The sequence below is a fragment of the Strix aluco genome, chromosome 6 (genome assembly GCF_031877795.1).
Source record: "Strix aluco isolate bStrAlu1 chromosome 6, bStrAlu1.hap1, whole genome shotgun sequence".
NCBI classification, from domain to species: domain Eukaryota; kingdom Metazoa; phylum Chordata; class Aves; order Strigiformes; family Strigidae; genus Strix; species Strix aluco.
This window is the reverse complement of record NC_133936.1, coordinates 36,452,381-36,577,707: the sequence shown is the minus strand read 5'-3', so window position 1 is coordinate 36,577,707 and position 125,327 is coordinate 36,452,381. Positions and strand designations below refer to the sequence as shown.

The window sequence follows — 125,327 nt, the reverse complement described above, 5'->3', positions numbered from 1 at the left end:
TTCTACATTCACCCTTTAATTATCTTTGAGAAATGCACAGATCTTTTTTCTTATTCTGGCATTTGGTTGTTCTGCAGATATTGGAGACACAGGAATGAAAAGAGGTGAATGAAGAAGGGCACAAAAGAAACTTCTTGTGGAGTTGATGAAAATCAGACCAGATCACACTGCAGTCTGGACTTTTTATGGGAAAAACTAGTTCAATGCACTGTAGAGCTATACAAAAAAGACAGAAAGACAGCTGGGTAACGTATGGTGGCCAAACCTAGTACACACACCAAGAAGAGCGTGCATTCTCAGATCAAATCTCTGATTATAATCAGAGCAGTTTTTATACAGTCTCCAACATTCCAGTCTTTTTTCTCTTCCACTAAGTAACGAGCCTAAAAGATTAATCACTTTGTAATGTTTTCTTAGTCAATTGAAATAGAGGTACTGTTGAGATGCTGTAACTATAAGGTCTTTTTCTGTCTCAGCAATGATATAAGAGATCCTCCAATGGATCACGTATTAAATCAGTTACTGCAAAGTGAATGAGCGAGAAGTTTCTTTAGTATAATGTAAGTAGGGGGTGGGACAGCATGGGGGAGTACCTGTAGGTCCTGTCCTAGCTACAGCAGTTCTGGAAAAAGACTGCACAGTCCTGGGGAGAAACTGGGCACTCTCAGTGAGGAGATCCTGTTAACGTGCAGGACGGCTCAGCAAGCAGGAGACTTAGAATGAGGAGCAGCCACCCAACCAGAGTTCTGCAGGGATAGAAAGAATGATTTTTCCTACACTTCAGGGTGGATTTTTAGGTGTTGTATCCAGGCAGACCAGGGACGAGTTGCTGGGCCAAGAGGAAGCCTGAAGGAGAGATAATGCCATGAAATGACACAGGGATCATAAGGCAATCTGCATATAAACAAATGCATCTATTATTTCCTGTCTATCTTTTATATCTATTGTCTCATGCAGAATATTCTGTTTTAGAAAGTTCATCATTCTAGTTTATGATCTCATAAAACAGAGTTTACAAATCCTTGTTAGTGTTCTCGGTGGGACTGCTTAAGAAACACCATGGGCAAACGCCCTTCCTCCCAACTCCTGCAAGGCTCCGATCCCAGTCCCATCACAACTGAAAACACCACCAGGTTTAGAGCTGCAGTCACAGCACAGAGGACACTCACTGCCTCAGCTCTGTCCCCATCACCTTTATTTGGGCTTGAGGCTGAGGAAAAACTCTCCTTAAAGAACCACTGCCACCAATAATGCAGATTTGTATAAACATTGGAGTTATCTGAATGTTGCACTCCTGCTGCTGAAGAATGAGTTTCATTCTCCTTCACAAGAAAGCTCTAGAACATGTTTTAGTTTAATGGGAATCGTGGTCAGATACCTCAGAATCACGCCAGGGAATACCGTGTTTCTTTGTAAAAGGATTTTAACTTGGTGTATAGGATAGTACTGCCCATCTGTCAAACATTAGTGACAGAAAGTGGCTGTTGCAAATGTATTACTTATCCAGCACTTAACACTTTTTTTTGCTTTAATCTGAAACCATAGATTCAAAATGTCCTCACTGAGTCACTCTGCTGCTGGAGAAGCAGAGTTGCACATACCTCAGCTCTGTCTCCACTCCAAGGTACATCACACGATCTAGTAATTACATAAGTTTTAATACTAGCAGTCCGTGGGAAATTATCATGACTAAGAAAGGAAGATTAGATATTTTTGTATCTTCACCATACAGTTTAGACAAGAAAAGGGGCAGATGCCTGTGCACTCACCTGCATTCCTAGCCAGGCAGACACAAGCCAGTGTCAGTGCAGAAGCAGGGTAATTGTGGCATTAGCAGGGTGTTCAGCCTCCTGGTAAGTCCTGCCTCTCCCATACCTAGTGTACCTAAAGCAACCCCTGCTCTCGGAGGCCACACACCCTGCTGTGCTGAGGCAGTTGCTATGCTACAAGTGGAAAGGCCTGGGAGCAGTGTAAACCACGGGCTCTCCACTTGTCTGCAGTGACAAATTCCAGCTGGTCCAAGTATTTAACCTACTGCTCTGCTCCTGTGTAGTGCAGCTCACAGCTACAGACTTGACTCAGTGCCTGGAGTACAGATGAGAGTAAGATCAATAAAAATGATGAAAAAAAAAACCAAGGGAAGATATCAAACTGGAACTGAAACTGGCAGGTAATGACATACCAAATTAATTCTGTGTGGAGAACTGGCGTTACCAGTTTTCAGCAGTTTATAGGTTTCTTGTCAGAACTGCACTTGTCTGATGTGTATAGTTATTGCATTGTAAGTCTGTGGTGCTCATACATTTTATGTGACAAGAGTCTACATAAATATTTTCTGGTGTACATTTCAGTTCCATGAGCATTTTTCAAATCAGACTTAATAGATCCTAGATTAAAAGAGTCATGAAGGGACTCAGGCATCAGAAAAGAGATTTGGAGAGAATTTCTGTGACTTTTACTCACTCCCTCACTCAGATATTTAGAATGCATAAATGCTTTCATTTCCAACAGTAAAGCTTAGCCTCTTCGTGGAGTTAGTCCAAAGATCATCAGGCATATAAAACATGGGTTTTCTGAAATCACACATGTGATTCATAGTGCCCAGGCAAAGGCAGCTTAGTCCAACAGATCATTTATTATTCTGTCATTGCTGTCCTTGCTCCATGCTGTAGTGTCTGAGCCCCTTACATCTATTTCAGCTACTTACATCCACACCACCTCTCACAAACATCAGTGTAACAATCATAGCAGTTTTGAGCATAAAGAGAAAACACATGATACATTAAAAAAAGATTTACAGTATCAAAGAAGATAAGGAAGAGTTTCAAAAATATCCTGCTATTTTTTGTTTCATAGGCAGCAAGGTGGTCCTAAAAACCTTAAAAGGAAACCAACTACCTCTTTGATTGTTGTTGTTTTGTTTTCTTTCCTTTCCTTTAGAAAAACCTCATTATAAAAGATTTACCCAAGACCAGAGAGATGCCTTGGAGAAGGACAGAAAAACCCAACCAAAAAAACCCTCAAAGGCAACTGCAGAGTTTGCATAGTGTTATCTCTAAAGCAATTGTATTTATTTCTATGAAAGGAATTTGTTCTGATTTTTGTAAAAATTTAATACATATTTCTGGAAATTATTAACTTGCTAGCCATGAGTCTAGTTCAGTAACAAGGATAAAAACTAATGATCCCAGCAAATATACTTCTAAATCTTTGCAAATAACTGTCACATTGCTTCACACATTTACAACATTAACAATCTCTTTATGGTTTTTGGTGGGTTAATTCTGATCTCTCATTCATTTTACAATAGTGTAATTATATGCACTTTGATGGAGTTAAGTCTAGCTCATATAACCTAAAATAAATGTGTTTAAAACAAACACTGTGTCTATTTCCTCTTTATAGGAATAGACCTATCTTTTAATCTGTGATTGAAACAATCGTGCTTGACAAGTGATTATTCTTTGACAAGCATTATGCTTTCTTTAGCATAAAAATAGATTTAAAAAAAGAATAATGGGGTAATAAAGTAAATTTGAATCTTGTCTACTTTTTAATCATTATGAGTTATACACCCACACAGTCTCTTCTGTCCTGTTTCAGCTCTGACAATTATATACAATCAAACTGCAATTTAAGAGCCTTTATCAAAGTAAAGGGTAACGTTTATTAACATGAATGAGGAATACATAATAAAAATATAAGCAACTTAATAATACGTAATCAAAATAATCAGTACAGTAAGTGGTGTACACTAAAAGCTTTCATTCACAGGTGCATAGTAGTTTACTTCACATTTCCATAAAAATCAAAGTTGTATTCTTTCAGGGATGACTTCCTCACCCAGAGCCTTTACCGACTGTTTCTTTCTTTTCTTCTTGATTTTTATTACTCTTCTTTCACCTTTTTTTTTATTGAACCCTAAAGGTAAAATGAAGAAAGTAAAATTAGATGCTGTATGACTAACACATCCAAGATTATCGGAAATAACAGACAAGTCTTGTTTTCAAGAAATATTCTTTAAAGAAAAAAAAAAAACACATTGTCTTACCTAAAGTCTTCATATGCCTGACCAATGCCATGTTGTCTTATTTCTATTCTTGTGGACTGTATTTTACTGTCCATCTTTCTCTCTCTCTAGTTCTGTCTTTCTTCTGATTTCCATCTTCACTTTTCTAAGACTTTCAACTATTACATTATATCAGGCCAACACTTACTATCAGAAGTTGCAAGAATGTTTCAGCCTGCATAATACTTATTTCTTATGATAGTCTGTGGCAGTATCACTTCCCATACCTTTCTTGCAGATCCTCAAACATGACCTTCTGGAGGTGAAATTATTCTCATTTCCACCACAACCACTGTAGCTAAATGGGCGACATCTTCCAGTTGAGTAGTTGTAGAAAAATCTTAACTCTTTGGCTCTACAAAGTCCTCTGTCCAGAGGGGTCATGCACAAAGAAGGGATATGGGGTTGTTCTAGAAATACCAAGAAAAACAAGGTTAAAGACAACAACTGCAGTTTACCAGTTTTCCATCATGTTGATATTATATATGAGATTTGAAGCTCACAGAACTTTGAAATTTATATGAAATTTACTGGCAAATTTAATTCTGCCCTCTTGAAAATCTAGGATACTTTACATAAACATCTCGGGTTTTATGATTACAAAAAATACCACAGCAAATATTATTTTCTCTTTGAATTCCAAAAGCCAGCAAAAACTTACCTGAAAGCAAGGTTTGTTTCCTATATATTTAGTGATAAAATTGCCATTTCTGTGATAGGAGATAGTGTTCAAATTTAATTAGGGAAGTTTCAAGTGAAGTATTTGTAGAAAGTGAATGGAAATAAATTAAACTTGGATGGCTTTAAAAATATGGTAAATATTTATGATAATTAACGAAGTGAATTTTTCTAGTTACTGCTAGAAACCAAGTAGAAAGTAAAAGTACCCAGCATTTCAAATGTGAGATTCAATATTGGGTTTGTCATATGAATCCAGAAAGCTTGACCTAAGTAATAGAAGTCAGTCTATGAAAAACACTGAGCAATTATCAAGAAATAGCTTGTAACTCGCAGAATAACAAAGGATTGAACGTGACTAATAAGTGCGCAAAGTGACCAAGGTGCTGGTGCTATAGTGCTGCTGTTAGGTTTTTACCATTCCAAGGAGTAGGCTGATGGTTTGTTTCTTCAGTGTTGCTTGCAAGTGCGAGCATGAGAACTGAAACACTGGAAGATGAACCTGAGGTATCCGAAGTACCTGGGCACTGGAACAAGTTCAATGAGCAAATCCGTCCCAGAATTCCCAAACCTGGAGAATCTCCATCATCTATCACCCTGGAGTGACTCATATACAAAATTAGAACTGATACAATTGCTGCACAGGATGCAAAAAATTGAATGGGAGCCATTATATCATCAGTTATGAGGGACCTAAAGGAGCACCATTTTCCTTCAAGAAGCAGCAGAATTGAGATAGCTGAGATCTGAATGCATAAATGGAAACGTGAAGCTAGTCAGGTGGTCTTCTTGAAGTTACAAAGCCAGGAAGAAGTCGTTCAGAGGAAAAACCAAGTAAAAATTCTAGGGAATAATTTGGGTTATAACAGAACGGAAGACATCCTGTTGTCACAAAAGTGGAAAACAGGTGAGGTGCTAAAAGCAAGAAGTTATGAATTAACTTGGGCAATTCAAGAGGCTGGCAAGAAAATATCAAAAAACCCATGCTACATCTTACTTATTTTACACGTATTACACCTGCTGAAAAAGGTTCATCTGCCAAGTATAATAGCTGAACTGGCAGCAAGCAGTGAAGAAGTACGAAAAACTATGGGAAATAAATGAACGGTGATTTATGGAAAGCTAAGACAGCAAAATGAAATTAGTAATATATTTGAAGCTGTGTTAGCAACATCGTACTATTCAAAAGAAACCTGAAATACAAAAACTGAGTCATGAATTGGTTTTTCAAGATAGATTAAGTTAGTTTCAGGTTATAAAATGAGCACTACTTAATTTCTTTTTATAACTGACATTATTGTAAGAGTAAGGTTCACTCTGGATTCAGAGTAAGACCCTACAATGTGATACAATTTATATTAAATCTAGTGTTTTATTTATAACAAAGATGGTAGTTAATTAATGCAATGCTTTTGGTACTGCTCTGAGAACTCATGTCTAGAATGAATTTAATCTCTCTCTAGCTAGAGAGGATGTTAGCTTTCAAAGCATAAGTTCAGCAACATTAAAAAAAAAAAAAAAAAGCTTACTTATTTTAACCTGATAATTTCTGAACCTAAAAAGAACAAAACAGAAAGGCTTATCAGTGATGAAAGGGCCAAACAGCATAGGTTTCTTAACTATATAACAGAATTTAAATATATACTTTGTAATGTAAATTATTTATCTGGTATGCAGGATTTTCCAGAGACTCCACAGTGCCCTCATGAAGGAGTTCTCACAACAACTGTAAGCTTCAGGGGAGCCATGGAGCCAGTGACGTGGTTACTGGTGAATAAGGGCTACCTATGTACGTATAACGCAACTGGCAGAGCAACACCTAAATGTACTCTTTCCTAAAAACTATGTTGTTCTTTCTCTAGATCATTGCTAGACAAATGCTGCAGATACTAAACACTATTCATGTTCATCTTCAGAATGTCTGCATATTCCTTACACTCACAGAAACAACCAGCCCATGAAGAAGACCTCTTAATTTTGCCATATAGCAGCCATTTTTTCAACAAGAGTATATTAAAATTAAAATGAAATGTCTTATCATAATTTCTTGTCTGATGAGGGTGATAAAAATTATGAATTGATTTTAATATACTGACCTGTTAACTTTAAGTTACTGTAAACATAAAATATGTGCTGTGTCACGCCCAGCCCAACATCTCTATTGGCAGGACAATCTATAAGCCTGTGAGCGAGTATGCTAACACAGTCACTGGGAGCATTAGATCCAGGTAAGTTTTCTTTGTTCAGCCCCAGCTTCTAACGCTGTACTTATGTATATGATGTTATAGTAAGTTTAGATAATACGCCTGTTCTTGAGTTTCTCTCTCAGATGTTTTGGTTTTACACCCTCCTTTTTCTAAGAGTTGTTGAAATGTTTTATTTCCTGTTTTATTTTCTGAAAAAAGAAAAAAAAAGAAACAAATCCCACAACCCACAAAACTACACAGAGGAAAAGGGGTACACACTGAAAACAGTCAAAAAAAAAATAGCATTTCATGTCCCACTATCAGAATTATTTTCCCCTAATCTAGTCATTACAGGTCTATGAAATAAAGATATCAACTTCATTGAAAGACTACTTGAGATAGATCTGCTGTTTTCAACTCTACTTTTTTTTTCTCAATTTAGATTACATTTTAGCAATTATTTTTCACAGTGCAAGTAGCATTCTCGTTACATTACATAACTCATTACATGTTAACATCAAGTGGATCATATGAACCTACAATTTAATAAATATCATTAAATGCTTTCTAACTTTTTTATACATGCAACTACATGGCCTATCCTACGGCCTTTGATGCAATTTCTACAGAAATCAATTGGTTATTTACATTGACAGAAACAAACCTTAAGACTCTGGCTTAACCCTTGTGTTCATGCTATTCTGTTTATCCAAACTATCCAATTTAAACAGGTTTCAAATATCCAATAGCAAGCTCATGAGCTTGGATTTGATATATATATTATTTGCCAAAAATATGCAACATAAGTCAGGTCACGAACAGGCATGGGAAAAAAGAATTTACAATTCACACAGGCAAAGGACAAATGAAAGCTTTCAAGCTGAGTTAGTCAAACATTTCCAGGTGTAAAATTCTCTTCTTCTGGAAAGTACCAATACAATGAAATACAAAGAGTGTTACTCAGAAACGTGCCAATTCCATCAAAAAATTTTGAAGGAAATTAGACCTTGGAAGCCATCTCAAGTGGGGCTTGGGAACTGGAACTCCTGCCACCAGCTCTGCAGGAGCTTCTCAAATGAGTTTCAGGCTTTACAACAGCAAAATACAGTGTAGATCTTTCTGTTATCTTATTTTTTCTGTTACTTCTTTTTCTTGATGATGCAGATGTTTGGACTGATTTTGTTTTGGTGAGAGAATAAGACCCCAAACTGAAATATTTGATAATTTGTTTCTGAAAAAAATAGGTAAACTCATTATACAAAATAAGCAGTAGATAAAAAAAGGCTACTGTTCTTACCTGTAAAAAGACTATTATATCTTACCCTCCACTACTACCTAAACAGTCTTGAAAGGAGTATGGTTTAAGATTGACTTTTTATAACACAGCCTTTTCTTGAATGCCAGGCACCCCCCTCTGTAGGGTGAACAGATGACATGAACATACTTCAGAAACTCTGAAACATGCGTATTCAGATATAGACTCATATTTATAAAAAATAATTCCAATCCTGCATTGCAACAATAATCATTATCCCTCAGATTTAGCTGGGGTTGTGTGACAATGAACTGTTAATTGATCACAGTAGAAAAGAAGTTTGAAATGATCTTGGTCAGCCGGATGAGAAACATTCTCTTTTGCTAGACACCAGTGTGTGAGATTCATGAAGCTTCATGTTTATTGCCAGATTTTTGATATATGCAGGCTTCAGTATCTCATTTCTGGTTGCAGCAAAGAGAAAATAAAATAATCTTCAAGTAGACAAGCTATTACAAAAATAATGAGTCATCTGCACTTGACAGCACTCTATAGGTATAAATTGATGCAGATCCATTCTAGCAAATAGAACTGTGTCAATTTATATCAGCAAAAGATATGTCCCTGACTTTGAGAAGTAATAATAGGAACTGCCTCTGTGTGCCATTCCATATTTGCTGAGTTGAAAATTGACTTTTGATCCTGCATACCACTTAGATCTCACAAATCAATTGTAGAGTATTGCACTTATAATTTCCCACCATAGATCACTAATCTAAAAATGAAAGGTTTGATTCTTGCCTTCACTTTCTCTTAACTTTCTGAGAATAAAAGTTATTTTAGATCTTGCAGCAGAGTAAGACCAGAACAGTCTTCACTCTGTGCAGAAAGTTCCTTGCTGAGAGACAGAGCTAGAAGTTTCATGTTTATATGAAGAAAAAAAACCACAACTTTGTTTTGTTTGGCCATAGAGGAGTTTAATTTTCTGAAGATCAAGAACTTTGTTGGAAATCTATTAATCTGTTATCATTACCGAGTTATACATACCACCCATATTTTTTCTTGAAATCAAGATGAAATACCATTTCAATTGTGAGGTAAGGCATTCTATAAGAGACAACTCCTTGCAACATTTTTTTTTTTAATGGTGGTCATGTATTCAGAAAAAAAGAAGATACATAGCCAGTCCAATATACATGCAAAATAGATGTTCCAGTGGTAGACCAGCTACTTTGCCTGTGCATGAGAAGATGGGCATCAGCCACTCCATCCCAGACAGTCCATCCTGACCTCGTATGTGCACAGCCAGATCCTTGTCCCTCCCTGAGGGCCACGGGGAGTTGCAGCACATGTTTGTGTGAGATGGTCCTACTTGCAACTTCAGTTTACACCTCTACCTCTAGTAATAGAAGGAATGGAGGCTATGTTCTCCACATCTCTGTGGAAAATCAGCTGTCAGTTTTGGCCCTACCCTTTCCTCCCCTGCAGGGGGATTGCACAAAGGCACCAGATTTTAGCCCATCCCAGCAGCCTGAAGGATACAGGCTGATCAACAGAATGGCAGCAGGTGCTGCATGGGGCAGGTTAGTGCAAGGCAGACAAAGGTTATATAGTAGGGAAGAACCTGAAGAGCCTTCAGACTTTCCACTGAAACACACTGGCCCTTCCAAGGTCATGTTTCTTACCCGACCCATCCAACTACACTGACTCCACCCACCCTTGTTCCCTGACCTTTTCTTCCACCAACCTGCAAGTCTTCTCTTCTTCTTATGCTCACCTCTCCCTCCCAAAATCTGCTCTACCAGAAAATTCACTATTACTGACAACCAAGAACCTTTCTGTTTCCTCTGAGAAAACATAGTGAATGATGCCCCTTTGTATAGATTAGTTGTTTTGAGGATTTGGGGATTCATATTATGAGTAAAAACCTTCAGGGAATGTGTACACTATTATGTACCTAGACTTATCATCAGGCCTTAAATAATTCAAATATTTTTCAGTAAAATAAGTTACCAAAAGCTTACTGTTTTATATTCAGTCATTTTAATAACAGTGTATTGATGCTTCGTATGTGGTAAACAAATAATCCAACTATCACAGAAACTTAACTCAACAGTATATGTGGATCACAGTGCAGGCAAAAAAAATAGAATACAACCCACATTCAAGCTTTATCAGACATACCATTCTAAGCAAAGAGCACAGGAATGTTATTCTACATGCCTATTATCGTACAGATCATATAAAACACAGAAAACTTAATGAATCTGTAAGCCATCACTCAATCCCCAGAAGTAAAGGTAAGTGTAAATGCAAAAAACCAACAGAAATACTTGGTAAGAACGCTCAGGCTTTTTCCAACTGTTTCTTGTTTCCTCTTGCATAACTGTGGATCATAAAAATGACATGCCTCAAATTCAAATGCCTCAAAATTACCTTTTACAGTTTGAGCAAGTACCAGCAATATATAGTGGACAGCATCCAGCTGCAGAAACTGTTAAAACCTAGCCCTCTGCAGTAAAGGTCCAGATTCTCATCTGCATTATATACATAGTGCAAAAATATCTTGAAGCAGACACAAAATTAATTCACATTCACTTTGATTAAACGCGAACCAAGAACTGAGTTTACTATGGCCTAGTGAAAATAAAAATGTATTATAATAAATATACTGTGCCATATTCCAAAATCCAAATATGGTTCTTTTTTTTTAATGGGTAAAAGGAGCTTTAAATCAGCTGCCAACTAGATCCCCACAAAAATATTAATTTTGACTAAAAGAACTCTGCATCTCTGCTTTTGCTCTTGGTCCTTAAATTTTTGTATTTATCAGACCTTCAAGAAGTGCACACTTTCAGAAGAGGACAAGATGTGGTCAGTCTTTCACTTTCTGATATTTATGGAAGATCTGTAAGTAGCAATATATTTCCTTACTTTGACTTTCTCTGCTTATCAAAATATTTGACATAGACAGAAGCCTGTTCTTTACTCTCAGATATGTTGGAAAATGGGTGGAAATGGAAAAGCAATCCAGAGTGCATATAAAAGACTGAGAGCCAAAAACTGCAAAAGTGAATTCTTACCAAAAAAAATGGGAAAGTGGTTACGCTCCTCCTTTGCGGAACTACTATTCAGAGCGTTGGACTTCTCATTTGGAGCGGTTGGCAACAAATTTACTAAAAGAAAAAAAAAAAAAAAGGGTGAAACAGTAAGTGATGGGTTAGCTAGACATAACAAAGCTCTGAAAATTAGCTATGATTGGTACCAATTTGCCTTGCTCCATGCCAGTACTAATATCACTAAAAGGTAGCATTTCTTTTAAGTCCCAAAGGCATAGGAAACTGATGTGCTGGGCAACTTTGGGATGGATTCCTTTTTCTTCTTTAATTTTACCTATGGAAGATTTAAATCAATCATGGTTTGGTAAGGTTATTTTTATATTACTAGCAGACATTCTAACCTTTGCATTTGTAAGCCTTTTTTGAAATATATATTACTGACAAGAAAATGGCTATGAAGCTAGTTTTAATGTTACTGAGTTCGCTGTGCTTATGTATTTCAGCTAACATACATATCTTCAAATAAATGCGAAAATGAGTGGACAAGCCAAGTGTGAAAAAGGTTAACTATAAACAGCAGAAGCAAATTCTTACCATAAATCCCAGGGAACTGGTTGGGTTCTTCTACTGGGGAACTACTGTTCACAGTGTTAGGATGCTCTTCAGCTGGAACAATTGGCAATAAATTTGCTAAAAAAAAAAAAGCATAAGAAAAACAATAAGGAAAAAAACACAAAAACCAATTGGTGTCAATGATTCAATATCACTAAGGTAAAACCTTTTATCTATTTAAACCATGGCAATGCCCCCTAATCCTCTCTTTCTTCTTGGGTATTCATACAAATTTACATGGAGGTGTTATTTTGGATTAAAGTCAGGAAACAAAAGCATTCTGCAGCTTTCAGTCCAGAAGGTAAAAGTGGAATCAGAGCCCAGGAAGAAATGCTTCAGCAAAGGTAGGGGAAAAGTACATGGCTCTATACGTATATCTTTTAAAAACAATTGTTAGAAAGGAACTATAGTGGGTCTTTCCTATTCTAGATGTGAATAAACTCAAGTTCCCCTGGCCAAAATGACAGATTATGAAACAGTCCTGGAAAAAGACCCACTAGAGACAAGCAAGACAGAAGGGTCTGGAGGCTCTGGGTGGGAAAATGTATTTGCCCTACGAATAAAACAAAGTACTTTGTGAAGGTGAGAGGAGTTATGAAGGCTACTATATTCTGATATAGACCAATTCATAGGAACTAGTGGGACGAGGAACTGGATGAATGATCTATGGCCAGTCCGAATGGCTGTTTTGTAGCCTAAGCTGCACAGCCAAATCATTCAGAAGTGAGGGACAGGTTTCCCATGAATCTTTGGTGGGAAGCCAGCAACACACAATAAGGAAACAGTAAAGACCAATTCTTATATTGGCACCTATTTTCCTTACCAGATTTGCTTTGAAAAGAATATATTCAGATACACAGGTTAAGATATACATATTAGCATTTTACGATTTTATAAAGCCAAGCAGCTGGCAGATTAACCGTCATGAGAAAAGTAAAAAAAGTAGGAGTCCTGTAATATTCATTAAAGTTCATAGTATCTACCATTTTTTTTAGTTTATATTTTTTCATTTTTGTATTTTCATTTAAAAATATATATATAATTATTGTTAATTTCAGCTATAAATTATTGCCACCTCAAGGTACCCTAAGTTGCCTTTTTTCCATGCAAGAAACCTTCAAAACACAATGTTGTTTATACAAGAATAAACTAAGAATAATGAGGACAACAACTTACAGTTGCCTTGGCAGGTAGTCTGGCATTCTTCCAAATTCTTGAAGTTGTTCTGGTTTCCGAGGCACCCACCATACTTGAATACTTCACATAACTTTGTCTCTTTGTTATAGAAATACCTGGAAAAATAGCCTCGGCAGATTCCAGGGTCTTTCTCATAAAAGCAGAAGTTGGGCTTCTCTATGAACAATGGTAAATGACAAACAGGGCGGGGGAAGAAAGAAAATCAACACATGTTCCAAGACAACAATAGAACTGGAAGAAGTTTATAAAATAAACCTGTAACTTTGGAATAAAAACCAACTGTAACTGCTGCTTTATTGCACTGCTTTTGTTCTGTATATAAGACTGCAATATTATGCCGGAGCATTATAGGAACATTTTTATTAGTTTTTTTCTCTTTTCAAGTAGCCAGTAATTTTATCTTGGAAAATGAGGACTAACAATTTCTTTAAGTGTCCTCCTACATTGAAGTTCCAAGATGAAAATTAGACTTGAATTTCAGCTGGATCATTTGAATCTAAGTACACATTCTTGTCATTTATATAGTCGTTCTAGTCAATGTTAGTGTGAATTATACAAAAAGCAATGTTAAAATAGAAGGAAAAAGGAATTAGTTTTAAAAAATGAAAGAAAATCTATCAATGCATTTTGTCTGGGACAGTCTACTACTATAAAAGGATGCAGGAAATTGAGACAGAGCAGCTATTCTAACTATCATTTTTCAGTCCTGGATTCTAATTTGCAATTAGTAACTACAATACCAACCAAGAAAAAGTTAACTAATGAATACTGCATGATTTGACTGAATATCAAGGCATGTTATCATGGCTTCTGGCAGAGAAGAAAAACACATAGCCATACAATAATTCCCAAATGTCAATTGCTCATAATATTCTTTTTTTTTCCTCAAAATTATATTCTTAAAAGAAAATCACAGAAACAATAATGAAATATATGTGGAGATATTCTCAAATTCTTGTTAGTACATACTTTGAAATATGATTCTTGACTGAGCTGACTTGAAGAGAAAACTTGAAGTGTATTTAGCCATCATATAAGACAATCATATCAGACACAACTTATAAAGGCCTTCCTTACCTGTGACACTTAATAGAATGTTGAGACTAAAACAGCGTACAGAGGGCTGCCATTTTAATAAAAATGACTATAGAGCAATTACTTTGAAGTCCCTAACATTTTTGGAGTAGACCATGGTGTTGTAAAGAAGTTGGTCCTATTATATTTATTTTAGCTAAGTGTCTTTTAAAAATAATTGCTAGAACAATAATATTATTAAATTCAATTGAGGTACATCATATATTCATATAAAGCATTATAATAGCTCATAATTAGTGTTTTTCCAAGAAACAATTGTCAGTATCTCATGTTTCAATTTTTATAAAGCTTCATGAACAGCAAAATGTCATTTTCAGAAATCACATATAAAATTAAATCATTAAAATGTTCTTGCATAAAGTAACAAAATCAACTATTTTAAGCATTCCTGGATAGCTTAATTTCGATACAAATTTCATTCTCTGACAGTAAGTATATGTATTCTACAGTTCAGATATTTCACATTTCTTACTATTCAAATGCAGCACCTATTGATATTCACAGGTTTACAAAATTAAGTTCACATACACCAAGAAATATGAAAGGTATGGGCAAGGCATATGATATGCTTTCAGCTTAAGAATGGAAATGAGACAATTATGTAGACAGGTAGCAAGCAAGAATCTACGAGAGTCGTATCTATTCCATATGCCATCTATTAGGAGCTCACAGACAATAGGAGCTACAGAAAAAATTCTTTCATCAAACATTGCAGAATATTGTGAAATAACAGAAAAATATTATGAGATAGATCTTAACTGAGAAAGGAAGGCAGATAATAATAAATGTATGTAAAGTAAACTACAGGATTATGACTGATTCTTAAAACCAGCTGCTCTTCATTTAGAAAATCCTTATATTAAAATGGTTCTGGCAGAAAAAGCAAATTAAGTCCAATAAGTTGAGCTCACAGCTAAATTTTAGAGCCATTTTTGAAGAGAGAGTTCATGAAGGCAATATAATCCTAACTATACAAACTAGTATTATACTCCTAAATGCCATGTCTTTCTCCAGAGACTTAATATTCAAGACTACATTACTGGAAACAATAGTAAACATGTAATGATGTTGATGATAGCCATGAGCTGAATTTAACTGGCTATGTTCTGTTTTGTCATTAAAAGCAGGGAACTAGGTTCAGACCTTAAAGAAAGTAGCGCCAAATGTCTGCAGCATCTGTGGAAAATCAACTTTGGTAACTTCCACAGCATAGAATCAAGATTACTTTTTTTATAGCATTAAGCATGGAAAAGACAGTAGAAAACAGGAAAAGAAAACCATCATCTCAGTATGAAAATATTCCAAATACCATTCTGCAAAGATACATGATTTCATTAGCCTATTTCAAAATGTACGTGCAAATATTGGTATTTCTGCGAGGAGTTAAATACACACCAATTCAAGAGGAAGCAAGTGGAAGGAGGGATGAAGGAGGGTAAGCACAGAAAGAGGAGCTGACTTGTGAAGAAATTTACTCAAGCCTGTATTTGGGGAACTCTGACTACCAGGATTGGGCCCAATCCAGATAAGTCTCAAATGTGGAAAGGGTAAGGGTGGAATCAGAAGCTCTGTTGTAAGTGCCAGATATAAATATCCGTGTTAGAAACATAGGGTACCTCAACAGACCAACAGTGTTTCAGACAAGTGATTCTCAGGGCTTAAGCATTGACTGTTTAGGAAGTCTGAGTATCAGGCATTTAAATTTCTGTAAACAGTCTGCCCCTGCAGGAGTGGGAAACTTGTCCCCTTGCTTAATGTGTAATTAGGGGATCTGCCCCAACCTCTGTTAGCTCCTACACAGCCAATGCTTGAAAAGTTCTGTCTCAGAGTGATTTTTTTTTTTTTTTCCTATTTTTGCTAACCGTGGAGGAAGCATTTAGATTATTCTCAAAACACACATAAGAGTTCCATATCATGGCTAATTATACAACGCTTGAATCTCTGCAGAGTCCTTTTCTCTTTACTGAAGAAAGGAAAAAAATGTGTCATGATGTGTTCATTTTGGGGAGAAGAGATTGCAGCTACCATCCTCAGTGACCACAACTGTCCTTAAAGTCTTTAATGAATACAGAAGAAGAAGATTAGGAGTAAGAACCCATTTTAGTCTGACACTGCTGTTTTTGTTAGGAGATATCTTGGAACAATACATTAAAAAAGTATCAAAAGAAGTTAAATCCCTTATTGTATAAGAGTCTTAGAATACTATATAAACATAATTACCTTTCTTAATTTTTGCTAACATCATCTTCTGAGGCAATTCTGCAATATAAATAAAAAGGAAAATAGTTAGCAAAAGCAGGCACGTTAAGTCACACCCGTGATACCAGGGTGCTTAGCAGTGACTGAGCATTGAGGAGGAAGAATACATCATCTCTTCCCCTTCTTTCTTCTATTCATTAGAGAAGCAGCACAAAAGCTTGTTCTGGAGGACTGAAGTATCATTTCCTTTGTATGAGAAGACCTGCTATATTAGAAACTTGAAGATATGGAAAGTACTGGCATCAAATTATGTCAATATTGAATTGAACAGAGAAATTTATCTTCATGTTACTGGAACCAGAATCCTGTGTTATGTAATCCTACTCCTCAAAGAAGGAGTAACATACTGCTAATAGCTTTGGAGATGATGTAGTTAGCAATACAGGCCTCTCGTGCTATCCAGTTCCCTTTGCTATGCTATGCTATGTAGTGTCTGAGTAAAGTTTTCATTATGTTGTTTATGATATTAAAGCCCATTCAGCCAAGAATCTCCAGCTATCTTTAGGGTAGTATAGACAACAAACTTATTTGCACTGTTCTTTGAGCGCATGATCAGCAGTGGTGAAGTTGTTATTGTCATTTTTAATGGAGGAGCCTGGGTTTTATTGCACTTGATCAAGAAGGTCAATATCTGAATTCAACCCCACATCCCTTTTCAGAGATTGAGAACAAACCTTCTTCCACTTCTAGAAGACTGCCTAATTATAAAACTACAAAGGAGTCCAAGGGGAGACTGTCTCAGCCAACGTGTAATAAAGGCTGAACATTTTTCAGCAGCTGAGAGAAAAGTGGCCAAGGATAGCTTATACATTTTCTATTACAGAGATATTTTGCAAGGCATCTGAAATAGCAGCTTCTGAACTTCACCTAAGTCATCTTAATTGCATTGCTTCATAATTGTTTTTTTGTACTTGTGCTTTTCTGAATGGCATTATAAAATGCTAGTTTCTCTAAAACTCTCTGCCTACTGACCTCTTGCATATGAGAGAAGGTACAGCTAAAGCCTTGCTTAATGTTGTCTGCTGGAAAGCAAACATCACTACAGCCTCTCTGTGACTTGGTGTGTGAGATACAGTTGCTCTGCCCAGCTGGCGAGGGTTGGGGGATACAGGAGCACTGCACCCTATCTCAGCCTGGAGGTACCTACTAGCAAGACCTCAGACTGAAAACAGTTCCTGCTGGAAAGTAAAGCTGCTGCTGTGCCCTTCCTTGTTATGGAAGCAGTAACAGAAGATACTTGAGCCATCTGTATCCTCACCTTTTCTATAATTTGTAATTTTAATAAGGTTCCCCACCACCACTATTTATAACAATCCACAGCCCAAAACTGACAGGAGTTTTAGCAGTTTATTCTCTACTCATATTCCAAGGCAAGTGCTTCTAACCATCCTTTATATAGTGATATACCTTCCATGTCTCCTATTTTAAGAGGTGCTGCTGGTGACTAACAAGCTTTTAGCATTAGCTGTACTGCCCTTGTGTTCCACCGTTTTTTCTTTTTCTTCTGGAACCATGCCTGTGTTATATTGTCAAGGCAAATCCATTGGGTAGAAATTCTGTCATGACATATTTTCCTTCCATCTCTGGGACAATGCAGCTGGCATCCTTAAAAAATATTATTTAAAGACATGACATGCACTTTAGAGTGACATACTTCTTTGAACATATTTCCAGTGCTTCCTATTAGTAGGAGGCTGTGCCTTCAGCATTTAAACCCATAACTTAAACCATGGACACTCACATCAAGCCATTTCACTAATTTCACTCAGCTGTCCCCTTCAGGCCAAAATCAGCAATCATACTTTGGCATGCGATCTCTATCTACTCTTCTGGCACAGAACAGGAAGAATTTATTGTGAGTCGATACAGGCTTAGAATATTTTAATCTTACTACCATGTCAACAGTGTCTTTTTGCTTCTGGTTTCAGTCAAAAAGCCAAATCCATAGCTGACTTAATTTCTTCATACACTAAATAAACTGTACTTCTGAGTAGATCTGCTATGTAAATAACAGACATCAGAATTGCTGTCATTTCCAGAACCTTTTATTAGCAGGTATCTTCCCATGTTAGAAGCTTAAGTAGCCCAAGATATATATTCACTGCCTTGAAAATTAGGACCTTTGCGCTAGTGATGACATTTGTGATTCTGCTCATATCCAATAAACAATGGAGCATATAGGCAAACTTCTCTTAAAAGTAATTTTTTCTTCCCTGAGGCAGTGAGTATTGGGCACATGAAACAAAAAATGCAGCTGATTTCTAGGAGGCTTGAGTCAGTACTAGGCATCTTGAATTTGAACACTGTCCTAGAGAGTTTTGGAGTGGACAAGCTGTAATTGGGGTCACTGAACTCTCTTGCACTGACTTTAGTCAGTTCTGGGAATTACTCATTCCTGCCTTTGATGGCTTATTCATTCAAAAATTTTTAAAAGTTGTTCTGGTTTAAGGAGCCTGGCAATTCACTCATATTGGTTCATTTATTCTTTTATTTGTGCTTAATACTGGAAAATCAGACACTGACTATACACATTATTTCTTCTGAATTTGTATATATATATCACATGACTTCCCCTTAGCTTATTTTTAGGAGTCTTGACCTTCACATTCTTCACAGTGATAAATGTCCATGTATCTCTTAGGTTTTTCTTTATTTTTAAGAATTTTCCTTTCACTGATACTATCTTTTCAGTCCGATTTCTACAGTTACTAAATAGTAATTTTCCTGCAGTAATAAATACTGGAAGCATTCAGTAAGATGAATATAACCATATACTACAAGACTGCACAGATAGAGCCATATTTAACAAACAGAACCTATCAAATTCTATTTTTTGTTACTGAGTTATGTTGGCAAAAGCGGGTTAACTTATTAGTTTATTTTATGGCTGATGGTTGACAGCATACTGTGTGTGCCACCGAACCATTTCATCTGCTGTTATTCACTCAGAGAATACAGAAATAATGAGCCTTTATTTATTCCTCCAGTTCCTCACAGCAGATTCAACACTCGCAGATTCTTGGATCACTATCAACCATACACCAAATACTGTACTTGGGCTGAGTACCAAGATGTGGACACTAAGCCAGTTCTCATTTCAAATAACTTCCAGTTTTATTCTATGGAGTTATGTCAATTATATGCCAGTACAGGATTTGGTCCAGAGGATCTGTTCCAGATACTGATTAAACACATATGTCAGAATCAAAATAACAGTATTAGTCAAAATAGCAACATCAGATTGAAGAAATAGTTTTATAGATCTTTGCTCTTGGCACCTGCTCATGACTTTCGGACACTTTCCATTCCAAATTCTGTATCTATCAACCCTGCCTTTTTCAGTTTAGCCCTCTATCTTAGCCTTTAAACTGGAATTTAGGACAAATACTCCAAGTTACCAGGAAGTCTCATGTTTTGGATAAGATACCAGCAGCTGCAGTCCTGCAAACAACCCTGCTCCAAGCATGGCAAAAATGCTGGGGGTGCAGCTGAAACCCAAAATCAGATACCTCATGTAAGGTACCAAAAGTCAGCCCAGTGACAGAAAAAGAAGAGGTATCTTCACATCCTAGATCCCAGGTCTTTCTGGCACGGAATGCTAATCTAAAAAGATAACATTCCATTTTTTATCTTGAAAGATTGTATTAATTAAACTTTGTGGAACCATAACTAGAAACAGATTAATCACAATTTTCTAAACAAAAACACTGTAGAAGTGAAGAAAATCCCTTTTAAGGAAGGTTGTTCTCTTAGAATGATATTACCAACATTCATTTTTTAAACTTCTATGTACATATTAACTGTGGAGTTCAGCACCAAGTTTCATTAATTTCTGTGCATTAATTTCTGTGCGGGGGGGGAAGTCAAATTCATGATACAAACTTGTGACTCACAGAAGCCATATGACAAAGGAAGAATTTTAAGTCTAGAAAGGCCATTTGTCAGATAAACAGATAATTACTATGCAAAATATTAATGCCACAATTTGAATAATTTTTAACTCCTTAAAATTAATCTGTCTTGAATGCTCACAAAAATATCATAATTCAATTCTGATAGAGATACATATTCTGGATAACCATACAGAATAAGTAATATTAATTAATACTCAAAAATCTGCCCAGGCTGGGTTAAGTAGAGGAAGAACATCAGTTTCTTTATCCATAAACCTTTACAGGGGTGATGATTACTAAAACACTAAGTGTAAGTTTTTTACATCCAGTTTGGTGGGTGGCCACCTTCAGCCCAAATTGGAAGCAAGACCAACTCTTGCCTTTTAAGACTCAAAAACTACATATATGAGAATGACCTACCTTCTTCTGCTAACAAGCACTAAAACTGGCATATTCTGGTTGGAGAAAATGACCCAGATACAGAGATAGGCCTTGATACAAGAAATCTGAAATCTATTACTGACTATAAGCTGTGCTATAACCAGCACACAAGGCTACTTGCTCTCCTTAAATATTGTAGGGTTCAGTTCCCAAAAAGGATAAACAGCTAGAACTTTTGATAGGACAATTTTTAGAAATGTAAGAACAAAACATCAGGGGTAGAAAAGGAGCAAAATGTCATTTTCGTGTTAGTTTTATATACTGGTTAAGCACAGCCCCGATCTTCCATTCCTCTGTAATGCATTTCTGCTTTGTTTGTTTTTCCGCCAATAACTGTCATCTGCTCCTATCCAGTAGTTTCTTATGAAGATTTAAAAACATATTACTTGAATTCTATCTTACTTTTGTATCTACTTTTTTTACTCAGGTATGAAGAATCCAAGACACAAATAGTATAGTCTAGAGAAAGAACAATATTGTAGACAAATTTTATCCCAACTGATTTCTAAAGAAGCAAATACAGGTACAGGAGCACCAAAATAGTAATCCGCACTTTTAGTAGTATCTGAGACTTTAAAACGAAAAGAAACTGAATTGCTGATGTAAGGGTTCTTGCCCTTCTCAGCTAGCTCAGTAAGAGTTGACTTAAGACCCATTTCAGGTCCAAGTAGGACAGAGTTTCATTGACTTTGTGTGTGCTTGCATTTAGGGCAGAATGTTTATATTCAGAAAGGTGCTTTTCCCTATGTAATTTTTTTTTTTTTTTTAACTTGAAATGCTAGATTGTGTTATTTAGTAACTAAGGAATTATGATTTCCATATAATTTTTCCTCAGTGGGATGTCATTTCAAGATACACCTTATTTTAATATCATTAGCACTATGTTTACCCATGTATGACTCCTGAAAACAGAGCAAGACTGACTGATTCTTGCCATTTCCCTGGAGCATGTCTGGTCTCTGAGGTTCATTAGTGGATCTTGCCAGAAGCCATCAAAATATAAGCTTCAAATTATTCCTTAGAGTAAAATGCCATTCACTTAAAGAATGATCTGATCTTTTTCACTTTGACAAGTTGTTAGTGAAATTTCGTAGTGTTTTTTCCATCCTGATGGAGATAGTTTTATAATCATGCAATTGTTTGAAAGCAAAACATAATTGATTGGAAAAATAACTGAAATCTGCTTTCATTCTAAAATTTATGGTTCATGTTTGTGGGGTTTTTTTGTGGTTTGTTTTTTTTTTTTCCTTCTTTTGGGTGGATTGTCTGTAGCGCCAGGTACAACAACAGAAATGCATGGTGGCACCAGCAGATCAGAAAATGGGTGTGAATGGTAAATAATGCCTTGACTTAGTATTTAGTGAGTAAATAAAATGCATGCAGTGTCCTTGCTGGAAAGATCAAAGGGATCAAGACCAGGGACAGTTTTTAGAAAGAATGGGGTTTCCTCTGTTGTCTCTCCTTCCAATATTTTCTAACCACTGAAACTTTGTGCTCATGTACAACCCTTCAGGTTAAATTTTGCTATTACTTATACACACAGTCCCACTGAGGCTTTGTTCCACTCAGCCACACCATTTTGACTCACTTTGTGTAGGTAAGACAGCAACCCTACTTTACTCTGTAAGTCATAAATACCATTGGAAATTGTCACACTAGAAATGTATAATAAATGTATATACTCATTCTTTCCCTTGCTCTGGCTGGACTGGATACAGAGGGAGAAAAGTCTGAGTCAAAGAAATGAATTACAGGCTTGAGAAATCTGCAAAGCCTATGCTGGACAATGACATGTTGCTGTTGCATCGGTTTGTATTCAGACAAATCGTTCTATTACATAAACACATCTGTGAGGAAACAACAGCTACCTATATGGGTAGCTGAAAAGTAGTATAAAGAAACAGAACCTGCAAAAACTTTTAAATAAATTTTCATTTTATTTTAAACACCTGTAACTATTTGAAAAACTTGATCAACCTCATGGCAGTGTAAATAGGTACTAAGACTATATAATATAGTATCAAGACTATATATGTCATACAGACAGAAGATAATTTATTATATCTACTAGTCAAGTAAATGCCAGATACCCTGAGCTGTATTCCCTGCTCTGACTGTAACACAGGACTTCACTTATTTTTCTCTTACTTTACCACCTTTCTTTTTCTGTCAGTAAAATGAAAGACAATAAATTGTTTAGTTACAGTACGTGGCTACTGATATGATCAGGTAATGTTTGCAGATTCTGAGGATTAGAAGCATTAGAACTAAAAAACATTATTAAAATATTACTTAGGGCAATGTGCACATCAGCTCCAGCCATTATTCTGACACAGGGATGGGAGAAAGATCTCTCATCTAGACATTCTTTGATGTCTAGAATAAATTTAGTGATGCAATTCATAGTAATGTTTATCAGGAAATACAGATGTGGAACAGACAATGTAACAGATTTAAGGCCTGATCTAAATATTACATAGATGTGAATTCTGAAAGGGATGGGAGATGGGTAACAGAAACATTTACATTTATTACAGACAAAGAACAATGCTACAAATCAGCTTGTCTTACATATATATATATAGTCTGTTTGGGTCAGAAAACCCAAAAAGGAGCTTCTGAAATAAATTTTCTGATCTGAAATTTCTGGAAGTACTTTTTGTAACATATATAAACTTGCTGTGCTTGAAAGTGACCTGTGCTAATCCTAGAAGGTACTAATTTATATCCCGTGAGCCAACTCAGTGCCTATAGCACATCAGCAGATTTGCAGTTTTACGGAAAGGTCCAAGGCATTATGAAAATGGAGTAAAGTGACACCTACCTAGCTCTGTATAGCAGTAGGGTGCTACCAGGGTACATCTCTAATAGGCAGGAGAGATTAAGAATTTTCATCTGATTGTGTTGTCCATCCTCAGAATAACCTGTAAATTGTTTCCTGCTGCAGGATTGCCCAGCATCACTGTCTTGAGCTCAGTAATGACATATTTTGCTGCTGGGCAAGGCATATGTGACTGAAAAGTATTGAGAATGAATCCTTCTATCTTACCTCAAAGTCTAAATAAATGAACATCCAATATATGAATTCACTTGGGAAAAAGCCCACATAGTTGGTATATTATCTGAGGGTTATCACACACCTTAGAGGAGCTCTTTATTCTGGATTTTTTCTATTTCTATTGCTCCCCCTCAGTACCTCCTTCACTATCACTTTCTGTTTACACAGCCAGACACATTCCGTCTAATTGCCATGAAAGAAAGATCCATATTAGTTTTCCAGAGGAAACTCTCAATAAGACTTGAATTCCTTCAGTCTCTGAAAATATGAACTTCTCCATTTTCTAGCTTCACTGGATTTAACTTCCAATTTTAAGAATCTTCTAAGTTTCTTACACTCCTGTGAGGAGCAGGAGGTGGTTACTTTCACAAGGCTAAAAGCCTGAGTTAATTACAAGGATCATTTTTAATAGCAAAAACAGCATTCACAAGGCGCTTTCTCCATATTCTGCTGTGTATCAGATTTTGGACCTCATTTTCTTCTTTCTAACAATTAATTGATGAGATTTCAACAAAACAGAGCTTTCATGAGAAACAGCTATAACTGACATTTTAAATAAGAATTATTTACTACTGTAGTTCTAATTATGCTGAATCATAGCAGATGTCCAAGATTTTGGACAGCTTCTATCAACTCCTCAAGTGAAGGAGAAACCTGGAATCAAAAATTGGATTGGATACTCTGAAAGCAATAAAGAATATCTGTGCTGCCCACCAGCTTAGCCCAACATCAAAATCAATTTCACTTTAAGAACTCATTCAAAACAGGGCTCTAGTTAGAAAATAAGCTTTTTTGCATTGGTCTCTCTATTCCACAGATCCACCAAAGAAAGTCATACTTATCTTTCCAAATCCTCAATGTTTGCTTGTACAATGTAAAATAATTCAGATGACCACAACATAGTATAATACTTGGGAAACTAATTAGAGGCATCACATTACTGCATTAATAGGAACTGAAGAGGACCTCTACTTCCAAAATTCATATGGTTTGTGGATGGAAATAACAGATGCACATGAAGAACTGGTAGGAGGATAAGAGAATGGGTACTGGCCTGTTATGAGACAATTCTTCTGACATTCTTCCAGTGTTTGAAAGTTGTTCTCATTGCCATGGCATCCACCGTATTCAAACATTTCACACTCACGGCTTTGAATATTGAAGTAATAGCGCAAGTGGATTGCTTTGCATGGACCTTCATCTGCTTTCATGGCACAGACCGAATGCCCTAGTTTCAGTGGTGGCAAAGCAGCACCTGTAATACAGAGGAGAAACAGAATAACTGTTAAGTTGGTCTGCTTTACTGCACATCATAACTTCAAAATGAGATTGCTTGCGTCTTCTACGAGAGAGACACTGCCTAATATCTGACTCTTAAGTTCTGAACACACTAAACAAAGACATAAAAAGAATCATCATCTGCATCGGAACACAAATTCCATTCAGTCAAACCACATGTGTGGTTTCGATTTTCAGCCAAAACAGCTCGTATTATAAACTTTAACTCCTCATCATAAATCTCTAAATAGCTATGGATAGCTGCTTAGTCACAGGAGCTAGTGAGCAATTCTGAACAACAAATGCATTGAGAAAATCCCAGTAGCTCCCACAGACACAATGACTACCTCTGCATCAAAAAAGGCAGAAAGGGAGTTCCTTGTACTCTCTTCCATGCACTTCTGATAGTGAGCATAGCTCATAAAGACATCTCGTAGCAAACCGCGTGGGATGAACTAAGCAAGACATCCCTGCAGAGGGCACCATTCCCCTGTCAGATCACACTTTGCTGGTACCTAAATCCATCCCGTACAACACAAAAGTCATCATACATTCCTCTTTTCTTTGATCTCACTGTTCTTGCATTAGATCTTTCAGGAGCTAAGAAGTACACAACTGGAAAGTTAAGATGAAAAAAAAAATCTTTTCAAATCGTGTCGTTTCTATGTCTTTCAATATACATTAGGTCAGGGAATGTTGGGAATTGTCATATATATTGTGAAAAAGAACACTACACTAGCAGAGTTTTACACTTCAATGTCTATAAGGAGATTCTGACTGATGTACCAGTTTGTGATACTGTTCCCTTATCAATATATGGTTTAATATCTTTTCCTGCTTTTCTTTTCTTATTTTACCCAAGAGGACTTTGAAAGCTTTACAGAGCTCATGTGGTTGCAATAGCAGCCAGAAGAACAGACCTGAAATTTTCCATTCATTCTCACAGAGCTAATCAGGACATTGATGTCTCTTAACACGTATATGCAAAAGTATCTATCAGTGCTCTTTGAAGTGGCCCAGGAAATGGGAGGGAAAAAGCGGGTAAGGACAAGAGTTTACATGATTGTTGCACAGCTTCTTACTACTAACTAGATTAAGTTTCCAGTATTAATTAAAAGAATCCACAAAAATCAGGCCTTATGTCATGGTAAAAAGGAAATTGGTATAACTACTACCTACCTGCTGGGTGGATATATAATTTTAATGTATAAAATTGGCCTTATTATGTAATCTTTAAATGAAATTCACAGCTGAGATGAATCCTCAAAAATACTCAGGTTAGTGGAAGTTTACTGACTTTATACTATATGAGCCACTTATAACTATTAAACCTATAGGAAATAAACAATTTTCAGCACTAAAATTTTTTAAGTCATAGGATTTAAATCCATGAAAAATTAACATTTATTACACAATTACCATCAGCACAAAAATTGTAACACAAATTTAGATCTTCCAAAAATAGACAATTTTGGTGTTAAAATATAGATTAAGATGACTAATTTCAAAATTCTTATTAAATATTCAGCCCCTAAAATAGTTTGTGACTTTTTCCTCATTAGTGAAATTATATTTACAGATTTTGAAGTTGGGAAAATAGATTTGAAAATATTATTGGAGACTGTCTAATAGGAAATGTGGATGAATTAAAAGAAACATTTTTAAGAGATGTTCAATTCAGTAAGCTTCCTATGGAACTCAGCTTGCCAAACAGATTTCTGCATTTTGTTTCTTGAAAGTTTCCTTATCTGGGTGTTTCTGAGTCCATGAAGAATGAAGATTTAGAAGTCACGAGAGACTCCAAATTGAACCTCAAAGGTCTAAAGTTCTCCAACAGGTCTGGGGATCCTCTGGAAGGGACTTAAAATGGCTCAACTTGAAAAGTTGAGAGGATACTGCAATGTAAAATGAAACTTTGGAATTCCCCTACTCAGTAATGCCTTAAAGACGTCAAAGTTCTCAGTAACTTTTGGAATAACTCCTGAAATGTTAAAATCAAACATTCAGAGCTCCACAGAAACTGATCCAACTCAAATGTGGTTGGGGTGAGGACTGGCAGCTGGTTTATAAACATGTTATTTTCTTGGCACACAAGAAATGAGATCTCCTACTGTGTCAGTGACCCAGTTCAGTCTAGAAGAGGTTATGAAAATTTACTAGGTTTCCTAACTACTAGAATTTCAGACATAGGGTTATGTCAGCTCATTTTCTTGCTACATTATGCCACACCAACATTGTGGGCTATCAAAACAGAAATAGTGTACAAGCATAGTTGCAAAACTACACAAAGATGATGAACAAATGGCTTAGTAGAGTTTATCTTGGGAACTTTCTGGTCTCAACTCCTAGCCTATTTCCCATCAAACCCACAGAACTAAATGATTGTTTTGCTTACCTCCTAAATCCTTTCCTCTGCTGCCCATGACACTGTTACCACTGTCAGATGTACTGAAATTTGCTGCAAACATAATGACCATCTGTGTCACACTTTTTGGCAATCAGATATTTATTTTCTTAGGAGTGCTAGAAAGTTACAATACTTTGACTAAAATCTGTACCCTGTGAAGCCTCCAGGGGCCAAACCCTCCAACTCTGAACAATAACCAAGTGATTCTGAACAAAGTCTCAAAGGGATTTATGGGAAATGAATCATTCTTTAGTCTGGGAACAGTGAAGGAATTCTTCCCCGTTATTTGTAAATTGATGTAAAATTAGCTTTCCTTCTCAGATTAGAATGTAAATGTGAGTGTTTGGCCAGTAGATCTGCACAAATACAAATCTGCCTGTACTCATTTTATGTGTCCAATATACCTTGAGGAAACTAGTTCTTAGTAAAAGGCATCCTCCTCTGCTCTTGAACACTGGAACAAATTGTTCCTACTACATTTTAGGTCCTGTGTGAAGATCACAGAATATAACATTTAGGGAAGATGTCTGTCAGTGAATATTCTTCAATAGAAACACGGGAAGTTAAAACGGAAAGGAATTTTAATGGAGTTTCTCATTCAAGTTTTGGCATGTTTGTATGGGATAAATACCTTGAGACCTTTTCCAGAAGATGTCCAAATTGTTCTTAAAAAAAACTCCAGGGAAGTAAAATTCCCAGCAACCTGAAGTAGTCAGTTCCAGGATTTTACTACCCTTCTTGCAAGACAGGCCTTTTTTGTAGTATACAGCCTGAATATTGTCTATTACTTAAATCATTTTGCACTTCCTTCAGTGCACAGACAGAATGATTTAAAACCATATATATAGTAAATGTGTTTTGATTTTCTAATCCACCATTTGTGTCTTGCAATTTAAGGCTGCTGCAGAAGAGAGAGTGGCCTCCTGCACTGTCAGCCTTTACTTTGGGCTCTCCAGGTTCAGCTCCTTCCCTGGCTGCTCGAAGTCTCCATGGTACAGCACTCACAGCATCACTTCAGTAGCCCAGCTCTGGTCTAGTTTCTTTCAGAAGACTTCTGTCTCCTCTTAATTATCTCTAAACTAAATAAACTCCTTTCTTCCAATCTTTTTATTGACCTTGCTTTCTAACTCCCTTAAAACTCTCCTTTGGATCTTTTCCTATTGGTCTGGACTGCTGTTAAAGTGTGCTGCCCAGAGCTGAACATAATCCTCTACATGAGGCATTACTGGTGTCAAATAGAGTGGAATAATCATACTTTGTTTTTTTCCTTAATACAACACAGAATTATTTGCCTTTTTTTTTTTACAACAACATTGCATTATTTTTGTAATGGTCTGTAACTTTCTCTTACTTTTCAGCAAATATAACCTTGTTATACAGGTGCTTCAATGGTTATTTTCCACCTTATATTTATGAATGCTTTGATACTTCTTAAGTATAGCATGTTGCATTTTTCATTTTAAAAAGAAAATTAGTTTATTTCTTCACATTGGATCTAGCCCCATTGGATGTTTATTATTCATCCAATTTAGGTATCCAGTCCAAATAAACTTAGAAAATTTCTATAATTATAGCACTGTACTACCTTAGACCAAGAAAATTGAGTTTGTTTTGCTAGAAATACACTAAGTAATGGTTACAGCTGATGTTCATCATCACACAAAAGTTATTATTTGCCATACTAAAACCAAAGCAAAGCAAAACCTCCTCTCCTCTCCTTCTTCGTCCCTGCCCCATTTTTTTTAATTTAATGATTTCATTACATCAGCTATATAGGTTTTCATAACAGAAGGCACTAAGCCTCCACTGCTCTGTCTTAATAATCTTTCCACTCCATAGTTTGTGGTAACTATAAAGTAATGCTGATGAAATGGCTCACAATGAACACGAGTTTAGTGCAGCTATTTTATGTCACTACCTTCTTCCTCCATTCCTTCCCCCTTCCTGTCCTGGCAACTGTCAGAAACAGGATACTGGCCAAGACTGTTTCTACACAGCACAGCCATTCTCACATTTATTGTCATTCACATGGCAACTTTTGCAACTCAAGACATGGCTGTTTAACACATGAACAGCCACTATTAACTAATATGCAGTAATTTCATCATGAGAGCTCTAATAATCTGCAGTTAGTCACCTTGTATCCCTGAGCACATGGACCTTGTATGAGCAATGCACAGCACTGTTATTCACTTGACTAGTAAGCAGTATAATATTACAAAGCCAGAAGTGGTGAATAATGTCTCTAATCCTCTTACATTAATACAAGTAAAACCCATACTTTTTCCCCTGGCTGTAGGAATAATAAAAGACTCTAATTTGACTTTCAGACTCTTAAGGATAATCTGCAGGGCTGGTTGTTAAAAATATATCCTTTTGATTAGAAAGTGAACTGATTTCTGTATTATACCTACTGCACAATAAGTATGAAAGACAACAATATTATTGCAGAATTGCTTTTCAGAACAGAACTATATCAATTAAAGTGGGAAAATAAAACTTGGTCAGGAATACTTGTGACTTTTTATGTTAAATACTTTCTGGTTTTGTTTGCTTAGGTTACGGGTTCTCAACCTTATATGAGTTTCTGTGGTTATCCTTAATTATAGAGATATGCTGTCATCTTTCCAGGCTTTCTTGTACATGTGTCTCTTTGATAAGTGATATCAATACTAAGCACCTTGTCACTAATGAATAGCTGTTTCTTCTCTCTCCATCTTTGTCAGTTTGACAGCTTCCCACCCGCACACTGTTCAGTGCTCTTCCTACTCATGTGTTTCCTACCCTTTCTTTAAGTAGTCACATTTATTCTTGATAAATTTTCACATACGAATAAAAAGCACATTCAACTTATGAGTAATTTTCTTCAGGCTTTGGAACATCAACTAAAGTGCTCCCAACCACATGAGGTATTACTGAATAATATACATAAACTAGTTATTTTTATATCTTAAACTAGTTATTTTAATATCTTTTATTTTTGTTATAACCCTTATTTATTGGTGGAAAAAATGACAGGTTTTGCTGGCAGAGAACAAACTGAGAAACCTTTTTTATCCCATTGGACTTGACTTGCAACCTTAATTATTACTGTAATTTAAATACTAATAGACAAATAACTCCAATTCACAAAGCACTTGCACCCAATGTGATCCAAAAGTATGACATTACGAATAATGGATGCACACAACTTATTTTATCTTTTAATACCTGAAATTTATTGAATTCTAGGGTAGAATATGTCAATGTTTTATAACAATCTAACTCAGAAAATAAATGTTATCAGTGAAATTGCAGTTAATTCTACAGTTAAACTCACTGAGAACAGAATTTCACTCTTAAACCACAAATATAATTTTAATTAGCAACGATCTAATCATTTTATAGAAACAGACTACTGCAAAAATAATTTTTCTGGTAAACACTGCAATGAGTCTTCAGTAGTCACAAAACAGGATTCTAGTTAAATTTCTAAGCATCGCATTTGATTGTTTTTTACTTTGGAGTACAAGCCTGAAAGTTCAGAACTATTCCTCATATTAAATCAGTTACTGGTTGTATAATCTTAAATAACTTGTTGTAAAACAACCAGTGATAAAATAATGGTCAATAAAAAGACTATTCAATTTCCTTGAGATAATTTTCTTATTGTCTTTTATAAACAAAGTAAACGGAGGAAAAAAATTAATCCAGCAGATTTCTTGTTCTCGTGATGAAGCGTGTTTTAACAAACAAGAAAATTTGGCCTTTGTGAACTGCAAGTTCAGGCTAAGGATTTTTATAAAACTAAGAGTCGCAGGGCAGACTAAAGATAAATGTGACTTTGCCCTCAAAGAAGGAGGGTATTTATGTACTTCAGCATTAAAGAGAAACAAATTTATTCGGTATGAAACAGTCTTGACTACACAACCACGATAAGCATATGCTTAATGTGGAACAGCGCATGTCTTAAATTGTAGTGGCTAATTGTGGCACGGTCCTAAAGCACCAACTTCATTTGTAGTATAGTCATGATTGTGCACAATTAGTATTTTTGTCTCAAGGAGCACTGTTGCAGAAGTCTGATAGAAAGAAATAATCTGGATGGAAATCAGACAAGACATGAGCAGATTAAGTAGAGTGCCAACATAAAAAAAAAGGTTCCTCTTAGCTGCATTCCCAGTTAGGCTTCAAAATCAGACCTGTCAAATGGGAGAAGTATCCCCTGCATAGTTCTCCGCAGCTTAAGAAAGAGATCACAATTTTAAATCATTTTCTCAAAGGAAGAAGAATATTTTTGTATTGACCAAAAAGTGTATTTTTCCCTCATCTGTTTTCTCAGGATTGTTTGGGAAGAAATTAAAATAACTTTCACAATGATATACAGTATAGAAGTTTGATTCCCCCTTACTTAATTTCAACGAAGCAAAAGCAAACAATGATCTTACAATGGTAAGAGTCTGAGATCCAACCCAGATCTAACAGTCATACTTCTGACGCTATTTTTCTTAACAAACATCTTCTTCTAACTGGTGAGTTTTTCTTTATCCAGCAATATCAAATCACTTGGGGCTATACAAAGAGCTTCTTCAAGGCCCAGAAAAACAACTAGGGCAGTCATTGCATCATCCTTAGACCAAACCTTGCAAATTGTGACTCAAGAGAGCTGTGCACAGGACAGAGTAACATTAGTCTACAATGTTATTCATCGTGTTTCTGCTGTTTGCATGGGGAGATAAAACCTGAGTTCCTTTCCCTAAATATTGAACTTTTCCATTGGTCCTAGGGCGGAGCTTTAAGGGAATAATCTTGGTATCTAACACAGTGTTTTGGATTAGAAGTTCCAAAAAGCATGGGAAACAGAAGCTTTCATAGAAGGCAATTTTGCTAGAGCTTAATGCAAAATTCTGAGCATCTCCCTGTTAGTTAGAAATCAGTGCATTTTTAGCTTAGTTCTACTTTCAAAAGTTTCCCAGAAAAAAAAAAAAAAATCACAAGTACAGAATTACATCTACACTGCATTTTAACACAGTGGGTTTTGTTGTTTGAGATAGTTTTATATGTCATTTTTGTAACCTCTTACCCAGAACATCCTCCTCTTCACTGTCATCAAAGTCAGTAGTTGCACGCCCAGTGACACAGACGAACAGCAAGATAAAGGTTAAAGGTAAGGAACATCCCTTCTTTCTTCCTTTCATCTTTCCTGCATAACATAAAAATGACAATATAGATTTCAATCAAATTCCTTGAGTGATCTGCAAAAGTCATTAGCAGGGTAGTGCATAGCTGTATGAGTAGATATACAACCAGGAGCTTTGGAAATAATGTGAGCTATGTTAGTATAATTATATTGTAAGCACAATGGAAAACAAGACAAGATTTAGTTGTGCTCATCTGATCGCAAGTCTCCTATCCCATCTCCAGTACAGATTAGAGGCATTGTTATTAACTTTTATTTTAAACCACAATTGAAATTACCTCCCAGAATACATAATGATATAAAACATAACACTTTGTCCTTTTAATGTCCTGATCAGTTTTACACAATGTATAGTTGGCTGGCATGTTCAATCCTTCCAAATATATTTTACTCTGTCTGCAGACCCTAGATTTATTGCCACAGACACAGGATTCTATTTTTAACAAATATCTCACCAATTTATAATTCCTGGACTGAGTAAGTCGCATTTCACAGGAGTCAGTGAACTTTTTGCAACACGGGCTTCAGTGCTTTAAGAAGTATTTTGTATCTTGTAGATCCCTTTAATATTGAATACCTCACTTAAGTGCAGAGCTATTATTTTCCACATCAGATGAGTGCAACCCTAGTCATCCACACAAAGAAAACACTTTTATTCTATGGCAGCTGGCATGTTCAAGTTGCCAAAGATGAGGTTATGAATGCACATATGAGAGCACCTCTGGAACACTTTTGCTTTAACCGTTTTAGAAATACATATTTTCCAATTAAGTAAAAGTTCCTTAAGGATCTCTGAATTCCAACTAGAGAATAGGCTCAATATCTCCTTTAGCTACCAACAGATAGATTCCCTATAGATATCCTCCTTTCTTAAAGTATGATACTAAACTTTGGCTAAATTAATTAATCGAAGCTTAATAGAAATTAAAGATCTAAGGACTAAGACGTTCCTAGCCTTTGGACACTGTTTTGTCTTTAGTAGTTTTGTTTACATGCCTGCAAAGATAACATGTCTGCATCACCTAAATTAGCGAGGTGTAGGGAGGGCTATGGGAGTAGATGAGACAACCTGTCCCTGTGCTTGGGATACAGCTTTATACCAGGAAGGATCAAGAGATGATGCTGAAGTGACAGGTGACATTAATAGAAGTCATCTTTAACAGAGTAAACTTTTCTCTGAGTGATATATCTTTGTCTATGAAGTTAGAAGTAAATCGTAACTATGGTATCTAAGAAAACACTAGCAAGCAACGATGTCTCAGAAAGGCGAAACCTGCACAAAGAGAGATTAACCAATTTGCCACAGCTACTCTGAACTGTGCCAGAGCCAGAAGGTGCTCTTATACCTTCAACACCAAATCAGAGCCAGAATTTTAATTTCTCCCTGGACAACTTACCTATTTTTCCCTCTTGCATACTCAGTGCTTTCTTAACTTGCAGCATATGTAGTAAAAAAGAAATGCATTCTTTGAGATTTGGTGAAAGTACAGATCAGAACATAAGTAGCACTAATTATTTGAATAATTTTTTAAACCGACAATTCCCTTTAGAAAGCTTCATTATATATAGTAGCAAAAACCACCGAGAGATGTCTTCATTCTCTTTTTTTTTTTTTTTTTTTGGTAAAGGAAAAGAGTTTTGGGATCAAAGGAATTTCTATTTTCACCAGAAATTATGACAGCATTAACTTTTTCATCATAATGCTTTCCTGCTAAAATAAACAAAAGAATGTATTTGTCTTTCATACCTTCTAAGCTCAATTTTTAAGCTTGGTTTCTACATTGACAAATCAAATCCTTTATCCACATATAGCTTGGCAAAATAATTCAGATCTCATTTTGTGCTATTAACCATGATTTTAAAAAAAAACTTTCCTCAAAGAATATTTTTTACTTCTATGAACAAATTCAGAAATTGTTGCTTTCTACTAGACACGTAATAACTACTCTTGGAACAGAAATCAACTTGTTACAAATTCTGAAACATTATGTAGACTGAGAAAATGTGCAAGAGCTCCAATCACTCATCTTCAGACATTTTTCAAAGAAATAGAAGTAGTGTCCTTATTCATGTTTCTAACTAGAACTCCACTTTTACATTCCTTTATTATTTTGCATATTAAAACTTAATCTAATAAGGTATTATTCTTCCCCTTTCTCCAGCGACAAATTTCTAGTGATCCGTTTGCTCCATTCAGTGTGAATAATCCATAAATAATTTTTCCCCAACCTCTTTACTGGAAGAATTACTTATGTGCTGCTTGGCTGATGGCAGGATATCCCTACAGTATTGCTAAAACACAGGGAAAAAACTATGCTATGGATTTATCAGTTATCAGTTCACTCTGTCATGCCAGACATTTTGACTTCATTACATCCATTAAAGCCACTCTCTACATTTATTTGTGTACCCCATCCGCCTCATTTGCTTTACTTTTTTGAGAGTCTATTTGGAAGTCTCTTGTTTATATGTGATAATTATGTGTTATTTAATTATTTCCATTTTCTCATGCTATCCTCCTCCCAGCTGTTGTTCCAATGTTATCTAGCCACTGACTTTTTAAAATATTACACCCTTAAAGGAAAGGAAGAGTCTTTACTGAAATGTTGCTATCCACTAAATACTTTTGAGTTACAGCACCCAACATTATCATGCTCTGAGATATTCTTAGCATTTCTTGTCATTATTCAGGTAATTTTCCAGTCAACCAAAGAACAGATATTCCCTCCATTTTTTTCTGAGTACAGTACATACTATAACTTAAATTGAAAGCAAAGTAACTGTTCCAGACCGAGGGTACAGTATTTCAATTCCTTCACTCAACTCCTGCATTTCCCTTAAAAGAGTACCTTGTCAAAAGTAGGGCTTACTGGTGCTTGGGCAATTTCCCAGGAGGAAAAATTTAGGCTTGTATAACTGCATATCTGCCTTACTGCAAAGTCTACTGACAAAACATAATCTCCTTTATCTTCTTGCTAACCTTCCCTGAAGGTCACACATTCCCAGAACATTGTGTCAGGTATGGGTGGAGGTGGGATGAAGGGGGTGATGGCTTTAGTACTGAAATACTTAAATCCTTCTGTAGTTTAATTATTTCTTATAATTCCTAAAGGAAGAGTGAAATCCAAGATCAAAGTGAACTTGGCGCTGCTTTTTCAATTAAAAAACCCAAACCCTCTAGAAAAGTCTAAGTTTTCTGATTTAATGTTCAGCTGCCCAGTAACAGAACTTTAAAGCTGTAAGCCTCTTACGATATTGATTTTATTTCCATTTTTAATGCATTCTGTTTATTTTTTATAGTATTTATATGGAAAACACTATTCAAAATACTTCATCCATGACATTTGGCTCAGTAAAATATTGAATGCACACATTTGTGAAGGACTGTCTGTCATGGGAAAGATATGAAATGTTTGAGTTTAAATAATTCATGTTAAACAGTCTGATTATTTAGGCCAAAATCTGAAAGTCTCTGGGAGTGTATATAGCCCCTTACTCCAGAAGGTTCCTAATTTAGGACAACCAGGAATCAGTCTCACATTAATACTGGCTTTTCTCATCAAAGTATCATTAATGCAAATTTCATAAATTCCTGAAATTTCCTTAGGAACCAGCATGCTACTGCTTCCAAACTACTTACCTTTTGAATGAGCATTTTCATATCTATAATAACATCTGAGTTACTTGACAGAAGAGATCAAAGGTCTGTGGGTAATAATTGGCACTGATTTATTTACTGGTTTAATTAAATGCTTTCATTTGTGAATAATGCCATTAGCTTCCCTCAGGCTGGAATATAGGTAGACAAGACAGACCACAAGCAATCAAGGAAGTTCCCAGTAATAAATCCTTACTACCTGGTGTTATAACTAGGCCTTGTTTTATCCTGCCACCTAAACACAGAAGTACAAGAAATCTCCCAGAATTTTTTTTTTTTTTTTTCTGAAGACAGATAAATATAATACTCCATGTGTTCCCCATGCAGTTTGCAGCCTCTGGAGCCAGATCTTTTATATATGTGTGTGTGTGTATATATATATATATATACACACACACACACACACTTTTTTTTTTTTTTTTTTTGTACTTAGCAGTCTCTTCAATACCAATTTCTATAGTTACCAGAATGCTTAGAAGCAAACATTTCTTCAGCATGGTGCTTATCTCTAACTAGCTAACTGGAAAAAGCAAAATAAAAGCTAGCATTTCCGGTAGCAGCCAAAACCAGTCAGCGTTAGAAAATGGCATAAAGTGACATTGTAATGACTGTAAAAGTGACTCATTCACACTGACAGCCCGGGAAATGGAAGCACACACACACACCAACAAAAAAAGGCAAAGGGTATAAGTAAATAGAGGAATGAATAGCAGGAGATAGGATGTGTATAGTCAGAGGTTGAATTTAGCACAGCTTAAATGTAAAGATAAAATGTCTAAGACAGGATTAGAGCACCTCTGATATAAAAGCAGACCTTTTCCAGTTCACTTCAGAGTACTTCAGAGGCATTATATTTGCCCTATGATATCTTGTACTACCTACTAGGACTTGTATGACAGAGGTTTAATTAGATGTACCTGTAACATTGTCTCCCAACTGGCAGTCAGTGAGTTCCCTTCAGAAGTATTTTATTACATGTGCTATTTTGCAGCTGTTTGAAGCATCACATTTTCTCATTTACACTGGAGTAAGTATCAAGAATGAAGCAAGTATGAATTCTATCAACTCTGCTCTGATGTAAACTGAACAAAAGAATGATGATACATGCCCTAGCTTTGTAAGTCCCAGTCAGTGCTTGTCTGGCATTCAAACTTACTTCCACCAGAGCAAAGCCTTGCAGTGTCACAGTAACTTAGTAAAAAGGGAGGCAGTCTACTGTGGCTCTTCAACACGCAAACATTATTGATTGAAAGCATGAACTATTGAAATTCCCCCCCTCAACTTACCTCCCTCCTGTGCTTTACAGTGGCAGCCCTAATAGTCTGTATTTGTCCTGAGATCAGAGACTCCATCAGATTCCTCCAGGAACTTCAAAATTCCTCCTTGTTATGAAGAATTTTGGGTGGTTACCTACCTTTCAACATTTAACATAAATGTTGACTTGCTGCTGCATTATTCCAGTCTCTTAAATTCCCACGTGAGAACTGGGAAGTGAAGTGAAAATTGGGAAGTGAAAATTTAGAAAAACAATGGTCTTCATTAGTTTTTATGCTGAAAAGTTGTATGACCTGATGTCACTGTTTCAGATTTAAACTTCCGCTTTGGTTCTGTTTGTGTTAAGGCTGTAAATGCTGCTTTGCAAACACAGCTGATAAATGAAAAGAAAACCTTGTTATATTTTGAAATTAAATAAACAAAAAACCCCCAAATGAATAAGCCTACCACAAGAACACCCTTCTTTTTACATAACTATAGACCTCTCTTGCCTTTTCACTTTCCTTTGTTAACTCCTTTCACTTGCGCTTTAGAACTGTTTTCCATTCTCCCAGCTTAGCTCCAGGACCTATTCGTGCCCTAGTCAGCTCACACCTGGCACCAGTATGATTGCCATCCTATCTCCACTCAGCTTGTCTTGTGACACAGCTCCCAGACTCTAATTTCCTCCTCCATTGAGTTCTCCTTCTTACCTGGCTCAGCTGGGGGCTTATATCCGTGATATCTATCACCCAAGAGCTGGGAACTGGATATGTTCTGGGAGGCAGAGAGATGGTGAGAGTATGCCTGGGCAATAGTAGCCTGCAAGTAATTTTCCCAATGCCCTGATCACGCAGTGCAGAGCACCTGATGCAACAGTCCAAGTGAATGATAAACTCTGAAATTAAGCGTGATTTTTTAAAACAGCTGCATTTTTCAGAGGAAGACTGGATTTGCCTACACCAAATCATATAACTACTAGGGATACCTTTATGGAGAATGATTAATGATTTTGTAGCTACTTATACTAGCCATAGGGAAAAAATCCAGCGTTATAAGCTTATCATAAAGGTCATAATGTGAACATTAATTTAAATTCCAGTTTCCACCTCATAGAAGACTGATTCAAACAAATAAAAAAATAAGCCAGTTATTTATTTAGGTATGGCAACTGAATCTATTTGACATACCACATCCCAGTCTGAGGTAAATCTCTACTCTACATATACAGCCTAGTTTCATTGTGACATACCTCTCAACAGGGGAAGGAATCAATCTTTTGCTCCTACCAAAATATTTTTAAATGTGGACTAAACCAAATTACTAGTTTACATAATTTCATAAAACTTAATAACAAAACACCAAAACCATCACACTAAATACTTTACTACTTGGACAGAAACCACCTGTTTGTAGCACAAATATAGGACATATAATCCTATTCTGAAACAGAGAATGCCTTCAGCATCCTAATAATAGCTACTCTCAGAGCACAAAAGCCACTAGCAAACCAGACAAGCAGCAATATTAGTTATGGTTTTAGGAACACAGCATGGAGGTCCCAACATTAGCATTATAAAGCCTGTAGCCTTTTTTCTAGCAGTTTGGACTGGAAAAGTACTTTTTCAAATCCCAGATGCAGTTACTGATAAATAGTCACGTATTTAGAAATCGTCTAACTTACCACAACCTTCTCTTCCAACAGAGTCATTTCAGTCCTGTGTGTTTGTTATCAACTCAGTTGTGTGTAAATTCATATTGTACACACTACAGCAACACAACTACTCGATTTCATTAAAGTGAAGTTTTCAGTTACTGGCAGTGTAACAGGCAGGCACAGGAGGAAACTACCTGTCACACTGATGCCTCTTGTGACTGATTTAGACCATATCCAGCTATTACAGTTTTGTAACCTCATAATCACATAGATCACATTTTGCACACATACCAAAGATCAAAATACAAGTTTCCTTGCTTTATCAAGCAAGTTCAGCTCACCCTGTCTAACTTCCCAGCTGGAGACATCACATACATTTTTACTGCAATGGATGTACAAGCTTTGGATCATCACACAGGTTAGAAATGCTGTAATTGTCATCAGTGGGAATACCCCCATATTCAGACTGCCTCAGATTATCACCCTGTAAATACTTATAACCAATATAAAATAACACTTCCATAGAAAAAAAAAAAGGGTCATATTCCCTTCATCTCCCACCAAAGTATAGATAGTGCTGCTTATTATGGTGGCAGTGCCAGCTTCTCTGCTGGACTGTGCTGGACTTCTGTGCTGAACTAGAGCATTCATCAGATGAGTTTCAGACTCATGAAAAGTTTCGGACTGATGAAAGCATAAATCATCATCCAGAACCTCATTATGTTAAAGACTGTACGAATATAGAGGAAAAAGATTGTTTCTCAACTGAAGCAGAAAACATTTACAGAAAATGCTAATACACTCCTGCAGATCTTTCTGTGAAGTTCATAAAAACTGTATAAGCTCAGTAATTCCTTCATAAAATACTTGTATTTCTAATTTACTTGATGCAATTGCTATTCTCAATACAATTGTTTTAAAATCAGTTCTTTCTGAATGCTCTGTTTTCTGGAAGATGTTTGAACTTTCTTGCATCCAGACCACATCCTGGGTCAACCTATTCAAATGTCTTTTTTTTTCACTAAAAAGTAAATCAAATTAACCAGTTAACTTCAGAGGTATACTCAGTTATGAATGGCACACATCAGGGAAGACGGCAACAATACTAAAGATGGAAAATGAACAGCTGTATTAACAGCAACAGGAAATAATTAAGGAAACTGAACAAAGGAGTTATGAGAGAAAATTAAAAGAACTAAAAATAAGTCTATTTTGCTGTGAAATGCTATGAGAGGAAAGGAATGATACAATTCCCCATATGGTTTTGCTTCATTCTGTCCCCAAGGCACTCTGTCCCTATTGTAAAATAAAAACAGTTCCATAAGAGAAACACACAGAAGTAGGAGGTTTTTTTAAGACTGTTCTCCCTGGTTTCAGTGTGAAGAGCTTTAGTTATGAAGACCCCATCTTCAATCCTTACCAAAACATCTATTTTGGTTTCTTTAGGAACTGTCAGCTTCTCCTAGTTCTTAGACAGAAAATATGACTGCTCAGAATGTAGCCCAAACGAAGAGCAGATTTTAAACAGTATGCACCAAAATTGCGAGGTAGGGTAGTCACATAATTCTTGAGGCTCCTCAGCTCAAGTGATGTTGTATTTTTTGATTTTAAAGTTTCTTTTCTTGTTCCTGTATACATGCCCTGACTCCTTCTGGCAGACATTCTTAGAACATACTGAATGCAGACCAGCAAAATCATGACAGTTACAAAGCAATTCAAGCAGCTACCACTTTATTTTAAAATGCAGAAGAGTTTTAGCCAGAATCACCTTTTTAAAGTAAATGTAGGTACTAAAGCAGCTTTCCAGGATGTGAAAGATGGTGTCAATGTCTCTTTTTTCCAGAAGATATTTAGTATTCATGTTCCCAGAAATGATCCTAATCCCATTGATGTATCCATGAGAGCAATCTGTGTTCTCTGCCCTAAAAGTAATTCAAGATCCACAGAGTCAGAAGAATAGCGTAAAGGATATCAGTGCCCCAGTACTGGTGAACAGACAATCTGAGTGCTAGTATCTGCTCCTGTTTAGGCACTTAACTTGGAAGGGTTATTGGAGAAACATATAAACAGTCCATCCAGTAATTCTCCTTCTCTGGCTGTGGATCTGGCCTAGCTAGAAGTGAGATTTCAAACTCACTAAAGGCTCTGGACATGTTCTCTGAAAGTCTGTTAGGAAGCATATTCTTTTACACCTTTGCTTTGTTTCCTAGACACACTATATTCCCTCAATCTCTTAAAATTTCCTCTCTGACAGAAGTTCTACCTCCTTTTGTACACTCTCCCTCACTCATCCCAGATCCCTTTAGATCTGACACTAAACCCTAAAATAGTTACCAATTTGTAAGTTTTTACCCTTAGACTTTCAAAATTAACTCTCCAATGAGATTAAGGATAGATAAATCCTATGCCATTAATCATTCTATCTGTCCTGAGAAAGATCATAAAACTTTGTTGTAGTTGTTCTTCATTTAGAATATGAGCCAGATGAGTTACAATTGAGCCTTCATTAGCAATAGTAGTAAATGTGGGGAGTGCACTAAAAGGCTAAATGCACTTTAAAGGTCATATAGCTACACCAGACAGTTGAAATGCATTAAATCTCCAGATTGCACAACATAAGGATAAACATAAAGATTACTGAAGGTCAATTTAAAGCTCGCTTGGAGATTCTCCAGCATAGAAGTTATAAAATTTTCAAAGCAATGGATTTATTAAGCAATTGCCCACATGACTACTTTTTAATGAACCCTTTCATGTGGGACATATTTCACAGGAGAAAAGGCCAGAGCAGAATGTGATTTAATCATCTCTACCTCCTCAATATTGCTTTAGTTGTGTGCAGTACACACATAGTAAACTTGATTACAATTCTTAAATTCAGTTTAAACAATAATCCAATTTACTGTAGATACAGATACTTACTGCCTTCACAGACAATCACAAACTCTCTCCTAGTAGAATTAAATAATTAGCAGAATATTATAAAGGGAAGAGGCTGACAATTTTTCCCAAGTAGGTGGCTAGCAATTCCTACAGCATGCCTTTGCTGTTCATATCTATACTGACAGCTGAACTTCCTGTCTTTGTGTCTGTCCATAAGACATTCAGGAAGGAAGGTTTATATCTTTACATGTTTTCCATGAAGTACTTTGATGACTAATTCCTAGAGTACTGAGTCACACTGACCTTTCACATACTCACCCCCATCCAAATTGCTCTCCCTACCCCACTTTTCCCATTGTTACATGCCTTTTCTTCATTTAAATTCTATTTAGATTTTCTAAAACATATTTAAATTTTACCTAACATTATTTATTTTTTTAAATACAGGCTTACAGGCTAGTATCACTGTTTTTCCTTACACAGTTACTGAAAGTGACGTTTATGTAAGTTCTTCCAAATAAAATATTACAAAAATCACCAATAATATTCTGGGGTTTCAGGGGGGTGGAGGGGGGGAGATTGTGTTTGTTTTTTACATTGGCACCAAGGTCTGTAAGCCTCATTCACTACTCTCCTCATTGTTCAAGTGTTTCTAGTTTCTTGAGCATTTCAATATACATTGTGAGTGAAATTGGCTTATAGTAGCATCAGCTTAATTTGATTCTCCTAAAATCTTCCTGTACTTCTCAAAATATTAATTGCTTCAAACATTACATGCCTCAGAAGGATTTGAAGTAGCCTCGCAGACCATTCTGCCTGAATCAATCATCCCTTGAAGCTACTGTAGTGGAGAAACTGTTTTAAAAAATGAGGGTTATTTTTCAAAGTCCAGCTATTGATCAAAACTAATATATTCACCTTTAGGATGGCTTTCTTTCAAAGAACTGTCTTGGAGCTCAAAATACCTTAGTCCGAGATTCTGACAACCAAAGATTAGTTGTACTACTAATCATAAAAGTATATTCATTGTCCTACTGTTTCAAATTTACAGAGAAAAAAGGTCTCCCTTTTTGCAGCACTCATTGCTGGACTTTGAATCTAAACATCTGGCTGCTGCATTTACCACATTCTAAAGAAAACATAACTACATACTGCTTTCTGCCAGCTAAAGAAAAAAGATCTCTCATGTAAAACTGAAAGTCTGTTACAAAGTACTCACCAAACTCCTGGCAACAGTTCTGGAAGAAAGAACTCTTGAACCAGTGCTGAATATGATCCTCCCCTACTAATTCATGTTGAGGGGGTGTGGTGGAAAGCTACAAAGGCAGGATTGCAACCTGATCTTCCTAGAGCAGGCTCCTGCTTGCGGATTAATCAGCTAGTCCTTGTTATTGTTATTTGTAGAACACATGGGTTCGCTGTGTAGAAGTCACAGATCTGCAGCAGCAGCAGGGACGCTTCCTGTTTAGAGTTTTCAGAACTGCCTGCAGTTTAGAGCAACTGTTTTCTAAACAGCACCAGCTAAAATGAAATGCACTTTTAAAGAATAAGAAACAGTCTACAGGATATTCTATTTGATGTACCTTGCAGGCTTTGATATGGCTCATGAGGATGCCATATTCACTGCCTATTTAAGAGGGATACATTGTATTTTATTGTTGTTGTTTGTTTTAACATAAAGCCACGTAAGTCACTCTATATGCAGGCTGCATTCATCACAATATCTGGAGCTGTACTACAAAGGCTACTCTGCCTTCAGCTAAAACATACCATCTATTTACAAATCATGCTAATACCTGCTAAAACTAAGCACCATTAAGAGTACCATAGCTGAAGACAACAATGGAAACTAGTTGTAAGTTTAAGACCTTATAAATTGGGGATGTAGACACAGACAACCAGAATCCTAGTCCTGGACAGACAGAATGAGAGTTTCCTAGATAATGAATTAAACAGCAACGGAGGCAGAAGTAACAGCTGGAGAACAGTAATTTACAGTTAGCAGCTGTAACTAATTGCAATTATTTCTGGCCACAGACAAACAGGTGAGTTAAATCATTCATTGAAGATTTATATTCATCTGTTCATCACCATCCTGACACAGAGTGGAAGTTTGTCATAGTCAGTTAACAGGTTAACTATCTCTGACACAAACAGAAGTGGCTCCTGGCAGCTACTTAGATCTCCTGACTGTTGTTCCTAACTGTAGGAATGTCTGTAATACTTTTCAGGGCAAAGACAGTAGTCAGCTGAGTCTACTGACTATTAACTGGGTCAATAATCAAACTGTCTTGAACAGACTAGAAGCACTCACAAAGTAAAGGGGCAGCTTAAATGCTGGGGGTGGGTTTCTACCAAACAGTTACTAATTACCAACTCCTAGCTCAGATAAGAGGAGCAACCCAGCTGAGGAGAAGTCAGTTAAATGGAAATGGTCAATCAGTCATTTGTGTGACCCCAAGACCCTGAAGAACATATTTTGGGGGCCCATATGTTAAGAGTTAGTATCTGTCAGCACTATCCATAAATCTCTTTGAGGGTCACAAGTAAGATAGTCCGAAACAGATGTACTAAAATGACACCACAATTTAAAGAAGTTCTGTCTGCACATTTATAATAGAAATGAAACCAACACTTAACCATAGTGCTAAATACATGGTGTTCAGAAATTAAAATGATGCACAAATGTCCGATCTTGCTATTGTTTTACTGTACCAGAACAGAGATAAAGCAGCACAAAACCGTACAAAAAGTTTTGTGTGTGCATGTTGGGGGAATACAGTGAAAGATTGGTGAAGAGGATTGTAAACATGCTCAAGTGACTTGCAGCTGGGGTGTCAAAAAACACACATATCATACTAATTGTTGTTTAGGTTTGTGGGCTTGATGGGTAGAACGTCTGTTTAGATAACACAGGCCTGTGAGAGACTCAGAGGCACCTTATGGAACATCCTTGAGATTCTTGCCCTGTTGTGGGAAAGATCAAAGCACTGTGGAAAACTATGCCTGCAAAAATCCCTGATCCCAGGCAAAAGCAGGATCGTTGAGATCTCTTCCTTCTTCTCCTCTTCTGGCTAGCAAGGACCAAGCTCCACAGTCCCAGTGTCCCTGCTTGTGTGTCTCTGCCTGGGTGCTGCTGCAGAGAACCCCTGGGTCATGAGGGGGTTTTTCATGAGAATATTTGCATTTCATCTGTGATTTTGTGGTTGTTCCTGCATCCTGCCTGTGTCAGCTCACACACATATATAATTTTTTTTTTCTTTTTTTTTTTTTTTTTCTGTAGCTCTATCATCCCTGAAGGAAGATTTACTAGGTAACACAGTTGGAAAAACACAAAAGCATTTGCTTACACAAGCATGTTCTTCGGGTCATAACACAAATGCCTCTCTCAGTGAGGGTGATATTGCTTGGTCTTTAACATAGATGTTTGTGATGTTTGGTTGCCCTCTAGTGATGCAGCTTCATTTTTCCACTGCTTAGTTCTTTAAGAATTTTCACAGAGGCCAGAGCTTCCTGTCTCCTGCCCTCAGCAAACTAAATCATAACTTAGTACTTCTACTAGGTGCCTGAACTGGATGAAGAAGTATGGGTATTTCTGAATCCTCATAAGGAACCAGATAGCAAGCTTACAGGAAAAATGCCACCAGCATAGTTCACTTGTCCCAGTGAGCTTAAAGTCAGAGCTAAAATGTAGCAGTCCCTGTCACCATACAGGGCAAAAGCTCCCAAGAACCTTTTTCTCAGCACAGACACTAATTGTACTACACAGTGACAGGTTGTTGCCCTCGCAGAATTTCTGAAAGCACTGAAACTTGCTGTTTCCCCTGTACAGTGGCACGCCACAGCAGACACAGGAGGGGACCAGTCAGCTACCTCTCACAGACTCCAAGTTTGCACTATTAAGAGTCAGTTTTGTAGTTAAGTGTTACATTATCTTAAAATTAGCTGATCTTTTTGAGACCACTGAAGTATATGCCTGCTTTTCCAGCTGAGGTAATCTACATGTTGATGACATATAACTTCAAAAACCTAACCAGGTTCTACAACAGGAACGTAAGATAAGTTCCTTTTAGTAAGAGTTTTGTAAATGGCTCTGTTATTGCTTTATCTCTGTTGTATTATTTTTATTGTGGTCTTCACAGCATTTAATATTTAAAACCCACCTAAAAATACATGAAAGAAAGTTAAATTGAAGATCTTCTCCCGTGAAAAGGAGATCAGAACCTAGCAGCTGGCCCTTGAAAACCTGTGTCTATAATACACTCCTCTTTTCCCCCTTATTCTTCTTCTTCCTTGTAACTTCCTGTTCTTACATAAAAACCATGGCTACCTCAAGTGTTCTCTAAAGACTGAAATTAGAATGAACAGAGAGTGTGACTGTTGTTTATAGCAGAATATTAAGACAGTACAATGAGGAAACTGTAAAGACAGGCTTTGTTTCTGTCCTCACTTCAAAGGTAGGAATACCATTAATTAATACAGTAAGGCATAATATTGCTGAAGTTGATTGATGAAAATGTAGGAATATTTTTAAAGAGAAGAGAATCTTCAAGTTTCTAAAGCTTTGCACCCAAATTTATTTTATCACAGCTGTCTTGGGGTTTTCTGCTTTAAAAGTCAAACATTTAACAAGGCTAACAAGGGTAAGTTGGATAAGTGTATTATCCTATTTTTTTATAAAGGGGAGAAGAGGAAATAAAGTGGATGATGGATGAGAGGAAACTGATTATCAGATCAATTTCTTACTGGTTGAAAAGTTTCCCCAGCTGAACTACCCAACCTGTTTGAGAGGAAGCAAGGAATACCTTCAGCACCTGCTTTTCTGATTTCCAAGCCCATTTGTCTCATGTTGAGCAACTGGTTCTCTTGAAATTAAACTCCTGTTTTGCCCAGCAAAAGTACACTGTTTCTGCAGTCAGTTGATGCCACTGTGCTTGTTCCTGGAAAAAGTTTATATTCTTAAGTTCCATCAAATCCAGGACTAAAAAAATGTCCTCCTTTTATTTTGAAAATTATTTTCTTTAAGCTGAACACTGTTTATCTTCTTCTATCCTACAGAAATCCAGTATTGGCATACTAGCAGAATATAACATTACTTTGTGGATACCACATTAAGGAGATTTAAATACACAGTATATTCAGTAATTTGAAACTGCTTAAAACAAGCAAGGAGAAGCAATGCAACTGTGACTAAGACTTAAATTTTTGTTCTTTTCCTGGTATCACTAGTCAAACTGTTGCCTCTTGTCAAAGGACAGATGTGACTCACATTTCTTATTTTCAGCTGGGTAGTTGTTTCCTTTCAAATTGTTTTAATCAGTTTTTCCTGTGCATTTCTTTTTGCTTACAAGCTTACATAACTCATATACTTATTTCCTCATTCATCAATTTCTTAACAGTAAAAAAGTGGTCAACTTTTTGAAGTTGAAAACCTAAATAATTAGTTTCTATTACTACCTTTTTGAAAAGCCCAGAGGTAAGCTACTTCTGTAGTACAACAACAATAAACAGAAAGTACAGAACGTACCATGTAACATTTTGAACAATGTGGAGATTTCAAGACTAAGTTCCAATGAAAAAACTTTCAGATATCTGAGGAAGTAGGGGGTCAGGTCAGTACCAGATATCACTCATTTTCAGAGTCAGAAGCTAGATGAGATTTGAATTTCATTAGAAAACTCACAGTGACTTAAACAAAAACAGAATAAGGAACTTTTTACTTAAAAGGGTGGTAAGCATTTTGTCACCTTCCCTACACAAGGAAGGTTTCTTAATTATTTTTGGTCTTTTTATTTCATTAATTTGATAAAAATTGAAAGAACTTTCTGTCATACAACTGCATTTATAGCTGAGGTAGGTCATATCTGAAGCAAAATATAATAGTAGTATGACCTACTGAATTCTGTTGCTATTGTTAAATAATAGAAAAGGGTACGAAATGCTGCATAGTCTCATTAAACAAATTGCATCATTGGACAAAACACTTGTTTTAATATAATTTATTCTTCACTTGGCTCAGCAAATATCTAATTCTGAAACAGATACAGGTTGATCAAACATTTATACTATTTTTCTAGATTAGCTATTTATCATGTTTTGCATTCTCACGCGGTGTCTGTTTATTCTCTCAACGGGTTCAGTGCTTCACTAAGGATCTTAGTAAATAAGCCTTTCCATCCATGTCATTTAGCATTCATTCCAAATGCAGATCAAGTCTAGCACTAACTGGTGTGGTCACTGGATGTCACTGTTGCAGCACTAAGAGCTTAGGTATTGTATCTGGAAACAGGAGGCAAGTGTACTTGAATGCATTTTATTCCTTCACTATTATTAAAGGGTTTCATTCCTGCTCAGGTTGAAGTCAGTGTGAGTTTTATTATAGGCTGAGTACTTAGAAGTGTTCAGGTATGAGAATAATTTATGCTTTCAGGGGAGAGTATTCTACCAGTGGTTTTTCACTTAAGTTTTAAAACTGTTTCTATTTTAATTTTAAAAATGTGCCTTTCTTAGTTCTTTGTTTCTTCTGCTCTGATAAGAGTTTTATTTCTGAATATATTTTTATATATACACAGTGTACATAATTCTGGTACTACATATATATACACACCAGTACCAGAATTACATACATATTTATGTATATGCATGCACATGTAACATCAAGATAGGATTTCTAAAAACATTCCAAAATAAGATTTCTTGGTAGGTTCATATAAGCAATAAACTTAGAGGATTAATTACTGCAAAAATGAAACACCTACCCTTTGCCTTAACAAGCCTGAGGGAAAGCTAAACAGTAAGAGAAACACCAATCTACATGTTCATAATTTTGAAAATTAAATAGCTTGAGCATATACATAAGTAGCTTACAAGAGTCTTACTTCTTACAGGGGCTTTTCCAAAAACCCCTGAAATGTATTACATCAGCACCAAAGTTGTCACTAGAAATATACTATCACAGTATTATTTAACTGTTTCCAACTCTCATCTAAATGAAACAAAATTAAAATAAATGGAAGCTGGGTTTAGATGGACAACCACAAAACAAGAAGAATTTCTTACTCATTGGGCTTTCTACTGATTTCTGAGAAAGCTGTGAGCATGCCTGTACTTCCTTTGTCTTGACAAATGATGATCAGAAGTGAAAGTTATTTTCTCTATGGTAAATTTGACTGGGAGACACTGGTTATAGATGCTCCTACAAACAGAACCCAGGTTACCTTCCATGCCATTCTGTTTTTTTTTAATATGCCAGCTTCTCACAGGTTTAATCCTCCTCTGTGGTATGGCTGGGGAATAAATAAACAAAGTACAGGAGGTGCTCAAGCCATGACATAAGGAAAACAACAGGAGTTTCACAATATGCTTTCAGAAAATTATTTTGAGGGTATGAGTAAGTGAAGGAGATGGCAACTGAGGACACCACCATCCGCTGCCAGTTCTGGGACGTCTGAGCAGCTAGTAATGAAGCATTTACCAGCGGCCGTGCCAAACCTGTGTCGGACCTGCTTCCTTCTGTTCACCCCACCTCAACACTGTGCCATGCCCTCTTGCCAAGAGTGGCTCTCAGCATCCTTGCCCCAGTTGTCATTTCTGTTCTATCACCTGCTGACTCCTAATCCCTAAAGCAGACATAGGAAGACAATCCAAGCACATAAGCAGGAAACCTGTTTCCCAACCCTACTGGGCTGCTAAAAAAGAAAATGAAGCATTACCAACAACTACTGTGATAAAGACCTGCCCTCCCCGGGGCTGGCTGCATTCTCACCAACTCACTGGCTTGCAGCCTGACAGGAGTTTATTTGGAGAGGATAAGGCTTCTCTAGGAGATACAGAGAACAAGAGAGGGCAAAAGTTGTTGGGGAAATGCCGCATAAGATTTGGCTGCCTTCAGCTGCTATCCAGTATCTAAGACAACATCTCTAAGCTCAACATGCTCTTAAAGTGTCCTCATAAGAAGCCATTAGACAACTAAAAGCAGCCAGTTGTTCCTGTGTAACAGTTATTGCATATACAGGCTTACCAGAGAATGGAGGCCAATTATTTACGCAGTGTTCATAACTCCTAGAAGGCACAGAACAATTGTCTGCCCTTTGCCATGTTCTGGCTCTCCAAGAAGCTGGGAATAATTCATGTTTCTTTCCCAGATGACAGAACACTAATCCATCTTTAGCAAAGTTTATGCTGCCTAGCAGTGAGAAAAAAAATCTTGTTCTTCCAGTATTATTACTATTGTTTTCCAGCAATAGAGAATAACTAATAAATAATGAGCAGGTTAGACACGGGTAGGAAGTCTAAATGTGTCTGTGTTTCAAGAAAGGGTGAAGTACTGGGTTCAAACTGCAAAAAACAAAGCATGTTCAAACTCCAGTATCATATTGTTTCAAAGCTAATCAGTCAAGAGAAGACTATGCCAAACATGGAATAATTTGTACACTGTAATACTGAAACTCATGATGCGATCCTAACAAGATGGGTGTCACAGCTCCTGTGAGACTGCTCTAGGTGGGGTACCCCTTACAAACTCATTAGGTAAGAGCTACCTTAGATGAATGCTATTCATCAAATTACTCATGGGTAATATAGTTCGTTCCTTTCTTTAGTAGCAACATGACTTCAATTAAAATGCTAGATTCAAAACACCTCTTGTGTGCAACAGTTTCACGGTGCACACACAATGCAAAAAACCAGAACAGATCCTTCACAAGATTGCCTGTCTCAGGAGGTAAGAAATGGAATGTAATGCCTTTCACAAGAGTTTTCTGTTTGACCGTGATCTTTTCAAAATGAAGAGCAAACATCTGGTATGCTGATGAGGCAAAATCACTTAAGTGTGTGCCTAACTCTAAACACATAAGTAATAACACTGGAATAAGGAAGTATTTTTAAAAGGAGAAAAACGTAACAGGTTGCGACAGAAAATTTTACTTACTGCTGCATTCTTTTTCATCTAGCAAGTTCAGACATGTTGTCCTGGTCAGTAACTGCATGAATGAATCAACTGAACCTGCATCCACAGTAGTTCATTAACAGAAATTAATTAATGCAGTTCATGTGAAAGATTTACTAATAGTACTACCAGAGGACAAGTAGATAGGAAACTGAGAGTGTAGTCTATGGAAGATTGACAACAATGTAATGATCCTGTTTCACTCATTAGAAAAAATGGTATTTATAGGCGCTTCATGGGGACTAAGTACATCCTCAGTATAGCATAGCTCAACATAATTGTTCAGAATACTCATGAAAGTTGTATTTACAATGTATGGAAATCTGTGTGGCTCTTATGGAAAAATCCATATTTAATTTCTGTGAAATCCTAGTTTGCTGAGTGGTAAATTTTTAAATGGCAAGAATCTCCCGCTGCAATAATCTGATCATATAAACTTCTTTTTTCATAATCACTATGAAAGACAATATAAAATCAAAACCTACCATCACACTTTTGGATGCTTCTCTGAACCAGACCTAAAAGAGTTACATTTTTTACAGAAGAGATTTCCTTCTGATGCTGATTTTGTGAGACTTTTTAATAATGCATCTTTTCCATTAAACATCATTGTCGACCTTATCAAGGGTTGAAGTCTCTCTCCACCTTCCCTGAATTAGGCCATTTTAATAAGAAAACACGCAGAGAGGGAGGATTTCTCATAAAGCTTATGTGCTGTTGGTAAAAGAAGATTAAGAATTACTCTGTATTTTCTTTTGATCCTCTGCAATCTCTTTCCAGCACCATACAAATCTCCTCTAGGTTCTGGCAGAAGCCTGACAGCTTATTTGATTTTATACAGCATGTGGGATAGCAGGGGTGATATCTTTTGCTTCCTTACACTACAGAGTAACAAAACCTGCCCAGAGTCAAGGCACTATAACACACACCCAGCTCTAATATACTGGATAACTGTTCTAATAGAAGCATATACATTTATTTCACAGAACAACCTTCATACAAACCAGTTGCAATTGCTTACACCTATGTTTCAGGGAAGCTCTTAATATAAACTACTTGCAATAATTCAAACATTGAAACAGTTTCCTCTCAATAACTAAATGCAAGCTGAACAAAGGTTTCTTACAGTCACCAGAGTGCTCTGTTGGACCACATTTAATTAAATGTATTTAAATATTCCCACCAACAGACTTTTTTCCTCCAATAATCTTTTAAAAATTTTGTTGCTTCTTGGAGAACAGCTAATACACAGATACAAGACACCTGTTTATGGTGGCTTTTCATCATATCTAGAAATTCACATAACATTCAATCAAATTTATTTTTCCTTCAAATACATTGAAATCATATAAAAATAAAAAACCCAAACAAAACCACTTATATAAAAATACTACAATTATTTAAATAGAATAAGCAGTTTATATGGAAGCTATATGCTATAAAGTATGTTACTCTTTGATTGAAAGATTTCCAATTTCAGATTTTTTTGATGGAAAACCAGGTCTTTATTTTACACTTCCCTCTTCCCACCCTGACATTCTGGAATACACTGACATGCATAGATTTCAGCCCAAAATGAAAATTAAGAGAAAAGTTTTGTATTCAGAGACACAGATTCTGAATACCAACATCCCTTAAGAAGGCTCTGTTCATTCTGTCGTTTCTTTCAGTTTCATTTTACAAAAACTATTTGTGAAGTAAGATCTTACCCACTCTGCAGATGGGTCAGAGTCTAAGCTGGGTTAGTAAAATAACCAGCCAGTCTGCGTGATCTTCAAAGCAGAATATCTCAAGTTAATCTATTTTAGCCACCATTTGCACCACAACCAGATTCATGCTGGTAAAATTAAAGTCAGTGAGGCACACTGACTGAGTCTGGAAGATTGGCACTTGTCTCAGCAGGTCAGTTCAGCAAAGGGAATGTTGACTAAGGAAGCATAACGAATAGCTGAGCAAGTCAATTGAGAAAAGCAGCAAAATAAATAAAGTGTGAAATTGGAAGCTAACCAGCACCACTTTTTGCTGCAGAGTAAAGGTTACCACCTCCAGCAATGAAAGGTTAGTTATATTCTTGTACATCTGTCTTTATGAACTGAGATGCAACCTGATGTGCTGTGCAGAAATACAGCAGTCAACTAGTACATGTGTTTCATATAATGTTTGTGTGTATGTATGGTTGGGTTAATGTTCATTCGAAAATAAAAGGGCACATCAGACACAAAATGTGAATTCTTTCAAGTCTGAATAACTTTTGTTGACTATCTTTTCTTGTTAAATACCTACTTCTGTACATGAGGTTCGGTGCTTCTGGGTTCTTGTATAGACTAGAAGCACCAGGTAAGCAGTGGGAAGTGCACTGTTGCAAGATGTTGAATAGGATGAACGATTCAACACACTCTTCTGGGACACTGGAGATTGCAGTATCACTGTGTACTTAGAAAGATGTCACAGGCCTGAAGCATATGAAGCATTGTAAGGATTGAGCTATAATAGTATGCAGTATATTTCCTACTTGGTCAGGACAGAAGGGTTTGAGGGTGAATCATTCTCAGAAACTCTTAAGGTTAATTTTGCAGATTAAATTGGCATAAATATTTCAGTTATGCTTTAAAGAAATAACTTCTCTCCCTTTGTATCCTGCAGAAGGGAACCAGGTGATCTCTGTTTTCACATAAGTTCAGAAATCTTGTAACTGCACTGCTCTACCATTTCATGTATCAGCTCCACAAAGTATGACTCTGATCATTTAGTCAGAAACATAACAAATTACAAACTTCTCTCATATTTGTTGCCTTACTGCTGAACTGGCAAAAATAGCGAGAAGTGTGGATGCTTTGTTGTTCTGGTTTTGGCTGGAATAAAGTTAATTTTCTTCCTAATAGCCCGTATAGTGCAGTGTTTTTAATTTAGTATGAGAATAATGTTGATAACACAGTGATGTTTTAGTTGTTGCTAAGCAGAGTTAATATCAAGTCAAGGACTTTTCAGCTTTTCATTCTGCTCTGCCAGAAGAGGCTGGGGGTGCACAAGATGCTGGGAGGGGACACAGCCAGCACAGCTGACCCAAACAAGCCAAAGGGATATTCCATACCATATGACATCATGCCAAGTATATAAATGGGAGAGTTGGCTGGGGGGCACCACAGTTCAGGAATTGGCTGGGCATCAGTCAGCAGCTGGCGAGTAATTGTACTGTGCATCACTTGTTCTGTATATTCTATTCTTATTATTTTCCCTTCATTTTCTGTCTTATCAAACTGTCTTTATCTCAACCCATGAGTTCTATTTCTTTTTTTCTGATTCTCTCCCCCATCCCACTGGGCCTGAGTGAGCAAGTGGCTGCATGGTGCTGAATTATCAGCTGGGGTTAAACCACAACATTTGTAAATAAAAGAGATTTGAATAGGTTACAGATCCACAATAGGGTTAGATTGTTCACACACTGAAATGCAAGAAGAAGAAAATGAAGTTTTTTGGACTCATTACAGAGATACAAAATGATGTGTATACAGGCAAAAGCATTTTTAAAATTCAAGGTTTTTTCTAAATTTCCGCGGTGCAGGGAATGGAGGATGAGGTCAAATTTAACAAGAAAGCAAATCAGACTGTTCTTCAGAGTAATCAGTTGTTCACAAGAAAAAATACTTTGTAACATATGGACAAGAATATATAATAAATTAATAATTTTCAACCTAGGCATCTTTGACTCTACTGTCTGATTTTGTTTCTTAGCACAAACACCATTAGTTCAATCAGTGTTATTGATGAGGATGTGAATTTTTTTTTTTTTGCAGGTTATGTCAAAATTTTAGAAATGACAAAGAACACAGGCATTATTAACACTGTTTTGTTCCATCTAGAAAAAGAAAAATCTTACTGGTTGTTGAACTGTGCTTTTTGGATACAGATTGTAAGCAGGTGGACAGGCCAGCTGGAAAACAGGAGGGAAAAAAAATAACTCTGAAAGAAGTTACAATTGCCCAAAGCAAGAGACACATTTATTTAAAGATGCATCCCTAGGGAGGTTTTGTAAGTATTTTTGGAAATAAAAATATTCATGCTAAATTAGGTCTCCCTCAGTAAACAGCACTTTTTTCTGAAACTAAATTGTTTTTTGCTAAACATAGGTGATTCACATTATCAAAAGAAGGTCCTTTATTTTTACAGAGAATATTAACTTTTCTTATCAATTTCTCAGCTATCAATCCTTTGCTCACAATAGACAGTAGAAAAATGATTAAACTGTGTGAATAATGAGCTACCAGTTCTTTCTGCTCATGGAATCAAGGGAGCACTGAATAATCAATTAAGTAATCTATTGAGTAAATACCTTGCCTAGGCATAAGGCATATCAAGGGGCACGTGCTCAAAACAGCAAATGTTAAAAACAGTTTCTCGGTGATTGATTACTGCTCTTTGGTAAAAAGAATGAAACTTCACAATATTTAATTTGATTACTTGCTAATGATCTTGCAGAAGCATTTGTGACTTAGGTGGTAGTTTTTACTACCATTGAAGTGGGAAAATGGTATTTCTTCCTTCATTGTTGCATACCAACCTACTCTTTGTGCCTGTGAAATCAAAGGAAGTAGCTGCAGCTCTGTAATAATAAGCATGGCTGTACTGAGTAAAATGAGCCTGGAAATTTCCTCCTAGCTTGCACATGGACCTTTATGCTTTATGCTAATGCTTGCAAAGTGTCTAAAAAGAACCAATTTACCTTTTATTTCAAAATGGACTTGAAAATGGACAGTCTTCTTGGTGTAGCTTTATCATTAGGTAAAAAAAAAAATCTGCTCTAAGGTTAAACAGAGGAGTATGTTACTGGATGAAAATAGAATTTGTGATTTGTTTACTCACTGTCTGACATACGCAGATTTTCTGTTTATGTACTTTGATTTTCCAAAAGATTAAAAAAATTCACCCCAGAAGTGTTTTTTCAGATTTACTTTAAAAGGTTGTCCACCTATAAGTGACACAGCAAATACTCTGTATTTGTGGCACTAAGCAACAACTCCACTGAGAATGTTTTTCTAACATATAGATAATATGAAAGAACCATGCTAGTACTCTGGTATTACAGTGGCTACTTATGAGAGCATCTCTCTTCCTCTAAAATAAGCAGAGTTTACATAAAGTGGAACACTATTTACCACCTCACAGGCATGGAGATCCTCTGGCAAATCTCTGCAGGTGTTCGGCTCTGGCAGATTTTAAAGTCCACCGCTCAGAAAAGCAGCTCAAACACTAGAGGGTGGGGAGGTATTCCCAGGGGTTGGGCTGTGCCAGTGCATGGTCAGTATCTTATGCAAATCATTAACATCACAGTTTTGTATCATTTGTTCAATGCTTTAAAATGTTTTGTCTGCATATCCTATACCTTCTTGGAATTAAAAATATTAATCAAATTACAGAGGTGTTTCAGTAAACTGGATCATATAAAAACCTTTAAGGCACAACTTCTCTGTAGATATGGAGGTTCCTATTAATCACAAAGTCCAAAGTATGCAGTATCTATCCAGTATTTACAGCACAACCATCTTTTCTGGAATAACACAAATAATATAATCTGATAAGGAACTATGTTTTAATTACTGACATTGGTATGAGCTTTAAGCTTTTGAAAACATAACCCAAGCAAAACTGAAATTAAAACCTGATGACTTGGTCTCTCAGCAGACCTCAGTAGTAAATAGCTCACAGATTTGCTCTACACTCACAGAATGCTCTACTTAGAATTCTGGAACACTCGAGAGTATATTAACTGGTTTAAAAAAGATTTCTAGAGGAACTTCTGTATCTCTCTAGAAATAAAGCAGTTAATAATTTGGTCACTATCACCAGAAAGTTATACAAAATTCATCTCACCTACTCCTAAATTTGTCTCTACATTATTAATTAAGGTCTTTAGAACACAGTTAATGCATTCTGCACAGAGCAGTCTCCAATCTTAACAAATGCTTCTGACTGCATATGCTTAATCTTTGGAATCTGCCATAGGAAATATGCATTATGTCGTGACTGACTGTAAAACCACCTCAAATTATAACTCACGGCTCTTAAAAGCACAAACTAAAATGCCACATATAGAACATCCACCAGTTCTTCTGACAACAGGGGCTTTCTGCATGAACATAATTTCCATTCTGCAAAGCGCTTTTTACAGGAACATTTTCTGTGATCTCTGTGTGCAAGTTTATACATGAAAACCCAGTATTTAGTGATCCATGCTAGTGGAAGTCATAATGTTTAAAGGTTAGCTTCAGTCAGAATGCTGAGATATCGTTTCCTTAGGACTCTTTCTGCCCTTTCTTTTCAGTATTATAAGAAGAGTTGTCACCAGGAGTCATCCATCCAGAATAACACACATCCAAGAAAACTCTGTTTAGGGAATGGACATTATTTGAGAATAAGAGAAATTCTGGAAACACAGGTCCTCCTTACAAGGCCCTAGCTTCTATAATTTTGAGAAGTTATCAGCAAACCTTTGAAGTAATTTAAAGGCAGAAGAGAAATGAAGATGATTCCACATTTCTGACATAATATTTAAAGAAAATGTGCGAATTGAGTTTACAGATTTTCTTATACTGGAACCAGTTGCAGAATTAGCTCAAGGAGAAGGCATTCCACCACTTCAAGTATGTTCTAGATCTATTTTTCTAGTTCACTGCTATATTCTATTATCTATTCTGTTCAATCACTAAAACTACTTCACAAGGAAGACACAATCATTTATTAGTCTAACAGTAGTGAATAAAACGTTTTGTCTGCAGTATCTGTTTAGGCAAATTCCTCTTGTAAGATATTGTTTGGCTCATTTAAATTGAAGACAACAGAAAGAAAATTCTAAATTAATACTGCAGCTAATAAGGATGTAACCCATTTGTGGTTTTCAAGATCAATCCACAGGTCACTGCTCTATTTGCCTGTACATTTCGTGGGTGACAAAAAGGATTTATTGTTCCGATTAAAAAGAGAAACTTCTTTTTTCTTAGCAGAATGACTTTTGCTAACTGTTCCTGCCCATAGTTTTAGATCTGAAGAAGAGGAAATAAATAGCTGAAAGAAGGAATCTTTTTTATTTTATATGAGGTGCCCTGTTTATCCATGGCTGCTGCAGCATAAAAAGCAAAAAAACCCCAAAAGGTTTGTTTGACATAACCTATTTTCTTAGGATAAGCAACACATAAAAGATTTCACTCTATTTTCTATTTTTATAAGAAGGTCAATGGATGCCTATATTCATATTACTATCAACTCACTTTTGAAAAGTAAAAAGAGGTGATGGAGGAATAAGTTTCTCTGACTGCTAAGTCCTCACCCTCCTCCCGCCCAGTCACTAATTTTTGTCTTGGTTTGTTTATTTGTTCAGTTTTTTTAAGTCTGAATTATAACCATACAAATTCCTTGGTTGGTGGTAAGTCAGGCCTCAGTTACTGAGTAAACTTCCACAAATGACAGGCCTTTCCTGACAATCATAGAAAAAGGAAGAAATAAATAATGTAATTGAAAAAAAAAAAAAAGGCAGTTATGCAGCAGTATATCTTAAGAAGCAGCAGATAAAGTATATCATTAAATTAGAATCCATTTTGACTTGTTCATATTGCTTATTTTCAAAATTAACTCCTTAAGTGTTCAAAGTTTCCAGGGATAATGCAAAAACTATGTATCAGTTCAGGACTTTTGACTACCCAGACCCAAATTAAGATTTACTTCATAGAATCATAGAAGCATTTAGGTTGGAAAAGACCTTTAAGATCATTGAGTCCAGCCATTAACCTAGCACTGCCAAATCCACCACTAAATCATTTCCCTAAGCACAACATCTACATGTCTTTTAAATACCTCCAGGGATGGCAAGTCAACCACTTCCCTGGGCAGCCTGTTCCAGTGCTTGACAACCATTTTGGTGAAGAAATTTTTCTTAATATCCAATCAAAACCTCCCCGGCACAAGTTGAGGCTGTTTCCTCTTGTCCTGTCGCTTGTTACTTGGAAGAAGAGATGGATACCTATCTTGCTACAGCCTCCTTTCAGGTAGTTGTAGACAGCGATAAGGTGTCCCCTCAAACTCCTTTTCTCCAGGCTAAACAAATCCCCATTCCCTCCCCCATTATGCTCCTCATAAGACTCGTTCTCTAGACCCTTCACCAGCTTTATTGCCCTTCTTTGGACATGCAGCAAGATACAGTTATTTAACAAGCTATAGAACAAGCTCTCCTAGCTGGTAATACAATACAAATTTTTACAAGACAAAATAAATCAGAGAGAGAAAATTGGAAAAGAAAATAACCATTGATATCAGTGTAAGTATAAAGTATAACAACTGAGGAATTAAGAAGTTAACCTTCAGCATTATCTGATGCTGTGAAAGTACAGAATAGGCCTGCTTTGCATGAACAGGATTTGAAAGCAATAATTGTACCACAGGCTTTCAACCAGCATGGAATATACAAATTGAAGTCATTAATAAACAATTTTATTCATAGACAAAATGTGATGTAAATGAAGCTAGTCTTAGGCAAAGCAAGTCAACTCTGTCACTGTGCAGAGGGTGTACCCATGCACTGCTTTCCGCATGCTTAATGAGAAAGACCAACCTGCTGACCAAGGAATTAAGTAACTTCTGTGCCCCACAGCTCTCAAGCTAGTTAAAAAGGAGGCTCATAATGACACTGACCTGGACGACTGCAGCAGAGCTTTAGAAAATTTTCTATTTCATTAGAATAAGATGTTCATTTCTACAAACTCCATAAGGCTATAGAGATACACATTCTATTTCAGCAATGCAGAGCATAGAACCAGGCCCACGTTCCCTAACTGGTTATTTTTACAAAGGATGTTTTGAACAATGTGCTCACATTGCTGCCTGTTTATGAAGTACCACATTCTTGACACACAACCATGCTAAAAGGTAATTTTCTTTAACTCTTTGCTGGATCCTTTGCACCATTTAAGTAGAGAATACTGTGAACTTCAATAAATATCACATTTATGAAACAAAGTCTCACAGGTTGTTGCTTGTCAGCATTAATGAGAACAAATTCCTTGAATCGGTGTTGCAGGAGCTTTGTTGGCTGAGAACCAACTTACACACTTTCATGATCAGAGAGAAGTATGTTTTAATTGCTAGGCATTTAATTATAGATAATGAGTCCCAGTGATCATCAAACAATGAATAAAGAAACATCATTCCTTGCCATGGTCTCAGAAAAGGGAAGATACTGACAAACCCTGCTGACATAGAGTGTTCAAGCTTATGGATAAAGAGTGTATCTTAAATATTTCTATGGCTCCTAGAAGGCCAAAAGCCATGATGAGTGCACAACTACCATTTTTAAAGCCTCATTAATGCTTAGACGTTAAACCAGGAGCAGAACAGACTAATTCCTGGCCAAGGCTCCAACATTTCTTTTCCTCTGTCTTAGACTACGGTACAAGGTTTATAACATAGGTCTGATCCTGCACAGGCTCCCCAGTGGGACCTTTCCTACTCCACCCACAGCAGCGTTTGAGGAAAAGGAGTATTTCTGGTTTCAGTTAGAAGAGTGTCATAGATTCTTGGTGGTGACTAACATTATCCTTTTTATTTTTGGTGCTGGAGGGACCATTTAAATCCCCATTGCTGCTGTGTCCTCAGTCAGCATTTCAGCTGTGTCAGACATTTGTATTTGTATTTGTATCTGTTAAAAAGCCACAAAAAGCAAGGGCTGCTAATTATTTTAGGTTTTAATGGCATAACTTGACGGCTTACATATTCTTAAGTTTCTTCCTTTCTCCGCTGTCTCTTCAATACCTTTCCAAACCTGTCGTTTTCTGACAAAAGATTTACAGCAGAAACTTTTGTCCAAAGAAAAAATAAAGCACAATACAGTAACAGTAGCACAGAAAATATCTGTAGAAACAAATTATATCTGTGTTATCTAATGCTGCAGGAACAGCTATTATAACTAAATAATCACTTATTACAAAACATGAAGTTCCGCAGTGATGTTTCCTCATATCATCTGGCATCAACCTTGTTCATTATACTAAAAGGGCCAATTTCTTCTACAGTTCTGACAATTTCCCTTACTAATGACTACAGCACTTGACTAGGAAGAACAAATCCTCCTTTCCTCTGCTTTGTTCCCATTAAAGACAGAGACATGGAAAAAGTCTGTTAGTTTATCCTCTCCACAATTTCTAATAAAATGTGTAATACACTTAAACATGTTACATGGTTGAATTGATGCCAGTGGAAATCCAATTCTTATCATAGAAGTAATTTCAGAATAGATAATACAGTATGTGTAACTATAGCTCAACAGCAAGTAACACCAACACTTCATAAAGTGCAATGACAACGTAGTAGCAACATTATCATTTAACTACAGTTTAAAAGTAAAATTTAAGCCAATGGGATAAGAAAACACTTGGGCAACAGTAGCTGGTGAGTTAAGGTGAGTCTTTAAGGTGAGTTTTAGATTATGTTTAAGTTTGACCATGATATTTCTAACTATTGAGTCAATAATTTTTCATTAAACTTCCAAGAAGTCACTGAAATTAACACACACAAAAGTCTGAGCAAATATGGAGTTTATAAGACTTACAGATAACAATAAACCTGTAATTAAACCTGCGATATTTGGAACTAGAATAAAGGTAGTTCTCCAGGAAAAATAAAGCATGTCAGAAACAAAGAAAATTTCTTCCAGCTCACATCCATGGAATGAACTTTTTGAGCAGCTTGTCTTTTATCATTATTATTTTATAGAATTCAGCTGAAAAGTTCCAGCTTTCAGAGTTTTAACCTGTGTTTCAGTTTGTGTGTCTGGAATGTAATTTTCTTATTAAAATGCAACCCATGCTGGTAACTTCAGGGTTTACCTACAGTGTCACTGGACTTTGAAATTAACTCCAGAGCAAAATGCAAAGCTTGAATTACTTATAAAAAACCTTGATCCTTGGAAAAAGCAATAAACTATCAGTTAATTGGGATAAATTTTTTTTTAAATGGCCTTTTTTTTTGTCCACAGATCATCGATCATTTCAAGTACTTTCAGCATTTGATTTACTGAAATTACATTAGAAATTAGGTACTGATGCTAATTTATAACAAAAGAAATTACAGGGTCAAGAATGAAAGCTGGAATTTTAAAGCAAGGCTTAATGCCTGGCCCCATATATTATATTTCAGTATTTAAGTAGCCAGTGTATGTGCTGAAGATAATGTTGAAGTAAATTGAAAACCAGTAATCAGTTACTTTAATTTCAGACTCAGTCCTAAATGGCATCTCATTGTGGGAGGAAGTCCATTAATTCCAGAAAACCAGCCAATGATTAAAATGGAGATCAAATGTTACAAGCCCATTTTGAAAAGTGCATTTACACAAGCCTTCTGCCTTCCAACACACAAGCACACAAGTAATTATAATACCATTTCTGCATGATGTGGATTTCCACATATGATTCGTAAATATGTTATAGATAAAATGTTACAGACTATGCCTTTGAGTTCTGAACATTTATTTGATTTCAGTGCTACTGTAAGCTTTAATGGGAATATCACATACCATCAAAACAATATATAGTTTACTATATGCTATTTCTATGTATACACTATTTCTTCAAATAAAAAACCCCAAACAAACAGAAAAAACCTTTAGAAGTTATTTCTTTAAAAGTTTTTTGGAGTGATTCCTTTTGATTTTTGCTCAGACAAGTTAACACGAAGAGTTTACTTTATTCAAATACCTCTTTGTAACTTGGCAATGGTGTAAAGTGACATCAGTGTCAAAAGGAAAATAAAAATTATTTAAAATTTGACAATAAAAGTCATAATTTTAACTGCTGAGACTAGTAGGTCCAGCTGAGATGCTCATTACCCAGAGAAGATGTTTTGTGCCTCACCCACCACTTACAGCCCGAAAGGAAACGCAGTCCTAATCCCAGCAAGCTATCTGTAAGCATATCATACCTAGAGCACTGAAGTCTTGAAATTAAAGCAGATTACCATATTTTAGAACTCTAGTATTGAGCAAAATCCAATAGCATAGACTGAAAGAATAAACCTGGAGGAACAGATTTCCAACCTGAAAAAAATAGGAAAAAACAATACAAATAATAACACCAGCTTCACACTGACTCTCTCTGTTTCCTTCTCTTGTATTATCAGCTGTACCACACTTCAGCTTTTGCTTCAAATCATCCTTTTCCACATTAGCAGTTCAATGGTATCAACAGAGAAAGTGAGAGACTCAGAACACCGAACACACCTGCTATTCAAATATAAAAAATGCTGTAGAAGCCCAAAGGTTATTTAAAGCAAGTGGATGACATCAATAGACTGAAAATATCAACACCAACTGTCATTATTAAAAATGTTGAGGTATTGGGAAAAGAATTGGTGTAAAGGCATTAAAGGCATTTCCTCCCTGGTGTTTTATTCTTCCTTTTTATGGATAATCTTAACAGTGTGATAATCTCATACTTTAAAAAAAACCTTCCACTATCACTACTCTCACTAAAACAATGCTTTCATTGATGAGGTCACTTAATGATTTGCTGGAGGCAGAGATGTATGTACCCTGGTGTGTAATACTACTGTATTGTCTGTCTTCACTATCCTGGTATAAGAACATGACCAAAATATAGAGGTGAAAAAATGATACAGAAGCATGTGGATAGCTTTTGCTGAAAGGCTAGGCCCCTGCAGTCACAAGCAGCTAAGTCTATGTAGAGCAATTCAGTGAGTCTTCAATCCCATCAGTTCCTGAGTGACAGGACTGAAAAAGTGGCTTTGCACCAAGAAAGCTAGTCAGATTTTACCCACCTACTGAAACGAAAGCAAGATTGAGCTCTAAAACCCCAGTAAAGTATACCTTTCACAGGTTAAGCCCTGATTTTGGGCTTTGAGACAAGGAGTCTACTATGCCCTCCCACTGTTAAATGTTTTTATGAATTCTATTCTGCTGTATAGTCAAAAAAACCTGACATGCTTAAATTCTGAAGAGCATAGTCCCTCTGCGCTTTGCAATTGAAACATGCACTACAGCTTTTGTTTTCCATTCTCCAAGGTAAAACTTGCAGAATTGCATTATCAACTAACAGACTATAAAACCAGAAAACACATTTTCACCATCTAATTTTTCCTTTTGTGTAATTCTGACCACGGAATTTTGTCAATTCTTTTACTAAATTCAATTACTAGCCATATGATATTTTTGAAATATATATCTAATCTTGGTTTAAAGACTTAAGATCACAAAGAACGTCCACTGTACTTTCACAAGTACATCTGGTGGCTGATTATTCTCACCACATGCATCTTATTTCTAAAAAGAATATACTACTCTTGGTTCCCCAAAATGTAGCTCTGTTATGAAGTCAGCTATCAGAAATTTCTTCCCAAACTATTATAGGTGGACAAAGACAACATAATTTTGATTGTTATTAGAATACAAATGATTTCATTTCTCAGCTTCACTCGCTCTCCCCAACCCATGACCAGCTAATAATTAAAGTTACCAGGAGTACTGTGAGTGGCACCGCTGGTGCTCTCAAAAGCCCAATCATTTTTCAAATCATTCTACCAAAAATACAACAGAGAGCCAGACAAGTGTGCTAGCCTCAAAAAAATGTTGTAACTAGGTCATCTTTCTGCATTTTCTATACATGCTAAAGTAAAAATCCCTCAGAAGTCAACTGCTCAAAGAGCAATACAGCTTCAACTAGGGATTTTGGACAGTACAGTCCCAAATAATGCTCATTGAATGGCTGCTCTGTGATACAAGTAAATTTTCCTCCACTATTAATTGTCAATACGCAGCTGACATCCCACACAATAAAACAGACTCACTAATTTATTGACAGGTATTTTACCTGGGCTGGAATAAAACATTAAAGAGTGATTAAGTAATTGTGGAAAGGGAAGACAGATATATATTAATGCCTTTTGCAACTTTCACTTGGGTGCAGATTCCATAGAACCACAGAAAATGAAAGCTATAATAATTAAAACTCCATTGTGATTACAGATTTCCCAGTATGAATCTGAAGTTATAAGACTGCTATAAGATACTGATGCTATGTCTTGTAAACATTTTTACTTTGATTTCAGCTATTGCAGTACATCTCAACACAAACACAAAGGGCTTACTGCAGAAAGGAAAGTAAACCCTTAAAAGAACTTAGAAGAAATGTGAAAGAGAAACTTTCACATTCTTTGTGCATCAAGATGAAAGCTTTGTAGAGCTGCTCTGCACTGTAATCTTACTAATGTTGTTCTTTTTAAAAAAAGAATCTCTTTCTAACCTAAAGTTCTCTCACTGCAAGGCTATTAAATCACGTCTACATACAGATTAACAACCACCTAAAATGTCATATACGGATTTGGGAAGGAAAACATCCTTTAAATGTGGACATGCTGTACAAATAGAGATGATTTACCATGAAACAGTGTATTGGGTTTGCATGGCAAGATTTTGGTAGCAAGAGGCTACAGGGGTGGCTGGCTGTGCCCCGCACCCAGGGAGGCCCACAGTGGAGCAGATGCCCACCTGTAGCCTGTGAAGGACCCCACGACATAGCAGGTGGATGCCTGAATGAGGCTGTGATCCTGTAGAAAGCCTATGCTACAGCAGACTCCTGGCAGGACCCGTGGACCTGAGGGGAGAGGATCCCATGCTGGAGCAGGTTTGCTGGCAGGACTTGTGACCCCACAGGGGACCCATGCTGGAGCAGTCTGTGCCTGAAGGACTGCACCCCATGGGAAGGACCCACACTGGAGCAGTTTGTGAAGAACTGCAGCCCGTGGGAGGGACTCACGTTGGAGAAGTTCAAGGAGGACACTGGAGCAGGGGAAAAGTGCGAGGAGGAAGGAGGGCAGAGACAACATGATGACCACAACCCTCATTCCCCATCCCCCTACACTGCTAGGTGGGGAGGATATAGAGAAAAATCGTGAGTAAAGTTAAACCTGTGAAGAAGGGCGGGGGGGAAGGTTTTTTAAAGATTTGATTTTATTTCTCATTATCCTACTCTGATTTGACTGGTAATAGATTAAGCTAATTTCCCCAAGTGGAATCTGTTTTGCCTGTGATAGTAATCAGCGAGCGATCTCACACTGTCCTTATCTCGACCCCCAAGCCTTTCATTATGTTTCCTCTCCCCTGTCCTGTTGAGGAGGGGAGTGATAGAGAGGCTTTGGTGGGCACCTGGTGTCCAGCCAGGGTCAACCCACCTCAAACATCTTTCAATCAGGAAATGCCAACCCATTAAAACTTAACCTTTTCTTGGGAATACAACAATCAAATCTATGCAGAAAGCCAGAAACTGAAGACATATGCCAGAAGTACCAATATGTTAGCAATCAGGGCCTTACTCGAAAAGAGAAAATGTTCTTGGGCAAGTGCTCTACTTACCAGTCTGCTTTTTATTTTGTCCTTTTTGTTCTGTGTCTTAGAAATGTAACAGCAGCAGCAACATGAGAGGTCTGGGCTTTCGCCTGCTACAGCAGAACAAAATTCTGAAACTGTTAAAAAAAAAATTAAAGATCATTGAATAGGAAACTCATCTCAGTAATTAGATAAACATCTGTAAACTGTTGTTCCTTACACAACACAGAAAATTCTTTCCCTATTTCAAACCTTCTTAAGAGCTCGTACTTAATCTCCAGAAAATTATAATTTATGCAAAGCTAGAAGAGGAATTTTGTTCCTCTAGCTAGTACTCCATTATTTCAAAGGATCATTTGTCTACAGCAGCAAAAAATTATTTCTTTCTGGTATGTATCATACCTATTACATGAAACCATAACAGGTATTGAGACTTAAAGCTTTACCTTTCTTTAGCATTATGTGATTATATTACTAAAATGGTGTGAGATATCTTCAGTGTTTACTGGTTTTTTACATTTACATTCCTAGCATTAGGTGATGTGAGACCTTGGGCATAATCCAATTAGATAAGCAGAGAAACTCCCTTAGCTTCTCCCTTGAGCTCTAGCCAGGCTCTGGGGGAATCTTATGTGAGATTGAAACCAGATATTTCTGCTTAAAACAAAGGTGCCAGCTATTCTGGCTTGCTGATTTTTGGGTATATAAGGCTGGACCTGCTTGCAGCGACTCTGGATGCCTCACCTATGGGTGGACACACCGTGTAGGATTTCCCACTTGCCGGGAAATGCTCTCCAAATCCTCGCTGTAACGGGGCTCCCCAGCCGCTGCAGATCTGGATGATGGTAACGTATGCAAGTGGTGATGTATCTTTCTTAATCACTATTCTCTCTCTCATGTAGTAATGATTTGATGCATTACCTTGTATTTTCCTGTTTGTTTGCTTTAAGTGCACTATTCTGTCTTTTCTTACTGTATGCTTTTTGTATTACTCTGTTACATTATTTAGTTATCACCAGTAAAATACACCCACTCTTTTCACTCTGGTGTCCGAGTTTAATTGATATCCTTAAACAGCAAAACATGGGATGCTCCTGTACCTAGAGTGTTGGAATGGAAGGATACAGGCTCTTTAGGAAGGACAGGCAGGGGAGATGAAGAGGGGGGGGTCACCCTCTATGTCACTGACCAGCTGGAGTGCATGGAGCTCTGCCCGGGAATGGATAAGGAGCTGACCAAGAGCTTAAAGGTCAGAATTAAAGGGAAGGCAGGGACAGGAGATGTTATAGTGGGGGGTTGCTACAGGCCACCTGACCAGGATGACTGAGCAGATGAGGCCCTCTATAGACAAGAATACAACCCTTGCATATTACCTCCTCCAAGCTCAGGAGCGATGCATCCCAACAAAGAGGAAGTCAGGTAAAAACACCAGGAGGCCTGCAAGGATGAACAAGAAGCTCCTGGACAAGCTCAAACAATAAAAGGAAGCCTACAGAGGGTGGAAGCAAGGACAGGTAGCCTGGGAGGAGTACAGAGAAACTGTTCGAGCAGCCAGGGATCAGGTTAGGAAGGTCAAAGCCCTGATAGAATTAAATCTGGCCAGGGACATCAAGGGCAATAAGAAAAGATTTTACAGGTACATCACTGATAAAAGGAAGACTAGGGAAAAAGTGGACCCTCTCCAGAAGAACACAGGAGGCCTGGTTATGCAAGATATGTAGAAGGCTGAGGTACTCAACAACTTTTTTGCCTCAGTCTTTACTGGCAAGTGCTTCAGCCACACTGGCCAAGATGCAGAAGGCAAAGGCAGGGACTGGTAGAATGAAGAACTGTAGGAGAAGATCAGGTTCAAGAGCATCTAAGGAATCTAAAGGTGCACAAGTCCATGGGACCTGATGAGATGCATCCACAGGTCCTGGGGGAACTGGTGGATGAAGCGGCTCAGCCACTATCCATCATATTTGAAAAGTTGTGGCAGACCAGTGAAGTTCCCACTAACTGGAAAAGGGGTAACATAACCCCCATTTTTAAAAAGGGAAAAAGGAAGACCTGGGCATCTACAGGCCAGTCATTCTCACCTCTGTGCCCAGCAACATCATGGAGAGAATCCTCCTGGAAACTATGTTAGGGCACGTGGAAAATAAGGAGGTGACTGGTGACAGAAAACATGGCTTCACTAAGGGAAAATCATGCCTGATGAATTTGGTGGTCTTCTACGATGGGGTCACAGCATTAGTGAATAAGGGAAGAGCAACTGACCTCATCTACCTGGACTTGTGCAAAACTTTTGACACTGTGCCACACAACATCCTTGTCTCTACATTGGAGAGGTGTGCATTTGATGGATGGACCACTCAGTGGATAAGAAATTGGTTGGATGGTCACACTCAAAGAGTTGTGGTCAACAGCTCGATTGGAGAGTGGTGACAAGTGCCTTTCCTCAGGGGTCGGTGTTGGGACAGGCGCTGTTTAATGTCTTTGTTGGCTACGTGGACAGTGGGAATGTGTGCACCCTCAGCAAGTTTGCCGATGACACCAAGCGGTGTGGCACGGTCAATACGCTGGAGGGAAGGGATGTGCCATCCAGAGGGACCTGGACAGACTGGAGAGGTAGGCCTGGGCAAACCTCCTGAAGTTCAGCAAGGCCAAGTGCAAGGTCCTGCACATGGGTCAGGGTAACCCTAAGCACAAATACAGGCTGGGTGATGAGTGGATTGAGAGCAGCCCCAAGGAGAAGGACTTGGAGGTATTAGTGGATGGAAAACTGCCTAAGAGCCAGCAATGTGCGCTCACAGCCCAGAAAGCCAACCGTGTCCTGGGCTGCATCAAGAGAAGTGTGGCCAGCAGGTTGAGGGAGGGGATTCTCCCCCTCTACTCTACTCTCATGAGACCCCACCTGGAGTCCTGCGTTCAGCTCTGGGGTCCATAACGTAAGAAGGACATGGACCTGCTCGAGCAGGCCCAGAGAAGGCCATGAACATGATCAGGGAGCTGGAGCACCTCCCCTGTGAGGACAGGCTGAGACAGTTGGGGTTGTTCAGCTTGGAGAAGAGAAGACTCCGAGGAGGCCTTATAGTGGCCTTCCAGTACTGAAAGGGGCTACAGGAAAGGTGAAGAGGGACTCTTGTCATGCTCTACCTGTGAGGAGGAGGGTAGGTGACTCAGATTCGCAAATTCCCTTTGGTGTGGACTAAAATGAGATAACACTCGAGGTCCGTACAGAATTATCAACTTTAATGGAAGCAAATATTCTGTAAACATTGGCACTTTCACACCTGTATCTATCTAAGCTATGTGGCTTTATGAGAAATCAAGGTTGGCCTTGCGTTACTTAATTTTAACTGTTACTTAGCAGCTTTAAGGTTACTTAGAAGAGAAGAGAGAGAGAGATCACCGTCCTAGATCCAACGTTGGATAGGCCAGTGGGAGTGTTTGCTGTGGAGAGTTCACCCTAGACTTTTTATGTGCCCCTATTTATGGCTCTAGTTCCTGGACTTCTGGAACCTTCTTTCACCGCAGTTCCAGGAGTGGTTGAGACACCAGTAAATCAAGAGGAGTGACATCAGGCCCCTTCCCGTGACTTACGGAGGTCCCACCTGTGGGGGCGTTACCTAGGCTTACAGTACAGCCACTTGGGGTTTGTCCCTTACAACTCTTCATCAGGGAGGGTAGGGATAGGATGAGGGGTAATGGTTTTAACTTGAAAGAGGGTAGATTTAGATTAGATGTAAGGAAGAAGTTCTTCACTGTGAGGGTGGTGAGGCACTGGCACAGGTTGCCCAGAGAAGCTGTGGCTGCCCCTCCCTGGCAGTGTTCAAGGCCAGGTTGGACGGGGCTTTGAGCAACCTGGTCTAGTGGAAGGTGTCCCTGCCCATGGCAGGGGGGGTGGAGCTAGATGATCTTTAAGGTCACTTCCAACCCAAACCATTCTGTGATTACAAGTGAAGTGCATCACTCCATCCACAACATCCTGTTACTGTTTCTGCTCAGTGCATAGCCAGCTGTGCTTCAGACCTCCATTTTCTGATATACATGTAAGTCAAGGCAACCAAAATTGCTGCCTTCTTACCGGTATCTCTGCCTGAAATGCGACAGCTGTATGTAATACCTTCATCTGACACAGATGGATTGTGGTCAATATACTTCTCTGCCTCTTTGAGACAAAAAATAATGGTTGCTCCTAATAACCTTGATAACTTTTATAACCTTGTTTTACTTCCAAATAAAATTTGTTTGCAATCCTTTCATCTCTGAGGTTGTATTTACATTGTTCTCCAACATGAAATGGTAAATGAAAATCCTCTACTGACCTTGTCTAAATCACACTCATTCAGTATGCTTTTGCTGTGCTCTTTGTACTCCCCTTCTACCTATACTGAATGAACTTATCTTTCTGGTCTCTTCTTTTAGGGAAATTTTTCCTTGATTAATCTTATTGATTGCCCTCTTGTGTCCTATCTGATTGACTGTAAGTAAACTGGGCATTGTATTTAAGGCAATGCATGCTTTTAAATTTACATTGTTTGCACTGTATTTTCATTACTTTCAGCCTATTCTTCCATCATTACAATCTAAAATTTTTTTGAGTCTTTTCATCTTACTTTCTTAATAACATCTTCGTAGAACCATTTGTCATCAGTGTTTTGGCTCAAGTACCATTTCCTTCTCCCTTATATGCACACAAAGCCCACACAATGGCTTTATAAAGCAACCCTGGAGAGTTACTGCTGATGGGATTGGCTGATACTGTTTTAAACCTTAATCTAAAAAAGAATATATTTATCACCTGTTATTTCTTGGGGATTTTAAGGAACACTAGATTTCTCAGCAAATTTGTTTTAGCAAAGAAACAAACAAAACCAGAAAATTCAAACAGATTTTAGAACCTCAATTACGTACTAAGTAACTTCAAAGCATATAATATGTTAAAAAAAAATAAAATCAATTATACTAAAACACTCTAATCCATAAATGAAGAGGCAACCTATTCAAACTTAGATTTCTTTGGTAGAAGCAATAGACATTGTTAAAAATCAGTAAGGCTTGCAGTATCAGCTAAATACACGAAGATAACCTGTTGTTCATTCAAAAATGTTCATTAATGTAACTTGATTCTTGAAGGGAATTACAAGATAATCCTATCTTTCTCCTACACTTTAGTAATTAATCTGCCTGGTTTCTTTGCAACTCATCTCACCCAACTTCCTGGAGAACTCTGAGCCCCATGAGCTTTTGTGTGGGTGCAGTGGTCGGTGAGTGCAGAGCTCACTGTGGGTGATTAGCAGGGCAGATTAGCAATCAGGAATTTTACTGAAAACATGACATTGAAATTTTACCATGAAAACTGAACATGCTTGTTAATAATACAAAAAGCCTTTGAACAGCTGATTGACAGAAAAAACCTTGCACTAACAGAAGCTCTCTGCTGATTTACTTCAGCAGGTGTTGTGTCATTTATTTATTTCTACCTTTTTCTTTTCCACTTGGTGCAGTTTGAGGAAGATTAAAACATCCAGACATTGGAGAAAAGGAAACCAATTCAAGCACTCAGCATAAAGGAGACCTATCTCCACCTCCCATCCCCTTGAAGAACACTACTGGAAAATATCCTTTCCTATTTTTTTTAAATTCCTTTGCCACCTTCTCTTTTTCTGAAGAGTTCATTTTCACAGATGGTAGGCACACTCTAGTTGCTCTCTTCAGTCCAGAGAAGCTGCTTTTCTATATAAGCCTGGCAGACTTACAAAGCAAGGATTCCCCATCACCCATAAAAATATTGAGACAGATGAAGGAAGTGCCTGAATTTAGAAACATTGCCACACAGCCTGGAACTATATAGCACAGAAACAAACCACTGCAGTCTGGCATTGCTTTGTTTGTAGCACTATGAAATATTTCAACTGATTATAAAAGAAATGCTACTGTGCAACAGCTACCCAAAACCTCTTCTCATTTTGGAAGCTGCTTTGTTTACGCTGGAACTTGCTCCACAGGAGAGCACATGATTTCAAACCAGTTATTTGCCTGGCACAAATGAAAATAGACAAGACAAACACTGTCAAATTTCACTGAGGTATTCATATCTGCTAATACAAAAGCCAAATATGATCTCTTTGCTTATTTTTTGGATAGAGGAATGTGCTGCAGGCTGCATGAAGAAATAGACTATCAGGAAGGTTGATTTCTTTGGAGTTAGAGATGGACACTGCTGCATCTATTTACCTGTATAAATTGGCTCATATTTGTAATAGTTGGCAATGACAAATAATAACCTGCAGTGCCTTTTCCATAAAGTTGTTTCTAACTTAAATAAAAAGAAATTTTACCCTTCTACCAAAGACCAAAATTAAAATCTACTAGTGATCCAACAACTGCTATTTTGTTTGTACACAGAATGGTGTCCTTGACTGGAATGCCACAAAGTGAGAAAATAACCAGCTTACAAAATAGCATATGATATATAACCCATGTCCAATTGTGATCACCTAGAACACCGGTCATTCTTCTTTATCCCCATCCACCCTCATACAAAAACTGCTTTTTCACAGGACAGTTTGACTGGTTTCCTTTAGGAAATAAAGTGTCTGTTTCACTTGAGTTACACCACTCACTACCTTGAGTTCCAGTCTCTGGTTAGCTGGCTTACTCATTTAAATCACACAGCTTGTTACACTGGATTTTTCTGGGTGAAAGGAGGAACACGTTACTAGTGTCTGGAAGCCTCGTGACTTTTTCTGGGTAAAATGCAATTCTGACAAGGTGAATTACATTTCACCTTAAGCTTTTTTAGTAGCTGTGCTGGTTTTAGCTCAAGTTGAGTTAATTTTCTCCATAGTAGCTAGTATAGGGCTATGGTTTGGATTTGTGCTGGAAACAGTGTTGATAACACAGGGACGTTTTTGTTGCTGAGCAGTGCTTAGACAGGGTCAAGGCCCTTTCTGCTCCTCACCCCACCCCACCAGTGAGGAGGCTGCGAGTGCACAAGACGACCCCAACCGACCCCAGGGATATCCCAGACCGTGTGGCGTCATGCTCGGCACATACAGCTGGGGGAAGAAGGAGGAAGGGGGGGATGTTTGGAGTGATGGCGTTTGTCTTCCCAAGTCACCGTTATGTGTGACAGAGACCAGCTGCCCTGCGGATGGCTGAGCGTCTGCCTGCCCATGGGAAGGGTGAATGAATCCCTTGTTCTGTTTTGCTTGTGTGCGTGGCCTTTGCTTTACCTATTAAACTGTCTTTATCTCAAGCCCTGAGTTTTCTCACTTTTACTCTTTTGATTCTCTTGCTCATCCCATTGTGAGGGTAGGGAAAGAGTGGCTGCATGGTGCTTAGTTGCTGGCTGGGGTTTAACCACGAAAGCAGCAAACTTAAAAATAAAAAGAAAAATCAGAAAAGGCTTAATTTTCTTTGATGGAGCTCACTGTTATGCTCAGTTTAATATTTGAATATTGTCTTAAAGGAGAAGACAAATTAATCTTTTCTTGCTTGAGATGCACCATTCTTGATTGAAACTAGAAAGATTTTCACACACTATATAGTAAAATCTTGTCACGACACATATTAAACAGGCAAGGAATAACAGAATATGTGGAAAGATTACAGAAGATTAAGTAAATAATTCTTGCTTGAATCATGTGATACCACAGTTATAATTTGTTGTGGTTTTGAAGTGAGGTAGTATAAGATTTTCTTTATTGTTCATGTGGAAATTGGAGCAGAAGCTCGCTGCTGAGCATGGAAATAATATACCACTCTAGTGGGAAAAAAATCTTTGGCTAGGTAATACATGAAACAGTATTGGAAAGTATAAGATGTGCAGTATGAACCAAAGTCAAGTTGGATCTACCTAGCTGTAATTTGTAGAGACTCAGAGCAGTTAAGTCTCATCAGCTACAGCTCATGTATTTGTAAAGGTTATGATAAGCTGCCTTTTCAACTCCTCCAATCCTAGATGGCAACAGCAACTGAAAACACCAAGAGCACAGCCTTTGAAAAGCCAAAAGATGAGATGCATCAATTTGCAGTGATCACTTAGCAAGACACAAGATTACATTACAAAGGAATTAATTTTCCCATTACCTTCCTGTCCCTTCATCCAATTTCTGCTGTGTTCTGCTTACAATGAAGTTTGACCTCAGTATGTAGAAGGGAGAATTAATAAACAACAGCTTTGTATTATAGGTTCTCTAATGAGACCTAAATACAAATTACAATGAAGTTCTTAGCTGAAATAGTTAAGACACAGAAGTTCAGATGAAGAAGACAGTAGGACTCTCCAATTTTGAGTGTGTCAGGAACATTTTCTTTCTATTTTCCTCACACACATTCCTAGCATTGTATTGCTTAATAGCACTTGTCTGCTTTACTATTTTTTTAGGGTGTTTGGGGTGGGGTGTGTCTGTGTTTGTTTTCTAAACACAGTAATAAATACATGTATGCCATTATCATACAAGGATAAAAATAAAGACCTTATTTTCAAAGCACTTTGATAAGAAGTGCCATACACAGACTTGTAATTGTTCTTCTGAGTGTGTTTTCAGAGTTCGGTTTTGGTTTTTCTGGTTTGTTTGGGGTTTTTGTTGTTGTTTTGTTTTGGTTTTTTTTTCCCTTCATGTTAAGGGTGACCTGTGCTACTAATACTGTCTGTCCAGAGAAGAAAAAAAAAAAATGGTCATTTGCTTGACTCTGTGTGTGTGATCAGACAATGAACTCACAAAAAAGATTAAGGGATGACAAAGAGATAGCTCAGCCTATATTCACTGTGCAGATATGTAGAAAAAATTGGTCAATAATAATTTCACATTCAGAAATACAAGCTAGAAAGACCAAAGTACAGTCAAAGGCCACCCCTGCTGCATTTATCAATAAATTAGACTGCACAGGTCTCCACTTTATAAACTAAATTTAACATGAAACTGTTATTAGCCAGTTATACAGAAAAGCTGTACAGACACAGCAAGAAGCCTCTGTTTTGTAAAACAAAAATAATATCATAGCCCACGCAAAAAGTATTCTCTCCATATAGGCAGAACTACTTGCCCTTCATTTATTATCTCCTTGTACTGTTAACAAAATAAAGCAAAAAACCTCCACCCTCTTGGGCCTTATATAGACAGATTGACAGTATCTTTCCACCCTACTGTGTGTGGCACTACTTACTTTATGTAGAGAACGGGGTGCACAAGGAACTATCTTCACTGGGCTGGAGTTCAGGTGTTTTGAGTGATGTGCAGGAGGCTTTAATGAGTCATATTTGACATATGGTGTTTATCTCACATATTTAGGATGTATTTGGACTGTAGTAGTGCAGCAATGTTTACTGGATGAACATAAATCCTCTAGTACTATTACTAGCCTGGGAAACCTAGCCAGTCATAGAAAAACCCCTAACAAGTTCTCTTCCCCTCAAGTAAATCCAGTGCTAGGGTCAACTTAGAGTGACAATGACTCTGAAGAGCCAACCTACTATGTTGTTGAATTTCTATAGCAATATTTAAACCACAGCACAGATTAGTTTCTAAAAATTCACTCAAGCAAAGCACAAAATGTTTTCCCTTCCCCCCCCCCCCCCCAATCAGATATTCCCCATTCCAGGAAAATATAAAATTTAATCCAGTTGAATAGTTTTTACCTTAGACCTAGTAATGTATTTTAAGGTTTCAGGTTTTGGTATACATTTTTTATGGCTTATCCGAGATGGTCTGACTTATGATTAAAACAAACAAACAGAAAACCAAACAAAAATCTTGTTTAAGCTATATATAAATTCCAGGTACTGCACAAATTATTAAAATGAAATTCTGTTGGCAGTGCCATACCAGTACATTTTCTGTTCAAATAACTCATGCATTTGTTACCTTTGGGATACTTTATCTAGGAGATCTAAGCAACCTGAGTTCTCAAATCTTGCTCATTTAAAAGGCCAGTAATTGTACCACTCTTACTCAGTGCCAACATATGAATCATAAAAGAGAAACTGGATCAAAATTGTACTAGGTACTTAGAACTCTCAGCCATGTTTGCATAAGTTTAAGGGTGAACACCAATTCTGTGTTTTTAATCAGTAAAAACACACTTCCTAAAGTATAGAATATCCATCTATGAATAAAGAGGAAATTTTACACTATGAAAAACCTTCTATTTATCTCCCAGCCCTTTAGTTACACAAAAAGGGGCAAAATCTTGCAAAACTTACACTGTTTTTGAAAACCACATCTCATTAAGGTTTCTGTCATGCTCTCTGATCATTCAGTTTCATACTAAATATTTCTTCAATAAAACTGCGTGTATTATAACAATTTTTTGACCCAAGATTCCAGATTCAAAATATTTGTAGCAGCAGCTATGCAGTTGTCACAAATAGCCTCACTTCCCATAAATATATAAACCATTTGCTAATCCTGGTCACAGATCTGAATATATTTTCCTTTAAATACCTATAGGTGGTGCTGATATACAATTGTTTCTTAAAAAAAGTGACAATCACAAAGTAACTGTAGCAAAACTACCCATGAAGATAGATAGCCCTCCTGGTTGTGCAAATTTACTTCAGGGAAATGTAGCTGAATCAGAAATCAGAGTGAAATGCATTATTTGTGTTTTCCTCAGGTGCTTATTACAAGAAGTTTTTTCATATGGCCATGTCTTATAGCGAAGACTCTTTCCAAGACTGAAGTTGCAAAATATAAGGGCATTTTTTAATTGTTGGAAATACCCAATAACAACAACATAAACTGTGAAAATGTAGCTGTGCTGAATATGGCATAACTACAAAGAAAAAGAAACATAAATATGTTTCCCCAAGGATTTCTCTTTCAGGTTGCACATTTCATTCTGATAACCATAAATTTTGTCATTTGGTATAAATTATGACAATGTAGCTACTAATAATAGCTCTCTGGGCATCAGCCCAATTTGCTGAAATGAAGCAGAACTAACTAGCTGCTCCACAAACATATGGAAAAGAACAAAACCTTTGCCAGGCATAATTAACATGTGGTAACATGAAAATCAATACCAGATGAATCCATACTTTCTGGTTTCAAAAAATACATAATAATTCCACATTAGTGATTATTTATAGAAAAACTGAAGTGTTTGCAATTATGAACATACTTCACGGTAAAAGTCATAACTTGAGACATTTCCTGTAATGTTAACACTTTACACTTAATTTCCAAGCTCTATTCAGCTTTTTGAAATCATGAAACTTAAGAAAACAAGTTACAGTAAGAAAATAAACAACTTCAATAATTCTAGAGATGTTTAAAAGATAAATAAAGCACAGTAAAAAAATTTTCAGCAAAAACTTGTATAAATAGTTAAACGCTTATAGTGTTTGTAAACAAAGTTTTACGCATATTATGTAAAACAGCTAAACAACATAAAAAAAGAAGGGGAAGGAACCCCTTAGGCCCTGAATCCAGCTCCATCCATTTTAAAAGTAGCTACAGAACAAAAGTCAAAGCATGCAGAACATCAAATTGCCTCTCCCTCCTCTTGCAACATAAACTGCAAGCCACAGATGTGGTTTCCCTCAGTGCATCATAAAACCCAAGGCACAAAACACAGAAAGCTACATTTAACCCTCAATTAACAAGAAAAGACTAAGAAAGAAATTATATACGTTAAGTTCCTAAAAGAACAGGAAGTTTATTTCCTAAAAATAGTATGGAAACTGACATTTATTCTAGCTTTCCTTTAATTGCAAAGTTAAGCTACTTTCAGAAAAAAGCAGGTAGCATGGGAAGTAGAATTCACACAAAAAGGAAGACTTTACACCGGAGCTCTTCACAAAGATGTACACCACCCTTTCACTCAGCATGTTCTTTTGATTAAAACGTAATCCATGGTTTTGTTTTTTTTCCCCCACCATCTTCCAGACGTTAACCTCTTCCTTGTAGCTAATTTGGAAGTTTAAATACAATGTAAAATGATTAAGATTCAGTAAGGCAGCATACATGAACAGGTTTAAAATGGAAATCGAATTCCATAGAGACCATGCTGCTGCTTCAGAGCTAATTCAGGCTCTTGTGCTAAACATGAAAGGACATTATCTTCAGACCTAGTTTTCAAATGAAAATATAAACAAATATCATTAAATTTGGCAAGGCCATCACACTGAAAAAAAGTTGAAAACCTGCACTGGATGAACAACTTAGTTATTTCCTTTGGCAAATCTTCAGCTATATTTGCCCACCTCTCCATAGAGATCTTTTTGGATTAGAGGGCATCTTTAGTATTCACTTTTGCTTCCTAATGTCTTCGTGAACCTGGTGTCACATAATTTAGTGGCAAACAGAGAATTACAAATTGGTAGTAGCAGAGAAAACTAATTCTTGAGAAAAACAAGAGAAGGGTAAGTAGTAAAGTCCACTAACTACTTTCTCACCTTTGAGAAACTTCTATAAATTTAGAGACGAGCCTAAAACTGATTTGGGTTGCTTAAAGAAGCTGCAAAAAGGTGGACTTTCTCAGAATAAAAACAGTTCTAAATTCATTGCTCTCCCAGCAAAAAGTAGAGTAGATGACACACATCAGACACATTGTGGCTAATGTATAAAATTATACTTAATTATACTTGTATTAAATAGTTTGATTACACAGTGTTTAAGGTAATACGAATGAGTCATTAGATTAGATAGAGAAGCATTATATGGCAACATTGAGATTAATTGAAGTTGTTAGGAAAAGACTTCAGAACATGGGTTGTACCAGTATACTGCTAATGAATGCTGTGGCATGGATCAGTCATTCCACAGGCAGACAGCAATCCATCAAAATGCAGACATTTGTAATGATCTGTATGTAGCTCATTTTTTTCACTAAAATCAGAAAGCCTAAACCAACACAATTCCAAAACAAAGTAAATTTCAAGCTCTACTGACTCAAAAAGATGCAGCTGAACTTGACAGTTTTTTTACAGTAGGTATCTTTCAAGGTTTTCCAGCTTGGAGGTTTAGTAAATTAATCAGTATACCACCCAGTGGGTGGTCTGGTTGTACCCTGCCTACATAGGGTAAGACCCTATGTGTATAATTTTTAGAGAACTATAGAACATAACAAGTTAGAAATTGAATGGTGAACGCCCTCAGCTGTTAGGCAATATTTACGATGGTGTCACTCTACCTCTACTCATATGAACCCAAATTTGGGTCATCATGTTCTTCATAATGGCACTATCCCCTGCAATTTTGGATATATTTAAACAGCATCTTTTACCAAACAGTGTAGATAGAAAGTTAAAGTTGGCCATCCGTATAATCCAATTGTATAAAAATGTGATCCACTTTACCATAATCACTCTGGCTCTTTTGATATGAGTGAAATTTAATGAAAATAAATGTTAATTTTTACAAGAGAACCTCAAAGATGGTCAGGGGGCTGGAGCATATCCCCTACCTTGACAGGCTGAGAGAGTTGGGGGTGTTCAGCCTGGAGAAGAGAAGGCTCCAGGGAGACCTTATAGCGGCCTTCCAGTGCTGAAAGGGGCTACAGGAAAGATGGGGAGGGACTCTGCATCAGGGAGGGTGAGGATAGGATGAGGGGTAACAGTTTCAAATTGAAAGAGGGTAGATGTAGATTAGATATAAGGAAGAAATTCTTCACTGTGAGGGTGGTGAGGCACTGGCACAGGTTGCCCAGAGAAGCTGTGGCTGCCCCCTGCCTGACAGTGTTCAAGGCCAGGTTGGACGGGGCTTTGAGCAACCTGGTCTAGTGGAAGGTGTCTCTGCCCATGGCAGGGGGTTGGAACTAGACGATCTTTAAGGTCCCTTCTAACCCAAACCGTTCTATGATAGGTTGAAAACCTGGTTCAATAACATGTTTTGTCAGTTTAGCACATAAGTCAACTTTGAACTGGCAGCTACATGTTCCAAATAATGCCTAAAAAGACAAATGCAGAAATTGGCCTGCTTAGGTAAAATATCTGCAAAAAAGCCAATTTAGTTATGTAAATTATATAAGTAAGCTAGACAATCACTATGCATTAAAATGTTTGTGGTAATCTGGTATGACTATATACCTCTGAGGATTCATAAACACATCCTGAGAGACCTAGAGGAGTCTAAGTTAACATCTTATTTGCCTCATTTAATTGGCTGTTTATGTTTCCTTTTTCTGACTTAACTCCTCTTCCAAACATCGTATCCTACATGAATGACTACTCCCTCTCATTTGACCCATTCTGTGTATTCTACTCATATTTAACAGTGTGCTACTTTTTTGTACTTCCCAATTATTTAGGGTGGGAAAAGAAAACACAAGCTGGATTCTCAGCTGGCCCCAGCTGCTGTTACCACGGCTGCCCTGCCTGCCTTACTCTCCTACTGTGGGACTGTACTGATGAGGTCAATGCCCTTGCCTGCCTTACTGTGCTTGGCTCCTGCTTTCTCTTCCCTTGCAGAACAATCTTTCTCTTTGGCTTCCTGACAACTTGATGCATATTTTCTTCAGCGGATGTTGCATTTTACAGCTAAAATGCGTATTACAGGCTAAAAGCCCTCTACCTCCAAAAGGTGGATGTCCTAGTCTCTCCCAGCCTCCTACCTTTCTTCCTCCGTTTGTTTCCAGCCATCCCAGTCACCCTTCTTTTGCACCCTTCTGTCCTTCTCACTCAATGCTCAGTAAGGGAATCAACAAATTTGTTCAGAAAAAGGGGAGATGATCAGATACCCAGCTGCATGTGTGAGGGGAAGAAGTAGGGACTCTTGCCTTTTGCTGAGAGTGAGTTGCTGCATTGGCTCCAGCGCAACAGCAACATCAACTTCACTTTTAGTTTCCTTATCTCACAGTGTATCTTAGTTCTCTATTTACCTTTTGGTTAACACCTAATTCTCAACCTTGCAAGTCCTCATCTGCAACTGTAAAATATTTTAAAAAACACTGAAGAACAAAGAAAACAGCCATGTTTTAAATCTAATTGAAACTGAAAATGAGCAGGAAACATGCTTTTCTCACCGTCCTTTTCTCTCTCGCACAGTAATTACACCAGTGGTTTTTTTCCCCTTATTGCTTTCAGAAATATCCTGAAAATCTCAGCTACCTTTTCTACATATCTCTATTCTAAAGGTTTTCTACATGACTGACCAGCATTAAAAACTATGTCATACTGCTCTCATCAATCCTCCTGCTACCCTACGTACACATATGCTATATCTAGACATCAGCTGCTCAATCAAGAAATGGCTCTCAAAACATGACAGAACCACTGCATATTTGTTAACAAAACATGAAATAAGAGATATAAATGATGTGCCATTTTTTTCAAAGTTCAGATTGGCTCATGATGTTATTCATAGCATGTATAAAGGGACATACGTAAAGACCAGATATCTTGGAGTTGAAACCTCATTACTTAATGTAGAGGAACACCAAAGTGACTGTAAGAAAAACAGGCCACCTTTCCAAGATAAACTACTTGAAAATGAATCCTCTGCAAAGTTTAACCATTCTACTAACTAATTACAGAACAAAAATGGTCCTGTTCAATACAGAATTATTTTACTAAATGTAAAAACTGAATTAATTCAGATACAATTTGGGAGGATTATCTAATCTGCTAATCTCAGACTGAAGTTTGAAGTCTCTTATGAAATAAATTTACTGACCACAATCAAGTCTGTTAATATCAAAGGAGTACAGTACAGAAGTACGAGAGGCTAAAACTGAAATAATCATATTATCATGACAATGTGTTAAAGTACACTTAAAATTCTGCTCTCCAACTGTAACACAGCTATTTCTCTTCAATAAAGTTACTACTGACACTATGGAGAATAAGTAAATCTTTCAACTGCTCATGGACCCTTTCTCTGAAAGGCTTTGACAATGTCACTGATACAAAAAGAAAGCCAAATCAGAGCAAGACAAAAATATAGCCTAATTAACAGCTGTTGAAAAATCATACTTTCTTTTCTTTCTACTCTACAAATACCATGTTTTGGTCAGTCTGTCCATGCCTAACATTTTGGAGAAAACAAGCCATAACACCTAAATTTGCAAAGCTTTAGAGTCACAACAGTAACAAAGTACAAGAGAATGTTTAGAAACAGTGACTTTCACAGGCTAGCCTGAAGGGAAAGGGACTTTCATGGGCTGCCTTGGGACCTACCAGTACCACAGGAAAGAAAATCCTGAGCCTTAAACACACTACCTAGGTCAATATACTATGAACGGTTTTATTACCAGTCTTGAAAACTAATAAATGCTCTGTTCCATTCTAATGAATAACCATATCCACTGCACAGTTCTGTTAAAAGCACTTACTACTCACATGCAGTCTTCCAGAACTAGGTAGGGAATAAAACTGCCTGATATGCTGCATCTGATGGTATAACTAAAATTTTCATTCATTCTATCGTTTCCCATTAACCCAGACTGAGGTCATACTGTTGTAGCATTGTGTTTATGGATGCTGAAGCTAGTTTATATACTAGAAGTGGTCCTGAAAGCATATTTAAAACTGTCCAAATGTTCATGTGGGGTATTGTTTCCTTTTGTTTTGTTTTGTTTTTTTTTTTAATTCACGATATGAACACCTACTCAAAGCAGACCCAGTGGAAGCAGAAGCATTTTTTTTCTTATTTTCAAGGAGTTTATTTAGCAGTTTACATATATGGAAAACAGAGGTTGTTACTCTAATTTATTCATAACATACTGTGATGATATTTAGAGAGGTACAGAGCAGACTTGTTTGACCTTTACCACCCCTTATCTCTTCTGCAATACATATGTTCTAGTTGCAATACGCAATGACTGCTTTGCAGTGCTGGCAGCTACTATTTACACCCACTAATGAAAACATCCTTTTCCTTCTCCTGCTACTAAGAAGATAATAGCTTTCATGAGGTACAAAGCAGAACAAAGACATTGCTTCTGTAATCACTTCATTAATAACTTATTCCCAACCATATGCAATTCTGCTCTCTCTCCTATCAGGATGCAGCATACATCCCATCCTCAAATTATTTAAAAACTTGAGTTCTTACTATCCTCATCATTTAAGTTACTGAACACAACTAACAAGGTCCATCATAGTGAAAGGCACTGTAACCCTAACATGTCCAATGTCTCAGAAAGCCCCATTTCCATGCAAACCTGACCTGAAAATGAGAACAGCACATGCAGTTCCTGCAGTTTCCATCTGCCTATCAGCTGTGACTGTTCCAGTATTTCAGACACTCCTCCACCAGCATGTGTTGAGTGATGGGCAGGACTGTTCTTCTGAAAAGCATCTACCATGTGATGGTAAAGAACATTTTTAGACATCTTCAAAAAATTATTATTTTTCTGGGCTGCGAGTACACATTGCTGGGTCGTGTTGAGCTCCTTGTCAACCAACACCTGCAAGTCCTTCTCCGCAGGGCTGCTCTCAATCCACTCATCGCCCAGCCTGGATTTGTGCTTAGAGTTGCCTCAACCCATGTGCAGGACCTTGCACTTGGCCTTGTAGAACTTTATTAAGTTTGCACATGCTCACCTCTCCAGCCTGTCCAGGTCCCTCTGAATGGCACATCCCTTCCCTCCAGCATGTCGACCACACCACACAGCTAGATGTTGTCAGCAAAGTTGGTGAGAGTGCACTCAATTCCACTGTCCATGACACCAGAGAAGATGTTAAACAGCACCAGTCCCAACACTGACCCCTGAGGGATGCCACTCATCACCTCTCCACTTAGACATCGAGCTGTTGACTGCAACTCGTTGAGTGCTACCACCCAGCCAATTCCTTATCCACTGAGTGGTCCATCCATCAAATCCACGCCTCTCCAATGTAGAGACAAGGATGTTGTGTGAGACAGTGTCAAAAGCTTTGCACAAGTCCAGGTAGGTGAGGTCAGTTCCTCTTCCCTTACCCACCAATGCTGTAACCCTGTCATAGAAGGCCACCTCGTTTGCTTAGTTGTGTTTTGAGAACAGGAGTGATATGTTGTCCTTCAATCCATGCCAGAGCAGGAAGACTAGGGTTCAAAAGGAGTGGAAGAAACCCAATGAAAAGCAGAGAGCAGCAGCAAACTGTTATGCATACAACGCCCCCCCTCCTTCACTAACCATTGCCTCACCAAAGGGGTTGGGACAGACTGTGTGTAACCTATGGTGACAGCAAAGGCAGCTCAAACTGGGAAGGGAGGAGGAAAGCGTTGACCTATCCTCTCAGCGCCAAACTACAACAGCAGGGGCTTCTTCCCACAGGGTCTTGGCCTTCCTTGGGCACAGCCACCTGGTCCGACATGGGATTTTCCATGGGCTGCAGGTCAGCATCTGCTCCACCATAGGCCTCCATGGGCTGCAGGGAGGCAGCCTGCCATCATCACAGGCTGCAAGGTGGGGTCTCTGCACCAGCGCACCTCCCCTCCTTCCTCATCCTTTCTTCCCTAACCTCAGTGTTTCCAGAGGTGTTTCCAGAGGTGTCCTGCAACTCCTCCTCACAACTCCAACTCCTCTTCCTAGGTTCTCTTTCTTAAATACATTATCACAGAGGTGTGGCCACCATCGCTAATTGACTCGGCCTTGGCCAGAGGTGGGTCTGATTTGGAGCTGGGGGAGCTTTGAGAAGCTTCTCACTGCTGTAGCACCCTCCACTGTTACCAAAAACCCCCACCACACACACACAAGCCTAGCACAGCTGGAGTCTTGGCCTCTTTTTGTCCCTTTGCTTTGTTGTTCTTGGTGCTGCCTGGGGACAGAGACAATCCTGTAAGGAGGGTGAATGTCACTTTATCCTCACTGGAGGGGGACACTGAGCTCTCTGGAACCCACTGCCTGCCCTGTAAGCAAGGTAGAGCCCTTACCCCCAGAGCTTCCAGACTGCTGGCCATGTGGTCAGGGTGAGCAGCCTGTAAGAAGTGGGGTGTTTCACAGTATTGACCAGCATCCAACCTGTGGAGCTCCCTGTGGGCATGATGGTCAGGGTTTGTCTCCCTGCCTTAGGGGTTTCATGTCCCATTGGCAGGCAAGCCAGCATGCAGCCTGTAAAGGAGGGTGGATGCTATGGGCCCAATGCCCTCCCCTCCCTACAGAGGGACAAGGGGAGCCCTTTGAAGGACAGAGCAATGTGGAGAGCTTTGTAAAACAGGTCGAGATGTCCCCTCTTTGTGCCTTGGTTTTGATTGCTTTAAGAATCTGTGAGGATGGAAGAAATTCCTTCCTATCATTGCTTCTGGCACCATCATGTCCCACCCCGAGAAAGTGTGCTCAGAGTCATAGACCTCTGCTCTCAGCCTTGTCCCTGGTCAGAAGATGATGTACTGCCCTGGGGACTCTGCAGCTGTTTCTAAGGGTAAAGGAGTGGAAAGCACTACATAAGCAATAAGACAAATATCTTGATGGCAACAAACATACTATTCAGAAAAAAAATAAAAGCAAGTGTATGTGGAAGTAATTGGCATTGGTATAATGGATTCCTGATTTATTTAACATACTTGCTACTCTCAGCTCTAGCAATAACCAGTAATCCTCCCCTCATGAACTCTACACAAATTTTCCTCACAGGAAATATGTTAATAACTAGTATCTGTTTACAATCATATTATAGAGATATGAGTAAAATATACTATGCCATTCTTCATAAAGCCTGTATGCCACATAAAACAAGTATAACTCCCAGTCACGTCACCTCCCATAACTCAGGCTGTGAAGAGCATGACAAAATTCATCAATTTTTGTTAGTCCCAGTATTAAATATTGTATGAACATACGAATAAACAAAAAAAATCCATGTTAATTCTTGTCCGTGCAAAAACTTTATTAATTTACTTTCTTTAGATAATCTTACTCGGTGTGTGCTCACTCTCGTTTCCTAAGGGTATTTGTGAGCCCTTGAAGAATCACTGAGTTTGAGACACAAGAGAATACAGGGTGACCACCACCATAGCTCAGTTTGCAGGTGGTATAATGTAAGTATTTTCACCCTGGGCAACTCTTTACTGAAAATTATATTACCAACCTGGGTTTACACCTAGTATAAGCCTCCCGCTCAGTTTGAGAGTGATTTTCCTGTGCTTTTTACACATCTAATAGAGTACAAAGAAATGCAGGGAAGACTAATAATGACCTCTGCAGTAGCAAGGGAATTGCCAACATTTTCCTTTCTCCAACTGCTGGTTTGATTCCCATATTCTTAACATGTTCACTTCAGCTTCTTAAGAACTGGTGGGTATCTTGAGAGCTATATAATGAATCCCTAACCAGTGTTAGAAACAGCAAAGTTGTACATTAGCCTCCAGCATTTTGAGCTGGAGCATAACCGTTGTTCTGTTTCCATTAGATACAAGACATACCACAGTGACAAACTGTTAAAAAACCACTAAGCTCAAGCAGCACACACATTATTCCAAAGCTGAAAGTCTACGTAGCTTCATGCTAATGAAACATGTCTTAATCTTAATATCTTTGTAGAACAACTACTGTGGAAATAAAGGTAAAAGAACGCTGCTACCCAGACTGGTATTAAAATGTAAGGAGTATTTGCTAATAAAATACTAATAACACCACATGGAAAAGGCCCAGGATAAAACACATTTTTAATGTATTTACCCTCTTCCATTTGTGAAAAGCTCACCATCACCACAGTCTGATTACAGCATAATGGGGAATAAATAAGTTTGTATCTTTCTTCGTTCACCAAGTATTTCCCAATCACATGGCACTGACACTAAGTTGGTCACTTTTGCTGTGCTTGCTAGTTTTGACTGATTTCACATGAAGACTAATAAATATAAATGATCTCTTTCACATTCCTTCTCAACATGTTTGAATATTACTGCTTTTACTCTGAGAATTTACTCTCTTCAAAGAGAATGGTTGTGCCATACATACATTTCACTGTGGGAAACATAAGTTAAAGCTATTATCCAATTACTTGGCATGTGCTGTAGAAACAATGCCATCTAATTTTGTGATAAATACAACCAACAAGAGAGAAGAGATAGAACTCTCTATTTTCATATTATGTTTTGAAACAGAAATGAAAATTATATTCTAAAAATGGTAGATTAGCAGATTGAACTCCTTTGTCTATGAATATCATGGAGGGGGAGAACCGCACTCTTCACAGTACTCCTCATTCCTGCCCAATTCATTTAACAGGAGCTATTGATAGCCATTTAATAGTTATTAGTCTTTGTCATATTTAGACTAGCTATATGAAGGATAAAATTACAGTCATTACAGAACTATCTACTAGGTCATTTCTCCAGAAATAAGTTTTTCATAGCACGAGGCTTGAGATAAACAATTGCTTCATTAATGTAGTGCTCAATCTTTTGCCCTTCAGTTTTTCTTTACTTAATTAGGTAATGCTCAGATTGAATGAGGCCACCTTCTAAGGGTTCGTCCCATCAGCTGACTTGTCTTTATTGGTTCTTACTGAAATCCACGCGCTCCCCCCCTCCCCGAGAAGGCACTGCTCCTGATTGTGCAATCTGATACACAGTAAATCTACCAATTTAGATGGCCTGTAGAAGGTCAAGGAAGTATCACAATTATTCTAGATTAGATAGTATTACACACCCCATGTGAACTCATAGGGTGTATATTAGTAAAGAAACTACCTCAGACTATGCTCTGTAAGAAATGAAAGCCTCATTAAATGGAGCAAAATAGATTTATGTGTCTTGTTTCTTGAGATGTCAAGGTAAGTGTAAAGTGAGTGCAATAAAAGCAATCTATTTATTGTCCAATGTAGCCCATGTCAATTTAGTAATCACTTTTGTTCTGTTGGCTAGTAACTAGTGTTTATCAGATGTTTCTTGGTTCCTTATAAGACCCTTTGAAATAGTCTGGAACTAAGAGCAGCTAATGGTGATGCAGTTTGGGAACACCCGCATAAAAAAGTGTTTGTGCTTCAGTATGCTAGTGAAAAAAGTATCTTTTGTAGAGTTTTAATTACAGATTGAGTGATAGTCTATTAGAGTACACCTTTTGAACAACTTTTCATATACCATAATACTGGTATAACATAAAATTCTTAACTAACTCTGACATTAACAGAGAAGCGTGTTATAATGATTACAAAATATACGGCTTTGGATTTCTTTTTTTGGTGGAAAAAATGCTGGGTGAAAAATTAATTGTTGAAAGTGATTATCAGTTACTGATACACATTTGAAGTGAAGCAAATAATTTGAAACTAGGACAAATGGCTAGCTCAACTTTGTGCAAAATAGCTTATCTGGTATAAAACCAAATTCTGCCTAGACTGCAGTACATTATCTATTTTATCTCTGAATTTACAAGAGATGTTATTGCTGCTGTTGAAATTCTGCCTTTTGTCAAGGGATTTATATTAGCATTTAGAAGGCAAACATGCTGGCTTTAATAGTACTACATGTTAACAAAAAGTTTTTGTACTTATCTATGCACCACCAACTACAAGTTAAGTAAAGTTGTATTCATGCTACATGAAAACAGCAGCAGCCATCTCATTTTCCATGAGATATTAGAAGATAAAAATCATCTTTTAAAGCCTCCTCCAATTACTATGATTCATGGTAAATGGAAGATCCCTTTTTTCTAATGGAAAACTGCTATTATTAAATTAAACAAAAGCAAATTCCATCTTTTTTTTTCCTTTCTCTTTCAAGATGATAAATAATGTGGTAAGTAAATTACTATTGCGGTACTCAGGATGATATCATAGACTTATCAACTGAGATCATAATTATCATAATTATTTTGTGTGGGATAAGACATACACTTTCTGCATTTGGGTTTCCTTTTGGCAAAATGAAGACAACATAACTTTCCTATTTTTTACTGTATTGTTAGAATAATTAAATATTGCATTAACTACATCACCAAATAAATTTGTAGTGATAATAATAACATATGGATTGATATACCTGCATTACATTATAGAGGATATGATGAATTCAGATACCATGGCTACCCCAAGAGAAAGACATTTCCTAATATTCCATGAAATCATATTGTAATAATTCTCAGGGGCTGTTGCTACTCCTAGCCCAGTAAGCAGCATAAAGACTTTTGCCAAACTGTTCATAACCTTGAGAATTTCCATTAGTTGTGTATTGGTTGAAATGTTTTTAATAAACACAAAATAGTTCATTGTGTATTAAATTTCAGCCAGCCTATATACACCTAGAAGGGAGCACAGTTACATGAAACAAAAAGTGGGTGGACTAAAAAAGTGAGTGATAAAAAGCATTAAATGAGAGACTATATAAGAGTGGAAATATATCTATGTATGAATTTTCTGTCCGTTTATTAGAGCATGCATCTGTGTTCTATAATGGAACTAAAATTGGGGGCAGGGGAGAAGAGAGGTAAGGCTTGTTATTAGGCAAAGGTTTATGGAAGTAAGCTACAGAAACAGAATAATTCATAAGACAATGCTCCAGTTCTATTAAGACTAACTTTTGATTTTTCTGTAGCTTCCTCACTGCCTCAAGTTCACATTAATATTTCCTCACTCTTAACCTCTTTCCAGGGCAAATATTTTCATAGGCTTCTTGATAGTATCAGCAATCACTGATCCTGGCACAGTAACTGAGGAACAAAAGATTTTGTATCAGAGATGTTGCCAACATTTTATTTCCAAATAAATCATATGTGATAATCAGACAGAAATTTATATTTCAGGGATTTTAACTAGGAAATTTCCCAGGTTGCTGGAAGGTAATGTAAGATGTTTTGTTCAAAAACTCTTTTTTTTCCTAGATCTTCAAAAAGACTTTGTATATGTAGCTCTTAATGTTTTTACATCCTATTAGCTGAAGTTTAACGTTTTTATGCATAGGTTAACAATAATGGACAGTCCTGTTGGATATCATGTAATGAGGAAAGGTTGAATATTGTTGCTCTTGATCTATCAGTTACAACGTAAGAAGCAGAATGAGGCATTCTGCTGACATTTCTTCATCACTCTGAAAACCACAGATTTAGAGCTGTTTAAGATACTTTTGCTAATGGACATTGCTGGCACAAGAACAAATGAATATAAATTATCTATGGCTAAATGGTAACCTAAAATTAGAAAAAAATTTTAATGAGAAGAGCAAGAACAACCTAGAAATGCCTTTCCATAAGACCAGGAATATAGAAGTGTGTCTAGATTTAAGCAAAGAATTAGGATAAGTTTATGTACAGTTTCATTTGCTCCTAGAATGAGAAGATTCAGGAGTCTGCAAGATCCTACAGTGGACTATACTGATATATTACTCTAGAGAGCTATATATTCAATGAGTTGAAAAACATAATTTCCATTTCTGCTAACAATAAGATAGGAATGAGCGTAATTCATATTTATCCTGAGCATGGAAGTTTTTTTTCATTTTTTAGTTTGAGTGTTTCTAGGATATCCCAAGTTTAGATTTAGAAGGAGAAAATCTGTGATAGCCTGAGGCAATGAAACGAAACCTTATGTTCACCAGTGAAAGTAGGATATTAAATTCAAATAACTTTGCTTTCGATAACATAGGGCAAAGCATTCTCTTTTTACTTACACTGCTCCTTTAAAGCTACTTATGTAGATAAATCTACTGTAAACTTACGTAGCACATGTGTACAATACATATTTGGCTTTATAAAATATTCATCGTACAGCTTAGATTTTGCATAGCGATACTGATTAATGCAAACTGAGGTCAAATGTGACCATGCACAAGTTGTGTAAAATTCTCTTAACTGATTTACCTGAAGAAAAAGTTCCAAATCTGAAGACCAATTGGTTCAGTTTTAATAGATGAACACAGGAAATAGTATCTCTCTCAAGATATATTACTATTTTCTGTACTTGTCATGCATACATTTTGAAAGGACAGAATGATTTCTGTACGTGTAACAGAGCATGATTCACTGCTGAACTTCTTGACAGCTACTGTTAATCCATTTCATTGCAAAACAAAAAGACCATGTCAATTTTAACTTTTGTTGATTTCACTTGCACCTTAATGGAGATCAAAAAGTTAATTGCTCCAGTAATTGCAACTTTGATCAATAGAGAAAAAAAAAATCTGTCATTTACAAATGTTTTTCTTTATTATACTCCAAATTAAGTCATCTTGCTGTTCTGGAAAGAGTAGGTCTTTTATTGCAAAGAAGCAACTGATCAAATAGGTTTTCTTGTGGCTTTCAGATAGTAATTATACTTTAGCATTTAATGTATCACAGCAATTATTTTCAGTTCTGTAAAGTTACCTGTCATTCTTCTGTGGAACACTGGATTACAACATGAAGGAGGGAAGAATTTTAAATTAGAAGCATGCTCTGTATGACTAAAAAAAAGACATAATGAAAAAAATGGCAGTGATCTTTTTTTTCCAAAGAGCACTGGACATCACTAAGAAAGGCCTAAGAGGACAATTGTAGAAGCAGTAGGGTGAAACAGAACAAATGAAGCATTTAGGATGAACATTAGGAATGTTTTACTAACACTGAAATCTGCTAAATTCTAAATAGTCTCCCTGAGGAAATGGCTACAGCCCATTTAATAGAGACTGGACAAAACACTTGATAGAATATCATAACAAACAAGTCTATATTGAACTTAATGTGCTTGTTCTGTTTTTAAATATCTGAGAAAAAAGAAAAAAATAGACTCTTGTGGCATACATCAGAGCTTCAAGGATGGATGGAGTAGATTGATCTGCATATCCAGAAATATATAATCTCTTCCCCTGCACTTGCACGCTTCAAAATACTCCTGTGCTTGAAGACAAGCAAGAGAGTTGCAGGTCTCAAAAGAATTAATCTCAGCATAACTTTCATAATTGTGTTTTGAGGAATCATTTCAGATTAATGACTTCAAGCATGATTATATGAGATATTTTGTAATACTATCTATGTTGCAAACTTTTATCTTTCAGTATATACAGTCATTAACTTAATCCAACTATTATGCTATACTCTTTAATGTTCTGTTTTCTATCACAGAAATTTACACTAAAACTTAAAAAAATCTTGAAGTACAAAACTACTTAAGTGACACTCAAAAATCAACTCTATAAATGTAGGTTTCCGCTCTGTGGCAGATAGATTCTGTTAAAAACAATGGACAGAAGGCTAGATTCAAATGCTCCTTTCAAGCAAGTGAGTGTTCTTTCATTGTGTGGTGTTTCTAATAGAACGGCAAGAATTGTATGAAAAATACATGCCAGTACAACATTATTATACTTAGGGGAAGATAGCCCTCTAACGTGAACGATTATTTCTCTGGTAGTGATTTTCATTGACCCTGAGGGATGGTTTTCTTTTAATTGCACCTAATGAGCTGGCTAGAATATCAGTTCGTTCATTTCCACACAAATTAGCTCTTGCAAAACTAGAATGCTGAAGGGATGAGAGAGAGCATAAACCAGCTCCAATCTCCACATCACCAGAGGTATCAAAAGCCAGCAATTTCATTTAGGAAAGATTTTTTTATTTTTAAATTAGAATTTTACTGTAAAATAGTAGAAAACAACTTTAATGGATATTTTCTCATGGGCACATTCTCAAATTTGTATACAAAGAAGAAAAAAAGAAAAGGAAAGGTGAATGTATGTAGAGTCTCTTATTTTTAGATGCATTTATATTGTTGCTGGATGACATCTTACTGCCCCTTCAAAACAAAGGACGTATTTTTATCATTGCCCCACTGGAGGTTTACTAACACAGAACCAGCCATATCCTCACGTGATGAAGACTGTTTTTACTCCAGTGAAGCTGCTCTAAAGTAGACCAGCTGAGGATATGATTCTGATCAAAAATCCATCAGAAGTCAGTGAGACAGCACTATGACTACTAGTTGAGTTTTAATATAGAGTTAAACATCGTGACTAAAATCACACAGGAAACGTGTGGTAGCCAAGGTCTGAATCTGAGTAATTTAACTTTACATCATCATCACTGGCAATGAATTGAAGATCTACTGCTTTTTTTCTTTACTTTGCATAAAGATCAAGCAAAATCAGAATCACTAAAGAACAAGCCAAAAATCTCAGGCTGAGCTCTCTTCACTTTTCTGGGGAGTAAAATTAAACCATAATGAAAACCATGAAAACTCTTAAAGACATATGAAATCAGACACAAAAGTATCCTGAAATACAAGGGAATTCCTGCAGGAAATCAAGACAAATTATTCCAGAGACAGGTATCTTCAGATCACTTCTTGTAAAGGTTTTAAATTATATACAGTGGAATTTTTTTTGCCTACTTCAGCAGTGGCTTCAGTGTGAAGGTACCTGTGAAAGACATTAATCCTGTGGGATGATTACTGTCTTGTTTTAATCAAGAGTATAAAACTTTAAATGTGAGGTGACTCTTGGAAAGAGTCTAGCGTCATGCTATTTATTGTTTTATTTGTGTCTTTGAATATGAAATTAAAAGTGTGTCTTCTTCATATTACAAGCAAATCTCTGTTCCTTTGCATTTTAGTTTCTGTTATTATGAGGTGTTCTTGTTCCTAAATTTCTAATGAAGATCTGCAGATGACACAGCCATTTGTGGCAGCCTGCAATTTAACATCGCTTGTTACAGCTTTGCACTTGGTTAGGTATCCTTTGCCTCTACTGCTTTTCTTACTTAATTTACTATGCTTTTCCAAGAGCCTGTCTTTACCTGAGTACCACTCAGGTTACTCAACTTTATGTTCATTAAATTGTGTATTACCAGAAGTTTTAATGTTAAGTATACTACACCTGGCAAAAGCCTAGTTTGCATAAGTATTGTCTCTCTCACCATTGTATCTTCTAGTAAAGAAGAGAAAGAGGATCAGAGAATTGTATGTATTAAATTAAAATACAGTATTTTTTCCAATCATCACAAACAAATGTATGTTTTGTCTCAGAAAAGTAATTCTTGTTAGGTCACTAAAGCCATTCTCTTTTACTTGGTGTCACATGAAGACAAAACTCAGCATCAGTCGTCCACTGTTCATCTGAAGCAAGCATAAAAACAATTAAAAAGTGCAACTCCTCCAAGAATGAGATTTATACATCAAAATTATATTTAGCTCTGGATTTTAGCATAATTTTTTCTATTGCTTTAGGATGCATCTACAACTACTAAGTGATTCTGAGGTTTAGATCCAACTTTCAATCATGCCCTCATACTGTAAAGTAATCTCTGTATTTCCAGGAATTGCTGGATCCATCTTAAATTTGGTTATGTTTAACTTACACTGGCTTTTTATAGATAAGGGCATGGAATCTATAATTCAAATAAACACACAGTCTCCACCTCTATCTGATCATTTTAGCTCCTTGTTTTTGCTAGTGCCTATGAAACAGAAACCACTGATCTTGACTTTTGACTAAAAATACTCTTCTCAGCAGCCACTATCAGCTATCAGTTCTGTACTAACTAAATACTTCATCAGCACCGACTTTAAACTTATTTAACTTTCCAAACCCTTTATTGGTATTTGCAGTACTATCTGGACAACATCATATAGAAAATCTCTCAGATTTTTAAGTTCTGATACAAACACTGCAATACAGTTTACCATATCAAAATCTTAGAGACATCTCCTGGGTATTAGTCTATACATGCTAATGTGGTTCTGCAGTGATCTGTTGTAAAATTTCCTGTGTTCATTTCTCTGCTGAATGTGTAACTTTTGGCATGCTTTATTATGTTTTATTTTCATTTACTTTTAGCTTAAGCATTATTGAAATATTCCCAAAATTTGTGTGAAAGAAAAACAATTAAATAATGGTAAAAAAAAAAAAAATCACACCATGAATGAATAAAAGCAGTGAATTATTGTAGAGACTTGTTGCAAATTCACCTATCCCTGCTGACTGTTTATGAAAAACTGAAGATTTTAACTGAGTGTGATTAAAGCTTTGGAGAAAATGAGAGCATCTATGCATGTATATTTGATAGCTAATGAATCAACCAGAAAAACAGATTAACTGATTGTATGTATGAAACACTGCATTAGCAAGTACGACTAGAGGTCTCACTCTGTTTGAAGCAGAGTTTATCAGCTAAAATATTCTTCACTGACATAAGGAGGGATAAAATTGCAATCAAACTGTATATCTTCATTTTATCAGGTTTTAGAAAATGTGGTGACATGAAGCCACGTATCAAGGAGATGAAACTTTTAGGTTAAGTATATATAGCAGAGAAAGTTAATATGAATTTATTCCAGAACACAAGTCAGATCATACTGGTGAAGAACAGAGTCCCTACTGAGTTGTAGAAGTGAGATAATTACCTGCCTCAGACATGATAATATGATATAAAAACTTGTTATGTAACATTCTTCATTTATAATGAAAAGCAGGAAAATGAAAACCAAAACTTGGTCCTAATACCGTAATGTATTTGATATGCTTCTTGGAACAGTATTCATCTGTGATATGATATCTATCTATGATATCATCGATGACATTTTTGATACAAGAGGCATCAAAATACATTTCCTGCCTTCACAAACTTTGGCTCAGGCTCATTCTCAGGCAGACATGGTGTTTTTGCAGCTAGCACCCTTTGATGCATGTTTTTCTTCCATGAATAAATCTGGCCCTTCACAGTTTAATTACATGCCCTGTGTAGCACACCTAAGACACATTTTTCAGAGTGTTCATTTATATGTTTGGCAGTAGTGGTACTACGACAGCAGTGCTACTATGCAGCAGATTTGTGTGGAGTCAGATAGTACCTTTCTGAATAGGAATTATTAAATGTTTAAGTACTACTAGGGCAGATGTCTTTTGGGAGCATTGATGCCTCTCATATTTGAACATTTTTCAAATACCTTACATCAGGGACATTTACAGAAAACCTCTTCCATGAGCTGCAAACTCTGTAGTTCAAGGAAATTCTGAATCCTTGCCCCCAGCTGTTCTTTCAATAACTCAGTAAGACTGAATGCAGACACACACAAAAGGATGTCATTGACTATCTGGGAAAGGGTTAACTTGATTGGTCTCACAAAACTCAACAACTGGCAGAACTCTCAAGAAGGACAAACCTTGGCCTCTCATTATTTTAATTAAAATATAAAAATCACAGAAAAACTTCCCTTCCTTCAAAAAGCTTATCAAATAAATGAAACTATGATTACTTCCAAGCATTCTACAGTTTCTTTCTTTACAGTGATTTCATTTTTCCTTTAAAATGGATCCTTTTAAAATCAAGTAGACATCCCTCCTGTGCAGAATGTGCTTATTAAAAATCAAGCTGCCTAAAATACCTCATATGGCTCAAAATTTCAGAACACCCTATGTCTGAAGAGGTATATTAATCAGAACTGAATGCTCTACTGATCCCTGTGCAAAAGACACAAAAGAAATTAAATGTCAGTTACTTCGAAACTGGAATTGCTCAACCTCATATATAATTATACTTCATAAATAAAAATAGGAAGAAAGTGTGCCTTTGACATTAGGTTTTGGTCTGCAAAGGGGCTTATAATTAATAATGGAATTTTCTTTAAAAGTTGGTTTCATATGGTACAGAGAAGAACAGGCATACTAGATTAGAAGTCCTGTTAGCTCCACACTGTCTACAAAAAAAAAAAAGGATAGGCATTTGCAGGTAATGATCTGTTGTTAAGGACTACCAGACTTCATTTGTTTTGGATCTCCCATTAGCTAATTTCATTTTATGCCTCATGGTTTTTGCATCTGAAAGGAAAGTAAAACTTGTTTCCTATTCACCTTCTCATCCTTCTATTGCTAAAAAAGAAGTGCATATGCTATCCAGACTAACCTTGGTAGTATGGATTGAATTAATTTAAATTTTATTATAAATCTGTGGGTGCTGTTCTACAATATTTCTGCTTATTCATCCCCCTACAGGTATGACCTTGTCTGTGAAACACATAGAGGAAAATTTACAGAAATTCATTGATGAGAAAAACTTACAGTAATTCATTGCTAAGGTTACCTCATGTCATAGCTCATTTCTGTAAGCCAAGCTTTGCTGTCTGTAATAATGAGAAGAGAGGCTTGCAATTTGTAGGGAATACCATTTCCTTCAGCAGCTCCCAATAGTGCTGTATTGAGGAAAGGTAAAGCTCCTTCAACAGTTTCAGGTAATTTCAGCCATTCTTGGTAGGGTAGAAGACTAATTTTGTCACATTTACTAGAATAACAGGGAAGGTTTCTCATGTTTTTCAGTCTCTTTGTCAGAGAACTGTGCAAGTAAGGGAGAGAGACAAGCAAAATCTGAGTCACACGGTGAGAGAGAGGCTTGGAAGGGAGCTGAAAGTTATCTCCAATTTAAGGTTCCTGTGCCACTTCTCTATACAGATCCAATGTCAAATGGCAGCATCAGGAAGCATTAGATATGTACAGCTCAGCCCCATTTACAGTTTTGTTATTTCAGTGTATAACTGGCTTACATATATATTTGAGTCTTAAATCCACTCCTTTTAATTGCTTAGGGTTATAGCTAATTCTAGGCCGATAAACAACTCCACTAAAGTTGTTGATAACATTGTACACACAACTGCTTACTTGATGAATCAGACAGCTTTCAATGAAAGAGAGAACTGACTTGGTTTCAAATGCTATTGTAATAATTTATCTTCATCATAAATCATATTTCACTGACAGGAGAGGTGGTAGGAGGCTTGTAGAAGACCCACTCTAGGGGGTCTGTTGTACCCAGAGATAAAAAAAGAAATCAAAGGTCTGTGATATACAGAAATATTTTCACAAGATATTGAAACTGACTACTTGAGAGAGATATTTTTTACTTTTTGTCTATCAAAGTAGGTGAATATCTTATTTTTATTGCCACTGGGTATCCAAAAGGACGACTACTGGTGTGCTCAGATGCCAATGCAATCAGACAGTGCTCTCAAAAGAGAGATACTACTTTTCTTTTCTTGTGATACGTTATGGAAAATGAAAACAAACTTGTTTTCTAATTGTTTTCAAAAATAATGTATTTTCTGGCATGGTATCAGAATAAGCATGATTTATTCTTTATTCAGAACATAACCAAGAAGTTAGTTTTATTTTGGATATATTCATATAACTGTAAGGATTCAGCCTGAGAATTATAATATGTATTACTTAATATTCGTTTTATGTATTTAGATAGTATGGTAAAAGATTAGCGAAAGAGGATTGAAAAGAGGTTAATTTACTACATGCACAGCTTGGATTGCTAACAATAAATATGACTGATGAAGAACCAGCTCATAAAGAAGCAGAACTATAGTCTGCATAGCCCTTGTGAATTAACTTTCAGTTTCTCCCAAGAGGGAAATAGCTTTCATGTCCTACTTCAGCCAATTGGACTCTGAAAGCTTTATCATAAACGTCTTTCATGTACTCACTTTATTTTTCTTCATATATTCTTGTTTCAACTGAAACAGCTGTTTATAAAAAAAAAGACATTTTAAAAAACAGTGGAGAGATTTATTAACTCCACGCCCATTTCCTGAGAGCAACGAACTGCAAATATTATAATTAGGCAATAATAATCTGTGTGAAAGTCATAATAAATGTAAAACATAAATAAAAATAGCCACATGACAGTTCAGAGCTTTCTTACAATGGTTGTGCCTAAAGATGTCATCCCTAAGGAACGGCTGCATTGTGACCTAGGAAACTTTAGGACGGCATCTTCTTGCATTCTGCCAAAGAGCACTTGGCAGGAAACAGGAAGACTGAAAATGTAAACCTGTACTTCACTTTTCTAGTCCCCAGATCTTTATATTCTCCACAGACTAGCTCAAACTCTAGTAGTTAGTGTTGACCTGTTGAGTTAGAAAACTCTCTAGAAATTGTTGAAATTCAAGAACCTTTTTTCCTGCATCAACATCATAGTCTGTGGAGAAGCAAAAGAGCTGTCTCTGTCAACTTGTGAATTATTCATGCCAAGGAAAGCAATTCTCCAGTAATAGCTCTTCACATGCGGCCAAACACACCCAAACCCGGTTACTATAAACAGAACAAAATAAAAATAGAAACAGACTACCAGCTCAGGCCAAGAACCAGACGGTTATTTAAAAATAAAGGCTAAAGCAAACAATTTTATTAAAAATCATTAAAAGATTATGATCAGGGTAATTATTTGCATATATTTGTAAATAACTACAGTAATAATGCATTTTTTACTTGCAGTTGATACCTCCACTCTATTTGTAGTCTTTCTGGTTTTGTTAATTTTACATGCAAGTACTTGGGTTGTTTTGCAAGCATCTCCAGAATGTCCTGCATAGGTAAAGTGGCATTTATTCCATTCTTTGTTTTGGTACTGCATTTACAGACCTGCACAACCGATTAGATGTACAGTAATTATATTTCACCTTATTTCTTTAGCTTTTTATGAAGTCTTTGACTTTGAATAACGTCATTGAACCAATACCCTGAATCATGACTGCATTACGTGCACTAAAAACAGAAAACTACAAATGTAGCACAAAATTTCCTGAATTACCACCAAAAAGTCAGAGACTAAGGCAATAAACTGATAGCCCAAATCTTGTTTTTCTATTATGGTAGTAAGATTTACCTTTTATTTCCTCACCGGTCCCTAAAAAGCAACTTACAGCCTTAAACTGATACTGCAGCCCAAAGCCTCAGAGTAGTCACCTCAGCAGGTGCAGTACACATTGTACAATACACACTGAATTACAGGTATGTCACAAGCAGTTGCATATGAGCAATCTGAGCTGAAGCCAGGTAACCACACCAGCCCAGCAGTAGCCTAAGGCAATACTCTGGCTGATAGCTTGGCCACGGAGCTGCAATAGAGCAGTGTTCTATTAGGGTGATCCTAACACCGGTTCAGACTTTAAGGGGAGACATGCAAAAAAATGGAAAAAAGTTTATGAGACACCAATATTTTCTTGTCAATTCACTGAACATAACTCTAGCAATGGGCTTGCCATCAAAATAGATTGAGAAAAGAAGATACGGTGTTTACCAACACCATACAGGGCTCTGCAAAACAGGCAAGGATACAGGCAGAATATGGTGAATAAATACATAAACCTGAGTTTACCTTTAAGCAGTTGCTCTAACAGTTAAGACTAGGTCTACTTTAATGCTGAACAAGGATAAAAATTGATTTTGTGTAAACAGAAACAAATAGCAATCTGAACAGATGTACCAAGCTGAAGTGAACCCTTTTAAAAACTGTGGAAAAACACATTGGCTACTATTATACTACCCAGAAAACAATCTACAAAGAGGTCAGACAGGAAAACTCTGGGTTTTGGCTCCAAAGAAGACTATAAAAATGGATTGCAGCAATCCTTCAACTTCAATGAAAGACGTAGAAAAAACACAATCAAAAACCTAAAAGACCAGCTTTCACAATAGGGGATGAGAACCTGTAGTGAAGTATTTACAGACTGTTTCTAAAGGGGACACATATTGTGTACAGTAAGACTGAACAATATTGCTGGCAGACCATGAAGATTAAATTCTAGCACTGCAAATGAACCACTCGCTCAATAACACGTTTTTTTCTGGCACTGTTAGGGACTCCAGGAGCTGCTGTTCAAGCAGTGGCCCAGAAGAACAGCACAGATGGTACAGATTCTGGTGAAAATGTGTACCTGTCATTTAAATAACTGTCCCAGTTGGGGGCTGAGAGAAGTATTTTATACTACCATCTTTAAGGATTAGTATGTGCAAGCTATCTGCATTGTCCTGGGCTTCTGAGAAAAGTGGTATAGAATTAAAAACCTACAAGTCTAAGTAAAGTTTAAGAGTCTTAAGAATCGTCAGGTTAATCTGCAACACAGAAGTACTGAAACACTGCGCTGAACTGGCTCATCATCACAACCATGCAATTCTTCTCCATTTTGCAGCTTTGTTTATTTGTTTTAAGGCAGCCACAGGTTTACTCTGTGAATTTACACAGTTATACTGTAGCATGTGCCATTCCAGAGAAAACTTGACTCTTCTCTGCCATAAGAGCTGCAAAACTTTTAAAACTTTAAATGCCTTCTGCTACAAAGAGATATTGCATCAGTTTGAACTGCTGACAGAACATATAAAACCCCCCACACTTTCCAGGACACAAAAAAACTCTTCAACAACAAAGTTTCTATTACTGGAATAGGTCAGACGCCTGAGAAATATCCAGAAAAGAGCAGGAAACAAGACAGATTGGTGGCTATAATAAAAATACAGCAAATTCACCCATGTATCAATACAGCAACTGCTTTCCCCAAAGATTTATATTATTTCTGAAAACGTATCAGCCTATGATATTCTTAAAAGTATTTGTTTAAACAAGTATATAAGCAGATACAACATTCATTCCAGTTTTCTGAAAATGGTACCAGAGTTAAAACAAGAAATGAAACATCTTTTAAGTCAAGAGTCAGAAAGCAGTACTCACACACTGTTAAGAGAAAACAAATCCAAAAAGAAAAAAAAAATCCATCAAATTCACAAGGGAAAATTTCTGTTGACTAATGTGGGAGTTGGACAAGAAAAATATAACAAAAATACTCCAATGTGCAGTCTTTATTCCTTCCTGTGATTGTGAAAACAGCCTTTTCAGGAGGTTACAAAAGGTTGTGTTCACACTGTCTGTCTTGACAAGGGCAAGGCTTGAATGTGTGAGCCAGCTCTCACTTTCAAGCTGAACTTTTCCCATGAAGCTAGTGAGAGCGTGTGTCCAAATCCAGCCCAAGCACCTAGAACAACGTATAGGTTTCTATGATTAGGATTTGCACATGAACCCAAACCTAAACAAAATGACAAAATAAAAATAATTTGCATTTTTGACCTACAAAACATGCAAACATCTATGTGCAGAAAACACATTATTTGAAGCATATAATACTGTTTATGATAACAAAAAGGCAGTTTATTATAACAAAATGAATTATATCTCAGTCTTTGTTATTCACATCCAAGAACCTAAACTGGAAAACCTATGTAAAGAGGAAGCATAGGTTGTTTTAAAAGTATTTAAATACAAACAAAACATATATACCAATTCAAATGCCAGTATCCCTGCTGGTATGATCCTCTCAGACACAAAACACTAGGCCTCTGGGACAACACTGGTTTTTTCTTCCCATAAACTTTATGATTATTTTAATTGTTGACCCTTAAAGCTAATTGGTAAAATGACCCATTTTATCTTGGTTGCATTATAACAAAACATTAACCATTTATATCTAAAGATTAAAATATCTGTTTTTTAAACTAAAATTGCATGATTGAAGATTCAACCCTGTGTTCTGTGTAAGCAAATCTCTCACTGAGTAAGTCTGTCAGTTTATTTGGCAGCAAAAGATAGACAGGATTATACCCACATTGCTTTTGGAAATGATTCTACAATCTTTCTGCATGAAATAAATGAGAATTCCAATCTTTCTGTTTATATTGGTCTATTTTTTTCTCACTTTGCTCGCAAAATAGGACCATGCAGGCAAGTTGGATGATATATTGCTGCACTTAAGCTTTCAAAAATCCTTTGCAATATTTTTCTTCAGTTTTAAAGAGCAGATTTTTCTCCCAGATATGTGTTAGCAGCTTTCCCAGAAGTCATAAAAGTCAGATGTTTGTAATGGAGGTAAAAGGTTTTTGCTATAGAACATAAGCATACAGAAGATTTTCTTGTGTTTTGGAAATTTTAGATGCCTGTGTACAACTATAGTTTGTGGCACCAGTGCAATATGCTTCTTGGAAATTCTGTGTTCAACTGTGCCAGGTATTGTGAAGCCAATCTGAACTCATTCACAAATAAATATATTTATTAGTTTAAAAAATGTCTTTCAATTTGGAATATCAGGTTTATATTCCACACAGTTTTCCAGATACATCACAGCCTTTCCACATAGCGTTTTTAACAGAAATAAAAGTACGAAGTGGGCACAATAAAAAAAAAAAAAAGAAGAGAGTTATTCACCAAACCAAGTTGGAAAATGAGACTATTTTCAAATAAAGCACACAAAATTGACCTTTTTGACCTTACATGAACTCAAACGTAAACGCTTTTTCTGCAACTTTGAGAGCTAAGAAAAATCTTTAAGGCAAATACCTTATAATAATAGAACATTCTTTCCCAACCTTCTTTTCAAATGAGAACACTGGCATATTCCCCTGTTGTACTGGTTTCTTATCTGCTGAATCCCAGTTTTCTGAACAATATCTGAGGCTTCTCAAGCAGTTCAGAAAACTGAAAATGAGAGAATTTCATTTGATGTTCTTGTCATCACACTGAATCAGAAGTTCCTTACAATGGAATAATACATAGCTCTCACTTGACTACCTACCCCATAACTGAGTCTCTGATAGCTGCTAAAGATCAGCAGGGACCTGAAACTGGCAGGTGTCATATTTAATGTATGTGCAGTCACATTCTAAACAAATAGCTATACTAATAATTCTTCTGAATTTGTACTTACAGTCCACTTTGGACTGCAGAAGAGATATTCCTTGGAAAGATTGTCTATACAGTCCATCACTTTTGCTTAGATATTCAACCTTTCTACAATTATAGCTCTTACTCTTTACTGCGAAGTCAGTGCAATACCAAGGGCAAGATTCTGCTTTTCATGGCACAACACTGCTGCACTGTAAACAGAACTAATCGTCCAAATTATTCAATGAGTATAACTGCATTATGGCCACATTCTGATACAGGAATCAGATGAATTCAGCAAGCAAGAGGAAGCTGGGTCAGATGCAAGCCCAGTGCAAAACCAGCAGCTCCAGTTTGTTCAGAGTTTGAATCTCAGGCAAACCATGAACTATAATTTCATGTCAAGTGCTACATAACAGCTAAGGAGACTGAGGGGGATATCCTCCCACACTAAACAGGAAACCTCCAGTACATTCCTAGACAAGCTGGGGACAGGGGGCAGGGATCAACCTTCTGAAAATGAAACCTTTGGCAACTTTTTCTAAAAAAAAGCCAAACCAAAAATATTCCCTGAAAGGTAACCAGGAGCCACTTTCTGTGCTACCTTACTGCATGTATCCATTCTGTTTGTGCTGTTTGTTGTGCAACACCTCAGAGAATTGGCAAATACCAGGTGGCAGATGACTAAAAAGTTATTATAGAGTCTCCATCCAATGTGATACATTCCTAAGTTGCACTAAATCTCAGGGTTGATTGTCAAACCTGGAAGATAGTAACTTTTTAATAGCTAAAAGTATATCGAAAGCTTTTATGGATGAGCTATAGCAAGAGAACAGCAGAACTATATAATTTATTAGCAAACCAGGTCAGAGTAATGTTTTGTTTGTTAAAAGATGCATTCTACTTCCCCAAGACATGATTAAAAAAGTTCTATAATATCTTAGTACTCATTAGGTAAGTTTAAATAAGTTTAAACTTGTATTACATTTAAAGTCTGTAGCCTTTCATATAACCAATCCCACTTTATGGTTCTAAATATAATTTCTCATGCATACAGCACAAAGAATACCTTTGAAACCAAAAGTTCCCAAGTCAGGTTTAATGCTTTCAGAACTCAGTTGCTTATAGGCTGATTTTCATTGGTGCTCAACACATGACATTTTCACTGTAATTGGTATAAGCACAGGACCAGTGAATCAGATCATTAAATCTCACTGGTTATAGTCTAGGAAAATTCTTATATTCTTCTAAGAAAAGAATTATCAGTTTCCTATTCCCTGTGTTTCTTTAAAGGGACATCAAGATGTTACTTAGTGATAATTCTGGTACAAAGAAGGGAATAAGCATATTGACATTTGTTCCAGCAAATTAATATAGCTGATATCCTCACTGTATTAAGTTTTAAGATTAACCAGTTGTACTGGTTTGTACTTAAAAAATAATTGTTTTCCTGATGTACTTAGATATGATGCAATGAAACAAAGCTGTGTCTGTGGATGTACTCCGTAATTCAACATCTCATTACTGACAGATAATATTATTAAATATTTAGCTTAGTAGATAACAGAATATTTCTGCTGCAAGTGTTAACTTAGTCATGCTAGTGATTTGTGCTGATCCACGTGAGAAAAACTGTAACTAAATTCACACTGTAAGCCACAGGAATCAGCAGCTGAATCAGAAAAAAAAAATGCCATCTAACGTACACAGTTGTGGAGAGAGGGAACACAGGCACCTAAACAATTCATCATATTGGCTTTATCCACGTTTATTTTTTGTGCACTTTCAGTTGGGATGCACAGTACGTTGTTGGACTGTATTGGGTTATTTCCTTTTTAAAATTCTAACTATTAAAAAAATAATATATTGCTTAAATTGAAAGTTGACTTAAGCGTTCTAAATTGAAGATGTTTCAGATGGGACTGATTTATAATTCCACATATGACCATGTTTCATCCAAATAATGATGTTTGGAACATGCATACAATAGCAAACACTTCATGTGTTATTGACCCATGACAATTTCAGACTATCACCTAGAGGAAAAAGCTAGTGTAGCAATATGAAAATTCTTGAGTCAGCTGGTGTTCATTAATAATTTGTAACAAACCAAACTCAAATTCTCCCTACTTCAATTCCTCATTTACTCAGTCTCTTTAGGGTACCTGTGTTGTAGTATAGCTTGAATACACCTCAGAAAGCTGTGTCTAAATAGTATTAGAAAAGGCAATGGATTTTAATTGTACAAAGATGCAAAGTAAAACATTCAGCCTATGCAGAGTCTATCGTGCTATGGCACAGATGAATTTGAATGTCGTTTGTATACTGAGAACTGACATCCCATTCCCTCCCCTCAGCATATTGCCTTTTTCATATTCAACTGTAATAAACACAACAAGCAAAATAAACACTATAAGACGACTCCAGACATTTTTCTCCATAGTATGAAGGTAAACCTTTACCTGTTCAGCATTTTTTTTTAAAAACTAGATGCATAATGGATTAGGCAGGTGTCATAGTCTCTCTGCAAGGGCTAATAGCTCCTGACAAGTGAGGCAGCAAAGTCTCTTCACCTGATACACATTTTCACAGTAGTTGAATGGGCAACTGCAATTTCATGATTTGTTCAATTTTCATATTATATCGTTCAGGAAGAATAGCAATACTACGTGTATCAACATTTATAGATTTAATAATTTTTCCTAATTCTCATACTTTGCAGGAAAAAAATACTGACATTTGAGTTATTTCACTACAGTTTCCACTAAAAGTAATTTTTGCATGAAGACTGTGGCAAATAACTAGAAAATTCAGGAGCATATCTGATGCTGCTTTTCATGTGAGGCTGATAGAAATACACTTGGATTCACTAAGATCCATGGAGTTGCACTGACGTATAGCAGTAAAAGACTGACACTTAGGTGGTGAGAAGCGAAATTACAAAAATACAAAAGAAAAATTTTCCTAGAACTCTTCAAAATCAGTAATGCCATCTAGAATTTAACTATCTATAAGTTGGTATAAATTTTGCTAAATATTATTTGGAAGTGTCCATTATACCCTCTTGCTGTTTAGACACTGAGAATACTAAATCCTGTGTAAATGACTGAGTGAAAACATGGCTTAACAGCACTACTTTACAAAGATACCAGGAACACCTTGTGTTGCTGGCTGTTTAGATGTCCCTCTGTGCATAAACGTTACAAAATGAAAGATAAACTTTCTGTTTTTCATTTGATTCCCCTCTGTTGAACAGAAGTCAGTTCAGTATTAATCTGGGTTTCTTTCAGAATGAAAGAAAAACCCAAAACACTTTATAATTGTTTGGTCATCTGCCCTGTGGATGATTTCTTCATCCTTTTCACACACATTCTGCAGTCACGGTTTGTGAACACTGCTAATCAACACAGCTACCATCTGCCATTTCGTTTTCGTCAGGAGGTTGGTATACTGGGATTGTATTATCTTATTTCTGTATTGATTTTTTTCTTGAAGCTAGCATCTTTCTATCAAACAATCATGAACCTGACTTTTCAAATTTAGGTGGAATCATTAATGAAGAAGTAATGCATTATAGTAATTTAAAGGGAACACAAATGGAAGTTTGAATATTTATGTACCTCTCTGAACTAGAAAGTGATGATAGAGCACTCGAGATTTTTAATTTAATTTGTGGATTTTTTAAATTAAGCTTCACCAGATTAAAAACCATCAGTAAACAACAAAACAGCTGCAACTACAGCTGCTACTTTGTAGCCATTTTAGCTTGACTCTCCCCAACACGTATGTGAGATCACATCCACAACTTATAAATTACATAAAGCGTTACATCAAAAAAATGTGAGAAGTTGTGCAATTGTGGAGAGGGAAAAACAGAGAGAAAGACAGTGCTTAGAGTGACATGAATTACTTAACAACAAATTTTCATTTGAAAACCAGCAGGTGCCAAAGGGTAATAAAAATTGTGTAGAAAGATGAAATGAATACAAATGTTGTGAATATACTGGAAGTGTCTGGCAGTGCTATTCTGCAGTGAGTCTACTCAACAAACATTGCTCTGTAGCTAGCATAAAATATTCATTGAAGTTAAATATTTTGTTCTGACATATCTGAGTTATGGACCTTTGTGACCCCACCTTTTAGTAAATTGCCAGTTCTAAAGCAATACCACAGTATCATTCCTCTACTGGGGCCAGGTGATGTCCCCATCACAATCCGAGTTCCGCATTGCGCAGCAGAACATTCACAAAAGAAGTTTTATGGTTTCAAGATTTAAGTTATCTTTGAACTGTATTACCACTATGCGCAATTAGAAATACAATATGACATCTTTAGAAAACCAGATTATAAAGATGGATGCACTTTAAGGTCAACTGAAAATGTTTCACTGCAGTGGCACATGTTTAAGCCTCTTTGATAAATAAGCAACAGCTCAAGGCGAGTATTATGAACAGCTCTGGAACAAGACCTACTCCAGAACCACAGGGAAGTATTAATGTACTGGAGACATAGCACTCTCCCTGTGTTTAATACTATGTATGTCAAAGTATGACAACATATACATCAAAATACCATATATATCAGGGAACTTGGATAGCATCAAAATCTGTAAGCACAGAATTGTGTAGGATAAGACAAAACCCCCATTTGATTTGGTCTGACTAGAATATTCATAATTTCTGAGAAAAAGAGAATGTACAACAGTCTATTTAAAACAGGAAAGCTGTAATGCGTAACTAAAGGAAAAGGCAGTTTTAGTAAGCTATGAGTGTATAAAACCAGCTATATATTCAGGAAAAAGGCGTTCCCTTGTTTTACTCTTTCTGAAGAAAAATAAAGTTTCCTACACAGGGCAAGTGTGAGATTTAATCATAAAATGAGGGAAACAAATGGAAAAATATTTATTATAATAATTTTTGCATTCAGCAAAGTCAGCTTCATTCAGTTTTAACAGACTGTGATTGACTTGCTCTTGACCCTGTACTACAAGGGTGTTAATTGTTCCTTTTGGAAGTGGAACTGCCTTTTTTGACAAAAAAGGAAAAGAGCTTTTGCATGTTTTGTACTACAATTATTCTAAAAATCCCCAGCAAACTATTTCTCTTTTTGATACTTACGCTCTGAATTGACATGAGGATCCAAAAAACTATACATATTACAGCAGGTAATAATTAAAGAGAGTTCTACCCAAGCACAGCTGCCAGAACTGCAGTTCCCTCTGTGGAGATTAAGGAAAAATATATGAGTTAGGCCTGCAAAAATTAAAATTATTTTAATAAATAAACAGTTACAGTGATAAAATGTAGAACCAATTTATGTTCTACAATTGCAAGCCATTAGAACAAGTTGCAAATGTATCTATATTAATTCCCTATTTAAGTAATTGCCTTAAGGAGAATGTATGCATGAAAAATGCATTACTTAGGTCATGAATTTTTTTCTATAAATTTGTATGCTGATGATATTAGATGTAAGAGTCAATCTCAGCTGGAAAATACAGGTCAACTTTCCTGGCATGAGTTTCGTACTTCTTTTTATTTTTCTATCCAGTCTACAATAAATATAGTCTTGCATGATCAGTTTTTCGTAATCCTCTTGTCATCCTCTACCACAAAGTCTTTAAATTTTCTTTTCCCGAAGTATTTGTTATAGTCTCAGAGGTTTCTAAGTCAAAGTAACAGATCAATAGTTTCCTACCTCAGTATATTTGTTAGCTACCTATCATCTAATACTACATCCAGTTTGACAGATTTATTAATATTTCTTTTCAAAGAGCAGTTTCACTGCAATATTCTAGAATGGAATTTGTCTATCTCCCCCCTTCATCCTTATTATGATTGAATTAATTTCCGTTTTCTTCAGATACGGTTATTTCCATTTCCACTAGTTATCCTGTCTCCAACCTTGTGCTCCATGTTATCACCTTTACTGAAAACTGAGTTAATGTATTCCTTCAGTTCGGGAGCAATATCTTGATCAGCTCTAATCTCATCTTCACTGTCAAAGCATTTATCTTATGACTCAAAGACCATTTTTATCAGTTTTAATTTCCCTCCTAATATATAATTATGTTTGTCTTTTGACAATTATTGCTTAAGTCTGATAGTCCCTCACCTTTAAGATATAGCTTTCTGGGACCTAACTCTTTCTCCATAGGCTGCTTGGTTTTCTCCTAATATCCTTTCTGAGATGGTAATTCTTCCATTTAGTATTGCAACATTTCCCTTCAAAGGTCCCTTCCCACCCCCTCCTTGACTACAATACAAAATGTGTTATTATCAATATTATGGTCCCACTACAAATATTTGCTATGTGTCACTCATAACAGTTATCAATCGCTCTAAGTTTCTTGACCAGATAATTGAATTATTTTCAAACAGGAAGAACAGAAATATGTAAAATACACTCCCTGAAATAATAATAATAAAAAGAATGGTACCACCACATCATCCATCACAAAAAATTATCATCACTCAAATGACATTTTTGAATGAATACAGAGGTATAAAACATCCAGCAGTCAGTTAACAATTCTGTGCTACATTTGGCAGGTTCAGTAATGAAAAATGTTTTGAGTAAAAGTGCTGCTTTTCTTATATAATGTTTTTCAGTTTTACAAACATGATTTCTATTAATTTTTTACTTTGTAGCAAAATACTATTCATATTAAAGTTGCTGTAAGAAAACCTTTCAACCTATTTTCCCTGAACTGGAGTGATAAAAAACCAAAATCCCCAAATGACTACAGCAATCAACATTGCAATATATCTTCTTTCTTTGTTGCTTGTCTTTCCTTTAGCCATAAGGCAGCAGAAAATAACTTTACTAAGTAGGAAGTTATTAAAATAATAATTATAAAACTAACTACAGAATTTTGCTTTAGGACTTTACATTTTCCTCCAAAATACAGCATTTTTACAACTCTTGTTCTACACATTCAATCTGACTTCTGGAAAGAAAATAGCAACTTGCATGGACAGAATTTATCAAGAGATAAGGTTGAATATTTGTATACCTTTTTCTCCCCAACTGTGCTAGCTCAAATAGTATCTTCAAGCTGAACAGCTCCTCTTTTTCCCTGCGTCAGGATAAAGACAGTGTATTGCACCAATCCAAGAAGAAAGAAACCTTTCCAAACCTTCCAGAGGAATTGTTATCTTTTATTACATTAAACAGAAAAATTCTCTTTTACTAAACAAGAATCCTTTTGCAGGAGCTGTATAGCTAAGTTCTCCTTTAAGGAACAGAAATAGCATCTCCTGATGCTTGAGAGATAATAAAATTGTTGAGGTAATGGATCTATTGCATGTAAAATGAGAAAACTCTACTTTTTATCATGATCTACAGTGGAATAGTCCACCAACCAGATCAGGAGTATTATCAGTCATAACCATTCTCCAAAGCTGTATCTTCATAGCTACATCTTCATTATTTCATACTGAAGTAGTGCTCTCCCCTTCCTATGAAGGGCCAATAACTCTGAAATATCATGCACCTGATGCTGTGGCCAACTGTTTTTCTAGCTGATATCCTGCGTTTTGCTCCCTCCAACTATCTTGCAGCTATTTCACTGTAACAGGCAGTTTTTCTTAAAATTGAACCAGCCTTAGCTTCTGCATAGAAGGTAATTTCTCAGTTTGAATTGATGGTCTTTTTAATGGGTTTGTTGATTGATTAGATTCTCAAGACAAAATCAGTTAGGTAGGATGCACATGATATTTCACTGTGAGAAACTCTGGAAGTGAGAGAAGTTTTTGTGAGCATAATTTAGATTTTACTGAATTTAGCTTTTCTGCAAGGACCTTCAGGTCCTAGATATCATTTCATAGACTATCTTCAGTATTTGTTCCAGTTCAGTCCAAATTAAAAATATTGACTTGCATGGCAAGGGAAAATGTTGGCTTTCTTCTTTTCATTGTTATTTTTAAGATTATGCTTGTGACTTAAATGCAATTCTGCAGCACTAAACAAAGAAAATATTGCCCATACTTATTTTAAAATAAATATCAAAGAAGATTACCTAAAGAAGCTTTTGTAAACAAATAAATAAATAGCATATGAGTAAATATGGAGGATTCTATGAATTTCTTTAAAGGTCCCTCATGTTGCACAATGAGCCCCTAGGAATTGTCAGTTCTACCGGTCTCAAGCCAAAGTACAATACTGCCTCCTCCCTTCTCTCCCCTGCCACCCCCATCACTGTACTAATACAGAAACCTGCTTTTGAGAATATACCTTTCTAATATAATTCTCTTTGAGGTACGTTGTTAAGGTTTGGTCTCCTTTTTAGATTTTTGTCATAATAAAACTATAACTTCAGATGCAGTGATGCCTTTACTAAGGAGTTTATACCATGGGAAATAAGACTTAAAGAAATAATCAAAGATGCATATACAGTAGCATTTGTTTCTTATACTTGGCAATCTTGTATTACTAAATAAACATCTGAAAGTGAAACTAATGAGAAACAGTTAAACTTGCTATTATTATATTATCTTTTAAGACAGAAAACAATAAACAAAAAGAGAAGTGGGGAATTATGCAGCATAGATTTTTAAAGCGTTGCAAATTTCAACTTTTAAGAGATCAGAATCTTGCTAAGCTTTTGACCACCATTAAGAAAAAGACATCAACTAGGCAAAATGCCTGCAACATTGGCAGGTCTCCTGTCTACCTCCTCACAGCTCTTAAATACCCTGCACCTGTTCAGCCCACCTTTGTAACCGAGTTGGTAGTTTCAGCCAGAACATATTTAGAAATTGTGTTCGCAAGAAAATTCCAGTGTGCTCTTTGCTTATTTATCAAAAACAAATGCATTTTTGTCTGGTCTTGAATGTAAGATTTAATTTCTACAATCTTACACATTTTAAAAGAAGTCTCAAAACGCAGTAAATGATCAAGTGAGACTCAGATTACATAAACTCTGTAGAATTTTGCAGTAATGCTTATATATGGGAATATTATCCATGTGCAGTCTGTGATAAAAAATTCTTGAATTTATTGTTCTTTTTAGCCTTTCTACAATATCCTTGCATTTTCATGTAGCTTCTATTCTTCAGAGAAGCTTACAAGTAAATTCATAAGATTTCTCAAAAATCTGTGGAAATACATTAAATTCTTATGCATTAATCCATGACAGATATCCCACAAGATTCCAGAATGCTGCATCTGATGCTTGTCAATGCTGACTTCATGCAAATCACTCAAAGAATGCATAGCATGCTATTTCTGAAGTGAAGATTATGGCCCAAACTGATAATGACTTTATAGAGATGTTCTGTTTGGTTACAGAGTATCTGTGGTTCTCTCTCTCAGTTGTGTATTACATTTTTCTATTTTAGTACAAACTGGGCTGGGTAACCAGCAGTTATGGCACTTTGCTCAATCAGGTCCATTCCTAAGAATACCACAACAGGGAAAAGCATGCAGGGAGGACCTAACAGCAAAGTTCAAGGTCCCTACAGCAGCACACACTGATTCCAGAATTTCTGAGAAGAGTGAGAAGCAGTAATATTCTTCCTAGGGACTCTGAAGGGTTTCAAAGGTTTGCTGTAATCCGGAAAACAATTAAAAATTTGCTAAACAGAGAACAAACCTGTAGGAAGAGAAATGCCCTGAAAATACCACAGTAGGCAAGAGGGAGATTTCCTTTCAAAACTTTTTATTTTTGTACAGCCTCCTTAAGAATTTTCTGTATTTTGAGAATTCTTTTTTCCAATAACACTTTTATTAAATTTATTTTTGGAATGGCACGCTAGAGAATCCCCTGCCCCACCATATAAAATCATCTTCAGTATATATTGGTAGACATATATATGTCTATATTTCTATATTTTTTTAATATTTATAATTTTTACATATATTTATAATGTTTGCATTTATTTGGACAAGAGTGTGCTTTTTCAGGAGGTTTGCACAACTGAAACAAACTTTGAAAACAGAAGTCTTCTTTCAAAAGGTTTTAGTCTTAGGACAGATATTCCCAAAGCAGTCTTAGATATCTTAGCTTGTATAGACACTTTATGCACTATTTAGGTGGAAAAAACAAAATGTACTTTCACATCATTTACTTGCTCATCAATCTGACAACATCCACAGATGAGGCATGCAGTGGAAAACACAAGAGCACCACAGTAATGCAATAATCTTTCTGGTTTAGTTCATTTAATGCATGTCAGCGGTTTAAGTTAAGCTAGCTGACCAGTACAGTTGTCATGCCTACCTTCTGCAAAATGAATTTGTCAACCTCTGCTAGACATTCTGAGCCATAATCTGAACCCAGAGAAGAAAAGCATGAGAAACAGCCCCTCAATAAAAACATTCTAAATTCAGATTTTGAATGTTTGTTATATACCACACTTACAGATTACCTATTCCCCTCCATTTTACCCCCAAGTGCTAAAGGCATATTGGGTGCACAGACCTCATTAAGTTGGAGATAACATCTTCCCCGCTACCAGTTCTCTGTCACTTTAAACCCAGTACTTTTTATAACAGCTAAACCCCAAAACATTATTTAGACCATCAAAGACACCATGAACACAGGATGGGGCGATGCAATGAATCACTGTAGAATGAAGCTTCAATAATATTTCTGTGTTTCCACACCTCCTTCACTAGAGGCTCTGACTGGGAATTGTGTGCTAGATGTAATTTTTCAGAAAGTCTTCAGGGGTATAGTGAACAGGAATTGAATATCCAGCTGTTGTTACTAAGGGTTTTTATCAGGTCCCACATACTGAAAAGATGTCTTTTCAATATGATGATGTAAAGTCTTAAAGCTACCTGACTACAGCCTATTGATAGACAATATAGATATCTATGGATATCTAGGATAGTCATATCCTAGAACAGCTAAAACTCATATCATTTACTATTCATACTTCTTATTTTGCTCTAATAATCAGACACAAAGAATAAATGATGAAGAGCTGTCAGTCAAGGAGAGATTTACACTGAAGAATTGTTTCCACCATAAAACTCATGAATAAAACAGGAGTAGAATGACAAAGGTGTTAAATCAATATTATAATTAGAAGAGGTCAATTAGAGAGTTTTTGACTATCAGTTTCAAGCATTTCTTCTCTCAAATAAAGATCTTGCTAGTGACAGCACATTCAATACTAAATTCTAAATGCAAAAATCCTATAAAAGTTTGCCTTGATTTTAAAAGTTATTATTTTTGTCTTTACAATAAAATACAGCTCAGATACCATAACATCTTTCCTTCACAATATTATGGATTTTTTTTAAAAAAACCTTTTAACAGTTTAACATTTATTGGGGTTTTTTTTGTGGAATGTATAGATTTTATCCAAAAACTGTAAAAAAATACATTAAAATCCACCGGATTAACACAGAATTAAGCAGTCCTATGGAATTCTACAATGCTTATATACAGTCTATATCAAATCCGATCTCATGAAATCTTTTGAAGAATGAATAGGATGACATCCCCCAAGTAGAGGCTACAAATACAACTGATAGTGCTTCCAAGCAACTAACCCTGAAACAACTAAATTATCAGTATTACATGTGTATTTCAACAGCTGCATTCTCTACTGTTGTATCTGCATTTCTTGAGACCATTATCATCTCAAAGCTAGAATACTATGGAAAAAGGGGAATCCAGTTTAGACATTTTGCTCTTGGAGTTAAATTGTGATTACAGTCAGGGTGGGGGTTTTTTCACTAAACTTTAAAAAATGTGAAGAAAATGAAACTAAAGAAATGCAATGGGACAGCCCATAAATAAACATCAGTTTCCTTTTTAAATATTGAGGGTATTTCCGGGATCACAGAATCGTTCTCAGGTTTTACATTTAATTTCCTACAATGTATTTGCAAAGAATAATGTTCTGTCCACCAGAATCGTGTAACAGATCTTCAGTACATACAAACTGTTACAGCTCCACTGACAACACAACTGTTTATATGGGGCACCCAAAACACTTCAAATGGAAACACACTGAATTTCCTTGCATTTCTCCTACAACCTGACCTTCAGTTAGTTTGCAGAGGCACCAAGATCGTATAATCCACAATACCATATGCTGCCTTCTCTCTTGTGTTTATAATTAAGTTAGAAAAAAAGCTGCAAAAGCTTTTGATTTAGTTGTGCCACTGTGCTTAGTTCTGCAATTGAAGCATTTTCTTTTTAGACTCTTCTGGTCTTTTCAACCCATTCCAGTGCCTACTGCAGCATCTCAGCTGGATGATTGTTTTCAGAGGACCTTAACTAAAAACATTTACAGCTTGTGTTCGGATGACTAGTTCATTAATAGTCCGATGTCCTTCACAGAAAGTTGTTTTTATGTTCTCATCATCCTTCCAGAGGCCAGAAACATAAACCAGGTCATTATGAGTTAATGCAAATCAATGTCCAATGACTTTCTAATTTTCACACTTGATAGCCTTTGAGTCTGTTTTTGGCAACAGTTCTACTGAAATACTCTTTCATCAGATATTTTGGGAAGTTTTTCATCTTTCTGAAACCATGTCTAATCAAGAGGGCAGCAGCATGAACACATACCACCTTTTCATAAGAAAATGCCCAGAAGTTGGAATTCTCTTCAATTTGAACTTCTCTGCTCTAAAGCTTCTCTAGGATTTACACTGAATAAATGCAGAGCAGAAAAATTTCAACATACATTTAGGCTTAAACATCATTTGAAGCATGCTTTCAATTTTGTGTACTTGCAGGATTATTTAGCATCACCATAATGAAAAAAATTAGTGCATTTATTGCTAACATAGGTAGTAAGCCTAGACCATTCAAGGATATTCAACCTCAAAGTTTTGGTACCTACAGAAAAGAACTGGTCTTGTGGTTTTGGAATTAGTGCTTGAAGAACAGATTAGTGCACTCTGCCATTATGGCATTTTATTTTCCTTGTGTTAAATTGGGCAGTAAAACTTCCCTCCCTAACAGGATATTAGTGATTAATGACTGCCATACTCCTCAAACAAGCATATATTAGTCTATTCCTTTCGAAAAGAATAACTTTTTTATTTTGGTGGTGTTTCTCCTCTAGCATTTCCATATTAAAAAGATATCTAATTACCTCATTCTTGATTTTTGTTTACTAAATAATGGTTGACTGAAAAAATTACGTTTTTTGTGGTATACTTTGAGCTTTACCTGTAGATTTGGTTTTTTGGTTTTGTTTATTTTTTCTTCTCCCCTAATCTCACTACAAGCTGTGGGGATGCAAAGTTCTATTTCCCTGAGCTGTGTATGTCTGATATTTTCACCTTCTGCTTTCTGGGTGCATCTTCAGAGTTCAGGAGCTATGCATTCATAGGCTGTATCAGCAATACGTTACCCTGCCACATTTCACATCTTGAGAAAAACTAAGAAAAGCAAGAAAGTGTACCCTCCGGCTTTATTATTTTCCACTGAAAGTGATCAAAATTCTATTAAAGATCCTTAATAGATGGGTACATGAACTGTTTTGCCAAGTCATACCCAAATCCTCATGTATATGATTTTCACTAACTTTTACATGACTAAATTTACTCCTGAGTGTTTTAAGGTAGAGCTCTCAGAGTTCTATTGTATATAACAGCTCACATGTAACATTGGCACTCATATTATGTCATGCTTGTCCTGAAGTTTATCAGGGGAGATATTACAAGAGACATACAAGTGGCTTATATCACTGTCTTTTAAATCGAGGAAGTCATGCTAATCACATACATCTTTTCCTGCAGTGTATCTTACTATTTGCATGCTCTGATCAAATCAGTGCTTTTCACCAGCCAAAAAAGAGAAATCAGGATCATCCAATTTCAAAAATCTACTCAAAAGAAATTATTATTATATAATTATATAAAAATTCCTTTTTATTTAGCTTACATCTTGCTTCAGTGTCATAATCCTACTGACACTCCTGTCTTGCAGAGTTCTTCAAAAATCCATACAGATCTCTCTTTAAAAAAAACAAACAACTTGGAAATTAAAAACAATTCCCCACCTACTTATGCATCCTTGCATAAAATCACAAGTCGATCACAAAAAATACTGAGATTATTATGAAATTCCTGACTCATTGATAAGTAAGTAGCTATTATTTGAAGAAGATTCTGGGAAAACAGAAGATGAAACAAAACTGGATAATCACCTCATTCAACTTAGATACCTATTTTAAATTACCCAAAGTAGGAGGTTGGAACCAAGAGCTCAGAGTCCCTCTTGGCTATGGATAAAGCTGGTGCTCTCAGCTGGAGAATTTAAAACCCAGCATGGTGTTTTGAATGTTTAGTCAACTTCTGCTAATCTAAAGGAAAAGGGTTGGTACAGTCCTCTGAGAGCTGTACTGAAATCTGTTGGTTATTTCAGATAACCTCTACTCATCTCATTCTTTTGTCTATCCCTTATTCTATAGCATTCCTGCCTAAGTCACTTCTAAAACAAAGGAATGTATTTCTTTTCATTAATTCTATCCTTATCCTTCTAGGCAAACCTTTAATTATTCAATGATAGTCTGTCATTTCTATTTGGTTTCAGACTCACTGAATTAACGATGGTGGTTTGCATCTGAAGCTCCTTGAGGATTTTATTTTCCCTAAACAGAAGAATCACACTCTTTATTTAGATTCTGTTGTATCTAGAAATCATCAAGTTACCCCAACAAGACAAATTCATGATTTAGTACATAATGATACCCAAGAAGGCTGTTCACACAAATTTAATTAGTGCTTACGAGCATAACATGAATCAGTGTGTTGGTTTATTATTGTGCTGCTGTCTGTATTTTTTCCTGTTTAAGCACACATTACATTGCTAAATGTTTGACTGACACTCTTGTATGCTAAATTTACCCTTAAGCTCTACATAATTATTTCACTATCAGTTCTACACTCTTTGTTTTTTTCCAGTTTAATTTCTTTCTTATAGTCTAACAGTCCTTGCTTTCTAGATTGCTGTATTCTAGCCACTGTCATGTTTCTGTGGAAACAAAGGGGTTTCAGCCTTTACAAATTTTTGAATATTTCCTCTATTCCGTGTAATCCTTTCTTTTCTGGTGTTTGAAACCTTTGAAATAAGATGCCTGTGTCCTCAATATTTATCTGAAAAATACTTTGGCAGGAATTGCTTCATTGATTCATACAAACTTGTCATAATATAGCTTCAATGACAGATGTTTAAATGAACAATATTAACATGAATATTATTTGATATAAAAATGCACACAACTATTGCAAATGTTATATATTACTACTCTATTACTTGGAATTAGATTCAAGACCAGAAGCAGAACAATCAAAAGCTCACTTGAAAAATCTTCAAGATGAAAATATGCATCTGCCAAAACAAACACCCCGAATTCTGTTTATCATCCAATTCTGCCTCTCCCTTAAATGCATTATAAAATTACAGATCCAGACTGCAATGATGAATTAACCCTGTAAGTGAAAGTCTAATTGAAAAACACTGAATAACAGCAGATTATGCTTTGGGCTTTCTTCTTCCTACAGAGTACAATGATTTGTAAAGTGTACCTTATGCTGAAGTTATGTTTTTTTTATTACTGATATCATATTCAAAGACTATGATATAAGCCAAGGTCATAACATCACTAGCAAAGGACTCAAACCTGAACATACTTTAAGCAAATAAATTCCAACTCCCCCCCTCTTTCCTCCCTTGCCAGTTTACATAGAAGCATAGAATGGTTTGGGTTGGAAGTGACCTTAAAGATCACCTAGTTCCCACCCCCCCGCCACGGTCAGGGACACCTTCCACTAGACCAGGTTGTCCAAAGCCCCGTCCAACCTGGCCTTGAACACTGCCAGGGAGGGACATAAACCATCCAGTTTCATTGGCCAAGACTTTACAGAAATACTGTTTTCAGTAAAAGTATTTGAATGGAGAGAACGGAGTGATCACCCACTGTGATATATAAGTTCTATCCATAGATGTGCTTTACTAATTTTTTGTTTTGATTAACTGACATATTTAACATCTGTCTTGATATGATCTGGAACACAATCGTTTAAGCTTTTTCCTGGAACTTCTCATTTTTACGTAAAGTAGCTATTCCTTATTTCTCTAAAGTGTTGATATTTAATTTCAAACCTAGCACAGACTTTCTAAGTATATATTCCTAGTTTCAGGGGGATGCATAAAGCCATAAATATCTCAAAACTCACTTTGCTTTAATTTAGATATTCTTATGCCTAAGTATATATCCAATAATAATGTTCAGGAAAAAAGTGCCCCTAAAGGAACAATGTACTTTAGAAGCAATTGGAACCAGTGATATAAATATAAAAATTAAAAAAATTCATAGATTTACCCTTTTAAGCTACAGACACTGAGCTTTATGGCCGATAAAGCACTCCTCTTTAACTTAATGTCTTGGAAAACTATTCTGTTAAATTAAGGAAACATACTATAGTAAATATTTCTCTGCATGTTACTAATGAAGAGCAAGTTGCTCTGCTGTATAAACGTTCCATCTTGTTCTATCTTCTGTTAACTGCACGTTGACTTCTTTAAATAAAAGTTTGGGCTTTAGTCACCATTAGACTTCCCCATGAACAAGAAGTCTGCATCACAACAGTGGAAGTTTAGGTCTCAAGATATCAAGATTTCCATCAAGGAGATTTGAAGCAAACAGTCATCCAGAAGAGATTTACTTATACTTTAGTATACATAGAAGCCTTATATATTGCAAGACTTTTCATAATAAAACCTCTAAATTCTCTTTCATGCCTCTAGAGCGTGAAAACTCCCTGCCTCCTGTAAAAAAACCTGTTCTTCAAGGATAAGTAATTCTCAGGAGTCTTCTATGCTCATTTTCTTCCAGGCTGAGGAACCAGATGGCTTAGATCTACTTATTCATAAAAGTCTCATTTATTTGCTGCTTATTACTCATTAGGTTTAGTACTGCAAAACTAGTACCATTAACTAGTACTGAAATAAGCAAGGCTTGAGACTGCTTTGCAATGTGTGAAAAGATTCTTACTACTATGCTGCTAAAAGTTAATTAAGTCTTTTCATTAATTATAAGACATATCCACAGCACAGCTCTTTTAAACTACCATGACAATACAATAAAATGTTGTTCAGGACAAATAACAGCATTTTAAATGAATTTTTAAAATACCTATTGTGAGAGTACTGTAACAGGGTATGTGAACTGTGATTCAGTGGACAGATTTGCCATATGGTAAGCTTTTAGTGCTAGCATTAACTGAATCCCCCAAACCAGCATTTTGCTTTTCAACAATAGAAAAAGGAAAAACTACTTGTACGGAGAGAAGAAAACCAGCACCAGTTGATGTCAGAACTGATCTCGGTCTAAATTATCTATACCAATATCAAATCTTCTTTTCTGAGGAAACTATCCTATCAATTATTTTCTGTCATGAGTATTAGATATGTACAGATGCTTTTAAGCAGTAGCGACGGATTTCAATACTATAGTCTCCAGTACTTTTGCTTTGCTTCTAGCACTTGCTGCTCCATTGCTTTCTCACCTCACTAACAAAACAGCTTCTCAGCAACAATTCTACAAAGGACTCCCCAGGGCTTGACTCTCTTATTTCCCTTGCTTTATTGTGGGCATAATTTGCAAGGCCAGAAATAAAGACATTTTCAATCTCTCACTTATCAAGTCACAAATATGAGATCTATAGGAAAGTATCAATTATATCTATGCATACTGTGGAAAACACTGATGTCCTAGAATGGATCATGTGCTACATAACAACTTTTCTATCCCACTACAACACTAAATTTCTGTAACATGTGCCCTCTGCAAACATCTGGCTGCAAAACAAGAGAGTTAGCCATCACCCATTAAGTCTAACTGAGCAGAACAAGGTCCCTCTGAGATTTTCTTGGCATGCAAGAAATTGAAGTGCTTCTGTGAGGGCCTGACCTTGCTGTCCCAATGAGTTATATAGAAAAATTTTGTTGACTCCACTGGAGTTTTATCTAACTCTTGATAAAGTCATAGGTTTCCTTCTTTGGAAAGTACATATGTTCTAAGCACTATCCCTAAATACATCTGCCACTGTGTGTCAGACCTCACTTGTAGTATTTCTTAAGCCTCAAAGTGGGCAATTGCATTTAACTTTCCTCATGACAGTGTAGACTATACCAGAACACCTTCAACATTTTCAAGAGTTGGGGCAATATGGTACTGCTAGCTTGAGAGAGCTCCTCACAAAATCAGGAAAAAGAATCAGTTACAATGTCTGATTTTCTCCAAATCAGAAGGACTTTGAAGCACAGCAATTCCTATTAAAAAAAAAAAAAATAAATCTACTGATGTCTTACCTGCCTTTGATTTGTATTGAGAATGCTATATAATGAAAAAATTAAAATACATATTACAGGATGACTTATGCACATTCTGTAAAAGACAGTGTTTTACAGGGAGAACAAAGAAAGTGTTATCTGCTCCAAAGAGCAAGACACTGAAAAAAGAAATAAGAACACACGTTCAGAGTACAACAGACACCAATAAACAGCTCAAAGATTCATGCATTTTAGTTAATCAGAGAAATGTTGGATACTCAATACTGTAGATTTCATTCATATAATTTTTATAAGAGTTTTGCATGCATGATCAACATGAGGAGGAATATACTGAAATGGGAAATGTTTCTCTTTAAAATCTTTTCTGGAAGAGGAGGAGAGGAAGAAAAAAGGAGAAGAATTAAAAAAAGACAGACTTCTTGAATAATTAAAAATGAAAAAAATTTTAGGTCATGCATTTCTGAATCTTACAAGGGTTTTCAAAACTTTTTTCTGAAGTTTTAACTTAAAGGATACTGAATTAAGGTTTAATTTGGATACCCATTAAAACACATGGATCTTATCAAGTTTCATGAGTCCACTAAAGTGGAATGTTAAGTATCTTGAGAAATGCCAGTCCAATGACACTTCTGTTTTGACCCCAGGCTGTGACAGAAACTAGGGAAAATTAAGACTATTTAACTGAATATTTCAGAATTTTGAAGAAGCATTAGTTCAGCTGGAAAAAAAAAGATAACTGTTTCAGGCATAAGGGGATCCTACATTACAGGATGTGTTTCACACATCTGTATTTGTTCTAAAGTTTCTTCTGTATAACACATCTGCCTTGTTAATGCAAAGTCAGCCCTGGGAATGCCTTGAGATACTGGAAATGAAATAAACTTATATTTTTTTTTAGAAGAAGAAAATAAGAAGAGAGTAGGCTTTAGAAAACCTACTGTTGTGGAAATGGTCAAGAAGAGTAGAAATACCCTAAATATAGCCTACTAAGTAGAGAAAGAATTGAAATTGAAAATTCATTTGAAACTGGTTTGCTGTTCTCATGAAACAACATTTGTGAGGTTGTGTCCTTAACAAATATTGTTCTTTCCTTTCCTTTGACATAAACAACAGTGACAATCAGGATAAACTGATGGTTTTTGTCCAGATTTCTTTGCTATTCTTGATGTGGGTGTTCCCCTACACAGAATCTGTTGAAGGACATTTTCAGTTTCATGGTCTCAGAGGTCTGTGACAGATGAACATAGCTAGCCCCAGGGTAGACACTCTGCTCCCACAGTGCCAAACAGTTGGGGTAAGTAGTATTTTTCAAACTGTGTCTCAAAACTCCTTAGGAAGTAGCTAAGAATTCAAATGGCATTGCGAAGGATTAGAAAAAAATATGAATAGGAAAAAAAATAAAGTAGAAAAAATTGAAAGCAGTGCCTCAGCTACCCTGGACTAGGGCAAGGGGTTGGAGAGTGAAGAGTGTTGCAGTTTCTCTGTTGTGGATGTCTCTCTGAGCCTAGATTTGCAGATTACTTTTACCTGCTATATTTTTTTTTCTAGGTCAGGGGACTAAGTATGTATTGTGATAGCCAGAAATTACACCTAGTTCTGATTCTGCTGTTCTAAAAAGAGTGGTGTACTGCAAAAAGACAGGTAAACCAAGATTTGGACTTCTGGAAACTGTGGGAAATCCTGGTGTAAAGGGAACAAGAGGTGCGACCAGTAGGGCAGTACCAAACCCAGTAATTATTTTGTTTTTCGTGGATGTCAAAGAGGACAGAGGCTCAGTCTTCTCCTCTCCCTTGACTTTCACAGCCCCTTTTCCTGGCTGTGTTTGCACAGCCACAGGACTTGCCTGCTCAGCCTTATTGGCTATCAACTAAGGAGAAATGCTGACCTTAGAGATAATCACATCCAACATTTTTGTCTGAGTTGGGCAATGTCATCCAGAAGGGTTTGGCGGTCAGTTTGGTCAGCAAACCACATGAACTTAGGAGCACAAGGATACATCAGCCAAAAATGAAAACAGAAAATCAGGCCTATGAGAGAATTGATCCTGGAAGAAGATGGGGAGGAACGTAATTTATGAGTTTAGGAGTTAATTTTTTTACCCGTTTCTAATAACTTATTTTCTTTTCAGAATTCATAACTCACATGGGCTTTGAGGGAATGATATAAAGAGGCAATACTTGAAAATCAAAACAGAAAAGATTTCTGTAAACTCTTTAAACTGGAAACTACTGGGTATAGAACCACTCTAACCAGAACACATTTAGAGAAGCTTTTTTCTTGTAGGAAGATAAGCTGCCATTCATAATTGTTTCCAAATGCATTAAGCAGACAGCACATTTCCCAAAGGACATATTTGTTTTACAAAAATCAACAAACTATAGAGGGAAATCAATCAGGTCTCCAGCTTACAATATTTTAGGTTTTTTGCAGCTGAGAGTAAAAGTCTACCAGTTATTGGAATTGTTTTTCTTTTGAGCGATGAGGAAAACATCTGTGTATGGAGCAAGTGATGAATACATTCTGGTAGCAGAATACTCTGTGTTCTTATTGAAGTTTACAGTAATAAGATTTACAAAACTGACACTAGTACAAGGTAAACAATTTTGTGTAAAGAATGTTTTTTAATGACCTATTTTTCACTTTGAATGGGTGCATGCACTCAGGTATACATACCAGCACTTAAGCCTCAGATACGTATTTATTTTTAATTACTTTGAATATTACAGAGCTGGATAAGAAATTGCAAATAGTTGCCAAATCCCAATGATTTCATCAGGAAGGAAGTTCAGTCTCTGAATCAAGTCTAAGACTATGAACACAGTATTCTTGGTTTTAATGAATAGAAATAAGTAAGTTCCTATGCAGCTTGTGTGTGAGCTTATACTGTATATTGACTTCCTTTAAACTACACTTCATGGTTGAACGTGGAAATTTTTGGCCTAATGTTACTTTTTTCAGAGTTTAAATCAAATCACTTGAGCCTTTCTGGAATAGATAAAAAATTTTAAAAATAATTAAAAAGATGGTTCTTTCATTTTTATCTATCAATAGCAAATCATTAAAGGAAAAGAAAAAAGTAATTGAAAGTCAAGTTTCCAGCTAGTGTCAATGGGAAGTACTCAGCACACCAAAGGAGGGGGGAAACACACCAGGAGTTCTAAGTTTGTGATTAATACTGAAATACCCAATGAAATTTCTACCTAATTCTACTAAATTCATTGTGTCACTCTAAGAAGCAAACACTATATCCAGTTTCCCTGACACTGCAGTCAGTGGCTAAACACAAGAACAAGTTCAGACTGAAAGCAATTTAAAAAGTAAAGTCCATTTGTCTTGTAAAATATGAAGATCAGTTCTTATAATTCAA

General features: G+C 36.6%; 1 protein-coding gene across 10 annotated transcripts; it reads right to left on the bottom strand.

The window, feature by feature from the left end:
* Positions 1–3,643: 3,643 nt before the first annotated feature.
* Positions 3,644–66,498, bottom strand: TFPI (tissue factor pathway inhibitor). Of its 10 annotated transcripts, none has more exons than XM_074829645.1 (11): positions 43,338–43,533; positions 41,004–41,157; positions 37,739–37,808; positions 32,550–32,669; positions 24,857–25,057; positions 16,372–16,410; positions 13,036–13,212; positions 11,842–11,937; positions 11,272–11,364; positions 4,297–4,479; positions 3,644–3,921 (listed from the first exon to the last, which is right to left on the bottom strand). In XM_074829645.1, exons 3-11 carry the CDS (start codon positions 37,746–37,748, stop codon positions 3,809–3,811), a joined length of 1,032 nt encoding a protein of 343 aa, XP_074685746.1. In that variant the 5' UTR covers positions 37,749–37,808; positions 41,004–41,157; positions 43,338–43,533; the 3' UTR covers positions 3,644–3,808. The 10 variants fall into 10 exon arrangements, with proteins under 10 accessions (XP_074685746.1, XP_074685745.1, XP_074685747.1 ...); XM_074829644.1 differs by lacking the exon at positions 43,338–43,533 and adding an exon at positions 42,158–42,288; XM_074829646.1 differs by lacking the exon at positions 41,004–41,157.
* Between the last annotated feature and the right edge of the window lie 58,829 nt (positions 66,499–125,327).

What these genes read in the sequence shown, in the direction of transcription:
- TFPI (XM_074829645.1), bottom strand. An exon ending in GTTAGCAAAAATTAAGAAAG is followed by an intron (nt 13,213 to 16,371) that starts GTAATTATGTTT and finishes CATTGTTCATAG; the next exon opens with AGAAGCCCAACTTCTGCTTT. An exon ending in TTTGAGGATCTGCAAGAAAG is followed by an intron (nt 3,922 to 4,296) that starts GTATGGGAAGTG and finishes TTTTACCTTTAG; the next exon opens with GGTTCAATAAAAAAAAAGGT.